The sequence below is a fragment of the Plectropomus leopardus genome, chromosome 16, assembly GCF_008729295.1.
Source record: "Plectropomus leopardus isolate mb chromosome 16, YSFRI_Pleo_2.0, whole genome shotgun sequence".
Lineage (NCBI taxonomy): Eukaryota > Metazoa > Chordata > Actinopteri > Perciformes > Serranidae > Plectropomus > Plectropomus leopardus.
In genome coordinates this window covers 2,188,519-2,332,697 of record NC_056478.1, presented here as the reverse complement: position 1 = coordinate 2,332,697, position 144,179 = coordinate 2,188,519, and the positions used below count along the sequence as shown (strand labels likewise).

Genomic DNA, 144,179 nt, shown 5'->3' with positions numbered 1-144,179 from the left:
TTGTACATTACGACACTTTTGGAATTATTGATCGCACATCGTAAAGAGGGCAAAATTATCATACAAATACGATAATTATCATACATCTGGCAACACTAATGACGGCCGAAATGCCAAACTAAAGGCCTCAGAAAAGCAGTCCACAAACCAATGGGTGATGTCGGGGTAGCTACATCCATTATTTATACAGTCTTTGGATAAAAAAGGTTCCTAACGGATTCTTTAAAGGTTTCTTCAGAAGCAAATGGTTCAGCCATTTAGGAAGAACCATGTTGGAACCGTTATTCTTCAGAGTGTACACGGTACTTTCATTCTTACAACTTAGACGGATGGTTGAAAAACTTCATTATATTGACATTACAAAGACAGTTTGTCCTCTAGCTTTGTTGTAAGCTCTGTGTGTTTTTTTTAAAGATATATATCTGTGGACGTGACGCTGCAGAGGCTGGAGAGGCACTCGTTCCACGGCCTGAGGAAAATCACCCACATGTGAGTAACTAAAGGAAAAATGGCACACTCTTCATCGATCGCGATCGATTAAGCCGTTCCATTTGCTCTCCGGGGAGTGAAATGCTTAATTTTGAACCTCGCCAGCAGCAAATGAAAGCGAGGAAGAAACACATTAGAAGCTTATTTTCTCTCCTGCGCTCCACTTACTGCTCCTCATCTGACACACTCACAACCGTAAGAACAGTTGTAGGAACATGCAAATTAAATGAGAGACGATTCAATTTCACAAAATAACCCTTTATCTGGACCATTACTGTCTGTTATAGGTCTACTGCATCATGGAGCAGTCTCCAGCATAGTACAAGCTCAATCAAAGGAAAAGAAGGTTTTAAAAATACAGTAAGAGCTTATTTAGGCGTACAGGATTTAATAGGAGGTTTTTGTCGTGTTTTTTGGCTCATGATTGCAGGTGTGTGTTGGTTGGTTAATGATATTTGGCTGTTTTATGTTGATTTGAGTAAGAAAATTAAGACTTTTATTGTGTGTTTATTTTTGTTTTGTTTCTTTGAATTTTTTTTTTTGGGTTGATTTTGGTGAATTAATTATGATTTTCTTTTAATTACTATTTTTTAAAATCGTTGTTTCTATTATCATTAATGATATTATTTTTGATTTGTTCACTTTTTTATTGTATTGATTACTTTTATTATCAGCATTACTGTTTGTGTTGTAATGTAACGTTATGTTGTTTTGGACCCGGGGAAGACTAGCTTTCACTTAGGCGTCAGATAATGGCGATCCTTATAATGACCAATAATTATAACTGGCTGAAAAAGACGGTGGGAATAAGCATGTGTGAGCAGAGAGGCCCAGCAGCAGCCAGCATTTGGCTTCTCTCCCCGTCCTCTTCATGCTCCAGCTCTCGTTGAAGCGGCTCAGGGGAAAAAGTCTAGCAAGGTGCACTCTATTCTCAATTATAGGATAGAGATTTATGGCTGAGTCTCCGGGTGGACCACACACTTTCCAGCAGAGCACCTCCTCGCACTTCATATATTACTGCGAGACTTCCTGCCCATGTGAATGATTTGTTCCAACTTACAGCATCTCTGCAACACAGCCATTTTTTTGTGTGTGCTGAATAAAACGTGTGCAGCCGTTTGAGACGGTAACTATGATTAACAGCCGCAGAATTTAATTCGACACGACTCAGTGCGTGTGTGCGTGTCATTTTTATCTTAATTATCCTGCCTTTTAGTCTTTCCTTATTAGCCGCTGAATTCCAGACATCCAAAAGCAGACAGAAACAATAACTCAGACCGCTCGCTGAGGGTTGTATCAGTGTTCTGGGGGTGTGATTTGGATCTCCGGGGCCTATTTGCCACTGATTGGTGCGGTGTGGTGCCATACATCAGATAATGGCATCTCTCTCAGGTTTCCTTCAGGGTCAGACACAAATTAATGCTCTGCTTCCTGTTGGCTGCTGCAGGCCGACAGCAGCTGTGGATCTGAGACTGAAGTCAGAGGAGCGGAGGATTCAGAGGGGGCTGGGCGAAGCTTGTACCACCAGTGTCAAGAATTCTGGGTTTTTTACTGGGAATTTATGTAACAGATAAATCTAAAGTTTCAGTCATCTATTGGCAAATGATACAGTGGATGCACAGTTTACTAACAACAACATTCTCGGCCATTAATAGGGAAAATAAATAAAATAAAAATAAATGAAAAAAAGAGGACGTAACACCAGAAACACACTGGCTGCTAACACAAGGAAAAAGCTACTTTTAATGGGTAATAAACTCAAATGTACGAGTTTTAGTGTGACCTGCAGAGGTGCACAGATGTGAGAGCTCTATAAAAATGTCTCTGCTGGTTTAAAAACAGCTTCAGACAACAGCTACGACTCAAATATTTTCATTCCTAGAACCTTGTGTGGCTGACGACTTAAAATTATTTTATTTTTATTTTTAGGGATGTAACGATTCGCTCAACTCACGATTCAACGATACTGTTATTTTAATACAAAATGAGATTAAAGAAAAATTATTACTGAAAAATATTCTGTTAATTGTTTCAAACAAAAATGATACAAAATACTGCATTTTCTCTCCTTTTCTGTGTCAAATTAAAGAATCCCTTATTATTTCTGAGGTATAAATGCAAAACACAAACTATGCAATGAATGCATTTCTGGACATTTACGATGTCCCCTGCTGTTAAAAACCCCTTTCACTGGGACGGGGTGGTCTCATAAGAACGACCCTAAAATCATATTAGGTTCACTTTTTTCCTGTGTGTTTCGTGACCCGTCCACTACGCCAATATGACTTGTTACACGGATTTACTATTTTACGTAAGCGCATTGCTCACATTATCGCAGCCTTTCAGATTATGCGGGTTATATGAGGATTGCGGCAGAATTATTTTCCGTCGGTATTCGTGCAAACAGTGCATGATGGGAGCAGCCTGTTTTCCTGTGAGATGACGGTACTGTTTGACTTGGCTATCTACATGAACCTGATTCTACGTTTTAGTGAGGCTGGTTTTCAGACTGCTTAGTTAACACGACCAGCCAAAATCACCAATGGAAGAAAAGACCACCCAGCGGCCACAGAAACACAAACTTTATCAACAGAAAATCTAAAGACAAAAAGAGAAACTCTCTCTGTCCCACTAACAGATTCACTGAGTGAAAAAACCTCATCATCCAATCAGAGGACTGCTGAGAACGATGATCTCCTGCAACTGCTTTGTATCATCAGCTGAAAACTACAGTTAAAACATTTTTAAAAACGTTTTCTGTTTTAATTTCTAAAAACGTTCTCTAAAAACTTCTTAAGTTTTTCTTTCTGAAACATTTTTCTAAAAATTTCAACTGCTGTTTAACTAATCTCTTGTACTTGAGTATTTATTTATTTATTATTATTTTGCTCTATTTGTTCAGACGCTTGAAACTTGTGATATTTTGAGATTGTGATCTATGAAAAAAAGGTTTTAACTCTATTTTGCTATTTTTCATTTTTCATGACACAAAGCGGTTGCAGGTGATCATCGTTCTCAGCAGTCCTCTGATTGGATGATAGAAGATTTAAGGCGGTCTCTGTTTGTACATATATATTTATGTAGAAATATTCTGATGCTGCCATTATACCTGATAAAGGTCCAGACCAAAACTTTCTTTCACTCAGTAAATATGTTAGCAGTTTGCGGGACAGCATGCAGGAGTTTCTCTTTGTCTTCAGATTGCTCCTTTCTCCAACACATGTGTCACACATACAGGTGTGCAGAGATTTTCTTCATTCATCAACAGAAAATCCAAATACAAGGAAATTAAATTCAAAAACAGCTCCGTGTAACCGAGTCCAAAGAGTTGTGACAAAGACTCAAACTCTTCACCTCGCCTGTTTGGCTCGATGCTGAGTTTCCCTCCGACCTGACCTCGTCTGTCTGCCGGGCTGCGTGCGGTTTGTCAGGTGTGTGAAGGAGGTCCAGGACGGGGCGGCGCACACACCATCAGACAGCAGAGAGAGGTGTTCTGGGCGGACCGGAGTAAACACACTAATGAAACACTAATTGGACTCAACTTCCGGCGCTGGCTCTCTGCACCGAGTTTCCTCGTCCTGCACGCTGGCATGCGACCTGTTCTGCTCAGTCAGCAGCTTTTGAAGACCACGCAGTGTGTTTCTAAACCGAGCCACGTCACAGCGGCCATCACACACACTTCTGTCTTTTTTTCTTGTCTGTTCTTTCAGAGAAATACGCAACGCAAAAAGTCTGACATATGTCGACCCAGAGGCCTTTAAAAATCTCCCAAACCTCAAATACCTGTGAGTATTTTATTTTTTTAACTCAGACTCTTTTTGTCATTGATTTCCACATATTGATAACATTACAGTGATCCAAAAAGATGAGGGGGTCTTTATTTAAAATGTTTAAGTCTGGTTATAATTCATATGTAGCGATCTATTCATGGCATGCGTGTGTACCAGTTTGGGCAAGAATGAGTCATGCTCCATTTGAATGTAATGATTCAGAAAAGTGGCTGCACACTCGAAAACTTCTCAGAAGAATTCAATGTGTTTGTGATTTCTTTAAAAAACATAAAAATAAGGCTATGAGAAATAATAGAAAAAAATGACCCAAAAATTGGCAAGAAACTAGTAAAAAGTACAATAAAATTTCCTGAATAACAAAGTTTAAAAAAAAGAAGTAAACATGAAGGAAATAAGTGTTTAAAATGTACAATTATTAATTTTATAACATAATTTTAAAAATGTTTTTATGGTTATTTTCCCTAGTTTTTTTCTTTTTTCCCTAAATATTTTTCCCTAGCTCTGGCTGCAAACATAACAAAAAATTTCAATGTATTTTTGATTTCTTTCAAAAACATAAGAGGAAAGCCATGAGCAACGGCAGAAGAAATGACCCAAAAATTAGCAATAAATTAGTAAAAAGCACAAAAAATTACCTGAATAAACAAAGATTAAAAAAAAGATGTACACAAGAAGGGCAAAAGAGTAGTAAAAAGTACGATAAAATTTCCTGAATAGCAAAGTTTACAGGAAGGTGGAAGAAAAAAACAAAAAGAAAATAAGGTAATGACCTGGAAAAAGTGATTGAAAGCAACACAAGAAAAGTTATTTTTGCTCCCTGTTTCAAAGGGTTAAGAATATTTGGCTTGTAACCAGACAATTAATATGCCAGTATATGAAGTTTTAGTTACTGTTTTTGTAATAGCAATGCTCATGATACTTTTGCATTACAATGTGGTCTAATATACTCCCACAGAGGGTTAATAATAATCCCTGATAATTATTATAATAATTATAATAATAATAATTTAAAGCAGCTTGTGTTGTCTCTGTTGAGTCTGCATTAGGTCCTGACTGTTTCTGTGATTTTGTTTTTCAGAGGGATTTTTAATACCGGCCTCTCCTCCTTCCCCGACTTGAACAACATCCACTCTAATGACATGAACTTCATGCTGTAAGTTGCTGTTAATGTTAAATTAAGCACACAGCTCAGAAAATATCGGCATTGTACCTTTCTGCAAATATCTAAAATTTGTTGGTTTCATGCCTTTCTGACGTGATGTAGTATTTGAGCTGACTTTGTCATTGGGAGGTTAAGGGAATTGCTGATGCTGTGACACCAAGCTGCAGACCAGCTGCAAAACACCGATAGCCCAACAAAGAACAAAAGCAGTTCTTTAACGTGTTGTTGCTGTTTCCAGCAACTTTTTTGGCCACCAAATGTGGGTGTTTTTTAGCAATTTATCACTGTTTTTCCACCAAGACGTCACTAGGCAAACATCAGCTGCTTTATTTCTATTGCAACCACCGCACCAGCCGTCACTATGTCCAATCCAAGGCCACGTATAGCCATAGCATCATGTGACCTAGACAAGATGAAAAAACGTTTTCATTGCCGCTTTGCAAAATATGGCTTAATATGGCAAATAGTACAACTAACATGATGCAGCATGTGAGCTGGCATCATGGTGAGGAGCTCCGGTCAGCTCGCCTACACACGTTACTCCTTAATGACGACTACACGGCCAAACTACACTGACAAGCTGCAAAACCGCTCACCCAAACGAGTCTAAGAGCCGAAGAGCCCGACTGATCACCACGAGTGAGAAAAGACCAACTCAGTTCTTCAAACTCTTCCTCTCTGCTTTTCCTCTAAAGCAAACCTTTCCACAGCCGCCTCCTCTGTCCCGGTGAAAGGGCTTTTAACAGCAGGGGACAGTGTGAATGTCCAGAAACGTATTCATTTCATAGTTTGTGTTTTGCATTTATACCTCAGAAATAAAGAGTGATTCTTTAATTTGATACAGAAAAGATTAGAAAATGCAGTATTTTGTATAATTTTGTTTGAAATAATTAATAATTAACATTTTTTGGTCAGAATTTTTTGTTATCTCATTTTGTAATTGAAAAAAATTGTTTGAAAATTGTATCGTGAACCTGGTATGGTGAATCGTATTGAATTGTGAGTTAAATGAATCGTTACATCCCTAGTTATCAGTATACCAAATATTACATGTAAGCAAAGTTTGTACTGTGTTTCAGTCATCTGTCTCTCAGTGTAAAACGTCTGCCTGTCTGCATGAAATAAGCAGCTATTCTCACAACTTCACATCTCTCTGTCATCACCTTCTCAACTCTAATTTAATTTTCCTCCTGAGCCATAACACTCGAGAAAACATTCATCAGCTACGCTCCTCTCTTCCACTTTTCAGTGAAAAGTATTTATTTACGACACCACTTCATTTCCTCTTTTGCAGGGAAATTGTCGATCATCCCTACATCACTGAGATACCGGCCAACTCGCTCCAGGGCATCACCAACAACGTGCTGACAGCGTAAGATATCTGCACGAGCATCAGCATGCACCACACATGCGTGCATGAATCTACAAAAATGCTTAACCCCTTAACAGGCATTGTAACAGCATGCCAGACATTTTTTTTGCACTGTTAAATTGCCTTAATAAAAAGTTGGAAAAACCCAATTTAATTTTTTTATATTAAATTGACTATTTGTTTTTTCCAACCATACATTTTAATCAGATTATGTTACTAAATCCATTATTATTTATTATATTTATTTTAACATTTTTATTTTATTTTTTTGTTTCTTTTATTAATTTAATTTAATTTTCATATTTTTATCACATAACATTGACAACCATAAATTCAACAGTTTTTTTATTAGATTCATTTTTATTTTTTCATGTTTATTTTTATATGTTCATTTTATGACCATAATTTTACTTTTTTAGTTTCCAATTTTATACAATGGATTTTGTAGTTTTTACAATGCCTTATACCAGGAAAAAAAATTTTCTTAATAAATTGATACATATTCTACAGTAATGTTTCTTAGTGTGACTGTTAAAGGGTTAAACCCAATGCAATTACATGTATATTTGTGTTGTACACTTATACACAGAACACATGAGGGAAATATTAACCAGATATAAACTGTAATAAATACACAGTGGGTGTTTTTTTATCCCCAAATCTAATCCAAACCCTAAAATAGCCACTAGAAGACATGCAGATTGGCCAAAGTTACCTCACTATAAAAACATGTATTCGCTCTGAACTCACTCCAATCTCTCAAAGATTGCAAAAACCGAGTCCACAGATGCTCACTTACGACAGGCAATCACATGTGTGCGGTGAGGTCTGAGAGCGAGGGAAGAGGGATTGCAATTTTAATCCACAAAACAGCACGATTCAGAAAAACGTCGGGCGAAAAACCACAAAATTGCAGATGAAACCTCACCGTAGACTGTGAAATAAGTAGGTGCTACTTATCGCTGTCACTGCTGCTCAGAGACGAACTAAACATCGACACATGGAACAGATTTTCATTCAGATTAAACCTAAAGAGGCAAAGTTTTTAATCAGTGCTATTTTGTGGGTGTTGCAGGATGCTGTACGGAAACGGCTTCAGAGAAATCCAACATCACGCCTTCAACGGGACCAAGCTCGATCAAGTGTAGGTATTTTTACACAGCGGCCTCTTTGAAAGGAGCAGCGTGAACAAAACATTCGTATGTGTGTTTTAATCAGTGTATAATCGCCTGAAACTAAAAAATACTATATTTGTTAACTTAACGCTTTGAAACCAGACACCTTTAAAAAGTATTTAAATCTTTGAACCCCAAGCAAATCGCTGCGATTTTATTTTAAAAAACTTGGGGGAAAAGGCAATTAGCAACTTGGGAAGAAATGTTACAAAAAATTGCAAAAAAAAAAAAAAAAGTAAATATAGAATATTAATTTGAAAAAGCCAGGGAAAATGTCTAGGGAATTTTTTTTTTAAAAAAAGAAACAAATTATAACAAATTTTCACAATTACATATTCAAAATTATGTTACAAAATTATTATATTTTAAAAACTTTTTCCAAGTTATTTCCTATTTTACTTTATTTATTTATTTAATTTCTTGTACTTTTTACTAATTTCTAGCAAATTGTTGTGTCATATCTTCTTCTGTTGCTCATTGCCCTAAATTCCTGCTTTTGAAAGAAACTGAGCCAATGTGCTCAGGTTTTAAAGGGTTAATAAACTCATCAGATCTACACAGGGAGCCGGCCCTCCTCACTGAGTCTGCTGTCAGTCAGCACGTTTACATGATGTTCGAAAAAGCCGAATTATAGAGTTTGTCTTTAAACCTTTAAAAACTTGAGCAAATTGATAAGATTTCTTTCAAAAACCTGGGAAAAATGCAACAACAAAATCTGGTAAGAAATTCCACAAACTGCAAGAAATTAGTTAATTTATAAAATGATTTTAAAGACACACAAATGTCTTGGGAATGTAGTAATTGCATATTGAAAATTATGTCACATAACTGTAAATTTTAAGCAACATTGCTTTTTTTTTTTTACTTTGTTTTTCTTTTTTGTTTGTTTTGTTTTTTTACTAATTTTCAGGTAATTTTATTGTTTTTTTTTTAAACTAATTTCTTGATTTTTTTTTGTTGTTGTTAACCGCAAGGCAAAAACAATATACAGTATATAGCAAATTATCATAGTTGAATTCTTAAAATTATGTTACAAAAGTATTATTTTGAGCACTTTTCCGGGTCATTTCCTTTTTTTAATGTTTATTTATTTTTATTTATTTTACTAATTTCTAGGTAATTTTCTTGTACTTTTTACTATAAAAACCGTGCATGTAAACTTACACAGTTAAGACTTTTAGAGATAATGTTTACAAATGGAGAATTCCTGCATAGAAAACCTTTAAAAGTCACATTTTTTTAATCTGATACAAAATCTTTCACTGGGACACCAAAATCAGTCGTTTTAGAGGTTTTACATCTCTCAGTATTTTGCCTGGATTAAACCATTTTCTGACATCTGGCATGCGTATTTCTTTCCCCAAAATTGCACTACAAAAGCAGCTGGGCTCCTCCAGGCCGTCTCATATGTACTGAAAAAGGGCCGGAGCCCAGCGCTTGATTAGTGCGCTGGAGTTCTCATGGGAAAATATGTTTCCAAAAGTGGGTATCAGGAAGTCTGCATTAAGAGCCCCCCCCCCAAACTCTCAGTGAAACTCAACCAGAGAAACCTGTTCATAACTTCAAAATGAACATTCCTCCTGTTTTTTATGAAATCTTAAAGCCTTTCTGTGTGAACAAAATAACAAGTGACAAGTAAATGTGCATTTTGTTTTTTTAGCTTTTCCTGTTATTTTATTCAACTAATTTATTCTCTCTTTATTTGGGACTTTGTGGGAATTTTATTTTTAATTTTGAATATCCTTGTGACTAGGAGTTAAATGGAAATGGACTTGAATCAGGATGTTTTCTCTCCTCTTTTTTTCCCTTTTCTTCTCCTTCGTAATTATTGTTATTTATTATTATTAAGTATTAATAAATTTATTTGTTTATTTTTACTAATATACTTTTTTTTTTAAATCATCTATCATTGTGTGCTGTCACTTGTTTACCTGGTAACTAGTCTTTTGGCCTACACTTTTATTTATTACCTTTACACGTTAAATTGTGTTGTGATTTATTATCGTCAAAACAGGCTTAAAGCAAAACTTTTGCAACTGTCTTTTTTGGTAAATCTTCTGGTTGTCAATGAAAATAAAATTTTAAAAAAATAAAATAAACAAAACAAAACAAAACAAAATAAAACAAAATAAAATAAAATAAAACAAATTAAAATAAAATAAAAACAATCAATGACGCTTGACTCTAGATCTGTTCCCGACTTAAAGAAATAATTTTGCACTATATATTCAATAGCATCAGTTGCAAAAAATGAGTAAGCATCACTTCCTTTTCCTCTTTTGTGGAAACGTGTTTTCTTTTTTCTTGTCGCCCGCTGGTTCAGAGTCCGGCACATTCAGGATATGAGGTATAATGGTATTAATTTAAGGCCCCTCTCGTCTTTTACAACACCTACACACATCCAGGTCCCTCTAAGAGCCTAATTAAGCCGTTGGTCTGTTCCTGGTGAGTCTTTGCACTCTGGTGTTTGTGTTGGCGGCCGATGTGCTCTGAGGGAGAACTGATCCCAGCGCAGCTCGACCAAGACAAACACACCCCTCACAGGTCTATTATCCTTATTAGATTTAAGGGATTCGGGGGAGACGTGTAGTGAGGGTGCAGTGTATTTGAGGCCGTCACATCTTTTACTGTCTAATTTGAATCAACAAAGTGAGCGAGACCTTTTTCCTGTCATGTTTCACCTCCAGAAAGGAGAGAAAATAAACAGAGAAATGTGCGGTGATGAGGCTCGGGGAAATATTACGCCACGCCGCGCCTCTGTCAGTCTGATTGAAACGTGAAGGATAACTTTTGTCCTAATAAACTCAAATTTGTGCTTTCCTGTCCAGAGACCTGCACAGGAATAGATATCTCACCAAGATGGATGAAAGAGCGTTCGCAGGCTCCGTCAGCGGCCCCCAATGCTTCTGTAAGTACATCTTAGCCGCTCTTATCAACTCATCAGTTATTTTAAAGCACCACTCAGACCTAACTGCTCTTTTAAACATTAAATCCTCCTCTCGTCACACACGCTCACAGGAATTTTTATCCCTTCAAACTCCTCAGATCAGCACTGAGCTCGGTAAATTTCAATAAATCAGTAAATAAATATGTGGAACAAGTTACAAGAGGTATTGAGATGAGAAAGGCCCGTGTCTATAGATCTTTTTAAGTGTGTGACAGATAATATGATTACTGTACTGTAGTCCTTATTCAAAGACATAACCTTTATTTATTGTTTTTATTGTCATTATTTTTAATGTTTTTATTCTTTTGTTGTGTCGTTATTCTTATTTTCAGTAGTTGCAGATTTGTGATTTAATTTATATTATTTATTTATTTATTTATTTATCTATTTATTTTATATTATTTTTTATGATTTATTTATATATATTTATATTATTTTTGTTTAGTTTTTTTATTTGTTGCTATCAGATTTTATGTTAGCAAAAAAGGTAAAAAGTACAAGAAAATTATAATAATAATAATGTAAAATCATTTTAAATGAATAGTTATGATAATTATAAATATACACAGACATTTTTCCCTAGCTTAAAAAACAAAAAACTTCTACATTATGTCTTTTGTGTGTGTGTCTCTTGTTATGCAGATGATACCGTCTTCTATGTGTTCATGGTGTCAGTAAAATTAACTGAATGACTGAATTGTATATATAAATATTTGTATGTGGCCTGATCTAAGCTGCAGGTAGCAAACAACCTGATTTTATACGTCTAAAATATTCTATAAAAATGAACGGCATGGTAACCGAGACAGGCCTTTATTTGTCAAAATGTGTCACAACACCTGGCTAGTGTAAGGGAGTGGGCATTTAATTGGGGCTTATATTTGAAGTTTTACGGTAATTTGTTAATAATATATTTAAAATTCATACGCAGCAAAGCCTTCAGAAAGCGTATACGTAAATAAATAATAGGCCTAGTTTGGTAATTTCATTATTCACACCATTTCAAGGTAGATTTTAACAATTTCCTCGTTCATAATGTGCAGACTGGATGAGACGTGTCTGTGAAATGGATAGCGGACCATCAAAGACTGAGACTCATTGCTGCACAGCTGTGAGCGGGAAACCTGAGACACATTGTGTGCGAGCGTGGGAGGAAAAGACTTCCGACGTTTCTCTGATACTGTCGTCGTTTTCGCCGTTCCCTTGATTTTTTTTTAAAGCCAAGTCCCTGTTTTAAAGGTGATCGCCAAAACCTTTTACCACGGCTCTCCGGTTTTGGTTCTGATTCATAGACATTAAGTGTCTGGTTAGGTAAACGGGGTTCGTGCGCAGGTCGTCCTCCTCTGTTCCACTGAGGAACATGTCCTGAGTGAGGTCACCTCCATGAGGTCATGAGCCAAACATCTGGGAAGTCAGACTGACACTCAGAGTCTGTGCAGATTTTTATTTTTTTTGAAGCCTTACACAATGTGTCCCCTGAGAGGAAAAAGAGCAGAGGGCAGAGAAGCGGGGAGAGCAAATGGGACTAAAAAAGAACAACTGAGCTCTGAGCAAATATTATATTAACGGCAAAATGTTTTGGCTTGAGCTTCTCTTTTTTAATCGAATTAATCTGAAGATACAATGACTCTGAGATTTAATGGGTTAGGAAACTAAAGAAAGCAAAAGAGCTCTTGCCCTCCACTTGGCCCCTGTGAGGGGGGCTGCGTCCGGAGGAATGTCCTGACAGCGCGATCACACGGGATGCTGGTGAGAGTGTCGATCCCCTGCACGTCTTTGTCCCGATGAGGTTGAGCTGGCTTTGGCACGACGGCCGAGCGAGAGAAATACCACGTGTAATAGTTTAAAGATGATGAAGGAGAGAGGAGCTCACTGTAGGAAACAGATGGAGGGTGTTGTTTTATCCATCTGTGAGATCTCTGCTCGCATCATGTCTGAGTCCGCTGGAGGTTCGCTGATAGTATGAAGAGTCTTAAAAGGTACTGGGGGGCTCTTTCAGATGGCCAAAAGAAAGTATTTATTCCAGAAAGTGCATTCTTACAGAAAGATGAATATTATCAGGGACGTAGCTTCTTTGCTTTTTAAGTTTTGACAGATCCGGGGAAAACTGCATTGTCCTACTAATACGATGATTTTCTGCGACTCTTATTCAGCACCGAAACACTGGGTGATGCTTCAATCAGGAAACGTTTAGTACGAATACGAGTACAAGTATGAATACAAGTACGAGTACGAGCCCTCAGGTCAGTACAGACAGTGACGAGACACAAAGCAGACAAACTGAAAAAGAAGAAACAGAACTGCAGTGGTGTTTATTAGGGCTGTCAAAGTTAACACATCAACGCAAATCTAATTTTTTGCCGTGCGATTAACACACGCACGTTCTGTAATTATGATCCTCTGAAATCAGGAAACGATACAACACAAAAGGTGTGAACGGCAGCAGAAACAAACCTCTGTGTGCAGAAATGGATAAAGAGCGTGTTCTTTAAATAAGTTCTGCTATAAAGCCTCCAGAAGGTTTTCTCAACAGGACCAGAGTTATTTACATTTACTGTCGATGTGAAGTGAGTTACCATCAGAGTACGTTACTCGAAAATGCCACTTACAGGCCAAACACACAGCTGATGCAGACAGCGGGACACGGAGCATAAAGGCCATGGCGGATAAACACTCAGCAACACGTTTCTGTATGTTATGATCCCTGAAACATACAGGAAACGATTAACAAGCACTAAAGGTGGAGAGAGTGAACGGCCAGCAGAAACGAAACCTCTGTGTGCAGAAAGATAAGAAAATGGATGTAATATTAAAAGAGCGTGGTTCTTGAAATAAGTTATGCTATAAAAGCCACCTGAGGTTTTTTTTTCTCAACCAGGACCTGAGTTTCTTTTTAACTAATTTACTGTGACGATGGCTGGTAAGATGAGTATACCATCCAAGAGCACGTCCAAGTCAGTAAAATTGCCAACTCTAAGCAGGTCCCCAATACCACACAGCTGATGCCGACACACACACACACACACACACACACACACACACACACACACACACACACACACACACACACACCACCAGCCGTCACAGTTTCTCTACAGAAATATGCTCAAGTTTCTCTTTCGGTTTATTTTTTGAGCATGCAGAACCTTTAAGGTTTTTCTGGAGAATATTCTCGAAATTGATTGTTGCAATAATAATAAATGCATAAAGTAAGCATATTTGTCCACTCCCATATTGATGAAGAGTACAAAAACTTGAATAATAATCCTTTAAGTTACTTTTAGAACACATAAAAAAATGTGCGAATTTGCGATTTAATTTGCAATTAATCACAATTAAATACTTTAATCGACTGACAGGCCTGGTATTTATGCATCTCACGGTGACACATTGTTACTATCAGTTACCAACACGTCAACTGTCAGAGTCCTTAGATGGATGTAGAAAGTGTTGTCCACTGTTGAGGCTCAAGTATCCAAAGACATGGTGTCTACGGTCACGACCTGTCCACTACAGCTTGCATAATCAAAGACTTTGCTATAGAAAGGTATGAGCTTACCTGAGGTAGATACAGATGATGCATAATCTTAAGAAATTAATACTAACACCTATTACACCAGCTCATTTTCGCCCTGAAGTCGTCACATGGTGACACTCGGTCAGTGACCGTCAGCGTGTTAGTGTGACGCCAAAAGCCACCTTCTGCATCCACATGCAACACATGCAAATTCAGCGAGGAAGTCACAAGAATTATTGTTCTTGTGCATGTAGGTAACTGTCAGCCCGTACACTTATCACCATTCTATCATCACAGGAGCCAAAAAAACCCTAAAAATCTATCTTAATGCATCGAACATCTTCCTAAATGCTTTTGTTTCCTTTCTGTCTTTAAGAGACGTGTCTGAAACGGGGATCACGTCCCTGCCGACCTCGGGGATGGATTCTCTGCGGGAGCTGAAGGCGCGGGACGCCTGGGCTCTCAAGAAGCTGCCGCCCATCAAAACCTTCAAGCACCTCACCATCGCCAACCTGACCTACCCCAGTCACTGCTGCGGCTTCAAGAACCTCAAGAAGAAACGAGTGTGAGCTGTTTCTCATTCGCCATTTATCAAATGTACTTATAAGAGTCCGAAAAGTTAAGTGGAGAAGTGTGCCTGTAGAGTAGCGTCCAGGTGAATGCTCTCGTGTTTTTCGTGTTTGGACGATCGACCGCAGCGAGCGGGGCAGCTGCACTTGCATGGTGTGGATTTTGGCAAAGATTGAATCAACTCTGTGACGTGTTTACCTATAAGTCCTGAAAGTGCTGCCATAATTAGTGTCACTCATTGCTGTTTTTGTAGGAAGAAGTTTGAGCCAGACTAATAATGACTCTCAAAACAGGAATCACTTTTCTTCAACTGGATGTTTAAATTATTTGATCTGATTTGACACTCGGTGCGTGTGTATTTTTACATTTTTTCCTTTTAGGACTACAGTATTGCAACCTCATTTCCAAAAAAAGCTGCTTAATATGCAAAGACAAACAAAATGCAATAATTTGCAAATCTTTTTTGACCTATTTTGAATTGAATATATCAGAAAGAGTAGATCTTTGATGCTCACAAAACTTCTAAACTCGAACCACGAATGCAGGCAGGTCAGTCTCGTTCCTGCACTCTTTGACTACGAAGCCACACTGTTGGAACGCGTGCACGAACTGTCTCAGTATGCGGTTTCCATGAAACCTGAATTTGTGCAAATTGAAATTAAAAATATAAAATACGCCTAATGGAAACGCATCACTTTTGAAAAAAAATTCCATTTATCGCAAAGAAGTTTTTATGCTTGAATGAGTTTTTTTTTTTCAAGTGATTCAAAAAAAATTTGCAGAACTATAGGCAGTGTAATTTATCGCTTCACTTTGGCCTTTAACTAGCGCCGAACTGCTTTGCATTTTGCTTCGCAGTTACGCACTGCTGCACCGCTTGTTTTATTTTCCTTAATTGTTTGCATTTAATACGCTCCGTTTTTAGCCTTTTTTTAATTAATAACTCAGTGGGTTTTATGTTTTGCATTCTGTGCTTTCTATTTTTATCCTTATTTTTTATCTTACTTTTACGAGTATTATCAAGTGGATTTTATACATGTGAAGACGCATTCTGTATTTTCTTTTGTTTTATTATGTTTTAACATCTTTTGTCTTTCCATAGCATTTGGTGCGTGCCATTTTTTGTTGTAAAGCACATTTTTTGTATGAAAGATGCTATACAAATAAAGTTTACCATTAAAATGGTTTTTTTTTTCAAATAATGATTAATGGGTTAATCAATTGTTAATTTTACCGATAATCGATTAAGGAAATTTGCGACCCTATTTGTCCTGTATTCAATTGAATATAGGTAAAAAAAAAAGATTTGCTAATCATTGCATTTTGTTTGATTAAGTCTCAACGTTTTTGGAATCGAGTTGTACTTTATGGAATCACTCTTAGATTTATTCGTGTGTTTTTCAGTTTTTGGGAGTACATCATCTGTAACCTGACTGCTTTCTACGACCAGCATCACAAGCGCTCCGTGGGGCCCCTCGGCATGCCCTCCCTCCAAGGCGACAGTGTGATGGAAACGGTCCCAGACCAGGAGCCAAACGATGGGAGCCACAGAGAGTCCCGGCAGGACTGGAGGAGAGGCGACTACCACGGCAGCCTCCACTACCACGCCTACTTCGGGGGCCAGCCAGACGAGGATGTGGGTTTTGGCGAGACCCTCAAGAACCCCCAGGAGGACACCAGCCAAGACTTTGAGAGTCGGTACGATTATGTGGTGTGCGAGGAGGGGGAGGAGGTGGCGTGTGCACCAGTGCCCGATGAGTTCAATCCCTGTGAGGACATAATGGGTTTTGGCTTCCTGCGAGTGTCTGTGTGGTTTGTGAGTCTGTTGGCTGTTTTAGGAAACGTGGTGGTGCTCCTGGTGCTGCTCACCAGCCACTACAAGCTGTCCGTCTCCCGCTTCCTCATGTGTCACCTGGCGTTTGCGGACCTGTGCATGGGGATTTACCTGCTGCTCATCGCCTCTGTGGACCTCCACACACGAGCCGAGTACTACAACCACGCCATAGACTGGCAGACGGGCCCCGGCTGTGGGCTCGCAGGGTTTTTTACGGTCTTTGCCAGCGAGCTGTCCGTCTACACTTTGACGGTGATCACTCTGGAGAGGTGGTACGCCATAACTTTTGCGATGCGCCTGGATCGTAAGCTGCGTCTGCACCACGCGGCCGCCGTGATGCTCGGCGGATGGATCTTCTGCCTCCTGCTGGCCCTACTCCCTCTGGTCGGGGTGAGCAGCTACCAGAAGGTCAGCATCTGTCTCCCGATGGACACCCAGTCCACTGTGGCTCAGGTCTACATCTTGTCAGTTCTGGTCCTAAACATCTTGGCGTTTCTTGTTATCTGTGCTTGCTACTTCAAGATCTACTGCGCCGTGCACAACCCTCACTACCGCTCCGGATCCAAGGACACCAACATCGCCAAGCGCATGGCGGTCCTCATCTTTACCGACTTCTTGTGTATGGCGCCGATCTCTTTTTACGCCATGTCAGCCGTGCTGGACCGGCCGCTCATCACCGTCTCAAACTCCAAGATTTTACTGGTGCTCTTCTACCCATTAAACTCCTGCGCCAACCCGTTCCTCTACGCCATCTTCACCAAAGCGTTCAGGGGGGACGTTTTCATCCTCCTCAGTAAGGTGGGCCTTTGTCAGCAGCGAGCACAGCTGTTCAGAGGCCAGACCGTCTCGTCAAAAGGCAGCAGCGGGACGTCTCAGGTCCGCAGGGACAAGGATAAAGTTAGAAAAGGTGGAAGCGGAGGACATGAGGACGTACCCATCCACCTGAAGAAGTGCTCCGGACATACCTACCACCAAGCCGTCTGCCAGCAGACGAGCCCTGAAGAGAGCCAGAGCCTGAACACGTGAGCCAAACGCCAGCTCGAGGTCGTAAAGCTAGAGAGGCTCAGGTGGGAGAGGAGAGGCCTTGAAGTGTTTGTGGACAGATCTGTTTGGATATTTAACAGAAAGCTCCGGTATTCTGTATCTGCTTCAGTTTTCAGGCCAACTTCAGCTGTTTTCACAATTTGGGCTGTGATGATTTTACGGTTCCAGTTGTTGGAGAATATCAAGTGTCACTGAAACATGAGCCCGACTTCATCTCACTTATAGTCCTTTGTATTCAAAGGGACAGGCCAGAAAGGAACGGAGATTATTTGAAGGGAAAAAAAGGCAAAGATACAAACAAAACTATGTAACTATGAATATTAGTTTCCCTCTGTGTCTTTAATTTAGTTTAGAGTTTAACTTCAGATTCTCTATGCACAGTCTGGCATTGATATACAAGTAAATATAACATGTTTTTTTTAATTTTCCTGTGATAAGACGACCTTTCTGAGGCGCTCTGTTCATACGTGGTTATTGTGTTCAAGGACAGCCTGCAGGCTCAGTGCCGTTCACAGTGGAAACTTAGTGAAAATGTAAAAACACTGCATATTTTATTGTTTTATCAATACGTCTGTATATAATGTAAATACTCATTACTGTGTGCTGATTTATTGATGAAAACAGGACGCATTTTTGGTGTTGATTTGTCTGTTATCAGAAAAGTCAATACGAATAGTTATAGTTTTATACTTGACTGGGATGCAGAAAAGTGTTTTTACAGTGCAGGTGGACTCTGATATTGTGCTTTTATGTGACTTATATCTGCACCAAATTGATATATCACTTCATAAAATATTTGAGTTATTGTGTTTTTTAATGTAATCACTTTCGCTTTCTTCACTCTGATCCAGCAAAAACACTCTGCAGAGGTATGTCCTCGTCTCCCGAGAGCATGTGATCCAATTACAAAAGTAAACGCGAGACACATTTTGATTATTAGCAATTTTCTACAAATTACACACAGGTATGATAATCACAAATATATGCCGCTGAAGCCTCGTCTCTCCTCTGGAATGTCATGGTTGTTTTTTTAGCATGATCGTGATATTTTTCCATCCTCTTACGGAAACGAGTGACTTATACAATCAGCAGAGATAGCTTCGCCTTCGCCGTGAGAGCTTAAAGCAAATACAGCTGAGACACGTGCGAGCTGCGCCGCCGTTAACTGCTGCGATATTGAGCCATTATGAGTTAAAGGACACTCTGCCAATGACAGCTTAACATCTGGTTAGCATTTCATCTGCTGGGTGACATTTTTTAAAGGAAATATAAAGATGAACAGGAGGGACTTTTCCAGGAAAAAGGGATTATTTCAGGCCTTTTTTTCATGTTTCTTGCAAATCCAGAGTGCTGGACAGTTTGTTTCACTATGGAAAATATACAGCACAACATGCCCAACTCTATATCACTGGTTTAAAACCGCAAAACTGGAAGGATTTCTGGTTTTTAAAGTTGAAAAAAATTAAGAGTGGCATCTGCTCGCTGCGTTCCAGACTCGACTCACGATGCAAATTCCTCACAGACTAACAGGACATCATTTTCAGCCGAATGTTTTCCACAGCTCCGCGTCCATCTCCTCCAATCACCCATTAACAACAATCCAGCGCGGACCCTTCAAACGCTAAGCACAGGGAGCTGGAGCATGATGTGCCTGGCTGCGTTTGTGAGGGGCCTCCTCCCCTCCACTGCCAGCTAATGTTAGCCCGTACTGTGCGGAGTGTGTGCGCGTCAGGTTTGATCAAAATCAAAATCACCGCACACTGACGTGGGCGAGCGCGAAGAGCCTCGGGGTGGTGACATACCTGCCCTCTAAAACTCCACTTAGAACTCATGAAGTGTTTTCTCAAAGCCGCCATCATACAGAAAATCAGAAAGAAATCAACGAACAGAAAGGGCCGAATGAATTAATCGAAACTTGGACTGGATTTATTTTGACATTCTTCACCTAGCTGGCTCTCAGGCCCGCCTGATCATTCCTCTGCGGGTATTTCAAACAAACCCATCGCCGAGCCGTTCCTCAAATAAGCAGGGACGATGCGCCTCGCTAACACCAGATTATGTTGCTGAACTCAAATACAGTGAGAAAGAGTCCTGAGAAGGACTGAGCAGACACGTTTTCTATCAGGAGCTTTAGAGAAGCCTCGGTCACTCGCAGAAGGTCACGGACTTCAAGCATCCCTCCAGCTCTTGTTCCTGGGAACATAAAATCCCTAAATTTATGACGTCATTCCTAACGTTATTCCACGGGCCAGTAGACGAGCACGGTCCTCTTGAAGAGTCAAGTTTCTCTCTCACACAGACTCTTGAATGACCGCTGGAGTGAACCGCAGAGTGAAAACATTTCTCCCCTCGCTGTTCTGAAAGTGGCTCTAAGCATCGACCAAAAAATGTATAACAAGAGTTTTATAATTTCTGCTTTCACCAAATAATTCATCACATACACGAGAACAATCTACATCCATGACCTGATGCGCCACGTCCTTATTTTTGGGGGGTATTTAATTTGCATTATACATTTATAATTAATTAATTTGCTTTAGAAAATATTTTGGAGATTCATCTGCTGACCACTTGAGGGAGTTCACGTACCACTGCTGGTACACGCACCATAGTTTGGGAACCTTTGTGCAAACATAGAGTTACAGACTCACCTGCTTAAGCGCCTGTCTGATGTCGGACAGGTGTTGCAGGAGGGGGATTCGGACGCTCTTTGAACAAAAAGCTTTTCAGCTGGAATGTAATGAGAACAGAACTTCATTTGGACTTTTTGTGCTTGAAATGAAACGATTTCCGAAGATAAAATTTTACCTTGAGAGATTGCGGGCTGTTGATGTTTCAGGATCTGCAGCCTTTGGGCCTTTTTCCCTCATTTTAACCTGGAGGAAAAAGCACAGGTGTCACTGATAAACACTAACGACGACTCTGTTCTATTTGTGTCCCATTAAGTCAAAACCAGGACTGAAACTGAGGCAGCTACATGGAATTCAACAATGGAGGAAAACCAGAAAAGGAGGAATCTCCATTAGAGACGGATAGAGGCTCTTTGTCTCGACATGCCGCAGCCAACAGGCCTGGATACCACACTCCTCTGAAGCCTACAGACTCTATTTTGCCATGCAGCTGATTGGCAGTCACCGTCAGTTAGCTGGTAAGCAGAGAAAGTTTTAGAGTGGAAGCTCGGCATCTCCAGGGCCTCATTATGAGCCTCGTTCGCCAGCAGCACAGACTCTTTCGTCTGAGTGCCCAGGAGCAGCGAGAGGGCCCACTTCATCAGAAGCAGCCGGGGAAGCGTTCCTCCTCCTCGGGGTCTGCTCAGGACTGAATAAGTCTTTGTGAGGCGTGATATACTGTAGAAGTGACAGCTTGCCTCAAATCCATTTACAATCAAGGGCATAAATCTCCATGTAGTTTCTGATTCAGCCTTAATCCCAGACAGCACCACACCTTTATCTCATAATTACCCACAAGGAAATACACGGGGATTGTATCAGTTTGGTTAGGAATTAGAGGGAAAAACGCGGGGAGAAACGCCCGCGCTCTGCATACCCTGACAGACATCCACACACGGGATTATACTGCCAGAAAAGTGGAATATAAGACACGCTGAGGCAGATTTTGGGACTCACACGTCAGATAAAATAAGTGATTTCTTAACCACGGCTCCCTTGAAACCAGAGGGTACTTCTGCAGTTGCCAGGACATGTTAATAAGTACCTAATTTTAAGATTCAAGAAGGTTTATTGTCATTCCAAGAGGGAGAATAGGCCTGCACACTTACTCATGCCACACAAGTTTACTGAAGACAGCGTTTCGATCCCTCGGGTCAAAAACATGTGACCTGACAGAGTAAGTGTGCAGGCGTTACCTTTTTTCCCCTCATAAAAGCTGTTTTTTGACAGCCCTGCACCTACGTGACATGCGTGTAAATATCCTTTTTTCAACTTATTGTCATTCCAAAAGGTGACGTTCATGAGAGGGAACACAACTAAGAACTAAAGTCTCAATAAAGCAGCAATATAAAGTACACTAGAACCTAAAACTAGCTGAAATTACAGCAAGACTAAAAACAATACAAATTTAACAGTGCACATGGGCATTAAAAATAAATATTCAAGTAAAAAATTGATATTAAAATCATACCCATACTGAGACCTTGTCTTTATATATACAGATGTTTTTGTAAATGCATGTTCTCTCCACACGTAAACAGATGTTAAGGCCTTTTTAATGTAGATTTTGTAAAATACCTTCAAAGGTGCAGATTTTATTAAATCTCTGGTTACTGTTTGTGTGGACGTGTAAAATAAAGCATTCTAGTGTCTATGGGGATACTCTGTAAAACAAATGCTTCTTCTTTTTAATAGAGTGGGAAAATATCGGTTTAAAAAAATCTGTGTAGACAGAGCCTGAATCAGCTTTAATACTTGATTACTATTTGAACAAATAATTAGCAAACAAGCAGAAAAGTTAACAGCTAAGATAATGAATAAATGCTTTAAATAAACTACCACAAGTAATGGACAAAGTGTTAAACAGTTCAAGATGGTTAAAATTGCTAAAATAATGGAAAAATCATTATGATAATTGCTAATTATAATGAGCTTCCTGTTACAATTATAGCTTAACACAATGAACAACTATAACATTAGATAACAAAATATACCAGACAAACTGTTAGCTAAACGTAATGGATAAACTTATATTTAGCCAAATTTAACAAACAAATGGTTACAATAGTTAGACAAATGTAGGCTAATGTAAAAACTGTTAAAATAACGTTAATAAAAAATACTGTCATATTTACCATGTTCATGAAGAGTCCATATGAATGCCCCCTCTCATGGTATTCATGACCTAAATAAATAAAATAAATAAATGAATAATGGATAAAGTCTTGAAATAGTGAGCAAGAGGTTAAAAATGCAAAAGTAATTGATGAACGGTTCAAAGAGCTAACTAATCATAATGGACAAACTGTTAGTTAGCTAAAAGTAATGACAAATGTCACAATAATTAGCAAAATGTAATTGAAAAATTGTAACAATAGTTAGTTAAATGTAATGCGCAAATAGTTACAACAGTTGGTCAAAAGTAACAGACAAACTGTTGCAATATTTAGCTGAAAGTGGCTCCATGGACAAATGCCAACAAAGTTAGCTAAAAATAGCAAATTGTTTCAATTAGCAAAGAGAAATTGACAATAATAGTTAGCTAAATGTATTGAGCAAATCATTATGATAGTTAGCCAAAAGTAACAGACAAACTGTTACAATATTTAACTAAAAGTAACAAATTGTTACAAATAGTTAGCTAAAAAAAATGACAAAATCTGACAACAGAAAGCTAACCGTAATTGAGAAATTGGTACAATGGTTAGCTTAACATAATGAGCATATTGTTTCAACAGTTAGCTAAAAGTTACGGAAAAAAACTGTTAGAACAGTTAGCTACTCGTAATGGACAAATGTCACAATAGTTAGCTAAATTTGACAAGTTATTACAAATAGTTAGCTAAAAGAAACGGACAAAATATAACAATAGTTAGCTAAATGTAATGAGCATACTGTTTCAATAGTTAGCTAAAAGTAACGGAAAAAATGTCAGAACAGTTAGCTACACGTAACGGACAAATGTCACAATAGTTAGCTAAAAGTGACAAATTGTAACAAATAGCTAGCTAAAAGAAACTGACAAAGTATAACAATTACCTAAATTTAACTGACTAATTGTTACAGTAGTTAGCTTAACTTAGGCTAAACAACAAACGTTACAATAGTTAACCGTGTTCAAAAGAAGAGTCCACGTGAAAGCCTCCCTCATGTCGCGTTCACGACCTCGAAAGTGGAAAATATTTTTTGAGACCTCCGACTTGCGATGTGGTAAAGACGAGCTCACCAGGTCCATCTGAACACAACATTAAAACGTACACACTAATTAATTTAGCTAAGGTAATTAATAAATGCTTTTAAATAGTAAAGAGTGGTTCAAATTGCTAAAGTAATGGATACATTTTTACATTTAGCTAAAAGTAACACAAATTACAATAGTAAGCTAAATGCAATAGACAAATTGTTACAATAATAAACAATCATTAATTGCGATCGACTTTCTTTTTCTTACAGTTAGCTTAAGGTAATGAACAATTGTTACAACAGTTGGCTAAACTTAATGGACAAATTAATTTGTTAATTAGGTTTTGTTACCTGTGTAGCTAAATAAACGGACAATTAGTTACAATAGTTCGGTAAAGAAGATATAAAAATAAGAAATATGTGGGTAATGTGACAAAAAAAAGATGGAAACCAGTTTAACATGGGAATACAGCAAGTGCTTAAAATTAAAAGGTTTGACAGCAACAGTTATTCACATATTTAAAGTTCAGGCTAAGATTTTTTTTTAAAAATATTTTCTTTTGACTTTTTGCATTCAAAGTACAACTGTCTGAGTTTTGTTCCACACTTGATTTAATATTTAAAAAAAAATTAAAAGAATAATATTAACAATACATTTCCTTAATCATCTGAACAGCAGTTAGAACAGACACGACAAAACAATCAAAAAGCAGAGAATCAATTTTTAATAGACATCCGTTTCATGAGCTCATCTATCATTTAATATCGGAAAACTAAAAGTTCAAAAGGCACACGCAACATTCAACGACAAGAACACAGAATAAGAATCAGTTATGAGTTTATTTTCTTATTGTGACTAAAACCATGGAGAGCTACTGAAGGCTATTCCAACTGTCCACATTCACTTGATTTTTTCGACTTTAAATCTGTTGGAAACCTCTCTGTTGGCACGTATTTATTATTTGAGGATTGTGATGGACCTGAAAAAAGATTTTGTTTGCTATGCAAATTAATAATAAAGAATGAGGACAACTGCTTTCAGTCCGTGAGAAAAAAAATCACAAATATACAAGAATGAAGTCTTATTTTATAAGATTAAACTCGTAATTTACTGGATTTAAAAAAAATCACAATATTATGAAATTAAACTTTAAAAGTGACAAAGATTGAATACATAACCAGAGATGATTTGAGTTAAATCTCATCATATTATGACTTTTTATCTTGCAAATGTACGATTTTAATCTCTTAACATTAGCCACTTTTTTTTCTCATTTATGATATAAATATTGTAATATTATGACTTCATTGTTGTACTTCTACGTTTTTTTCTCATAAAATTACAACTTTTCTCGAAGTTACGACTTCCTTCTCCTAATATTATGACTTTTTCCCCAAATCTAAGATTTTTTTTTCTTTAACATGGCTCTAATCGTCTGTTGTGTGTATTGAAAAAAATAAAACAATCTTTTAATTTCACTTCTTGGTTAGTCGGTGCTTCCTTGGTATTAATGGTGTTTCTATAAAAATGTACTCTTCAGAGCCAACCATCAACCAAATTGACACAACAGTCAAAAAACACGTACTTTATTTCAAATTGCTGCAACAGGGGCACTAAAAACAAACTGCAGAGAAACACACGGCCCCCCGAGTTAAACTCACTTGGATAGAAAATATTCTCATTTAAAAGTCATGAATAAAATGAAAGCACAGGAGAACAAATGGTGGACGAAATGATTTGGAGAACAGCGTTATGTAGCTTTGTCCAACCAACAAAAAAGAAAAATAAAGGAACACTTATTAGATTATAAGAGCACAGTTTGGTGCGGCTTTCCAACCTTTTTCAAAAAATAGAACATTTCATGAACTTTCAGGAATAAATAAAATGAAAAATAAAAAAGGACACCGCCCTGTCCCCACCAAAAAAAAAAAAAAAAAAAAAATTAAAACTTTTTTTTACTGTTACTGTTTATCTGCGACAGTTTGACATTATGGGGTGTGCAAGAAAAATAAACTAATAAAATTCCAGAGAAAAGCGGTGACAACACACACATCAATCCACACACACACACACACACACACACACACGTCAACACACTCACCACGTGCCAGTCACTGTCTCTCTCTCACACACACACACACACACACACACACACACACACACACACACACACACACACACACACACACACACACACAGAAGAGAGCACGCTGTGGCTATTGATTACCTTGACTGATTTCACGACACATCGATAAACTGACAGTGCAAATCTTCAGACGGCTGCAGGGAACTAAAATAAGAGCAAAGAAGTTACACCAACAGGACAAACTTTCGACATTTTGTACAATTCTTGAATTCAGTGTTGGATCTGTTCTTTTAAGTTTGGTTTTTTTGGATAAACATGGAATGAAGCTCCAGAGAAGCCGATGAAGAAAATAACAGTACTTTTTTTTGGATTGAGCACTCCATAGAAGATTAAAATAATGCCTTTAAACAACGATTAGTCATTTTGGGATTAATGTAATTAGGCCTTCCTCGTCTTAACCCTTCATTAAACACATTTTTTTTAAAAGAAAAAGTTTAAAACAATAACAGGTTGTTAACTACATAAAACACTCTGGAGCACCATTTTCATAAACATGGATGAAGACGATCCAAGAACAAAAAAATTAGGAGCCAAAAGTTGATTCTGGCCGTTCTAAAGGCAGCGATCCTGACTGGTGGCACTAAGTTTGGACTTAAACGCAGACACGAGTCAATCCAGTCAACCGACTACAGTGCATCATGAAGGTGTTTCTCATCTACGGGTTATAATGAGTGACCTCTGACCCCCCCTGAGGCGGGACGGGTCAGGTCACCCTGGTCCACTACACCTGTACGACGTGAAATGCTTACTCTCCGATGTTTGTGAATTCTCTAAGGAAAAAGACGCGGAGAAGCCCGGAAAAAGCAAAAATAGATAAAGAACGCTCTTTTCACAGGCTTCTCTCTTTTCCCCTGTAAGTTTCTCATCCCGCAAGGCTAGTCGGGCGTTTTTGACGACACCCGGGTTTTTACGGTACCTCACAGTCCTTTGGGTTTGTCAGAGTTCTCAAAGACTCAGCACAAGTTTCCTGAAATGAATCCAGTCACAGGATATGGAAGGATACTGACGTGTCTGTTAACTGGATAGAAGGAGTTACAGAGTTCCTGCTCCTGTTGCTTTGTCTGTTTTTTTTTTGTTGTTGTTGTGTTTTTCTACTTCACCATTCGGCATCCCCAATGGCTTTGGAGAAGACATAGTCTCTCCCGTTCAGATTCATGATCCCGTCCTTCAGGTGGAATTTCCATTTGTTCTTACTTCTATGAATCTGGGGAGCGAAGAGAAGGAAATTAATGTAGTGGGCGTCGAGGACAGATGGACAAGTGGACACCGTCTCTAATGTCTTTGGCTATGCATACAAAAGAAACGCCGGTGCACATTAACAAACGTACACTTGCCAACATTTGGATGTCGTCACATCATGATACGAAACAAGTGTCTGATTTTAAAGGCTGCAGTGAAGTGATGTCACTTTCTAAACGTATCAGACTGTTTTACTTGTTCGCGTGTTCGCCCACTTCAGTCATTAAATCCACATTACTGATGTCCAAGTACAAATAGTCATCCCTAAAATATTGTCACAGTATCAATATCTACATATTTCGTCATATTGTGACATTTGATTTTGTTGCCCAGTCCAGCATTCATGAAGCTTTGGAGGAGATTCAAAATATTCTGATAAATACCGTGTACCGTAATATGGCCCAAAAATAATGTGATATTACTTCAAGGCCATACTGCCCAGCCCTGCTTTACAGCATATGACATCCCTGTCCTTAGACCGTCACGGCGACTAAGCATGAACTCCCCCAAAAACCCGTTTAACAGGGGGGAAGAAAAGGTAGAAACCTCAGGAAGAGCAACTGAGGAGGGCGCGTGTACAAAAAAAAAGAGTGCAAATTCAAACCTAAAAACAGAGCAGATCAAACACAGGACGTTCCTCAACCATCAGATGTTAAAATAAAATGTAAGATTTGAACAGAAGCAACAATGACGGCAAATTTAAAACCAAAGAGATGGAAACAGCCTTAAAATAAGACATCTGGCATTATCTGCTTTTACGACAGAACCGTATGATGTTGGAAAACACTTCTGACCCAAGACGAGCTGGGCCCTTCAAAATAAAAGCACCACGTGTTTGTGTAAATTCTACAAACAGTACCTGCGGGTCAATTTTGAGTTTTTTTATGCCATACTCAATCACAAAATCAACCTTTCTTACCTTGTCATACTGGCACACCACTACATTCTCTGTATCAAACAGCTCCTGGTCCTCCTCGTCACTGACGTCATCGCCGCTGTTCAGCGGCTCCTGACGAGGAGACAAAACCAAAGACTTTAAAACAGAATCTGTGGTTTTTACATTAAACACAGTGTGGTTGACTGTGGCGAGCTAAACGTCCCGCTGATTAAGCAAAAACATTATAAAAAAATGAACAACAAAATAACTCTGTTTCCTCCCACCTCCTCAACCTGCCCATCCTCTCCCCCATCTTTGTCCTTCTCCTCCTCATCATCATCGTCATACTCCTCCTCCTCATCCTCGTCCTCCTCTGAGGAGGTGTCTCCGGCGCCGTCCACCTGCAGCATCATGGGAGGCTGCTGTGCCGGGGGCTGCGGCTGAGCCTGGGCCGGCTGCTGGGCCTGAGGTGGGGCCTGTGGCGCAGCTGCACCCTGGGCCTGCTGCACCTGCTGGACCTGAGCTGTTGCAGCCTGACCGGGCTGCTGCGCCATCGCCGCCGCCTGCATCACCTGACAGGAGGAGGGGCCACAGAGGAGAAAACAGCGATTGTGACACTAACTTCAATCAATCAATCAATCAATAATACTATAAAACAAAAGAGGCAGGATGTGCAGTAATAAAAGCAGAACTATGTATTAGAGAAAGGTCCTCAGAGTGCAGCAAACATCCAGAGAAGAGTGATTAAATCTGTAATGACGGAGGAGAAGTGCTGACCTGTGTGTTGCCTTGGACTTTGTTTCCTGAAGCTAAAACAATCTGCTGCGGCTGGATGATGACTCCTGTTTGCTGAGGCAGGCCTCCCTGCAGAGGAGCCAGAACCTGCACACACAGTCCACACCAAGAGCTCACACTTTCTCACACGTTCTCAGAGAAATGTTACAGCACTGTCTTTGTAGGCTTTGAAGGAAATTACATCTTAGACGGACAGTTTACCAGAAATCAAAAATACATATCATTCCTCCGACCTGTTGTTTTATTAATAAGTCGATAGTTGTGTTGTGAGGTGCAGAGTTTTGGAGATATCGGCTGTAGAGATGTCCTTGTGGTGCTCAAAACACCAAAAATACTTTTAAAAACTCAACAGTTATGTCTCTTTCAACTGCTTCAACACCAGGGGACACATCAGGGGGGACACACAGTCACATGGTCAAGATAAAGATAAAGATAAAGATAAAGATACATACAGCCATGATGTGCCTCTGTTCACCAAAATAAGGTGTTACTGCCTGCAGGCGTGTCACACCAGCAGAAATGTATCAGATCGATATCAATGCTGGTGAAACTGCGAGATTCTTATATCTAATTTGATATCACAGTAAAAAAACATAAACAAAATAATATGTATTTATAATATGCATGTACTTAAACATGCACTCATTTATGAAAACATTTAAGACATTTAATTTTAATTTTACTCTAAAACACAAAGTACTCGTCTATGTGAGTTTATGAGACTTTGAGGGCAGAAAACATATTAATATATAATATAATATACAGCCTACCGTTTATTAACATATTTATCCTCCATTGTTCAGCACGTTTATTTAAGATTTGACGGTTGGCCTTTGTGGTCGACCGTCTGTCCCGCCCCTTTACTGTGATTGGAGGGCATTTTTCAGTTCTCTGTGACCCCAAAAAACAACAAATTTGCAGCTCAGCGCAGAATGGACGCTCAGCGCCTCGTCACGCTGCCGGCTTTAGCAGCCGAGTATAAACACGTGTTGCTCCCATTGCAAAGAACCTTTTTTAAAAAAAGCTAACCAAAGGGAAACAATGCTTTCCTCTTTGAAGAGTCGAGGTGGAGCTGATGCTGCAGCTGCACTTGCTGATTTGTTTTTCTGCCGGTTTTCTTCTTATTCCTTTGACATTTAACAGAAAGCTACAACACTAGTGGGCGTATTTGCTGCCCTGCCGGGTCCGAAAGAATTACATCACGGATACCTTCGCTGCTGAAGAAAAAGGTTTCAGAATTTTGGCATTGTTCTCGTGACAGTCCTACCTACCTGTCTGATGGGGCGTACCTGTTGTATAACCGGTGCCTGCACGCCACCTGGCTGCATCTGCTGCTGCAGGAGGATCTGCTGCTGGGGCTGCTGGATGATGTACTGAGCCCCGTTAGGTGCGCGGACCACCTGCAGGATCTGACCTGAGAGACGGCGAAACACAGGAGACATGAGGAGACATGAGCGCCGTGTGAGTGCACACATTCATAAATTATCTTAATTTACCAATTTGAGTATCTATCTTCTTTTTTTTTGAATATTTGCTGTAAAAATAAACTTGTGTGGGTGTTTCACCTTGGCTGGTGATGAGCTGTTGGTACGGGGTGACCCCTGTGGGCAAAGCAAGCGTTGCTGCGGTCGCTGCTGCACTCTAGAGGAGGAAAGGAGAACATACATGAGGAACTGAAACAAGGCAGGCAGGTGTGTGTGTGTATATACACACACACACACACACACACAAACAAGACGTTGCGGTTCAAAAATGTGGAGAAAAAAAAAACATTTAAGAAAGTTTTGAGGTTGCCAAGGTGTAAATGCTCTATGGGGGTTTTAAAACACGTACAAACACTTTCAGTTTAAGTACATTTCTCTAGAGAGATTTGAATATTTATGAAAAACAGCACAGCGTCTTTACAATCAAAGTGCTAATATTCATATTCCCCCGGCTGCCGTGATAAAAAGCAGCCGTTACATATTTGCATTCATTCATTTTACCTTCCAGGTTTGACGGTGAGAGGTTAGAAATTAGCAAGTGAAGCTCAAACAGCGTGTTTGAGGATTAAGACGAAAAACACAGTTTACTAATACAGCACAGATGCGAGCCTCGACACCAACAGATGGCTCGCTGAACACAAGTGTTGTTGAGAGAAGGCAGTACAAAAGGAAGGGAAGTGTTGACACTCGACTGTGCGAAATTAGAACTGATGAAGGAGAAAGTGTGTGTGAGACACAACAGGAGCATGTAAGAGGATGTATTATCCTCGGCTTTATCTCCACTGTAATCCAGACTACCACACAACTCTCTGAAGGTCCCTTCTCTCCTCTACTCTCCTGATTTCCACATCCTTCTGCCCCTCCATCTGTCTGCTACTACAGCCGTCCACCTGCTGTGAGCAAACAGCCTGCAGAGACACATTAACATCCTCTTCTTCTTCTTCTTCTTCTTCTTGGCTGTGAAATGTGTGCATGAAAAAAAGTTCTTTCTCCAAAAAAAAAAATATTACACTAAAAGAGTACTTCAGCAAGTAAGCAAGTCACTGTACATCAGTACACAGTCTGTGCATCAGTACACAGTCTGTGCGTCAGTACACGGTCTGTGCATCATTATAAAGTGGAGATCAGCAGCTGCTGCAATGCACTGGTTTTTCTTATGCGCACGAAACCCAAAACTGCAGTTAAATGTAAATTTTATGTGCACATTATGTACTTACCATCCCTGTTGCACTCATGTGCTGCAGAATCTTTGAATCCTGAACAATGACTTGCTGCTGGGGAGCTGCAGAAGGACACATATTTATATTTTATCAGAACATGCACCATATTAATCAACAATCATGAAAATAAAACGATTACATACAGAAGAGCAGATCCGTGATAACACTGATTTGCTCAAAACATTACAGGGTTGCCACAAATTTTCATTGACAAAACTTAATTTTTGTTCCCATGACTTGTTAAGGACAGTAAGGATAATTACAAAAAGTCTTGTCCCAATTACCTGGCATTTTTTCAAACATATCAGATTCAAACTCTGTTCAGTCAACTGCATACACAAATTAAGAGACAGGATACAGCAGGAAAATATCAAAATGTATATACTTTACTTTGTCTGGTGACATATATGATATGTGATTTTATGCTGTTTTATTGTTGTTGTTTTTTGTAAGGTGACCTTGAATGTCCTGGAAGACGTCCATATATAAAATGTATCATTATTATTATTATTTAAACATACACGATGATTTAAAAAAAAATGTTGCCACACATCGACAGCTTTAGAAAATTAATGTTCTGCTATGCTGCATTACGTTGAAAAATATCCATGAATTATTACTGTAACAATTTCATTGAACACAATAAAATTCCATGACTTATCCAAGGATTTTAAGGATTTGCACTAATTCCATTACTTATCTAGCCCTGGAAAATGTGACTATGAAATTTAATGAGTTATGCAGGTTTTCCATGACTGTACAAACACTGCATTTCATCAGTTTAATCAGCGACTATGGAAACGAATGCAAACGGACAAACTCTTAAACAGAGAATTTGTCTTCAATAACTCTTATTGTCAGCAGGAAGGCTGCACGTGACTTAAATAGTTTGTGTGTTTCAGCTCGTTGTTGTTTACCGCCGTGGCGCTGGCGTACCTTGCTGCTGCTGAGGGGGCAGGATCACCTGCTGCGCCTGCGCTGGCTGAGTCACCTGCTGGACTTGTTGGACCTGCTGGACCTGCTGCTGAACCTGCTGCTGCTGCTGCTGAGCGGCCTGCAGGGCCGCCTGCTCCTCAGTGTGGAAACCCTCCACTGCCTTCGACTGCAGCAGCTTGTTTTCCCACAGCTGGAGGTCAGAGGACAGAGTCGTAGAAAGACGTTGTTTGTCAGGAGGCAGCCTCAGAGTTTTAGGAATATTTCAGTGATGAACCACTTTCATTAATGCCTCCCACACACCAGAAGACTCTTTAAAAACTATTCAAAGTCTTGATTCCCTCTCACTTCTTAAGACAATGTGTTTTTAGTCACACACTAACATTTTGCAAAAATTGAGGGATCTTGCAGCGTCACTATTTGCAAGAATACAACTAGATTCCTTTTAAAGGGTTTCTACAGCTTAAGGCAAGTTATGTTTAAGGCTTTATGACTTTTAATGCCACTCAAAATTAAATTTAAGACCAATTTTACAGTAAACGAAATTGAAGAAAAAACATCTATTAATGATTACGTAACGCTTTGAAACCTGGATCACCATCAATTTCTTGTGTTGCATTCAAACGCCTATTTAATATAATATTTATAATTATTATAAGTTAATATCTGAAATTATTTTACAGAATTATTAGAATTTCTCTTCATTTCCAAATTGCTATTATTTAATGAATTAAATGCCCTTTAAAGCTTTTTTTTATGAGATTATTTCTCATCCTGCTTCCTGGTGGAAAATATCTCACCAAACTCCCTTTAAGAAATATTACATTTTTAAAATTCCTCAAGTATAAGTGAAATCACATAACTCCACAATCCCAGGATTAAAAGCATTATTGCTTTTACTCTGCATCGATAAAAATCCAATTGAAATTTTTTCGCCTCAACACAAAACCAACCTTTGTGTTGCCGTGTGTAACTGATGGATGTTTGTATCTGTTGTATTTTACTGTTTGGATGTATGTACTGTTGCCCTTACCGTTTCTATAGTGCAGAGAATAAAGTCTGTTGTATGCGTTGGTTAACTGCCCTTTTTTAGTGATGAAGAACTGGGTGAATCAGAGGCGAAGCGTTTTAAAAAAGAAGATTTCTCACTAAATTAAGAAGGTTCAGATCACACACACTGAATTAAACACCACAGTCCACATCTCCACCCACACACTCTCAGACATTACGCAGTACTGTTCGGGGGGAAAGCTTCTAAATGAGTAGCTGACATTTTGGAAACCATATTAAAAGGTCGGAATCGGCTAAATCTGGTGGAGGAAGTAGACCTCATTCACGACGCCTCTGCACTGGGGATATTTCCCCTTTAGCAGTCGCACACAGGAACAACGCTGCAGGACAGAGTTACCGTTTTGAGCTCCAGAAGCACTTGCTCATCCACTCCCTCGTCCAGGAACAGCTCTCGCACCTCGTTGATCACATCCTCGATCACAGACTTGTATAGTTTAGGCTGCAAGGAAGCAAGAAAGACATTTCTCATTACTGTGTTTGCTCATGCAGAAAAAAACACACAATAACACTTTAAAAAACAACATATATTATAATAAACGTTTTACATAGAGTAGTGATACTAAACTTATGGTCTGTGGGCAAAAATCTGGCCCCTGATAAGCCAAAAGGTGACCCCCTACCATTTTCTACTTCACAATAAAAATAAAGTGATTCAAACTGGGAACTGTTTTTGTACTTTTAGCATACATTAAGTGCCAAAGTGCATAAAACAGAATCAAAAAAGAGCTTTTTGATCTAAAAAAGTGCCAGTGGAGGATCCCCCACACCCAACTGAAGTCTTAGCTAAGACCCTAATGACTGAAAATCTTAGAAATGCCCTTAATTCCTTGAATTATCTTAAAATCTGAGAAACATCCTAAAATCTAAGAAACGTCCTAAAATTTTAAAAATGACCTAAATTCCTGGAAACATCCTGAAATTCTAGAAATGCTCCAAAATCCTAGAAACACCCTAAAGTCCTTGAAATGTCCTAAAATCCTGGACACGTGTACGGAGCTGCTGTGACTGGCCTCAGGAACATGTTTAACAGAAGGACGTCACAGACAGTGCTTCACAGCTGCCGAGCAGCCTCAGCGTGACGATATACATTATTTACTGCAGAGACAAATAACTTTTGTGGTAATATTTGGTGTTTACAATCAACTCACAGCAGGGCTGTGTCCGTCACCTACAGGACACGGTGACATACGTGACACACACACCACCAAACAAATGCAGTTTTAATGTCTACAAAAGCCGTGTTTCAGCACCAGAAATAACACTAGATATAATAATAATAATAATGACAATAAAGTGAGGGGATTGGTTTTGTACTTTTCGTGTACGTAAGGTATCAGAGAGCATAAGACAGCAGACCCTAATGTCCTGAAATCCTACAAACATGCATAAGTCCTAAGAATGTCCTAAAATCTTAGAAATGTCCAAAATATCCCAGAAACATTGTAACATCCTAGGAATGTCCTAAAAGTCAACAAGCACCCCCTCAAAAAATCCTAAAAGGAAATAGCCTAAAATCACAGAAATGTCCTAAAATCCATGAAACATTATAAAGCCCTTGAAACATCAAAAATCATAGAAATTTGCTAAAATCCCAGAAACATGCTAAAATCTAAGAAAAGTCCTAAAATCCAACAAATTGCCTAAAATCCTAGAAACATCCTAAAATCCTAGACACATGTATAGGTCTACTGTAACTGGCTTCCTGTCATGTCCATATGAAGCAAGTTTATGTCCACATGTCCACATTAAGCAAGTTTTTGTCCATATGTCCATATGGAGCAAGTTTATGTCCATATGAAGCAAATGTATGTCCATATGAAGCAAGTTTGCGTCCATATGTCCATATGGAGCAGGTTTATGTCCATATGTCCACATTAAGCAAGTTTTTGTCCATATGTCCATATGGAGCAGGTTTATGTCCATATGAAGCAAATGTATGTCCATATGAAGCAGCAAGTTTGCGTCCATATGTCCATATGGAGCAGGTTTATGTCCATATGTCCACATTAAGCAAGTTTTTGTCCATATGTCCATATGAAGCAAGTTTATGTCCATATGGAGCAAGTTTATGTCCATATGAAGCAAGTTTGCATCCATATGTCCATATGGAGCAGGTTTATGTCCATATGTCCATATGAAGCAAGTTTTTGTCCATATGTCCATATGAAGCAGGTTTATGTCCATATGTCCATATGACGCGGGACTGTGTCTGTCCCGGTAAACACAGTATGTCCCTCGGGACACGTTGACATACATGACGCACCAACCACCCAAACAAACGCCGTTTTAACGTCTACAACGGCCGCATTCCAGCACCGGAAGACGGCGACACAAAGGGCCACCGCACTGCGCTCCCAGCGCCGCATTGTCCCCCCGGTGTCCGCAGCGCGGACCTCGGTCTCGGCCTCCCTCCCCCTCGGCCTGTCTGCTCCTCCACTATTTAAAGCTCAGTCTGGTGTTTATATGTAGAGCCGGTGACGTAGCGTCGAGTAGCACCTTCCCATCCCGGGCAGTCTATATTAGAGAGCCAATATGGCGGTATAAAACCAGGCGGCAGGAAGGAGGAGGGTCAGAAGCGGAGCGAGGGGAGCCGCGGAAGCCATTTTACGGAGCGGCTAACTGCGCGCTCGACCACCCCGTAACTCCCAGCGTCATGTGGCGGAATGTGGAGGACTATTTTCGGTGTAACGTCTCATGAGTGCTCAGTTTACGGCTCAATAAGTGTGTAGTTGTCGTTTGGGAGCGGGACAGAGTTAATCTGAGATGGGTCAAAGTGGTTTTTGGGGCTAACGGCCGCCTGCTGCTTCGTGGAATGGTGGACAATGATGACTGAGCAACGGCGGACGATTTTCGGCTTTAGTTCGTTTAAAAGTCATAATAATTTAAAGTGGATGGTGGCGAAGTGCTTTGCGAACATCTCTTTCTATCGTATTAAATATTAAAGATTAACATTTATATATTTAAAAATTCCCCTTTTCAAAAACACTCACCGACACAAGCGATCATTTTAACCGTCACTTCACAGCACGAATACCGAAAAATCACCAGCTTAAATATATATTTTTACACATTTTCAAAAGCCTCTAAGACACTTAAAACCAAAATAACGGCCAGCTCATGAGCTCCAAACTGACAAACAACTTAAATATATCCATGTTCGCCATTTTCACCTATTTTCAAATTATGTGCACGAGCCCATCTAACCGTTACTCCTACCAAACGGCTGCAACTGAAAGAACAATCTAGTGTCGAAAACTGGTTAAAATGGCCGATTGACTCGTCTAAAAAATCATTTTATTTGATATCACAGTGTAGTGTTTGTCAAAGCACATTCAGAAAAACAAAAACCTGCCAAAAGCCCCTTTTTTCAGTTATCTTTACCCCATTTTCCCCCGCTGACAATCCTTAGAGATTGATCCTTACCACTGGGTTCGAGTTAGCCGAGCTCGCCATTATACGCGTAGTGTACAAACCACACGGAAATAGGCGAGAGATAGAGCCAAAAATTACGAAAAACGACTTTAAAACAACTGGGAACGGTATTTTAAAACAGCCGGCATTACTTTTGTAAATAAAACACAGTTTCAGCGGTCTTATTTACAATCCCGGGCTGCGAGTCCCCAGCCGTCCTCCGTCCGTCGTTGTCCTGCTTTATATACTGAGCGATGGAGCTGCGAGTGCGCGAGACATAGGGCAGGGTCAAACCGCACATCGCGCGAGATTTCGTGCGAAGGATGATGACTGAGGAATACAACTGCTGCTGGGAAATGTAGTTTGAACGTAGTAAGCGTAGTGTGTGCTCAGATCGCATTAGCTTTATAAACCTTTGTGATCTCGTTTACTGAATTAGGCCAAGTGTAAATAATACGGCCCAGATAACCAATCAATCACAGAGATTCACACAATGATAAATAATATAATTTATAATAAATATATGTTAAATATTATATATAAATATAATATCATATAATAATGATATGGATGAAGAATGCATTTGTATAATATTTGAACAAATAAAGCCCCTAACTGAAAATCAATGTTTCATTTTAAGCTTTATTGTGTGTATTGTGTGATTTTTGATAGAAGTCAAATTGACTGAAAAGTAAATTCCTGCGTAAGAGAGCAGAAGGTGGCGCGTGTTATTCAGGTCTTAAACTGCCCTCTGTGTTTATTTCTTTAGTGGTACATTTGTGAATGATAAAGCCAAATATGATAGATTATCATATATATGTCATTGTTTAATTTTAATATGTTTCAATATAAAGTACAATATACATTTGTACATTTAAAAAATATTATTATTAATATTATTTTGTAATTATTATTATTAGTAGAAGTAGTATTGAATTCACATCAACAGATTTACATTTTTTAAATTATCTTAAAAATAGAGAAAGATTCATAATTTCAAAACAAGCAATAGTAGACATTTAAAAAAGAACAAGGGAGAAAAAAATAGATTAAATTTGACATAATAATAATAATTATAATTCTCATCATTATTATAATTCAATTTATTTATTCATTTAATGTAACAACAATGCCTTTCGTTAATTGTTTATTACTCTTATTTTATTTTTATTTTCATTATTAAAAATATATTATTTACATATTTTAATTTGTAACTTCCTGTCTGCTGCTGATATTTGTTAATATTGAAAAGAGCATGCCAATACAATGCTTTGTTATCTATCTATCTTTGGAAAAAAGATTCTCTGGAATAAATGTATTTGAAACAACAATGTACACACGTGTGTATCCTAAAACTCAAACTCTGTCCCCGTCCATAACCCAAAAAAACCCAACTTCCTGTGGAAACATTTGAGCTACATCTTTAAAGTGTTAAAACTTCTCTGAGATCAAACTTGCAAACTTCTGTAAAAGTATTTAGACTCATACTTCTGCACCACTACACTGAAATATTGTACTTTTCACTTTATTTTATTTATGTGGCAGCTGGAATCACTTAAACTTTTGACACACAAAACACAATTACTTCAGTTTTATAGATTTTTTTAGTTTCTTATTATTGAAACTGAATTTCTGTAATGTAACGTTGCTTTTTGTGGGAATATTTGTGCCTTTGTTTATGCTTTAAGAGCACTTTCCGTGTAGTAACGTGTTGCTGCCACAAGAGTGTGATCGAACCACGCAGCCGAGCTCCAGAAAACAAGCTCTCCTTTCCTGATTCAGTGACACACACACACACACACACACACACACACACCAATCACTGTACAGCATGCAACTATTTTACACATAATTCAATAAAGGGGAGGATGTAAGTGGATTTTTGGATGGAGCAGGTCCATGGGTTGTGTATGTTTAATCACAGATACACCTGTCCTGACCACCAGGGGAAACATTTCCAGAAACAATAAAGCTTTGCAGTAAATGAGATCTGACAACACAACGTTACCTCCACTTCTGTCTCCATGGAAACTTGCCTCGCTGGTCATTCTGTGGATATGGATGATATAGAGCGGGGAACACGCAGCTCTCTGTGCACCAGTCAAACCTCAGCGAGATGTCACAATGACTTCATTAAACGTTTTTCACTGAGGAGAAATTAAAGGGACAGTCTGCCGGTTTTCAACCAGCTCTGTGTCAGAACAGTGTGCAGTATGTGCAGATGGACTGTGCTAAACTTACCTCCAACAAGTCCAGACATCCCTCCTCCTGCTCAACGGCGAAAATCTGCTGGATGACGTGTTTACGTGATTCGCTGGCTCTCCGGCTGTTGTTCGAACCACGTCAAAACTGCAAGGCTGTGCGTCTACATTTTTGTCACAGAAGTTGAAAAGAGAGGTCTCGACGCCAGATTACATCATATCGATGAGATTACAGCAGACACGTTCTCATCTCAAGTCATCACATGTTGCCGCTTTGTGGACTTTCACGTCTACACATCACGCTCTGCGTCAGGATGCCGCTAAAGTGATGTCAACACAAGCACATGGTGGGATTAACGGGCGATCACAGTGAGACGCATCGCACCAGGCGTAACCGCTCCAAAAACGCTTTGGAAGCGCGTCGGGGAAAAAAGCTGGGAGCGCCTGGAGTTGGTCTGAGTGTGAATGACAAAAATTAAAATTGAGGAGCAGTGTGAAACAGAAAAGTTGATATTAGCTATTATATTAACTGATATTTTAACTTTCATGCGTCCCCAAACACCGCCAGAAAAAAACACGTGTCATACAGCATTAAGAGAGGCGTCAAACATTTTTCCAGTGATGCATCTTGATCGGCCCTTTGTGCTGCACATGGTTATGTTTATGCAACAGAAGCACACGGCAACCAATGCTGGCACGTAAACAAATGCACACGCTGGCACGAATGGTTAGGTTTAGGCAAGAGAGGCCCGTGGTGAGGTGTAGAAAAAACCTTCACACTCAGAGGGGAAGCAAACACCGGACTCCCGCATGAAAGTCCAGGTTTGTTGGATCCATCCACTGTTCAGTAACAGGAAGTGAAACTGCTTCCTTCCTGCACAGTGAAAACGGAAGCTGATAAAACTTCGATCAAACAGTAAAACGAAACAGCACTGATCAAATATAAACCAAGATTATGCCAGTAGGTAGCATGTTTAAAAAAACACATATTTTAGCTCACTGTTTAGCTGTAATACAAGATTGTTTGTTACCACTGGTCTTGTGCAGCGCAGTGCATTCTGGGTGTTGTAGGTTTTCTACCTCTTGTCTCAAAGCGGCTCTTTTTCTCAGTTTTCTCAGTTCGTGAAGCACCAATTTCAGAAGTGTTTCTACTGCAGAGACGTCCTAGTTTATGTGAGGACCCTTTTTAAAATATTTCTGATGCTGATGATGCTTGATGATCCACTAATAACCTTTTTCTTTAAAAAGTTGTGAAAAAGAGCCCTCGAGTCTGGTGTGTTTCTCAAACTGTGAGATGTGATCAAACATAAAGCTGCGTTATCGCAGGCACGTCGTCGCTACCTCCGGTCTCCCTCTCGGTAACTGAGTGGTGTGATGCCCTCTAAAGATCTAGACGAATGCACACTTTCTTCCCCCCCTCTTTCTTTGCTGTAGTTGCATAGCAACAGAGGAGCTGCTAGCTCCAGTTGTGTTGGTGGTGGAGCGCGCTGCACACACAGGGAGGCACCGGCTCCAGATTAAGCCTGTCTCGGCTTCAATTATGAATGGGCTTCCACTGCCACACGGCTCCAAAATGGCACCACTCACATTGATAAGGCATTGAGGAACTCTTTGGTACACTTAACTCTTTTACTTCTCTCCCTGAGGGGGGAGCCGAGTTTGACTTTAATCAGAAGTATTGAACTTAAATGATTAGAGGAAGTAAATGAATAATTAACTGGCGGAAGAGGCATGGTTATGATAAGACCCTTGTTGATGGGAATATGTGAGGTTAATGATTGAGGTCAGTCTTGAGAGCAAATTAAAGAGTCTCCAGTCTCACAAAGCTCGCACTCCAGCAGTAAATGGGGGTTAGTGTGTGTTGCATGTTGAAGTGGTGAAAAGGAGGAGGGGGATATGCTTTCTTGTAAGCCTTTGCTATATTTAACTCAGAGTTTTGAGAGGAAAAATGTCTGAATCGCTGCTGCTTCCCCGTCAGCTCGTGTCAGAGAAATGTTTATTGGGTGGCGTTAAGGTGGCACAGAGACTTTAGAGGGCGGCACATGTATATATTTGCAAATTTAATCACATACAGTCATTTATAACAATATTGGCTTGGCCCTGAAATTAATATAGTTTAACTCAAAAACATTATTATGGCATATGAGAAATATAAAAAGGTGGCATAAGAAATCAATTAATTGTTTTATTTCCAAATTCTTAGAAATATTTTCAATGTGAATATAATACCATTACTTAACCTAAAATGTGTGGCCAGATCCTTAATCATTTATGTTAAAAAGATTTTTTTTAATTTTACATTTTATTTTCAAATTCATTTTAACATGTAGTTTTAACATTAATTTTAACAACTTATCTTAAAAATACATTTCAAACATTTTATTTAATTTTTTTTTATCAAGTTATGTTTTAAGATTGATTTTTAACATTTTATTAAAAAAAATAAATTAAATTAAACATACTATTTTGAGAAATAATTTTTTTCAATAATAATAATTTTCAAAAGTAATTTTAGCATCTTACTTTAAAAAGTAAACAATTTTAAGAATTACTTTTAACATTTGTTTTTTTGAAAATTATTATTTTTTCGTTTCAACATTTTATTTTTGATTTTAACATTTTGAGAATTAAATATCACATTATTTAAAAAATAAATAAATTCAGTCAAATTTGACAGTTCAGATAGACAGAACTTTCATAAATGTTGGTACCTGCAGTCAGGAGACAATCGTTAAGTGCAGGTGAATATTCACGTTTAATCAAATTTAATCCGTCTCAAGTTACTATTAACTTTTAAACACGCTTCAAGAATCGCCCCGACAATATTAATCTGCGTCTGTTCTGTGTTTCTGCTCCTGGAAGTCTTCCTGAACGCACATTTAGCAGGAAAACAAGCTACAAGTTGTGTGTAGTGGGACCAGAAGATCGAGGCTAAACGGAGAGCTGCGAACAGCTAGCGACAGCGGGGTTAAATCGGTTCCGTGTACGTTTGTAACTCCGTTATCACTCGCTTGATCCACTCGGACAGCAGATCCGCCCCGGCTCATTTCCGTCAAAAGGAACAGCCAAACGAATCTTCTGCAACTCGTATTTTTTATTATTGCAACCAACTGGAAGACAATACATCACATAAACATCATTGCAGTTTTTCAGAAAATGGAAAACAAAATAAAACAACATTTATATATTTTTTGCCACGGTATTGGACAACGTTGATATTTACATGTAGTGATGAAATAGGTCTTGAAATCATTCTTTGGCAATATGATTGCACAATAAGGAGAGAATTGAACATTTACTGGAAAAAAAAATAAAAAAATAAAAACAACACCCGGGTGCACTCTGCATCACATCTCACAGATCAATAACAGTTTTGCATTTTGACATCTCTAACCTATGGCTTTCCAATATTCAGCTCAGACAGTCACCAAAAAAAATGGCAGTATTGTAGATAATTTTGTCAGAGAGAAAACAGAAAATGAAAATGTGCATAAAAACATCAACAAATAAAAAAAATGGCAACTGTTTTTTTTAAAATGTTTGGCAGGTTTGAAACTAAGACCTGTTTTAGGGGCTTTTCAGGCAGTGAAGAACATCATCCGTGGTCTATTTTATGTGTTGCCGTGTTTTTCCGGGACTCGCAGGTCAGGAGTTCATCCTTCCTGCGTGTCGCTGAGTGAGTCAGAGGGAAAAAGGCGGTTGCTAAAGCAACACGTTCTCCCCTCGACATGCCTCTTGCCAGCTGAACACGTTATTAGTCACCACAACAGTGGATTGTTGCTGCAGATACAGCAGAGTGCTTGACCTGGGCCGCGGGAGCACTCGGACAGATATCAGACGAGAGACGGATGGCACACAACAAGAACACTGACGGTGTCTCCTTTTAGCCTCTTTTTTAGATGTCGGCATGGATACCATACAAAATGCAAAGCCAGTGATGCATGCTACAGGTGGCAGAGGACTGTACCAGTGGATGAGACATGCATTTGACTATCACTCCATTGAGTTTTGACCAAAAAAAACCTCGTCTGACTGCTGCTACAACCGTTTTCTCCTGCAGAGCTGCTTTTTATAACCACTGCATCTCTGCACGTGAGGGGAAATTAATACTTTTATGCATTCCTGTTTCAGCACAAGCATGCCGAACAACGGCAGTGCAGTGTTTTTATCACTTCTGATGCAAAAATGTCTCGTGGATTTCAGTAAAGTCAGTGTTTTCATGACCATTAGTGAGATACACAGAGCGTAGTTGAGTGGCAATATATATTAAAAAAACCCTCTGATCTCTGGATTGGACATTTGACATAAATATATTTGCAAGCTTGACATCGCAACCCGTTCTCATCCAAACTCGCCAAATACCGTTTCGTCAGTGGACCCAATAGTGAAAATATGACGTGCGAGGGGATCCTCCTGCATCAGTTTTGAACGCTCACGGATGGCGTGTAAAGTTACGCTCGTTACATGCACAGAGTATTTCAAAATAAACTTGAAACAAACGTAAAACACTTAATTTTTCGGCTTACATCCATAAATAGGTTTATCACGGTTTGGCTTATAATTATTACGTGTTACTAATGTAATGCCTCGTGACACACGTCATGTCACATATGTCACCTGCGTAGCATGATTCACACAGGAGCTCGCTATGTTGTTATTGATATAATTCCACTGATCTCTCCTTTTCACACAGGAAACAAACCTTTCGGGTGAAAGTCCAGAGTCTGTTTGACCCATGGATGCAGTGTTAGATACAGAATTGGGGAGACGTGGGGAGGTTCAGCACACTTTCACACTTTCCTTTTCTTTTCTTTTCTTTTTGGTGTGTGTCATTTGTATCATCCTCTCTCTGTTTTTCCTCTCTGTTTTTGCGGGTCCGTGAGCGCTGCGCAGGCAGAACTCCTCATGTGATCTTTTTTTCCTCAGCAGCAGTTTGAGCAGTTGTGGGGTGGAGAATCGATCAGTCAATCATAAGTGATCAGATACGATCAGATCAGAGAGATGACTGAGACAAGCAGCTGGTGTAACGTTACAGACCCAACTCAGTCAACTGTTCAGTTTCACTTTCACTGCATTTGATACTTGTCTGCTCCTTCTGTGCCCAGAGTCCGCTCCACCGAGGGCGTGGTGTGATGAATAACCGAGCAATATAACAGCACGCCTGATGAACGGTCCAACTCTAAAATTAAAAAATCTAAATGTTGCAGCACATATTTTAATCGTGACGCGCTTCCACAAATAAATGCATGTGCGTGAAACCCTTTGGTGCCTTTGTGCAACGGCGTCGGACCATGAGATCCGCTGACAAAGTGGTAGTTTTCGGTAAGTTCGGTTGTTGCCCGCGACATCAGAAATAGCTGCCCCCTGAAGTGTATCACACCACCGTGAAGAGTGCCTCTGTGTGTTAGTTTCTGACGCCAACATCACTGAAAAAGCCGTATTTGGGTTTCAGCGTACTGAACCACCGTGAGAGGTGCCTTTGTGCGTCGAGGTCTGATGCTGACATCACTGCCAAAGCGGAGGTATTTGATGAGTTGGGTTGTTGCCCGCTTTGTCCGAAATAGCCTCTGACATAGTGACAAACAGTCCACTGACATACTGACAGTATTTGACGAACAGGGTCGTTCCACGCTGCTTCAGAAAAAGCGCCGCCTGGTGTGAATCATAACACCACAAAAAGGTGCCATTAAGCGCTGGTGTCGGACAGATATCGCTGACTAAGGGTCAGTATTTGACGAGTTGGGTAGTTGCATGCTGCGACAGAAATAGCCACCACCCACTACGCATCACGCTGCAGCGAACGGCGCCTCTGCATCGTTTTCTGATGCTGACATCACTGCCAAAGCGTAAGTATTTGACATGGTGGGATTTTGTCGCCACCTGGTGCAAATCAACACCACATAGGGTGCCTTTGTACGTCGTACTCTGATTTCACTGACAAATTGGCGATATTTGATGAGTCGGTTGTCACCCTCTGCGTCAGAGATAGCAGCCTCTCAGTGTGAATCGTACCGTAGCGAAAGGAGCCTTTGAGCGTCGCTATCTGACTCCAAAGTCCGCTGACAAAGTGTCGGTATTTGACGAGTTGGGTTGTTGCTTTCTGCATCAGAAATAGCCACCGCCGGGTATCGTACCGCTGCAAGAAGCGCCGTTTTGCATCAGTTTTTGACGCTGACATCACTGAAGAAGCGGTGGTATTTGACAAGCTGCGAGTGAGAACAGGCTGGACATCCACATCCTGTAATCAAAGGGTTAACAACACTGTATGTAAACGAAAAAAACAAAAACAAAAAACAATTTCTCACTTTGCCATCTCCAACTTTCCTGTTCATGTCAATCCGACTCCTACGTAGCCTATTTAGAGATATGAGGTTCTTCCAGGACACCTACAAAGTTCGCCCGTCTGATCCAAACATTTACACAGATGGAAAATAAGGACACACGTACATTTACACACAGGCAAGAAAAGAAAGAAAACGAAACAATACTGTCATAAATAAAGACGTTCTGTCCGAACATGTCGGAGACATGACAACGGAGGTACTGAGGGCAGGCAGGCAGGCAGGCACAATGTTAAAGGGTGTGTGTCCCGGGCACACAAACGCACACACTCTACAGACGTGTTCTGAAATAACACCGGGGTTAACACCGAACACCTAAAAACCACTGTACAGGCAGAAGAAGACGGAAGCCCACCCCTAAGAGGTGATTCAGCTGGCCTACGTAAGCCTGAACCCGAAGCCCCGAGGCGGCACCTGCAGGGCCTCCGAAATTGCAGAGTGATCTCCCCACGCTCCTCCCTGAAGACGTGTCTTTGAAAGCCCGCTCAGAAAAACAAAACAAAAAAAAAAACAACAAAAAAAAAAATCAAAGAAACAACAACAACAAAAATCCAATATAATCACGGGTATAAGAATTGGCGGCAAAACTTTTTTTCTTTCCTCTAGGATCAAGGTTTATATGAAAATAAGTCATGCTTCATGCTAAATACATTGTTTATCTTACATGATCTTTGAATAAAAAAGATTTGCTTTTTATCTTATTTACAAGCACCCATGCAATATAACTGAGAAAGTCCTGCAGGTCAAATTGCTTCAATTAAGAAAAGGAAAAAAATAAAATATTTTCTAACCTTTTTACAGAGTTGTCCGCGCCGGACAAATTGCTTATATCTTTATGAGGGTAGAGTGAGGGTAAACAGACACAAACAGAAACCCACAGTTCATGTTTATAGTTCTCTGACACTGTCAAAATGAAGAGGAAGGTGCGGCAGCTGCTGGGAGCCGCCGTTTTCTCTATAACCAGGCGTCTACGTCTATGGACAGGAGTACTGGGAGCTTTTAGGGACGTTTACATTATGCAACAACAACAACAAAATGAAGGAGATATTGCCTCAGACCCGGCACACTATCCACCTCTATGGTGATAAACATGACCTTTTTTTTATTTTAAAATATCTATCTTAAATACTATGAGTGCTCTTGAAATAAACCATGTCTTTACCCATGATGCTTCTATTATAAGTGGTGTTAAATAATCTTAAGTGCATGAATATATATCACATTGGGTTTTACAATTATTTCGACTCCCTCCACTACTATGCCTTCCTTTTTTATTCTTTTTTTTTTGTCAGCTGTCGTATCGGCTACATGAAGCAACCTGGTCGCTTATCTTTGGCACAGTCTCACATTTGTGCTCGTGGATGTCGGAGAGTGACGCCGTCGGCCGCGAGAGCCCCCGAAGTCTTGTCGTCGCTGCCGGCGTCACCGCGAGATTGCTACAGATTCACATAGAAACAAACAGGTAAGACAAAACAGCCATTCTTGTGTGTTTATGTTCTGTAACGCTCCTCAATGTGATTTCCGTTTTGTCGCGTCGTCCAAATTAGTGACAAAACATGCTTTTTTTTTTTTTTTTATGGCTTTCATCCCCTTTTAAACAACAAAAACAACAGAGACACATGAGAAATACCCATCGATGTTAGTGTTGCTGAACATGTAGGAAAACATAGATTTTTGATATTGCCACAAATAAGTAGGATTCACCTAATGCCCTGCAGATAGATAGAGGGAGATGAGAAGTGTCCGTGGAGACTAATGCTGTAGTAACGTTACCTGTTGACCTATTCGTGTGTGTGTGTTTGTGTGTGTGTGTGTGTGTGTGTGTGTGTGTGTGTTTGCATGTTTTCTGTGTGTTAGTTTCTCAGGGCCTCTTTCTGCTCCTTCTGGCCCTTGGCGGTGCGGTTTGTGATGTTGTTGAGGCAAGCTCTGACCCCCGCCAGGTGGAGCAGCGACCCCGCCGCCTCCTTCATCTCCTCGTCGTCGCTCTCCGGCGGCTTCTCCACCGCCGCCGCCGCGCGCCGCTTCTTCAGCGGCAGCGTGTCGCTAATGCCCCTCGCTCGGTTTTTGGTCCAGGGCAAGCTGCTCCCTGCCAGAGTCCCAGCTCCGGGCCCCGAGCTACGTCTCTGTCCGCGCAGGGGCTGCTGGGAAATGTAGGTGGCGGCGGCGGCTGTGGTGATGTGAGAATCCAGCGGGATCTCCCTGGGCTCCGGTTTGACGTCTTCTTGGATCTCCACGGCGATGATGTCGTCGTCGTCCAGCGGGGAGGAGGGGGTGCCGGCCTGGGAGGAGCACAGCCTGCTGGGAGATTTGGCGGTGCTGTAAGTGTGGTCGTCCTGGAGGTCCTCGCTGCAGAGCGGGGGAGAGTAGCGGGAGGGGCTGTCCTGTCCTCGGCTCAGATAATCTCCGAGGGACGATCTGCATGAGGCGAGGACACAGAGAGAATATTGTTAGTGTCACGCTGCCGGCCAGGTGGGCCGCCGCCTCGCTCCGCTGACGCCGCTCCTCCGGTTCGCTCTGCGTTCGGCTGCACGTGACGATCTATCAAATATCCCCCGAGGGCCCGACGTGGATATTTCTGCGGTCAGATTAAAAGCTTGTATCTCCAAAAAAAAAAAAAAAAAGAGTCGGCCTTTCCGTTCGGAAATGAGCAGAGTCATTTTCAGATTGCCACCTTTGCATTTTTCAAATGACACGGAGCGTTTAGAGCAGCGTCTCCCCGAAGACACGAGACTCACTCAGGACACGACGCACCTGAAGCAGAGACGCTGCGCTCAGGGGCCAGGAACATGATACACGTCTCTAGGATTTTAGGACATTTCAAGGATTTAGGACATTTCTCATATTTTAGGACATTTTCAGGACTTTAGGACATTTCGCAGACATTTTTCAGAGTTTAGGAAGTTTCTAGTGTTTAAGGACATTTCATGGATTTCAGAAGATTTCTAAGATTTTAGGATGCTTCTCAGACTTCAGGACATTTCTTAGATTTTGGGATGTTTCTAGAAGTTTACGATGCTTCCAGGATTTTACGATGTTTCTTGGATTTTAGGATGTTTTTTAAGATTTTAAGACATATCTGGAACTTTAGGACATTTCTTGGATTTCAGAGCATTTCTAGTATTTTAGGACTTTTCTTTGATTTCAGGAAATTTCTCAGACTTTAGGACTTTTCTTAGATTTTAGGATGTTTCTTGGATTTTAGCACTTTTCTTTGATTTTAGGATGTTTCTTGGATTTTAGGACTTTTCTTAGATTTCAGGATATTTCTCAGACTTTAGGACTTTTCTTAGATTTTAGGATGTTTCTTGGATTTTGGGATGATTTGAGGACTCAGGGGCTTAGTTAGGCCCTCTGTCGGGGGTGCGGGGGATCCTCCACTGGTACTTTTTTTGATAAACAAGCTCTATTTCGTTGCTGTTTTAGGCACTCTGGCCCCTTATGGAGACTAAAAGTACAAAAACAATTCCCAGTGTGAATCACTTTATTTTTTATTGTGAGTTAGAAAATGTTTGGGGGTTTGGGGGGGGGGGCACTCGGCACCTTATCAGGGGCCAGATTCGTCCCTCAGACTGTAAATTGAGCATCGCTGCTTTAAAGTCAGAGCACCACAGTGAAGCCATTTAACCACTGTCCACTATACATCAGCGCCGACATTATAGTGCGACACATATTTTGCTCTATTAGTCAGAAGACACTTTTCTCTGTAAGGCATTAAAGGACAGCGCTGCGCTCTGACAAGCCATAAATCAAAAGGAGCTTCAGCGGCGTGCCCTGTCCCCCGGACATCTTCTCCCCTCCGAACGAGAGGGTTAGCATATTATTAATATCTTATAAGAAAAACATGCACCCCTTACAGTGATCAAATATTCACTGCATACCTTTAGTGAGACTTTGGAGATGTTTAATTCATTATGCGGTGCGGGCCATCATACTCTTACGCTCCTATGATGGATGTGCATGTCCATGCATGCTCCGAATGTTCTTGAATCACGAGGCCTCTCCCTCTAATAAACCTGTTTGTGTGTGTGTGTGTGTGTCTGTGTGTGTGTGTGTGTGAGACCATTATATAAACACACCTGGATAAAATGTTCTGAGCGGCAGGGAGCGTGTGAATGCCTCTGACTTTTGGACACAATAAAGATGAAATTATGTAAACTATCAGTGGAAAATTTTGGTGTGTGTGTGTGTGTGTGTGTGTGGGTGTGTGGGTGTGGGTGTGTCTTTGTGTCTGTCAAGGAATGTGTTTGGGAAAGCCCTGACATTAATGATATGGTTAAAGGGACTGTTCATCCTAAAATCAAACATATTTTCCGTCTCACCTGTAGTGCTGTTTATCAAAACTGTTGCTCTTAAGTTTTTTTGTTTTTTGGGGGCTTTGAGCAACACAAGCCGAGTGCGATCTAGGTCCATCACATTTGAAAGAAGGCAGACATCTCTACGCAGATATCAACACTCGGCCTCTCACACCAAAACTATCTCGACTGACAAACAGCAGCACAGGGGGGAGGAAAAATATGTGGATTTTAGGGTGAACTGTCCCTTTAAGGTCAACAGGAGCAAAGTTTCTCAGATTTCTTTTCCAATAAAAAAGAAAAAAACATGCATGTCTTTTCAACATGACCCCGTCTAAAATATGTGTGACCAGATCATTAAATCATAGATGTTTATTAGATTTTTTTAACATGTTTTAAAAATAAAAATTGAATTTATCATTTTATCAGGTTATGTTCTAAAATATAATTCAACATTAAAATGTTTTATTTTTTTTTTATTTTTAAAATGTATTTATCATCTTACTTTTTAAAAATTAATTTAGTTTCAAAAATTAATTGTTACATTTTATTTTATTTTTAGCAAATAATTTAATTTATTTAAAATTGAATTAAAATAAATCAAACTTGGCAGCCCTAATAGATTAGATAGACAAATAGACAGATAGATTAGATATATAATTCTAAAAATAATTCTCTAACTCTAAAATTTATTTGATTAAATTTTTGTTTTAAAAACTGAATTTAACATCTTATTAAAAAAAAAATATTTAAAAAATTTATTTTGAAAATTAATTCATTCTTTAAATTAATTTTAACATTTTATTTTTTAGATTTAATATCATGTTATTTTTACAATTAAATGTAATCAAATATATAGATAGACAGATCTCAAAATTGTTAAACTGTAAAACAAACAAATAAACAAACAGAAAAAGATAAACAATAAACAAAATTACAAACACAAAAATGTTTAACTTAAACTCAACGAAAAGATTCAAACAAGCAACAGAAAATGTGCTCGTTCAAAAAGGAGAAGAAGAAAATATAAACGTATGATTTCATAGCGAATCAGTTAATTCGTTTATGAACTTCATTTAACGTATAAACAAACACTTCAATATTTACACGCACACACACACACACACACACACACACACACACACACACACACACACACACACACACACACACACACACACACACACACACACACACACACACACACACACACACACACACACACCCGTGACCTTACTGACCGTATGGCCGAGGTTCTGCTCCCCACGGGGCTGACAGGAAGGGGTCTGATCACCGGGAAGAGCGCCTGGCTCCTGACGCGGGCGCCATTTTGGATCACGCCACGAGGAACTAAAACAAAAAAACAAAAAAGAGAGAAAGCAGACGTTAGAAACAAACACACAGTTTCAGAGCAGGAAGGAAACACTTTCTCCAACGTCTCCGGTCGGACCTGGATCGGACCCCGGAGCAGCTCGATGAGCGTTCACCGACCGTCTGAGGCCAACAGGGCGATATTGATGAGCACGGCGAGGTTAAATGGAGCGGGAAAGCGTCATAAATGAGTTAAGGCCGCTGCGAATCATTCAATTACCAACGACCGCTGAGCTCGACCAAATCCAGCCTGTCTGACGCTGCGGGCTCGACAGCAGGCGGCTCCGAGGGAGAGGGAGGAGCCGCGCGCTCAAAAATGAGCGATGAACAACACATTTCAGTGGTGGACGCCTTCAAACCTGAAATATGCTCGATTTCTTTCAAAAACATGGAAAGCAGGTAAAGAAAAACTTCAAAAAAATGACCAAAAAATGACAAGAAATCAGCAAAAAGTTACAAGAAAATCACCCAAAATTATACAAACAAAATAAAAAGAAAAGAACCGAAACAGGAAGTAACCTGAAAGAGTGCTAAAATAAGATAAAAAATATTTCCTATAAATAACAATTATTTGTGATGGTCATAATAATTATAGATTTTTGGTATTTTTCCTTTGTTATTTGAAAATTTTCAAATTTTACCCTTTGTTTTTTTTTACAATTTGTGAGACTTGTAATTTAACAACAACAAAAAAGATGTAACTTATTATTTAAAGAAAAAAACGTCATAAAATCTTACTTCCCATATCTGAGCATTTTTGAAGAAGAGTTTAAGTCAGTTTAATACCATTAAACGCCTTATTTTTGGATTAATGAATTCAATGCCTTTTCAGACTGTTTAAGGATCTGCAGGAGCCAAATCGTATCAGACAAAATATAAAGTTAAATTCAAACTTGCTCGGAGCGCAGTGGAGTTCATTATTAAGCTGAAGAGGTTTAATTCAAATAATCTACGTAATCGTCCGTGCGGTCATCAGTTACCGGGCGGATTAGGCCTCAGTGAGGGAGGAGACGGCGGTCAAATATCCAAATATCCACATCACCAAACTGTCAAGAAAAGTGGAGAATCTCCCAGAAGGCTCCACAGCTGCATCTGTCTCCGCTGAGCAAACAGACACATGGCGACCCACCTGGACTTCGCCAAACGCAGCGTCCCTCTGCGGCCTAATGAGACAGAAATTGAATTCTTGCTCTGAAACACTTCAAACCGGCAGAAACCAGGCGCCGCTCATCACCCGGACATCACCGGAGTCTCTGCGGCGTCACACAACAGAGGCGGACACAGACGGAGGACGAAAACGACACACCGGCCCCAAGCACACATCCGGGATAATGGGCCGGCTTTGGGACAAATCCCTGGATGTCCCCGAGCGGCCCGGACGAAGCTCGCGCTGAAAGCCATCTGAAAATCTGTGGGGAGCCCTGAAGACCGAGCTTTACCAACACCCCCTGATCCACACCGACGCCCCTGATCCACACCGAGGACCCTGATCCACACCGAGGACCCTGATCCACACCAAGGACCCTGATCCACACTGACGCCCCTGATCCACACTGACAGTGATCCACACCGACGCCCCTGATCCACACTGAGGACCCTGATCCACACCGACGCCCCTGATCCACACCGACGCCCCTGATCCACACTGAGGACCCTGATCCACACTGACGCCCCTGATCCACACTGACAGTGATCCACACCGCAATCCTCCACCAAGTGCTCCACATCAAAAGACACAGCTTATTTTAGCTGGTTTTAGCTGGTCTTTGATAGTCCTGACCCTGACCCATGTTGCTGGTCTTTGATGGTCCTGACCCAGCTCTTGCTGGTCTTTGATGGTCCTGACCCAGCTCTTGCTGGTCTTTGATGGTCCTGACCCAGCTCTTGCTGGTCTTTGATGGTCTGACATGCCGGTGTGACCAGCCTGCACATGTTTATCTTCATGCATAACACATGACAGCAGACTTTACTGATTTATGTCCTTTGCTTTTCATACGTCCCCCTCATGACTCTTTTATGTCTCCAAACTCAGAGACTTTGATTTGGTTTCCGTTTTTACAGAAACTTGAGAGGATAAACCAGCCGGACCGACCATCACAGGCAGGACTGAGCAGCCAAACCATCCAAACTCTGCAAGAAACACCTTAAACTGGTCAAACAAGGTCTGTTTCACTTCACTGTAAAGACACCTAAATACACCTATACGACGATATCTGTGTACTTCACTCAATTAAATTTAAAAAGTATAAAAATATGATGGTAAATAAATAATAAAAAACTAGGGTATGATTATCATTTGTCTTAAATGTTTTTGAATCTTGTTTTTATTTCTCTTTTTTGTCCCTCTGATGCTTTATACCGTTTTAAAAAAAAAATAAAACTTAGTAGTAAATTAGTTAATTATGCAAATATTCGGCAGGTATAACAAGCTTTAGTTTCAACCTAACTTTTCCGGTGAATCCTTGCTGTTTTTACGTACATTCGTCTTAAAATAAACAACCATTACCATATTTAATCTTCTATCATAATATCAATATAATATTTATAATATTATTGCTGATGATTATTTGTCAAAAATCTCTTTGTGTAAATATGTTGTGAAAGTACCGATAAACAACCCTACAACATTGAGGTATTTGGTAATATATTGTGATATTCCTCCGTATCGCACGCTCCTATTCAGAGCAGAAACATTCAGCGGCGTTAAAAAATCGTTTGTCTCTGACGCAGCTTCAGATGTTCAATCAAGGTCAAACTCGTGACTTTGGTTTCCCGTTTTTTCACAAACATTGAACGATCCGTTAAACACCAGAAGAGAGATCACTGTGAGCTCTGTGGCAGCTGTAAATCTATTATCTTTACTGTGTGCTGCAGACGAGCGGAGAGCACAAGACCAGAAGAGTGTGTGTGTGTGTGTGTGTGTGTGTGTGTGTGTGTGTGTGTGTGTGTGTGTGTGTGTGTGTGTGTGTGTGTGTTTCGCATCTGAGCCAGAGGCCTCTCATTACTCAGGGCTGGCTGCTCACCACACACTCCCCCAGTTCACCCAAACAGCTGTCAGCTTCATCTCTGGGGTCAGTTTGCATTTTGCAAATGACGACCTGCTGTTTGCTTTGTCTGCCGCAGACGAATTTGTTGAGGTGCAAATTCGAAAATAGCGTTATTATACAGTAACTTAAAGGAATAGTTTATCTATTTATTTATTTTGAAGTGGAGTTCTTACCCAGCGTCAGTGTGTTCAGTGCAATAGAGTCAGTCGGCACAACCCCAGTTTGGAGAAGCAGACTGGAAGCTGAGCGACGTGCTGCTGAGGTCATTTTGGGACATTTCTAGGATTTTAGAATATTTCTCAGAATTTAGCACATTTTTTGGATTCTACGTTTCTAAAATTGGAGGACATTTCTAGGATTTCGGGGCATTTCTAGGATTTCAGGTGGGCTTCCCCTCCAAAAGTTGGAGATCTAATTAAATGTAATAAAATTAAAAAAAAAAAAATGCATTTGACTCCTGTGTCCTCCCAGCTCTGGACGAGGTCTGCCCACCCAGCACAACAAAAACAAACAAACAAATAAATAAATAAGAAAAATAAAATAGGAACAAAAATTTTAAAATGATAATTGAATAAATACATAAATGAATAAATAAAAAGGTAAAAGGGCATTATCTAAAAATTTGCTGGAGGGGATTATTAGATATGATCATAAAAAAAGGAAAAATGTCCCCAAAATTTTATTTATAATTCTTTTAATTATGTATATAACATGTTAAAAAAGAAGAACTTTCTTTGGGTTATTTTTATTCTTTTTTTTCAGGTAATTTCTTGTAACTTTTTACTAATTTCTAACTAATCTTGGGCCTTTTTAAAAAATAATAAAATAAAACAATCGCTTCTGACCCTCTGCTCATGTTTTTTTTTTTTAAAGAAACTGGGCCACTTTGCTCATGTTTTAAAGGGATACAAAAACCAAACTACCCCTTTAAGCTTAAAAATACTCAGTAAATTTATGATTGATGTTAAGAGGAGAAATATAATCCACCCCAGGAACCACGAGCTCATTAAAACATACACGATCTGACGGCGCGCCCCCCCCTCCAGAAACCATCCCACCACGTATATTTGCTCCATGTAGTATCACACAGATGAATTATGATAGCGGTGTTTGTTGGTGTGTTTCTGCAGCCTTCCCCCGGCCGCCTGTGTCCACAGTAATCTTATTGACTCCAGTTAGTGCGGCTCTGCCCCTGATATCTCCAGCTCTGCTCTCCATAACCTTATAAGTAGGTCCCTGCACAGAGTCTCTTTTGTAATCTTGATCACTGGCTGCATGGCCGTGTGTGTGTGTGTGTGTGTGTGTGTGTGTGTGTGTGTGTGTGTGTGTGTGTGTGTGTGTGTGTGTGTGTGTGTGTGTGTGTGTGTGGGCAGTGCATTAGGTCTCCCCGGGTTGATGTGTGCACCCACCCCTCCCCTCCCCACCTCGCCGCTCTCCAGTCAGGCTTTGGGTTGCCATAGCAACGGCTCCCCTTCCACATGCCACAGAGTGGTAGATCATGCATCAGCAGAGAAAGTGATAGAGAGAGAGAGAGAGAGAAAAGGGGGAAAGGAAATACCAAGCTCTGTTTGACATGGCCTCTCATAGCTCAGCGACACACTCCTGACCACCACTGTTTACCCTCGGCACACACACACACACACACACACACACACACACACACACCTCCGAGCACAGACTCCTCTGATGTGTGCACCTCCGAGCGTCGCTGTTTGTGTTTCTCTGCAAACCTCTTTGTCTTCCTAATTCTGTTGTTGATTTCTTCCCCGCTCTATCGATCTGGCTGTCGTTCTATGTATAGTGGTGACTCATGTCTCCAGCTGAGCGTGCACGCCGTCCCCGCAGATAAAAAGACAGGGACATATACAAGCTATGGCAAGGAGACTCAAGCTGCTTTGCTTGGGGGCCACTCTTGCAAAATGACAGGAGGTCAGGGGCCAATCACAGCAGCCACATACGTGTTTGTATGATTTTAGGACATTTATGGGATTGTAGGACGCTTCATAGATTATAGGACGTTTCTTGGATTCTAGGACATTTCTCGGGTTTTCGGAGGGCTGCCCTGTAAAAGTCAGAGATCTGAATCATCAAAACAAACAAACAAATCTGGCAAATATTCTTATTGAGATTTTTGGACATTCTGAGAATTTTAGGACGTTTCTCGGACTTGAGGACATTTCTAGGATTTTAGGAGTTTTGTAGGATTTTAGTAGGGCTGCCCCCTAAAAGTCACAGATTTAAATTGCTAAATATTTGTATTGAACGGCCAAATCTGATTTGACTGACATAACTGTGAGTCGGGTACAGACCTAGATTTTAGGATGTTTCTCCAGTTTCAGGACATTTCAGGACATTTCTCCTTTGAGACATTTCTAAAAAATTTTTTTATAATTTCTAGTATTTTAGGACATTCGGGTCTTAGGACCTCTAGGCAGCTAACCACTTGACTGATGGGGGGTCGGGCATCCCTCCTTACACTTGGCACAGTTCCACTCTTTAACTGCAACTATATTTATTATGCATTTTATTAGACTTTTATTATGTTTGTTGTTATGCTTTTACTGTGTTTTTATTGTTTGCTTGAATGGAATTTGAGCAGCTGACTGACGGATTAATAAAGTATCTGTCTGTCTGTCTGTCTGTCTATCTGTCTATCTGTCTATCTGTCTGTCTGTCTGTCTGTCTGTCTGTCTGTCTGTCTGTCTATCTGTGGGGGGTGTGGGGGATCCTCCACTGGCACCTTTTTTGATAAATAAACGTTAAATAAATATGTTGATGCTGTTTTTTACACTGACACCTTCTGTAGACTAAAAGTATTTCCAGTGTGAATCACTTTATCTTATTGTGGATTAAAAAGCGGTTCGGGGGCCAGCAGCAGTCTATCGGGGGCCAGAGTTGGCCTGCGAGCTGTAAGCTGAGCATCGCTGTGCTGAGGAGAGGACATGAGGAACTAAGAGCAGCTCCCAAAGCCTCACTTACTGAGATTGAGCAATACATTTTACAAGCTCGAAGCAACGAAGGAAAAAACCCCAAAACACTCGGTTTGGATGCGCAGAGGAAAAACAAAGTAAATACAGAAGAGAAGAGGTGTCTGTCTGCGTCTCTGCCTTTTTCCTGGAGAGAAAATATCCTCTCGTCTGTCTTTTTTCCTGCGTCTGGTCAGCCGCTCTGCCTTTCTGTCTGCTTCCTACGTCTTCGCCCGCCCGCCTGTTTTCCAGGGCGAGCGAGGCCCTCGGCCTCCCTCCCCTCGCCGCCGCGCTCTCATGCGCCGTACACGCACTCCTCTGCTCTCCTGCTAAATGAGTTCCACATGGCCCCGCAGGCTGCAGGCTCCGCGCGGCCCGGCAGAGGAGCGCAGCACCAAATATACTCACCCTGAACTCACACGCGCCCGGCCCAAAGGTTCAAAGGTCACTCCCAGCAGAGCTCCACAGCGGCCGCTCGCTCAGTCAAAACACCCCCCCGCCTGTCGATCTGCCCGCTCGGCTGCTGGAGTTAAACTACAGAGTGTGAGGGCGGGATGCGTACTGACGTTGTGCAGGTGGGCCGGCAGATGAGCTGCATGGCTAACCAACTCGTCAGCTGAGCATCGCACTGGTTCCCTCGTCCAAAACCTTGCGGGATTTTTCATTATCGCCAAAATTAAGCTCTGTAACAAATTTGGAAAGTGCATTCAAACAAGCACAACCGTTTTTCGCTTTTTCTTTTTTTAATTTTGTTCCTTTAATTTCAGAGAACGAACCTGTAAGTCTGAGTTTAGTGTTTCTGGCAGGTTTGACGGGTGATTTGTAAATAGCTGTAATTCAACAGACGTAAACCAAATTTATGGATAAACAAAGTGTTTGTGATGCTGCAATTAAACATTTAACAGCTGGTCATCTTCTCTGTTATCTTGGAAACACCCTCCTCCGCAGCTGACAGCTTTAGAGCAGGTTTTTAAATGAGCGCCACTGAAACTCGGTGACCAAAGTGCCTAAATAAAACAGGGACACTTGGCCCAGCGCGTCTGAGACTCAGAGATCCTGAATGATGAACTTCGGGGTGCTGGGTTGGATTAAGGACGAGGCTGCCGGGCTGCGTCCTCCAGAGCCGCGGGGACAGGCCGAGTCCGGCCCGCCTGGGCTCTGAAAGCTCTGGGAATGGAAGTAATAACGGAGGACACTAACAGCCCCGAACTGTCTCTCCGTGGCAGCCGTCCCCTCCTCCTCTCTTTACTCGCTCTCCTTGTCTTTGCCTCTGGCTGTCTGTCACAACTTCCGAATGTCACGCCCGACCGTTCTGCAGCCTTTCAAAAACACATTTAAAAAGTTTCCTGCTTTCCCCCGAAACACGCATCCTGGCTGTCTCCCTCTCCATCCATCCATCCATCCATCCATCCATCCGTCCGTCCGTCCGTCCGTCCGTCTGTCCATCCATCCATCTCTGTCCAACTGTCTGTCCATCCATCCATCCAACCATCCATCCGATTGTCTGTCCGTCCATCCATCGTCATGTTTCTAGTATTTTAGGACATTTCTTGCATATTAGAACATTTCTAGATTTTAGGATATTTCTCTGATTTTTGGACGTTTCCTCAATTTTCCGACATTTCAAGGATTTTAGGGACATTTCTTTGATTTCTGGACATTTCTTGGATTTTAGGACATTTCCTGGATTTCAAACAATTCTCCCGTTTTAGGATGTTTCTAGTATGTTAGGACATTTCTAGGGTTTAAGGACATTTCTCTTTACATCATTTTTAGGATTTTACAGTGCCCTGTGATTTCAGGGCATTTCACAGATTGTTTTATGCACTCTTATTTATCCTAAAAGTACAAAAACAATTCCCGCTGTCAATCACTTTCTTTCATTGTGAATTAGAAAATGGTTGGGGGGCCACTTGGCACGCAATCTGGGGCCGGATTTGGCCCGCGGGCCATAAGTTGAGTATCACTGGTCTAGAGGGACTCCAGGTTTTCAGACACTCTCTCCAACCTCGGCTCCTTGACCATTACTACTCCATTATCAGCGGCGATGGAGGGCGCGCCGCAGACGCCTAATGTATCCATTTCCCCCTCCATTTAGGACTCGGCAGCCCAGCGAGCTCCCGGAGTGCTCCCTGATTGGGATTGAATGTCCATTTAAACTGCCGTCCAGCCACCGGGGAAGAGGAGGATGAGGAGGAGGAGGAGGAGGAGGGAATAATGGAGGAGTGAAGGAGTAAAAGATGTTGAATGAGGAAAAGGAGGCGAGGAGATTGCTCCCACGTCTCTGATTTGAGATTTTCTCCCCCCTCTCTCTCTCTTTCCCTCACTGTGTCTCCATCACTTCTTTTTTTTTTTAAAACTTTCAAATACGCCTCCGTAGAAAAAGCTCTCCTCCTCTGGCGCCGAGCCAAGTGTCAGAACTCAGCACTCGGTATTCTCAAGGTGCGCTTCTAAAAAGAGGGATTTGGAATTGAGATGATTGGAGTTGGCACATCCGTAGAGGGTGGATGGTGGAGGAGGGGGGAGGAAGAGGGTGAGACAGAGAGAGAAAAGAAGAGAAAGAAAAGAAAGAGATCACACACGTACAGTACAAGACTCGGTGAGACGGTACCTTGTAGGAGAACTCCTCCGTTCTTTCTGAAGAGGGGACTCCCCGACCACAATGGAGGACTAGAGAGGAGGAGAAGGGATGTGGGGAGGGGGAGACAGAGAGAGAAAACTGGTCAACCATTTGATCATGTTGCAGCAGCCAACCAGCCCAGCAGGCTTCATCACGAGGCAGATAGCAAGGCAGGAATTTGAGCCCATAAGCCAGAGCTTCTGATTATAGTGATTAGATTCCCGGGTGTCCCACTGTTGCCATTATTCCCTGTGATTACCTCCGAGAATTACAGCCTCGCCGCTGTAGTCCATGGGGGTAATTTCTCATGACAAACCCCCGCCGCCCGCCACTAGTCCATTCACACACACATTCAAACACCAAAAAAAAAAATCCATCAGCGCACACACATTTTAACACCCGCTCGTGTCACATTAAAACACACCGACGCTGCGGAGACACACACTCGGAGGAACACACACTCGGAGGAACACACACTCGGAGGAACACACACAAAGACTCAGTTTAGGTGATCATTGCACCACTAATTAGGGAGGTAATGACGGCATTTCTCACATAGACGGAGACGTCTTCACTCGCACGTGTGCACACGCAGGAAGACAAAAGAGACGGTTCTGATGGCGGATCCATAATTTTAAAACGGTGCCAACACAAAGATATGGAAGACCCGAAAACTCGAATGAGTCACTCGAATATGGCGAAACAATATGTATCATGATACCTGGGTTACGATTAAGCTTGGGAGGTGTTAGAGTAAAGCTTGATATTGTTTTTTTAGAGCTGATACCGATTATTAGTAGTTTATGAGACGGATAACGGATAACAGGAACCAATATGCACGTACAATAAAAATGCAAATATTTCTGTTAAACAAAACTTTGTTTAAATGCCTTTTACAAATGTTTAAGACCAGAGGGAGATACACAGCTGCAGCGGAGCCAAAGCAGTGCACTTTGTCATTAATTAATTTAATCGGCAATCATTAAAATAAAATGTCAATACAGATTATTGGCAAAATGACAAATATCTATCTGACAAAATCCATCGACCCCTATATTACAGTATACCAGGGTATTTAGAAATCCTGACGTTATGTTTTTCAGTACCGTCATAAATTCAGGCGCTCCTCTGTCTATTAAACTCATTGTATGTAGTGCACAGCATGCACCGCCAGAGCCCAGTGTCCGATCTCTACTGGTGGAACAGGCAGCAGAGCTCAGAGACACAGTGACACCTAGAGGGCTGGCCAAAACACGAAAACACCGAGTCATCGCATGTTACGATCCCGGTACCCTCCAGGATCTGCTGCTGGCGTTCTGGGATGTTGCATCCAACGGCAGGACATCAACAGAAGCACATAGTTACGTTTGGGCAACAAAAGTACACGGTTATGTTCAGGAAAAAAAGTGATTATATTTATGCAACAAATGCATGTGGTTATATTTAGGCAGTAAAAACACATGGCAACCAACACCAGAATGTCAACAAATGCACGTGGTAAAATTCAGACAAAAAACATCACAGTTTGGTTCTACGTTTATACGTGCGGCGAACACCGGGCTTCTGGGTGAGGGTTCAGGGTTTGTTGGACCGATACAACAGCTGTCCTGCCCGCCCTAAAGGGAACTTCCAGCTCGTTATATCACATCGCTACAGACAACGTTTCAACCTGACGCCGTCCGACAGAGTATCATACCGCCACGACAGGTTACAAACTGACGCCACTCGGCGGCGAATCAAACCACAGTAAAAGGTGGATTTTGGCGTTGGTATTTTACGTCGAAGTCACTGACAAAGCGGCGGTACATAACAGCTTTGGATGGAGAACGGGCTGGGCCAATGTAATGACAGATTTTTACTACATGGTCATTGGCCAAAATAGATAACGAAAACAAAATATTATTGTCATTATTATTATTTATTTATTTTTATTATTATTTTAGGATGACATCAGGCAGGGGAGTACCGATGAAAACTAGCTCCCCCGCTGTTTCAACTCACATGATGGGTTTCAGTGAAGTAAAAAAAAAAAAGGGTATTAAATTTAAAAATTCTATTAGTATTTGTATCACTCTAACAGAATTGTAATTTTTTAAATGATTCCCAGTGCTTTTTCTGCAAAGATGTTTTTCTGTTATTCTCTTTTTAATTTTAAATTTTCTAATTAATGAATTTCTTAAAAAAAAAAGAGAAAAAGAAAGGAATAATAATAATTTTTATTGTCATTAATAATAATTATTATGTCAAATGAACCTACAACTTTTTTATTATGTGTTTTATCTCTTTTTTTAGCAAATATATCACACCCAAAATATGAGTGTAGGGAGGGGGAGAGAGAGAGAGTCTAACTCTACAAAGGCGGGAGTTTAGGTGATCATTGCAGCACTAATGAGGGAGGTAATGACGGCATTCCTTACACTGACGGAGACGTCTTCACTCACACGTGTGCACACGCAGCAAGACAAAGGACACAGCTCTGCTGCGGGATCCATAATTTTAAGAGTGGAGGAGAAAAATGGAGGGAGGGAGAGAGAGGGAGGGAGGGAGAGAGAGGGAGGGAGGGAGGGAGAGAGAGAGGGAGAGAGAGGGAGACGGAGGGGAGAGAGGGAGGGAGAGAGAGGGAGGGAGGGAGGGAGAGAGAGGGAGAGAGAGGGAGAGAGAGAGAGAGGAGAGGGAGGGAGAGAGTGAGAGAGGGGGGGAGAGAGAGAGAGAGGGAGGGAGGGAGAGAGAGGAAGACGGAGGGAGAGAGAGTGAGAGAGAGGGGGGAGAGAGAGGGAGAGGGAAAGAGAGGGAGAGGGGGAGAGAGGGGGGGAGAGAGAGAGGGAGAGAGGGAGAGGGAGGGAGGGAGAGAGAGAGGGAGAGAGAGGGAGAGGGAGGGGGGGAGAGGGGGAGGGAGAGAGAGAGAGAGAGGGGGGGGAGAGAGGAGGGAGGGAGAGAGAGAGAGGGGGAGAGAGAGGGAGGGAGAGAGAGAGGGAGGGAGGGAGGGAGAGAGAGAGAGGGAGGGAGAGAGAGAGAGGGAGGGAGGGAGAGCTCTTCCAGGTTGAGTGGTCTTCAGCTCTCTCCATTAGCTCGTCTGACTGCTGCTTTCTCTCTTTCTCTACACAGCTGCCTCCTGCAGCAGCATCCCCTTAAATTTATTTTTCATTTTCTTTAGTTTTTAGAGATAAAACAAGAGAAGTCAACTCCTGACGCACCAAATGTTCTCCACCGTTCAAACGTCACAGGTAACGCCGCCTAAACACCACGTCAGGACAGGTGTGCTGCTGTGTGCAAAGAGTCGGGCACATACAAGATACACACTCAGCACATTACATATAATACTGAATATTAACATACTTTAATATTATTGCTGTGTATCTATTTCATATTTTTACACACTTTGTGCTACTTATTTCTTCTTGCCATAATTCAAATCGTGCACACAACATGAGAGAAAATGTGTGTATTGTTTCTTGCATGAGGCCCGTAGTGTGTCTGCCATCATGCTCATACACACATACTTTTTTTCTGGAACATAATTTTGAATATATATTTCTAATAATCATAAACATAGTTTTCTGAATGTTTTTTTTTCTTTTTTTCAGTTTTCCCCCTTTTTTTTTTTTAGATTTTCAAAAAAAATCAAACCAATTTTCTCATATTTTTTATTGGGTTAAATATAAAGGCATCAGAATGGAGCAAAAAAACTGATGTCAATTCAGAAATGGTTAAATAAAAAGAGTACAACCAGGAAAAGTATTAGTGTTATAGATGCACAATATTCGATTTTTCCAATATTTTCTAACACTTTTTGGCTGATAAAAATATCAAGAAGACAAAGCCAAAAATAACGAAAAATTGGTAATTCTCACAAATTAGTGGGTCGTAATCGTGGATACCAACAAAATGAGAAAAAAACTGTTTGTGTATCGTTTCTTGTATGAGACTCATGGTTTGTCTGACAACATGGTCATATGTACACACACACACACACACACACACACACACACACACACACACACACACACACACACACACACACACACACACACACACAGAGGACAGAAACACCTGGGGACGCTGTGAAAAAAGCAGCCCACTCGTTCTCACTCATCAGGAGAGTTTCCTTTGTAATGTGAGTCCTGTTTTATGTTCGGCTAAGCTGCTGAATGAGAGGATTTGGACGTCTGCACTTGTGATGTGGCTCTCACCTCGCCAGATGCAGCCGAGAGATGGACTCACACATGCGCGGCTGCGCGCACACACTTACTGTACACACACACACACACACACACACACGCACACACACACACACACATACATACACACAAGAAAAAAAAAAAAGCAAAAGCAGCAAACGCAAATTTCAGCCCTGAGCCACCTGCTGTTGCCATGGAGAGTTGCCACATTGCGTTGCCACGGCGATAACATATTTTTCCTGCGCTAACAGCCTGTCTGTTTTCCCTACTCCCCCCCACCACCCTCGCCCATCTCATTCTCCCCCTCTCTCTCCCCATCGCCGTCTCTCTCTCTCTGAACAAATGGCTTCACAGTGCGACATCACCTGCCTTATACTACATGTGTTGCCATGGCGGCGTTCCCGTTACCAAGGCAACCCTGTGCGTTTAATGTAGTGGGCGAGGGGCTAAACTCGTGGCAGACGCTTGTTCTGCAACACCCCCCATCTCCCCACCTCCATCCAATATCTCCTTCCCCTCGTCTTTTTTCCTCCGATGGAGGGGAGAAAAAGACAGAGAGCTCCTCCCCAACCCCCTTGAGACACCCTTTCCTCCTTCCATCCATTCTTTCCTCCTCCTCCTCCTCCTCCTCCCTCCTCCTCCTATCCAGATGCTGATGGGGTGTGAAGGAATGCACCATGGAGCTGACCTCCTACCCAGCATGCTCCCTCTCCCTCTCCCTCTCTCCTCCACACACACACACACTCCTGCATGTCAGACACCCATTTAGAAACGCATGCATAGGATACACCCCCCCCCCTCCCCACACACACACACACACATCTGAACTAACACACACATGCAGATGCAATCACACACGTGGACACACACGCTGAAGCAGGTGGGGGTCGACTCAGAGTGAGTTATTGCCACCAATAAAAAAAAAAAGAAAAGAGGTGTGAGCGACAAAGAGACGAGGACAAAGAAGCATCGCAGCTCTCTTCACTCGCTCCACTTCCTCTCCGCGTCTTCTCGCTTGTCTTTTACTCCCGAGTTGTTTCGAACTGCTTGAGACAGTCCTTGACCTTAACATAATAGACACGCCGTGCAAACCATTCACCGTCATTACACTTCATAACATAATATTCTTGAGAGCGAGTGCTCTTGAGAGAAATATTGTGTCGTATTGATTGGACCGACTGCGATACGGGACACAAGGAGAGGAAACTCTTCTTCTTCTGTGTTCGTACACGGACTGTACGTTTCATTTACAGCTTCTATACGAACTTTATACTTTCTACAAATAATAACCTTTAAGCATTTTGTGTGTTTAAATCTTTAACGGTGTTGTGGTTTACGGAGCATATATGTTAAACATCAGTTTTACAATCAGCAGCAGCTCTGCACCATCAGCAGCAGCTCTGTGATAAGCAGCAGCTCTGTACCATCAGCAGCAGCTCTGTGCAATCAGCAGCAGCTCTGCACCATCAGCAGCAGCTCTGTGATAAGCAGCAGCTGTGTACCATCAGCAGCAGCTCTGTGCAATCAGCAGCAGCTCTGTACCATCAGCAGCTGCTCTGTACCATCAGCAGCAGCTCTGTACCATCAGCAGCAGCTCTATGATCAGCAGAAGCTCTGTACCATCAGCAGCAGCTCTGTGATTAGAAGCAGCTCTGTACCATCAGCAGCAGCTCTATGATCAGCAGCAGCTCTGTACCATCAGCAGCAGCTCTGTGCAATCAGCAGCAGTTCTGTACCATCAGCAGCAGCTCTGTACCATCAGCAGCAGCTCTATGATCAGCAGCAGCTCTGTACCATCAGCAGCAGCTCTGTACCATCAGCAGCAGCTCTGTGATTAGCAGCAGCTCTGTACCATCAGCAGCAGCTCTGTGATCAGCAGCAGCTCTGTACCATCAGCAGCAGCTCTATGATCAGCAGCAGCTCTGTACCATCAGCAGCAGCAGCTCTGTACCATCAGCAGCAGCTCTGTGATTAGCAGCAGCTCTGTACCATCAGCAGCAGCTCTGTGATTAGCAGCAGCTCTGTACCATCAGCAGCAGCTCTGTACCATCAGCAGCAGCTCCGTGTGACTGAGGAGGTTTAAGAACCATACAAGTGGTTTTCATGTTGTAGTCCATTAGCAACCAGTTGTGCGTGCTGTACATGCTGCGTGTGCTTCACGTCGCTGCTGGCCAATTTCTGCAGCACATCATAAATTCTTAAATTGATTTCCATTTGACTTTCCAGGCAGCCGCAGCTTTCCATTCATTTTAGGAGTGATATGTTTTCAGTAAACTGAACATCTGTGTGCCACTTTCTGTCAGAGGAAAAATCTTAAAGGAAAACTTCACTCCCCAAAATGTCTATTTTTATATCAGTTACTCACCCCGTGTTACTTTGAGTTTGCCTTGTTTGTGTCTGCAGTGAACAAACAGTCCAAAAACTGAGAAAAGTCTGATGAATTGAGGTCAAAGGTGAGCATTTTTAACAAAAGCTAAACTACATAAAAACAAACTCTCAACAAAACTCTCAGTAAACCCGTGCAGTTTAATCCAAGTCTCACTCATCAGTCGTGCGCTCAGTGCTTCAGAAACATGCATTTTCAGAAATAACTGAAAGCCAAACTTTACTGACAAAAAACGTTATTTTACGTCACTGAACTCAGGAGCTGCTGGTCTACAGCTGCCTCCGTCTGTGAGTTTGGGCAGTTCACGGACCCTTTTGAAGTCGCTGCATTTATTATTAATTCACAAAAAATACTGCCTTTTTTGAGGGGCTTAAGATGTTCAGAAAGACACAAAACTTTGCACTCCCATCAGAACTGGTGAAAAATTGAATTTTTTTATGGGCTTGGTACTTGGTAGTAAAGAAACAGTTTGGTAGTGCTTCTGTGTGTTTCACCTAGATTTACCAAAACTAGGAGGTTTATCCCAAGTCTTAAAAAAAACAAAATATGTTACAGAAAAAAGACTCTATTTTTAGCATTTATTTAGGGTCATTTTCTTGTTTCTTTTATTCATTTATTTACTTTTTTCCTTTGTGGTTATCTTCAGGTGATTTTAGTGTTTTTGTTTTGTAACTGGACAGCCTGATGTGGAGGATTTATGTCCTTCACCTTAAAATGTTTCATAAAACTTAAAAATGTTTGTCCAGGGAAAAAAAGCATCTCAAAATGTGACCTTGGACTTTGGGAAACTGTGATGTGCATTTTCAGTTTCAACTATGACTTTTTATAAAACAAACAACGAATTAAGAACATAACTGTCAGATGAAGTGCTGACTGAAATAATTGTTGTTAATTGATAGGACAGCACGGGTGTGAAAGGGGGAGAGAGGGGGGATGACATGCAGCAAAGGGCCGAAGCTGGAATCGAACCCGCTGCGGCGAGGACACAGCCTCTAAAGATGGGGCGTCCACTTATCCACTGAGTCACAGGTGCCCCAGGTATTATATTCTTGTTTTTTTTGTTTGTAGTTGGATTTATGTCCTGTACCAGAATTTTTAAAATAAATTTTAATAACTTTAACAATATCTTATGACCTTGGACTCTGAGAAATATTCTATTTTACAAAATTTTATGGACCCAACAATGAATTCAGAACATAACTGTCAGATTAAATGATAATTGTTAGTTGCAGCCCTAAACTGCCAGAAAAGTAAGATCTCTCACACACACACACACACACACACACACACACACACACACACACACACACACACACACACACACACACACACACAGAGCTCTCCAGGAGCTGCATCACGAGAAATGGACTCTCCTCACTTTCTCCCTCGTTTCCTGCTGTGTGTCACAATGCAAATGAACCCCCCCCCCTCCCCTCCTCCTCCTCCTCCTCTCTTCCTCACTTCACCCCGCCTCCCCCCTCCCTCCCTCCCCATGTTCCGAATCCGGCCTCCAATTTGTTCCACTTCCCCATACCTCATTGTTCAAAATGACACTTTTACATTTTATGGTGAACCAATTATTCTGTCTTACACAGTCCGCTGGCTCTGCAAGCCAACCTGCCCGGATCAACTGGGGAGCGCGGTGGTGGTGGTGGTGGTGGTGGTGGTGGTGGTGGTATGCAGAGAGAGAGAGGGAAAGAAAGAAAGAAAGAAAGAAAGAAAAAGAAGAAGGAAGGAAAAACCGACTAATGGTAGCTCTCGCTGACATATCCACAGGGATGGGCAGCGGAGCCGGAAACTGAGAGGTTAGTGGAGGGAGAGGTCAGGAGAGGAGAAACAACACAGGTGTGTGTGTGTGTGTGTGTGTGTATGTGTGAGGGGTCGAGAGAATGAATGAAGTGAATGTAGACAAAAGAGGGTTTAATTGAATGATAAAGTGTCGAAGAGAGAGAGAGAGAGAGTGAAAAGAGCGGAGGGAGAGAAGGAATAAATCACAGCAGGGATAAATAAAGAAAGACGGAGCGCCGGGTGCCCCGCGAGTCGTAATGTACGCCCGAGGACGAGCGGGGAGGGTGCGAGGGACATTAAACCAGGAGACAAGAGAGACGAGAGGAGCGGAACGGAGGAGGCAAAACAGGGGGGTGGACAGGATGTGGTGGGGGGAGAGAAAGAAAGAGAGAGAGAGAGTGTTTTTACCTGCGATGTGCCTGAGGGGGGAGGAGAGAGGAGGAGGGGGGAGGAGAGAGGAGGAGGGATGGAAGTGTTGCTGCATGAAAACAGCGTGCAAAAAGATTTAAGGAGCGGACGGGGCGGGTCAGCTATATAACGCCTGGGGCCAGGTGGGAGGAGAGAGAGCGACAGATGGAAGGAGAGAGAGAGGAGGAGAGGAGGAGAGGAGGAGAGGAGGAGAGGAGGAGAGGAGGAGGAGTACGCTCTGTTTGCCTTAAAGCTGCAACTCCAGATTTTTTTAAATTTATGTTTTGATCATTTATTCTGTGAGGGAAAAATAAATCAGACAGTAGTGGAAAAAAAGCTTGTTTTAATCTCTCAACGCCGGAGTTTTTAGTCCAAAATAATCAGCCTAAAACCCAAAGATGTTTAATCTAGATTGATATATGCGACTGGATTTCTTAATTTGATACAATTCTGATTCAGAAAGTCTCATTTGAAGTGAATTAATTAAATTCTCTTACATCTGAAAAATATCCTGCACCACAAGGCCTGGATTTCCTTTATTTTCTGCTTTTTTGTTCTTCTTTGTTTGTTTTAGAGTTTTACTTTTTTTGTGCTCATTATTTATTCATTTATTTATTTATTTTTGTAGTAATTTTTGCTCATTTTTGGGCCATGTCTTATTAACCTGGTGTTATCTTCTCCCCGTGTTTTTGAAAGAAATTAAACTAAGCTGCTCGGGTTTTAAAGGGTTAAAGCAACGACTGCAAACTATTCTTTGGATTTATGTTTGATAATTTAGTCTGTGAGGGAAATATAAATCAGGCAGAAGTGAAAAAATGCTTGTTGCAATTTCTCTACATCTGAGGTGACGCCTTGGAATTAATTTTTGTGTGAAAAACAGCAGAAACCCGAAGATATTTAACCCTTTAGGGCCCCCTTTAATATTACAAAAATATGATATGATTTTCTACTTTCATTGAGTTTATTTTTAAATCAACATCAGTCTCAAATAATAATTATTGTCATGATGCCAATGTTTTAAGATTAAAAAAAAAAACTAAATCTTGCCAAATTTTGGCAAAATGTAATACATGGGATACATGAAATAACACTATTTTAAGCTCAGAGTGGTTACTTTTCCTGATATGATGATGTGTTCAAAAACTGTCGGAATTATAAAAATTCAATGATAATTTCAATTTTTACAGTTTTGGACTTTGATAAATTGTGTAATTTTGGCTTTTTTTTTTAAGGGAAAAAATTCCAAATCACAACTTGGTTGTGGGGTCTGAAATCAAAGTTTCAGTTAAATCAGGAAAATAATCCAGTCAAAGCTCATGAGGTGACAGATATGTCACTTTTTTAACCCCTAAAACCATAATTTTTAATGTAGACACACAGAAGCAGTGCTCATAAGACACAGCAACACAGTCACAGCACCCGAAACTTTGTCAGGGTGCACAGCACGCCATGTCACAGGGAACCACCAATCACAGCTCGAGTTTCTCACTGAAGTGCAGGACTTCTTAAAACTGATAAAGTGACGGTTATCTCATACTATGAACCCGCAAATTTATTGTTTCGATGAGACCTCAAAAGCGAGAGCGACGTCTTTGCAGAAAGCGAGCGTTCCCGAGCACTTGTTTTGTTTGTTTGCTTGTTTTTAGGTGCGACGGCTTCGCACTGAGATAAACAAACTTCAACTTACGGAGCGCTGCAAGGTCATGTGACAAAAAAACAACCAATCACAGCTGCCAGATATCTCAGAGTTCAGTCTGTGATAAAGATACAGAGGGAGTCGATGATTTCGGTGCCGGGCTGAACAGAGTTTAATATCTGCCCCGCAGGTAATATTTCAGGTCTAAAACACACTTAAAAGTAGAGCTCAACCGATTTTTGAGACCGATACACAGTTTATAGTGGAAAAATAATTACCATTATAGTGAATTTTTGAGCTGTAATGAGAAAAAAGAGAATTTCTATGTGGATTGTGTGCTGATTTTGCACCAATTTAACTATGCAAAAGTACTCAGCTTTCTTAATAATTCAAATAAATACACATCAGTACTGTTTGGTCTTTGCTGGCAATTTAAATACAGAATAAATACAATAAAATAAATAGCTAAATAAACATCAGTACTGTTCAGTATCAGTCTGCTGAACAAGTTTTTTCTGCATTATATGGTCTGTAAAAGAGTAAAAGAAGTTTTCTTATCGGCGCATATCGGAAAAAAACTATATGCCGATGCCGATATGCTACGATATGTCCGTGAAAGGCTGATATCGGACGATAATGTCGGCTGACTGAACAATCAGTTGGGCTCTACTTAATCAGCTCAGAGTAAGTAGCGCTGGTTATGGTCGCTTAGCAACATCACACACAAGCTGCCTCCACGTCCTGAATGGTGGCAGAGCGGACAGCAGCCGGCCTAATGTTTGAGCCCTCGCTCATCAATCGATCGATCAATCACTGCTCGAATGGGTCTTACCTGTGGTGAAATGTCTGAGGCAGGGTGGGAGGAGAGGTGGAGGGCGTGGCCAGGCTGGGCGAGTAGGGATGGTACGGTGTCTTCTTGAGCGCCTGGATCAGGTTGTGCCTGTACTCGGGATCTATGGACCACAGGGAGCCTTTGCCTATGCTCTGAAAGACAGAGGAGAGCGACGTTACCGGGGGAGACGCTCAGAGCGCATCACACACACACACACACACACACACACACACACACACACACACACACACACACACACACACACACACACACACACACACACACACACACACACACACACACACACACACACACACAGACAGGAGCCAAACACACACACACAAGCTCAAAGTCCAGACCGTTATTTACCAAAGCACCTGTACACACAGCCGCCAAACACTCGGAGCAATGAGAATTCATACAGTGTTCCTACAGCTCACAGCCAGCCGACTTAAGACTTTTTCAGACTTTTTTAATGCCACTCAGAATAAAGAGTAAGACTGATTTCACTATAAACTAAACTGGGGAAAAAAAACCTTGACACCAAGGACTTTGGGTTAGGGAGATTTTTTATAACTATAAATATTAAATATTAAAAAAATAATAGAAATCATGACCTTTGGGTGACAGCAATGCATGTGACATTCTGTGAATTTTTCTTTCTTTTTTTTATAAAGTTACCTATTATTTTGAGATTTAACAACGCAATGCAATGCAATAAAGACTTTTTAATGCCAAAGACTGATTTCACTATAACCAGACTGGGGAAGAAAAAAACAAAAAAAACGAAAAACAAAATCCTGACCACAATTAATTATGGTTAGGGAGAATTTTTTCTCTAAATATTTAATATAAAACATGATTTTTGGGTGACAGCAATGCAAGAGGTATTCTGTGAATTTTTTTTCTTTATTTTTAAAAGTTACTTAGATTTAAAAATGCAATGTCAGAAAAAAATCACAAAATCATAGTTTTTTTTAGCACTTTTATGACTTATGAAAAACTAATGTAAGACATTTTCAGACTCATTAAGGCCTTATTTTTGGATTTATTAATTTAGTGCCTTTTAGGACTTTTTTAGGATCCGCGGGGGGCCTGAAACTCATCCTACATCAATATTTCCAAACCTCTGCCTCCGCTCGGAAAGAAATCTGGAGGCTTTTTCTCTGATTAAGACACAGGGAAACTCTTTAACTTTTTCCACTCCAGAGGCGATGATGGTGTGTATTTTTAGATCAAAGCTGCTTCCCTCTCACCTAATGAAGCTGTCGGCTCCCAATCGGAGTGAAGCCAGCCTATAGATTATGGAGGAGAGGAGGGATCTCAGACGGGCCACCGCGAAAAAATACGCTCCTCGTCTCTATCTCGCTCAGCCCCTCTGCACGCTTTCATCTGCCTTGTCATCTGAACGTGGCGAAATCTGGAGTTTGTGTTCGGCAGAGAGCGATAATGGCAGGAGGAGGGGGAGAGAGAGCGGGGTAAATATAAAATTAAAGCCGTCCTGCCTCGTGTTCGGCTCGCTTTGTAGTGCTCTGTGATGTGATGCAGGTACAGGCTGCAGGGAGGGGAGATGTCATGACTGCGGGCTCTGATTTCTGCAAATACTGCGAGGAATCTATTGAGAGGGAAATGTCAGAGACGCCAGAGCCGTGGGCATTAATTGGAGAGAGACTCTAAAACCTGAGGAGCGTTTTGTTAGAAGAAGATGAGAAATAAACTCCTGACTGCTTCTTTACGTCAGTGGATCACTCAGATACTCTTTACTTGTACAAATTTAACTACATTTTTATCTTAATGTGTTTTTTCTATTGTACATACTGCATCTTTATATTGTACTTTAATCAATTTATTATTATTTAATTAATTAATTATCATGTGTTTCAGTTCACATGATAGGTGTCGAATGAAGTAAATAAAAAAGGTATTACATAAAGTACTCTATTAGTATTTGTATCACTTTAGGGGTACTAGTATTGTAATTTTTAAAAAATAATTCCAGGTACTATTTCTGAAAAATTTTTTAGCTGTTTTTCCAGTAAATTATTCAATAATTAATGAGGGAAAAAAAAGCCAAAGTACCTCAATTAAAAAAAACATAAAAATAAAAATAATAATAATTAATTATCATGTGTTTCAGTTTTATTATTATTATATCGAGTTTTGCAGAATTAAGTTTTCGATGCTTGTCATCAGTATCATATTAATCATTCTGTGACCACCATGACTGACTGTGCTGCCTCTGCTTCACTTCTAATAAATATACTGGAAAAAAAGCACAAAGGTGTCATTTTAGGAGTAAAAAAAGGTCAGAAATTCAGAAAGTTCAGAAGTTATTGCTACTTCCAGTTTAGTGTCAGAGCAACATTTAGGAGCAGCTCCTTAGTGATCACGTTATCGATCAGGCGTGTGCTGAGGAGCCGAACCGAGACCACCAAAAGATTTCACCTGAAAAAAACAACCCTGATGTTTTCTCACTTATATCTTATTCTGCAAAAACCTTTCATAGTAATAATTATTCTAATTTTGTGTGAAATCTTTAATATGCCCTGAAGCAAATTATCTTTAATATCTCTGAAATTTAAATAAGGATGAAAAAAAAGGTTTGCACATGTAAGGAATTTAAAAAAAAAGGATTTGAAACATTTTGTCAAAAGTCTCGTTTGTCTCCCGATGTGGACGCCCGGTGAATCGGTGCGAATCGGTGCCAGCGCTCGCGCCGCTCTCTGACCTTGTCACAACGCGAGAAGCTAATAGGATGTGTGTGCACCGTTGATTTGTGTCCCCCCCGTCTGGATCTTTGCATTAGTATGTGAGCCGTGTTGAACGTGCGCCATATGTGCCGTGTTTTGCTGAGTGTGTGTGTGTGTGAACGGGGGTGAGTGTGTGTATGGCAAGTTCCCTAGGGAGTGTGATATTACCCAGCGTGGTGTGCTCCTGGGAGTGCTTCTATTACTGCCAGCAACGCCTCTCCTGGAGAGCATGATATTACACACACATACACTCGCTCCCACAGAGGTGACCCCCACTGGGCCAAATTTCCCCTCGCACCTCCAGCCCGCCAGCCGTTTGTGTGTGTGTATATATCTATATGTGTGTGTGTGTGTGTGTGTGTGGACTGTCTGCTGGCTTGCCAGCCGATTAAATCGATGCTCTCTACAGAATCTCTATCTGCCAGGGCTCCGCTTCTCACAGCCAATCAAAACGCTCAATCTGTAGACCCCCTGGTCAGTAGGCCAATCACAGGGCGCCGCTCAAAGGAAGGGTCTGTCACCTGAGTTATAGCGGTCGCCTTGGCAACAGGCATCATCTGGGCTTGGAAGCGAGAAGAGGTGAAATGGACTTTTTTTTCATTTTCTGACAAATTCACAAAGTTGAAGACAAAAAAAAAATAAAAATCACAAAAACTATCTGAGGTCAGAGATTAGTTTCCAGTTCTCAGCTTCGATACAGTGCGACACAGATTTCAACTAGGTGTCCACAGATTTTCGGCCAATTATCTGTATCTGCATTTTGTTTTAATGATCGGCAATAAAATGAATGAATTAAAAAGTGCAAAGAAAGTGTCAGCATGTGAGTGAAACTCTGTGAAACCACAGGGAGCTTTTTTAACATCAAACATTACTTTATGCTAACATTAACGCAAGAGGCATTTGTTAAATTGTTTTTTTCCTTTTACTTGGTGATCTGGGGATAAAACGGTTAAATAAAAATCCTACTCCCCATGTCATAGGATTTTGGGAGACTTTGAGAGATTGAATTAAGACATATTAACACCAATTTAGGTTTTTAGATTAATAATTTCAATAGTTTTCAGGACGTTTTAAGATTCAGTGACACAGTGACCTTTGACTTTTGACCATTAAAATCTAACCAGCTCATCTTTACACCCAGGTGGATATTTGTGCTAAATTTGAAGAAAGTCCCTCAAGGCGTCCACGAGAACGGGCCAGACAAACGGAGAACCTAAAACCATAAAAATGGGACGCCTCCTGAACCTCGGCGCGCTCTGGACTTTCACCTGAAACCGTGATCTCCGTTTAAACGTTACTCTCTGCCGCCCCTCTGATCCCATCTGCTCCCTCTGCTCTGACTCGAGCGCTGCTCTCTGGATGATGTGTTTATTTGTGTTGCATCTGTGTGCTGGAAAATAGTCACATCATCACTGTAGTGTTTGCAGCTAAAGAGCAGGATTACACAACAAATAATCCAAACCCCGACTCCTGCTTTAAGAAACATCTCATGCAGCATGAAGCCGGCGCTGCGTTAGAGTTTAAACTGCAAGTTTAAGCAATATTACACTTTAAAGAAACTGATTTAATTAGATGTATCTGTGTCACTACAGCAGTTTGTAGTAGTTGTGATTCAGACAGCGGCAGGTTTTATTCGCCTCGCTGTTATAAAACCGCCGTGAGTAATGTACAGATTATTTTCATGATGGAGAAAACATACACACTGTGACTCGTCCCGGACACGTCACGGTGTGAGTGAGAAAGGGGAAGACGGAGGAGACAAAGGCAGAGAGACAGGGAGAGATGATTGTGTGTTGCCAACATCTGTTTCCTGTGTTATATAAGCTGTGGGGGCTGGTCTCTGCTGGAAATGGGAGATATTAAAAAGTCCTGCTGCCGCTGACCCCGCTCGTAACACCACACTACTGCTACCGCATTCCTATCTGCACCATTATCGGCTCACACATACGGTCACATATCACACATGAACTGTGTTATCAAAATACGGCAGGACGGTTCATTAAACGCAGCTGAATGCACAAAAATACAGCAATACAGCAAGAGAACTTTATCATTTAAACTATTCAAACATGTTTATTTCATTAAAAAGAAAACGTACTCATATACTTTAATGGGTTTAAAGGAATAGTTTGACATTTTGGGATTATTCTTCACTTTCTTGCAGAGAGTTAGATGAGAATAGAGACGCTCTCGTGTCTAAATATGAAGCTACAGCCAGTTAGATTAGATTAGTGTGAATATAAAGTTTATTTCTGCCTGTGAGATAAAAAAAAAAAAAAATTGTGATAAGCAACTTGGTGAAAAACTTTCTCAAAATAATGAGGGTTTTTTTTAAAGAAAAAACAAAGAAACTTAATTATCTCAAAATAATAAGAAACTTTATCAAAATAATGGCTTGTATTGAAAGAATGAGTTAATATCTCAAAATAATGACATAATAGCTAAAACAAAAAGTGACTTGCTTATCTCATAATAATGACTTAGGATCTTAAAATAAACTAAAACCTTCTAAAAACACTGACGTAACATCTCAAAATAATGGCGTAGTATCTCAAAAATAACATTTTTTAAAAGTAACTTGTCTCAAATAATGAGAAACTGTCTTAAGATATTGACTTAATAATAATAATAACTTTATTTATATGGCACCTTTAAAAACATCTGTTTACAAAGTGCTTTGACAGACAAAGCAAAAGACTTAACATCTCAACATAATGAGAAACTTTAAAATATTGAATTAATATCTTAAAATAATGACTTAGTTTCTCAAAATCAGAATATTTTCAAAACAACCTACCTTGAAAAAATGATATTTTAGTACCTCAAAATAATGAGAATTTATTTAAAGTAATGACATAATATCTAAAAATATAAAACACTATGCTGACTCAAATTTTTGAGAAAGTTCCACATTATTTTGAGATACTAAGTCACTGTTTTTATTATCACTTATTTTAATCATTTCATTATTGTTTTCATCACACTTCCATACGTGAAGACTGAAACAGGGAAAGTGTTGTGCCCGGCTCTGTTCAAAGGAAACAAAATCTGCCTTCCAGCGTCTCTAAAGCTCACTAATCAACACATTATATTTGTTTGTTTAATGTAAACAAAAACAGCTAAATGTAAAAATGATGGGTTTTGGTTTTATGTGGGTTTACTCCTCTTTTTAAACAAATGTAAGTTGTTGTTTTTACGCTGTATATCGATCAAACAGAGCCTGAAAGGTGCACATCTAATCGATGTCGATGATATTTCAATCTAACTTTCAGCAAAACAGCACATTTCCCAAAATGTCAAACTGTCTCTTTAAGGCTGACAAAATTCTAAATTTTAATAACTGTCAACAAAACTCATAAACAGACCAAAACACTGAATAAATGCCACAGTACTAACAAGTTTGAGAGCCTAAAGCCTGATATATCTTCTGCCTCTGAGCCACAGAGCTCCACTGTCGTCCAAAAACGGTTAAAAACACATCAACGAGACACATACTGACATGCCGCTTTTCAAATCGAGCACAACCACTGTAGTTTATTTTGACTCAGTCACACAAACACCATCCTGCTGCTGTAAATACTCACTGGAGCACCACACGTGTATTCATCCACAGCTGAAAATAGTCCCCAAACAAATTCACACTTTCCTCCCGTCTGAGTGATGTTTACTAAAAACTACACTGCAGCTGTTTCGGTAAATGAAACTTTATATTTATATCCTTATTTTTAAACAGACTCACAACCTCAGCAGGAACCAGTTGACCTGAAGAAATATTTCACTGTTGGAAAGATGATCTTTTAACCAAACTGGGCCGTCTCTGCAGCAGAAAGATGCAAATACTAAAAAAAAAATTGTGCTACACGACCAGAGAAGACTGAGAAGAAGGATGCTTTTGCTGAAGAGGAAAACCTACAACTACCAGAATGCACTGCGCTGCACCTGACCAATAAACGCTGGGTTTCCAGCTTCTTCCCACAGTCCAGAGACATGCGGGTTAACGGGTGACTGGTGTCTGTCGGTGGGAATGAGAGCGTGACAGGTCGTCTGTCTCTATGTGTCAGTCCTGTGACAGTCTGGAGACATGTCCAGGGTCCAGCCCCTCTGCGACCCTTACCGGGACAAACGGTTACAGACGACGAATGAATGAATGAGCTACTGTCAGATCACAGATTTCGATACACTACACTCTAATTACATTTAATAAAACACAATCATAAGGAAGTTAAATAAAGATCTTTTAGAATGAAATTTAGACCACATTTATATGGAAACGATTTCTGGAGAAAACGGCAACCTTTAGCCCGTTTTGGAGGTTCATTTACACGGCACCGGCGTTTTGTGTGCCTGGAAACGGTAAAGATTTCGAAATGGGTTCCTGAGTACAAACTTTTGAGAACGCCACAGTTTTCGTTGTCTTGTAAACTGGCAATACGGAGTTTCCTCTGACAACCGGGACTTTTTGCACATGCGCATTACAGTCTCAGTCGATAGCGCGAGTAGGTGGACAACAACAATGGTGGACTCCCGAACGCTGTTTGCGCCGCTCACCCTCCTTAATTTAACGGCGCTACTGCAGCAAAGTGTAGATTTACCGCACCATCACTTTGATCAGCGGAGACGCATCACTCACATGCACCAACTACTAAGTCCACCTTTATGCCGACGAAAGTACAAATACACACACACAAATGTTCGTGCGTTAGCCTTCTTTGTATGTTTACATCTCACCGCTCTGTAGAAGGAAGTGTGTGTGTGCGCATGTGCGTTCTGTTTCATGCATACTACAGTGTTTTTTGTCGTTTTTGCGGATCTGTGTGCACAGCGTTTGCTTTCAAAATAATATTTTAAGTCACACTGGTGCTCTGAGGTCCCAAAATGTGACTAAATGGTCAGAGTCTGCAGCTCTGCAAAAGCCCTGGTTTTTGTGTGTGTGCGTGAGAGAGCTATATAAAAGAGCGAGAGAACGAGAACGCCAGTGACTTATAAACACAAGATGATAACTTACACTCCTAATTTTGCCTAATTTCATGACTTTTCCAGGTTTCCCATGACCACGGGAACACCGACTGCAGCAAACACCACTCACCACTTTACAGCTTTAATAGTTTCATCATAATCAACAGTGGCATCAGAATACCGTAAAGTCCCGTTTATAAAGTTCATATCGACTTTTACAAGACGAGGAAGTAAATATTGTTTTCAGGGATTAAAAATGACGTATCATGCAGAGAGAGCACAGATCCGCCGCTGTCCGTGCAGAGAAACATGCGTAAGAGGCTTTGTTGTCCTGAGCACTTTCATGTGCAATATGACTTAACCTAAACGACCGATCTGAAGTATTACGGCCGCATATCATTTCATGATGGACATCAGCGTAAAAGCATCAACCCTGGCTGCGTTTAAGCCGTATTAACGCAGTGATACACGGATCCTTTTTACTTACTGTGCAGCTGCAGATAAACAGAGGATTAATGATATAGAAAAATGCAGGAGGAAGTACAGCGCAGACCAGATCCGTGTTTGAACACCAATTAAGATATTCAGTACAGTCGAGCAAAAACAATATGAGGCCTGTTGTTCAGAAATGAAGCTGAAGCGTGACTGTAATACGCACTCAGAGAGAATTACAGCAGAGGATGCAAATGCTCCAACAGCGAGAGGAGCTTTTGAAGAGGAGAGAGGCAGAAAAGAGGGAGAAGACGCAGAAGAAGAAGAGGAGGGGGGTATTTTCTTCTGATCAAGTTGTTTGATACGAGCCATTTCTGTTCTCGCTGAAGGCCGTTTGACAACAAAGTCACGGCGGGACAAAGACGCCCCGTCGGGTGTGAAAGTTACCCGTCCGTTGGACAACAGCATTATTTTGTCTCTATGTAGATAAACGGAGCAGAGTAATCCTCTACAGGTGTCACGAACTGACCTGTTTCCCATGTGGGTCTAAATTAACCCTTTAAAACCTGGGTAAGTTCAGACCCTTTGAAACCAGACCACATTGGTTTGATTTCTTTCTAATACATGGAGAAAAAGGCGATGACCAACTTGGCAAGAAATGTCCAACAAATTGTTTAAAAGCTTTTTTCTTTCTTTTTTGCTCCTTTTGACATAATTTTCGTATTTTAATTTTTTCTTTTGTTAATTTTTGGGCCGTGTGTTGTTAAGTTACTCGCTGCCTTCTCCCCAAGTTTCTGGAAGAAATCCAACCGAATTCCTCAGGTTTCAAAGGGTTAGGTAAAGTTTGTGCCTGTTTGCATTCAGACATTTCAGTCTTTTGTGTTAGATTTACTATCCAATCACGGATATAAAACAGAAGTATTACTACATATACATATAAGTAAGTACTGAATGTCTGTACAATCAGCACAGTTTACAGAGGTTTAATCTGCTTTTACAATAAATGAGACAGATGCAAAGTCACACTGATTTTGGCTTTTGAGCACCAAAATCCTTCCTGAAATTCACTCAAAATTGGAGATATTGCGTTCACGAAAATGAGACGGATGCAAGGTCACACCGACGTATGAAAACCCAAAATCTTATCAGTTCATTGTTGAGTCAAAATGAATGTTCATGCCAAAAAAAAAAAAAAAAAATTCCTCAGGCTGCTTTTGAGATATAGCGTTCACAAAATGAGACATACAAGGTCACAATGACCTTGACCTTTAACCACCAAAATCTAATCAGTTCATAGTTGAGACCAAGTGGATGTTTATGCCAGATTTCAAGAAGTTCTGTTGAAGTTTTACATGAGTTGGTGCTTTAACAGGAAATGACACAGAGGCAATGTCACACTGACCTTGACCTTTGAGCACCAAAATCTAATCAGTTCATCCTTGAGTTTAAGTGGATGTTTGTGCCAAATTTGAAAAAAAATCTTTAAGGTGTTTTTGAGATATTGTGTTCAAAGAATGATACAGACAAAGTCACAGTGACCTTGATCTTTGACCAACAAAATCTAATCAGTTCATCCTTGACTTCAAGTGAACGCTGGTGCCAATTTGTAAAAATTCCCTTGAGGCATTCTTGAGATATTACATTCATGAAAAAGTTTTTTAAAAGTTCACAATGATCTTGACCTTAACCTTTGACCACCAAATCTTACTCAGTTCATTGTGAGGACTAGATGAGGTTTGTGTCAAATTTGAAAAAATCCCCTCTTATCATTCTTGAGATGCTGCATTCACTAGAAAGTGATGGATGCAACTTCATGCTACCCTTGACCTTGGATCACCAAATTCTAATGAATTCATCCTTGAGTCCAAATGGATGTTTGTGCCAAATTTGAGGAAATTCCATCCAGGAGATATCATATTCACGAGAATAGGATGGACAACCCGAAAACATGCTGCATCTGGCTACAGCTATCACCTGTGTGAAGGCATGCAGATAAATTCAGGACAATCAGTGAAAAACTTCAAAGGTCATTTACAAACACCAAAGACATTTCAAGGTTCCCTCAAAGACTCGATCCTGCTGGTATGAAAAATATTCTGTCCACAGTCTTCACAATATGTGTCACTATCTTAAACTAAACTACTATCACTAAACTTAAATCTGCGACTGGAATATAATCCCAAATGCGAAAGTCTCAGAAGTAAAAACACTGATTACACGAGAGCCACAAACTGAGCCGAGTCCGATGTAAGCAGCTCCCACAGCACCTCTCACTTAGCAATTAATTTCAGCGAGGTCCGCTGGGTTTTTGTCCTTCATGAGATTGTTGTGGTGGCATCAATTTTCACGTCCGTGAAAGTTCTCCGCGGACACTGCTGAGTGCCAGCCTTACAGATGTTTAAATTACTTCCCTCAGGCTATACTGAACAAATGGTATGTGACAAGGGGGCTCGTCCTCATACTAATGACTCACAATGACAGACAAACATTACAAAAAAGACGCCGCACATAGTTTCTAATAGCTTGTTAAAGGTCCAGTGTGCAGGATTTAGGGGGATATAATGGCAGAAATGGAATATAATATAATAAGTCGGTTTTATTTAGTGTATAATCACCTAAAAATATGAGTTGTTGTGTCTTTGTTGCCTGAGAACAAGTTTTTTATATCTACAAAGGGAGCACCATGTTTCTCCAGCAGCCTGAAACGTTCAGACCAAACAAAAGCTCGAGATAGGAACATTCATATTTTTGTGTCAGTTACCGTAGTTAGAAGCCTCTCCGTGTTCTGCAGTTTTGGAAAAACACACATTTTTCAGAAAATATAATTGCTTTATTCGGTGTTTTAACTGGTTTTAATTATCTGGTCCATTTGTTTTGAAGAGGAAAAGACCTCTGTGGATAATTCAGCTCCCGGTAAAAACCTCCTGAACACTGAAGGAATTCTAACCAGAGGAAGCTTCAGCTGGTTGCAATCTGCAATCCTCACCACCAGATGCCACTAAATCCTTCACACGGCTCCTTTAACCCTCCTGTTATGTTCATTTGTCATTATAATAACAATATTCCTGACTGACCGGGCTCATGTGTAATCATCCAAAAGTTGTCAGAAATCACAAAATCATCATCAAAAACATAAAATCAAATCATAAAGAAAACAAATAAAAAAATATGACCTAATAAAAATCAAACAAAATCATATAAAAATCATGAAATAAACACTAAAATAATTATCAAACTTCATCGACCGATTCTTGCAGGTCTAATTAATTAATCGATTCATTGTTTGGTCTATAAATTGTCACAAATGTAAGAAAAATGCTCATCACAATCTCCGAGAAGCCAAAGAGACGTCTTCAAATTGCTTAGTTGTTGAACCAACAGACAAAAACCCAAGAAATATCATACATTTGCAACATCATGCATCATTTACTGTCATAAATGACAAAGAAAAGCATCAAACTATCACATTTTTGAAGCCCACAATCAGCAATTATTTGTCTTTTTTGCTAAAAATAAACAAACACTAAAATCATAATCAGATTTTCATGAGTTGCAAATTGATTTTCTGTCCATAAGGGCTGCAACTAACAATTATTTTCACAATTAATCCATTTATCATTCAAATGTCAAAAAATGGAGAAAAATGCTCATCCATTCATCATCCATTTACTACATCATACATCATTTACTGTCATAAATGACAATGAAAAGCAGTAAATTCTCACATTTAAGAATCTTAAAAAATGACACCTGATTATCAGACTCGCTGCACGTGTATTTTCTTTCGATCGATCAATAGTTTCAGCTCTAGTTGAGACTCGCTGAGGGTTTTTGTAAAATAGCATGAAGAGAAAATGTCACCCTCTAGTACAGGCCTACTTTCCCATTCTGAATCCTTATGTCCATTTTTGATCCTAAAGGTTTTCCTTAATGTGTGCAAGTGTTCTTCCACATGCAAACTTTAAATCAGTACAATAAGAAAACTTTAAGACAAATCACTGACGTGTTTGTGGAAGAAAACAGTGAAACTCAATTCATTTTTTGCAGACGCTTCAGATGCAGCGACCTGCTGATAAATGAGTGTAAAAAAAACACCCCAGGCAGACAAATCTCAGCTCGCTCCAGATGCTTCGGCTCACAATGCTGTGAGTTTAAAAAACGTAAAAGAATCAAGGGCGCCTCTCATCTGCACAGGGCAAGGTTAAGTTAGAGGTGACACACTTAAGTGCAACACCGAAAGACTTCACAGCGAGTCTTAGATTACAAAACTGCCTGTTGTCTCTGCTGTGATTTCATAAGAGGCTTTGAGAAACATATCGCTGCATGTTAGTGTGTGTGTGTGTGTGTGTGTGTGTGTGTGTGTGTGTGTTACGACACTGATCTTCTGTGCAGATCCACAAGTCTGAGGGCAACAACACTTGTCATTAAAGGCATGTCATTCAGCGCAGCGAAGAATCCTGTTTGTAAACAAAGCCATGGCAACCGTGGGACGCACACCAGTTCCCCTACACACACACACACACACACACACACACACACACACACACACACACACAAATGCAACAGCGAGCTTATTCTAAACTAGTCCCCATCTTGTCATCTGCCTGGATATGACCCAGAAATACAGTCACTGGAACAAATAGGCCACTGTCATATTAATCTCCACCTCTGTAAATTGATGGAAAGATGATTTGGTGCGTTCACACCGAGTCTTCCTCCATACACCTCCCTCTCTCACCGTGTGTGTGTGTGTGTGTGTGTGTGTGTGTGTATCACTCGCAACGATAACTTGACCTCCCCTTAACCAAAAACCCTCTGCTTTTCTTCTCCTCCGCAGCGAGCAACGAGTAAAAACATAATGCAACATGGAGAGAGAGGAAAAAAAGAAGATCTCAGACCCTGTAATTGCACACTGGATTCAAAAAGACATAAACAGGTAAAGGAAAAAGCAAAGCAGGGAGAAAAAAGCCTTATTCACATGCAGATATTCTCAGTGAAAAGCTTTGAATGGCGGAGTCTGACTGAAAATTACAGAGATTCTGTAATTGCAGCTTCAGATAAAGCGCGGCGCTTGGCAGGTAGAGTAGGAGTCTGCAGAGATGTGCCCTCATTTCTACACCGACACGGCGCTCGCACATGTGTGTGTGTGTGTGTGTGTGTGTGAGAGTCGTTTTAAGCAATTCATGCATGCTCCAGTGTGTGTGTGTGTGTGTGTGTGTGTGTGTGTGTGTGTGTGTGTGTGTACTTGTTTGTTTGTGTGTGAATGTGTGAGAGAGAAAGGGGAATAGGTTTGAAGGGTTAATTAGCGTGCTGTCTTAAACGGTGTGCAGTGACAGGAAGACAAGACAGCCTGTCCTTGCCAAAATCACCTCTACACATGCTGCTCTGCACGCGCGCACGCACACACACACACACACACACACACACACACACACACACACACACAACCATTGAGAATGAGGTTTTCAATTTAGCACAAATTACAGACCAAGCGATACGTTTGGAAAATAAAATATCGTCGTTGTCTGGTGCCAGCCTCTTATCTCCACATTTATTTTTTTTTCCCTTTTTCATTAATTCTCTTGGTCCTCCTCTACGTCTCTCAGTGGGTTTTACCATTTCTCAACCTATGAAATGTCTTTAAAAAAGCTTGTGATTAAACCTCCTTTCTCCACTGGATCCTTTTAAAAAAACACAGCGTTTTTCCTAATAAAATAGCAGTTTTTGAGATGACAGATTAGCGCCCCACGGCAGCAATATATAGTTAAATTGTGTTTAATATGATGTTTTCAGTGCCACAAACATGCAAAAGTAGAAGATCCTCTGATTACCAACAGGTTTGGCATTTGGAGCCACTTTGGTTTGAATTATATCGGCGATAGCGAGACATTGGTGTTAAAAAAACAACAGCAGCAGGTCACATCAGAGGGAACACTTCCAACATGTCACCCAGGGATGTCAACGGTTAACTGTTCATCTGTTAACCACCGTTTTTGACTGGTTACACACGTCAGTCAATTCAAGTCAATCTTATTCATAAAGCCCATTATCACAAACCACAATTTGCCTCAGAGGGTTTTACAGCAAACAGCATCTCTCCGTCCTTTGACCCTCACAGCGCCGGAGGAAAACTTCCAAATAAAACCACGATGACGGAAAAAAAGTCAAATTGTGCTACTCCTCAGATTACTGCGCTGCACATCGCCTGCGTCTTGAGATAGTTGCTCATTCAGCTGTGACCGCTAGTGACGCCGGCCTGACTGAGCAGGTCACCACAGCCGTATACACGATGTTAGAAAAAGTCAAATTACTGTGTTTGTCCGACCAAAACTGAACTTTTAAAATACACGTTAGTCCGACTGAAATCAGACTTAATAAACTAAAAACTAACTTAAACTAACTTAATAAACTAAATTAGCAATTAACAATTAGATATGAAGTTAACATAAATAAAGGTTAATAGTTATATTTACTTACATTTTTTAAGGTAATCAGTTTCCTACATTTTTTTAAGTAAAATCAACTTAAGGCAGAGCGGTAACTGAGGGGTCAGCAGTTCGATCCCCGGCTCCTCCGGACAACATGTCGAAGTATCCTTGGGAAAGATACTAAAGATACTGACACACACATCGGCGTGTGTGTGAACAGTTACTGAGTAGCAGGTGGCACCTTGTACAGTAGCCTTGGCCACCAGTGTGTGAAAGCGCTTTGAGTGGTCAGAGTCTAGAAAAGCGCTAAACAAGTGCAGTCCATTTACCAAATTATGATGTTAGTATTTATACATTTTAAAATTAAAAACATGAAAATCTCTCTGCCGTGTTTGGAACAAAAATGTTTCTTTGGTTTGTATTTGTTTATAACTACAGAACTGCATTTTATATTAGGGAGCTGTTTTTGTTATATGTGCTGCTGAGGACGGGTCAGTCAGGTAAAGCACCATCATTTTTCAAAGTAAAAAAAAAAGTTAGTTAAATGAATTAAAAATGCTAAAAATTAAGAGATTTCTCCCACATTTATACTCTTTTTGCTGCGCTGAAAAACCTACTGAACCATGAATTTTATGAACAGCTACACCCCTCATGCACAAACACATGCACATATGTGCATGTAACATAAAATGAAGACATGCACTCATTCTCCCCCACTCAGCAGCTCTCTCTCTCACACACACACACACACACACACACACAAACACACGCCTCAGTCAGTAAAGCCAAATCAGTTTTCCCGTTGCTACAGCAACAGCATACTTTTATGTCAACTGCAACCCAGTTACTATGGAGATATGTATACAAGAGAAACTCTGCGCCGTTGTAGTCAAGGGCCAGATGACAGCATAGCGTGAGGGCGTGTGCGCGTGCACACCGCACACACACACATGCACACATGAATGCACGCATGCACGCACGTACGCACGCACGCACGCACGCACACACACACACACACACACACACACACACACACACACACACACACACACACACACACACACACACACACCATGTCCTCTTCATCCTTCAACCATTTTGTTCCTTGGCACAAACAATAAAAAGAAGAAGCGTTGAGGTTCACACGCTGGTCAGAAAGCAGCTCCTCCACTATAATCTCAACCAGCTAAACACGCAAAGCCGGCATTGATCCTCGCTGTTTGTCCCCCGCCCCCCCAACACCCTGAGGCACGATGAAATCTAAAGTCTGCTGGCATCTGTGTTATTAAATCCTCCAGTATTAATTTAGCACTAATTGAGTGAGGGATTCATTCCCCGTTTACCCCGAGTGTTTAATGGAGTGAAATCTGGAAAGGAAAGCCGGTATAAAAGACTGTATCAAGACTTAAATCAAAAGCGAAATGCTGCTCCCACCGGGGAAGCGCACAACGTCTGAGTGAAAGAGAACTATGAAAGCAGAGATCATCAACTATTGATAAGGCCGAATCTGGTACAGCTGTAGACAAAATACAGAATATGTTTGACTTCAAGTTGGATATGCCTGCAAACGGCTGATAACTGTCTGCCTGCGAAACAACTCATAACCACACATGATAGAGGAGTAATGGGCTGTATTTACCACCGGGATGGAGTGTTTTTATTCCACCACATACATATTCAGAATATTAGATGAAATTTGGTTAAAAATGATACCCTGCAGTGGTTTGAATTGGGGCATCAGGACAGGGTCAAACTGGCCAATTAGCTCCGCGCACAAAATCAAGCTTAAAAAATGATTATACATTAATAATAATTTCTACTTTCATTGAGTTTATTTTTTTAACCAACATCAGTCCTAATCATAAAAATCAAATATTCATCGATTTTAAGAATTTTAACCCTTTAAATTATCTCAGTCTGGGATATGTCAGTGATCAGCAGCTACATTGACTGTGACAGGTCACCTAGTGGAAACAGCATGTATTTCCTTCATATGCCAAATATGGTCAAAATGACCTCATCAGGTGGAAAATAGTCAAAATGACAAATTCAGAGTCAAAAGCCCAGAATGACACCCAGAAATAATACAAGTCCTGTTTTTCTGCTCTGATGGCTGTGGGATCAAAAATGTCAGTTTGAATGGGTTTCAATGGAGCATTTTTTGACCTGAACAGTCTGAATGTAACTATTTAGTTTCCACAGTGTATTTTAGACTTATTGTAGGAGCTGAGCTGCAAATTCACTGATTATACTCAAATACACAGTCTTACCAAAATGTATGCCATATGCCCAAACACAGCCAAAATGATCAAAACATGAAGAATGAGAAACGTGTAAAATGCACCAAACAGTCCTTCATTAAATCAATGAAGAAACTGATATAAAGGCATATCACATTATTCATAATAATGATTTTGATGACATTAATTATTCAGTGCTTTAAGGAAATGATAGAATCACGAGTGAGTACGTCCTTTGTTTCGCAGTGGCCTAATTGTACCACTGACTAATATCTTATTTCATATTTTACATTAACTTCAAAGAGTTCATGTTTATCTAGAAAACCAGATCAAACAGCTCATATACTGTACGAGATAACAGCTTAATTACTGAGATGATTCAAACTGCTCACTTGTTAAATACTTTTTACATCAAATGTGGCTCTATATGTAGTGAGGACTGATATTCAGTTTTGCTGCCAAGTTAACATTAAAGTATTTCACTGCCGGAGAGGCGGTCTTTCATAAAACTGGGCCGTCTATGTGGTATTGATTTTGAAATTTGTGCTACATGACCAGAGAAGACGGAGAAAAAGGACGCTTTTACTTATGAGATAGAAAACCTACAGAATGCAATGCACCGCACCAGAGCAATAAACACCCGTGCTGGTGGGTGTTTTTCCCCGGAAACAACGTGACAACCAGCTGGAAACAAACAATTTACGGTCTAATCGTTAGCCAAAATACGCTTCTCAGCGGGCAACTCAGTAAAAGAATCTCGGTTCATGTTCAATAAATGTCGACCAACCAATCGAATGGTTTTCGAATAAATAATATATTCATGATTTTTTAAAATCTTTTTTAAATTTCTTTTTAAAAGTGTCTTTGAGTACCCTGGAAAGTGCTGTATAAATAAAAATCATTATTATAAACCCAGGAGGAAGAAAAGGCAATGAAAAACCTGGTAAAAAAATGTTCCACAAATTACAAGAAATTAGATTAAAAAACAAAAAAATTGGGGGTAAATGTCTAGTGAAAAAAAGATTTACAGTTATGTTACAGCATTATTATGCTTTATTATACTCTAACCTAAAATAATGTTTCAAGAAAGAGAGAATCAGGGAATGTCTGAAATTATTCTCTTTCTTTCTTCTTCTCTTTTTTAATTTTCACTAAGTTTCAGGTCATTTCTTGTGCTCTTTACTTGCCTTCTTCCCATGATTTAAAAGAAATCAGCACATTTGCTCATGTTTCTAACACAAACATTTATAAAAGGCTTTTCATTTGCAAATCAGTAATGTTTCCTGATTGTCCGAACAGATCAGGAAACACGGTCACCAAAAACCGATCAGCCCTCAGCGTCAGAGGAACATTTCTCACACAGACAAACGGCGGATGTCCTTACCTGGCTGCGGTCTTTGTCCACCTTCTTGAAGCACTTGTTGAGCGACAGATTGTGGCGCACCGAGTTCTTCCAGCCGGTCGGGGCGCTCGCGAAGTACGGGAAGTGCTCCAGGATCCAGCCGTAGATATCCTTCACCGGCAGCCGCTTGTTGGGCGCGTCCTCGATGGCCATGAAGATCAGGCAGCTGAAGGAGTACGGCGGTTTCCTGTTGGCGCCCGCCGCTAGGTCGTACGCCGAGTGCGCGTCGCCTAGCAGGGGGTCGTCCGGGGATGGAGACGAGGAGGAGGGCGAGCGCGGGTGCTGGCCGTCGGGGTCCTGCAGGGGGGAGACGCTACGCAGCCCCGAGTGGCTGAAGCTGTTGAGGAGGTCGGTGCTCTCGTGGAGCCAGGAGAGGCTGGTGAGCTCCTCGTCCTCGGCCTTGGAGAAGGAGGCGGACAGGGACAGGGAGAGGTCGGCCGCCTCCGCCTCGGATGCTGCCGTGGCGGCGTCCCCCTGCCGATACGGCGGGCTCATACCCTGCGAGGCACTGGCCCCACTGCTGGGGCTCTGGGCCTTCTTACTGGGAGGCATGGTGGGTCCCATCCAGCCCAGGGCTCACTCCTGCGGAGAGGAGGGAGGAAAAGAAAGCAGGTCAGCTGCGGAAATTCACTCGGCTTCTCACACAAAGTTCGTTAAAGGCCAAAGGGCGGATACGCGCAGCAAGACTACGACCACATTTCCAATTAGGCTGCGTGTCGGATCTGAGGGGAAAAGTATACATCATCGTTTTTCTCTGGGGCTTTCTCTCCAGTTCTGACTGGGACGGCAAATTTAGTGCTTCACTGGGTGAGGAAATCTCGCCTTGTACGACTCCCCTCTAATTACCAGCGTACCAGCAAAGTATTGACATTACACGAGGTCTCTGTCATAACATCTGAATACTGTTCGAGGCCGATAGTTGTCGGGTCACAGAGACGAGTCCAGAGCGGCGACGTCTCCGCAGAGAGAGGAAACAGTCGCCGTGGAGGAGCGCCGAGGAAACTTGTTTTCTTATAACCACCGAACATCAGAGCAGAGACACTCAACTGGCTTTGTTTAGGGGCCACTTTTTCAAAGTGACAGGAGGCCAGGGGCCAGTGGCAGCAGCCCCGTACGTGCTTCTAGGACAATTTAAGGATTCAGAACACCTTTAAAACTTTGGGACATTTCTAGGATTTCAGGATGTTTCTGGGGTTTAAGGATGCTTCTATGATTTCAGAACATTTCTAGGATTGTAGGACAATTATAGGATTTCATGACCTTTCTATGACTTCAACATGTTTTCAGGATTTTAAGACATTAGGGGCTTATCTAGGACCTCTGTCAGATGCGGGGATCCCTCACTGGCACTTTTTTTGATAAACAAGCTCTATTTTGATGGTTTTATGCACTCTGACACCTTATGGAGACTAAAAGTACAAAAACAATTTCCAGTGTGAATCACTTTATTTGTATTGTGAATTAGAAAATGGTTGGGGGCCCCTGAGACCCTATCGAGTATCACAGGTCTAGAAGAAAATACTTAAAAAGACTAAACTAAACACCGTTTCACATCTAAAAACACTGCTGCAAGTTTCAGTCACACTAAAAAAAGATCTTTCAGGGTTGCTATTTGCAAGATTGTGCTCCTCGTAGGAAACATTACGCCAAACTTCCCTAAGAAATATGACATTTTAGACAATTCAGGACCACAAGATAAGAAATGTCACATGCTGACGGGATTCTCATCAATTCTGTATCAATAAAGTCCAAAACAATCCACGAAGAGAAACTTTATTTTTGTCATAACTTTAGATTTGGGATCTTTTCTCCTGTTTCTCAGCAGCACTGAGTCAGTGGGAGGAGACTGTGGGAATGAGGTCTCAAATATTAAGATTACTCAGAAATAACTGCTGGTTGGTGGATCAGAGACACGCCGAGATTCTTGTTCACTCTAAAACGTGCACCTCATCAGAGTCCCCTGTGTAAAAATCTCTGTAAGAGGGATCTCACACACACATGCAGAGGCAATAAGATCTCCCAAACTTGGGTTGAGTTCTGATGGTTGTGTGACAAACATGAACATCAGTGATTACTTTTACCCCCCAGTGTCCTGTCACCTTACATCAAAGCTTAAAAGTTTGGCAGGTAATTATCGGCAAGCTTCGAAGCCGCAAAAATGGCATTCGGACTGACTCTAACTCCGATTTTAGGAAATTGTCTGCGACAGTCAAATTACTGGTAAAGTCATTCGGTGAAGCATTAGTGCCGCAGCAGGTTTTCTGCGACCCGAGGTGATCTAATCTGGAGATTTGCCAAAAAAAGAAGGAAACAACTCCAGAGTGTAACTTCTAATTCAGCCCTGCTCTAATCAGACTACAATTCTCCGAACATAAGAGCAATGCTGCGCTCGTTAGACGCAGGCAGAGAGCCGTAATTGAAGGGAGCCGGTGCGAGCATCGCACCACAATCAGACGGCTCAGAACCAGAACTCTGATTGTCCTCCAGCAGACAGCTGCAGGGAGGACCAGGCAGCGGCTGCTACCGCGAAATGTAATCTGCTCCTCTCACTCTGCAAACATGCTTCAGAGTCTGGACACAAACACACACACCCCTCACCGGGATGCACATATGCTCTCTCTCTCTCTCACACACACACACACACACACACACACACACACACACACACACACACACAGAAGCACAGAAACAAACAAACACAAATGCAAAAGAAAACGAGAACCTAAATTTGCATTTACACAAACTCTAGCAAGATGGGCAAAAAAAGTTGAAAATTAAAAACCCACACACACACAAACACATGAAAACACAAAGGCACCAACACACACACAGACACACGCTCACAAACAAACACACACACACACACACGCACTCATGCAAGTGAAAATGAGAACCTAAATTTGCATGCACACAAATTCTGGAAGGTTGGCAAACAGGAAGAAATGTTGCAAAATTAAAAGCATGCAACACACACACACGCACGCGCACGCACGCACGCACGCACACACACACACACACACACACACACACACACACACACACACACACACACACACACACACACACACACACACACACACACACACACACACACACACACACACACACACACACACCGGGGTGCAGCGGTGCCATTAGGACATGGGGATTAAATCCAGATATGTTCTGGCTGGCCCCCGTGTGCTGCGATCGCTCTCTAATCCAAGGTGATCATCGGCCGATCTGTCCCCTCACTCTGTGTGATTGACTGACAGCTGTCACCCATGGCAACACGCTGTGCCGTGACAACTGTCAGCTCGCTACAGCTCCGCTAGCCATGTCACCATGGCAACAGAGCAAAACAACTCCTCTGTTTTTTTCCTCCCTCTCTCTCTGCTCTTTGTTTCTGTCTCTCCTCCACCTGTCCACCGTCTTTTCACTTTCCCATAAGCCCCGGCTGTACTTTATTTACCCTTCCTGAAGGTACAAATATTTTTCCTTGAGCCTCCCTGAGTGACTGGCAGAAAATGCATGACCCTTACACCAACGCATTTTTACACATACCTTTTGATGTCAAAGTATGTTTTCTTAAAAATAAAAAAAAACTACAAAAAAAAACAAATTGCCACACTTTTTTTAAAATTTTAAAGATAGAAAATTTTTTAAAGATTTTTTTTAAAGACAGGAATAAATAATCCAAAAAAATGCAAAACAAATCAGCAACATCAATTTTTTTAAAGGACATAAAAAAGCCAAACATCAGAAAAAAAATTCACTAAAAAAATGGTTAAAGACAAAAAATACAAACCAACATTTTTAAAAGGGAAAAAGCGAAAATCTGCAGTAAAATAAATACAAAATACAACCATTTCAATCTATAAGCCACGAAAGTCCCGCTCTTTGACATGCCTCCCCCTTTTTGCACCGCCCCCTTCCCTCAGAAATAACAGTCCCTATGGTTTGAAGGGCTTGTTGTCTTTAAGAAATAAAAGCTACCATTTCAAGTTGTTTGCCTCTCCCAAAATATAAAACACGAGTCCCTCCCCAGTGCTTAAAAAGATATCTGACATGCCTCCCCCTTCCTCACCACCTCGTCTCCCTCATAAATACCAAACAGTCCCCTTTAACAGTGTTGATAGGCTGTAGTGGAAGGACTGGGCTAAATATAGAAATGTGATGTATAGCTGCTGTTGCTCTGCGTACAGTCGGCCAGCCTATAGTCACCCTGCTGCTCCTTCAGCGGCGCGGGGAGGCGCTGAAGGAGCTGCGTGCCTTTGATCTCCTCCTCTCTCCTCCTTTTTTTTTTCACTTCCTGACAGCACGCGCGCTCATTCAACAAGCTGTACCTGTCTGAGGTACGCCGTCGTTGCACCAATATTGACATTGAGCGTAATGAATTCAAATTGGTGAGCTGAAAATAGTGAGCGCGTAATCAAAGGGATGGGCGAGGTGGAAAGGGTGTTTGACAGGCTTTTCAAGGTGTGTGTCTCTTTGTATGTTTGTTTGACAGGCTCGTCACGGTGTGTGTGTGTGTGTGTGTGTGTGTGAGGAGGTAAGGGCATCATGGTGACATTGTTCCTGGTGGGAGTCCGCTGGAATGCAGAGCTGATGATGCTCGCTCTCTCTCCATCTCCTCTTCCTCCTCCTTGTTATGTTGCCATAGCGGCGAGGGGGCCATGAAACATACGGCTGACAGTAAAGTCATCTCATTTTACTGTTGCTATGACAACAAACTCCTCACTGTTGGTTGGGGCCAGTGCGAGCTGCCGCCCAAGCCTCGTGCCTGAGAGTGTGTTTAAGTGTGTGTGTGTGTGTGTGTTTGTGCCACCACGTCTCCCATGGGCGCTCATAAAGCTTAACACACTTGCTCAGCTCTAAACAAACTTTCATGCAACTTCTGCAGCGGCCCCTCAGGACCCGCTGCTAAAGGACAAAGGCAGATATCGCTCAAGTTCAGACTAAATGATGCCTGCTGCGTGCGTGTGTGTGTGTGTGTGTGTGTGTGTGTGTGTGTGAGAGAGAGTGTGTGTGTGTGTGTGTGTGAGAGTGAGAGAAGCATCCTCACATTTGTTTGACAGATGGGACTGTGCTATTCTCTCTGTCTCCTTCATTCTCTGGATCTCTTTTGTGTTTGCATGCTTTGTTTTGATTTGTGTTCGTCTCTGTTTGGCGTGTTCACATTTGCTTAGCGTGTGCATGTGTTTTTTTGTGTGTGTTTGCATCGGACTGTAAGTAAATTCTACGACTATCTGTATATAAGCACACCCTCCGTTTAAGTGCCCGTGCGCACCAGTGTGATTTAACCACGTGAAAACAACAACCTCCTGCAGGCAGCCTCTTTAAAACCCATCCAAAAATAAGAACATTTGAGAGCTGAAACATTCATTCTTTCTGCAACAGGAAGCTAAGACTCCCATCTTTCCTGCCATCATGTTGTCCACGTGTGATGATGTCATTATGTTATGCTACAAGTATCCAAAAGACGGTGAAAACACGGGGTAACACCACAATGTTGTCCCGTACTGACAACTGAATGCACAGTTTCAAAAATGTTAAAAAATTGTTTATAAAAAATGAAAAAACGTTCCTGTCCATGTGTGATGACATCATTACATTAAACACAAAGCAATTTGCAATATATAAATATAATATATATATATATATATAGTCCTGTCAGGGCTACGGGAGATCACTGTTTACATGATACACACAAAAATCAAAAGACTGCAGGAAGCTAAGACTTGAGTCTTACACGCCGTCACGTCTGCGTTCAATGGCGTCACCACGTGATGCCACAAGCGTCATATTTAGCATCATCCTTAATTTGTGACACAGTTTCAAAACTTTTATCCATTATTGTGGTTTATCGTCTTACATAACCTTTTTAGCCTTTTAGCTAGTGGTGAGAAATATTTTTGATTATGTTTCTACATTTTCAAATTCTTTTTTGATCAATATGTGTTGTTTTTTTTTTAAATTTGATGAAAAAAATTGTTCGTATTCGTGATATATCTTAAATACGTTTTTTATTGTTTATCGGCTGAAATAACCTTTTAGCTTGGCTTGTACAGGTTAAGGGATCTGAAGAAATTGCATCATAATAAGCAAAAATACAAACATATGCACCGAACATTTCTATAGCAGAGCTCGTTAAAGCGGCCGCGGCACCACACTGGCTCTGTTTGCACCTGATAACAGGACTTAAAAAACCACCACTCAATGAGAATAAATGGCTTTCTCCAGCACTTACAGGTTGGTGGTACACTTAAGTCAAATTGTTTCTATTATTATGCCCGCCATGAATATGGGTTTCATAAGACTCTGACAGGTAACAAAGGTTGAAAATTGAACACTCAGACGCCAGAGGTGAAAGAGCCCTGACATTTATATACACGACAGCAGAAAACTATAATTTACGACTTGTTTAAAAAATCTAATTGTTTAAGTGATTTATTGAGCAAAACACTCACACATTTTCTGGTTTTAACATCTCAAATGTGAGTATTTTCTCCTCTTTGTGGTTTTAAATTGTTGTATTGTTTTTTGGATGGACAAATAAATACATCTGAGGGAGTAACTTTGGGCTCTGGGAACTTATAATGGCCTTTCAACTTTTTTTAAAACATTATTTGACTTTTAAAATTACCATCTTCAAGAGCTTTCAACCAAACCTAATGGGCAGAAAATATCTTAAAAATAGATTTATTTAAATAATAATAATAATAATAATAATAAATGCAAATGGGAGGCAGATAACCTAACCCTTTCCCCTTAGACTTCCTGTCAGACCTTTAACACATACTTCAATTAAAAATATGGACTAAAAAGACTGGATAAAGACTATGGATAAAGTTTTAATTATAATAAAGTGTTCAAACTATGCAGTATTGTATACAGATAGTTGGTTACTGTACCACAAAAATAATATATTGTTGCAACCCTATACTGAATGTTCCTGCATACTACTAACACATTCATGTTTAGGCACAAGAAACATTTGTTTGAGCAGGGTTTCCCTCACATTTTATTTATTTATTTTTTGCGGTTGTCACGAAAGATTTTCTATTTCTGCAGCTGAGCCGTTTATAAGGAATGCTGTTGGAATATATATCCAGTTTGGTTATTTATTTATTTACAGTTTGCTGCACTTTGGGCACAGACAGAACAGGTGCAGCGAGAGTTCATCCTGCTGAATCTAAAAGTTTGCATTCACTCCCAAACAGCTGCTCCTCTCATCCATCTGATCTGATTGGCTCTGAACGGATCAACAGATCAATCATCCAGCCCGCGACTCAAACATCACAAACTGCTGCTGAGCAACAAAATTACTCATGAAGAGTTTAGCCCGGGCTACATTCAAGCACCCACAAATACCTCTTTATTAAGAAAAACAGAAAGACATAACCGAACTCACAATAAAAATGAAAATAAAAAAGTTTGCCATCACCCCTACAAATCATACACCTCTGTGGGAAACACTGTTGTGATTATGTTTTGGCTTAAAATACACTATTTGAGGGCCTCTGTACTGACAGAAAAAGCAGCAATGTCTTTGTAAAAACAGAAAACAGCCACTTTTCTTACCTACAAAGCTGCTGGAAAAACAAAAAAACCCTACATTTGCAGCCTAAAAAGCAGCTGTAAAAACTGCGACGACTCGCTAAATCACAACCAGTTTTGTTTGTTGATCTCAAACAGCGGTCTGCGGTTTGGCAACACGTTATTCTCGACCCCCCGATGACAAAGTTGGCTCATATTCATATTTGTGGTTTGCAAAAATAGGCTCCTCAACGCTCTCATATGGTCTTCATCTGCAGATGGAGCTGCACAGTTGTCATGGAGATCTGTTGACATCAGGCTCTTGTGTTTTTGTCCTCATCACAGTGTGCTGGTGTAAAGGTTAAATTTATAATTCAACATGCTATATGTTAACAGGCTTACTAATTGTGCTTTTCTTGCACAGTTAGATGTGAAGAGCGATACCACTCTCCTGTCTGCACTGAATCAAACCAGCAGCCAGTTGGCTGAGCAGAGTCTCCTCCGGTTGCCTGGCAACCGCACAATGAGGACAAGACAGGGAGTGACTGCACCTGCCCGAGAAACAGTCTGCTTCATCACCACCTATACAACCACAACTTTCTCTCACACTTAGGTTTTGCACCGATTAAACAGACGAAATATAATCTGTAAATCTGAGCTGCAGAGGAGCGGGAATATTGTCACGTTTGGATCGAGTCAGTTTGTTTCAAGTCTTTATGCAAAACGAAGCTAATCGTCTCCTGACTTGAGCTCTATTTTTAGAGTGACACGGGAGCTGTATTAATCTATCAGCAACAAAGCAAACAAGTAAGAAAAGTTGTGTTTGTGTCATATGTGTAACTTGACAGTAGGCCGTGCAGTGTTAAGGGATGAAGTTAATGAGAAATTATCAGCTGATACTGACAAAATAAATGCAGACGGTGATTAAAACTCCAGAGCGGAAACCCTGTTTGATACAAAGCAGCGGTTAAATGCTAGAAGTATGGCTTCATTAGAAATACTAAAATTTGTGTTTTTCATTATGTTGGTGTTAAGAAAACTAGCAAATACCTTTCGACTGTCAGTTTGTGACTGCATGTCTAACAAAATACTGATGAAGCTAAAGGTCTTTGTTCTGGCCGTATTAAGCCTCATGTGACAGTGCTGCACCATTGAAAGAAAAACATTTTTAAAATCAATACACTCTGGTGTCGTCTGCATAAAATAATGACGGAGTAAGACACAGATTCAAGAGCTAACCGTGCACCAATCAACAGGATTCAACAGATAACAAGTCATCAAAGATACTTTTTTTGAACAATCAGCCTTTAAATTTTCTAGGTTTTAAAGACGACCAAAATGCAAACTCAGAGCTCCTTTTGCAGAACATTACTGACTTCAAAGTGACCTCGCTGACCTCTGACCTGCTCAAATCTCTCTGAAGCCTTTGTGTCTGAGCGCAGCGTCCACAGTGTTTACACGGCGGGGAGAGGGTTAACCCCTCAGAGAGCAGAGCGGCCGCAGTTTGATTCACGTGCTCTAACTGACGCCGTGATCATCTCTCACTCTGCAGAAACTGAATCAGTGATTCCCAACTGGTACAGCTGCTGAGTCCAGATTTCTCCTTAGTCGTTAGTCAATGTCTGCACGTAAGAGGAAGTACCTTATATTTTATTTTATTTGACAAAATATAATAACATGCGGGCATAAAACACAACAAAATAAAACATATTGTAGTATAAGTAGTTAAAACCAGAAACATGTCTAGGATCTGAGCACTTCGGGGATTTCACCTGGACCATTTTCTTTAAAAACTTTTGGCAATTTTTTTAGACCTTTAAAAATTCTTGGTGATTTTTATTATATTTTTTTTTCTTTATATCTAGTATGTTGGCTGATTTTTTTTTTTTAAAAAGAAGATATGGCGCCAAAAGAAAAATCACCAAAATTACACCATTTATTAGAGTCAGAAACTAAAAAATAAATTATTGTTGGATTTTCAAATTTCTGATGATTTTCGTACACATCACCAATGCTTCATGATTTTTTCTTTTTTGTCTTTTTGTTTTTTCTTTAAAAAGTTTTGCAGAGATTTAAAGAAAACATCGCTTTCATACCTGCCTCAGATTTAGACATTAAAGGGTATGTTTTAAAATTTAACATTTAGTTTATGTCTGAGGGAGGGTCATGAATTTTGTACCAGTCACTCAGGGAGGGTCACTGAAAAATATTTATAGCTTTGGTGAATAAAGAACAGTCATTTAGGCAAATTCTTAGTTTTGAAGAACAAACAAACAAACAAAGCAAAACTCTATATCTGGGGCTATTTCTTAAATATTGGGGGCTAAATCCTCGGACTGTGACCAATGAAGAGCTCGTTATTGCTGGGCGAGAAAATAGTTACTGTTTTTCACAAACTTGATATGGTCACCGGTCACTTGCGGTCCATTCAGAATGGACCTGTGACCCAGTTTTGGACCAGGACCCACCAGTTGGGAACCATGGGTGTAAATCAAATGCCACGTTTCCGTAATTCTCAGCAGATTTCCATCCCCAGTCTGCAGCTTTTTCTGGCTTTTTTTAAAACAGAAGCCAGAAGAAACACTTCAGTAACAACATCCTGTCTCAAACTGCTGCAACATTAGCCAAAGAGAAATCCCCAAGTCATCACGTTACAAAACCCCAAAACCACATCAGTGCAGGAATATTAAAATAAAACCAAGATAGTCTTATGACACGCTGTCAGCGGCGCGTTTACGCTCGGCTCCGCGCCTCGGCGGACTGAAGCGACTATTACAACTTTGTCGGCTTGATCGCGACACGTGTCGCATGTCACATCCTCCTGCTGCTCGCCTTCCTGTCAGTCTTTCTCTGTACAGCCCAATAAAGCCGGTGCCATGAAAATAATCCCAGAATGGAGCAGTAATAGTAGTGTAGGAGATAGCGGCGAAGAATGCAATAGCAGCCGGTAGGAGTTATTACTTTGCAGAGGGGTGAGCTGAACCTTGTGGCTCCTCTGGCCACAGTGATAAAGCAGAGAGTCAGATGCACCGAGGCAAAACTAATCTGGAGTTTTGATGACAAAAGGACGACCTTTATCCCTCCTACACATTCGCTGGATGGATGGAAGGAGAGAGCAGGACCAACAGAGAGAAGGAGAAAATGAGAACTCTCTCAGAGACTGGAAAATAATAACTTCTGCTACATATATGTCAACACCGGTTGGAGGAAGCCTTGTGATGTTCTCCGTTTCTAGCCCATGAAATCAACCCCCCGCCGCCTCCTCGCCGCCTCCCTTCTCCGTCTGTATTTCCTGCTTTTCCCTAACGACAAATGTCAGGATTCCAGAGGGGCTTTAAGGAAGCGGAGCAGCAGCGATCACATCCTATGAGCTCTGACTGTGTCTTCTTTTCATATCATCCACAGCAGCACAGAGTTATGGGATAGAGGTGAGAGGTCAGGGTGTCCCAGAGGAGCGCTCCTGACCCCCCCGGCCCCGGCTGCTGCTCTCGGCTGCCTGGCGACGCGCACATTTTAAAACACGCACACATTCATTCAGCTTGTCTTTGACTTTTCCTCTGAGGACTGATCGAGTCTGTGCAGAGGAGGAAACACAGATACACTTTAGGGCTCTGACGGTATTTGTGTTTCAGGGCCGATGCTGGTGACGATTATTATTCTTTTGAAACAGATTGTAGGATTCTTTTAATTGTTTTTAAAGCTCTTAATGGTTTGGGACCGGCCAGCATTGCAGACTCACTGTCGCTCTACAATCCTTCACGAGCTCAAAGTTCTTACATTTGGACAGCAGAAAATCAGAGCGCGTCTTTGCTGTTATAAAAAAGAAGTTTCATATTCTGATAAATCCATTGATTTATCAGGGAAAAAGTCGACATTAACTGATATAAAATAGTCATTTCTTGCCGCTCTATTTTCATCACAGACTCACTCCATTTAAAAATCAACTTAAAACTCACCTTTCCAAAAAACCTACAATACCTGTCGCCCACTCCTCCCCAATTCTAAACTGTCATTTCTGTTACATTTTGTTTTTGTATTGATTTTTTTGTATTTGTTCTTCTGTTTCATGTATCTGCCAGTATTGTGTTCTTTATTTTGTATTTTGATTTGCTTTCTTCTTGCATTTCATGTAAAGTATTATAAAAGTCCCATCAATTATTATTATTATTATTATTATTATTGTCCAAAGTACAAAGTGGGACATACAAATACTGCATACGGTATAAAAGAGAGAATTATTGTGGCAGATATTAAAACAGATTAAGGCCTTTTGTCTTCGTACCTCAAACATTAAAGGTTTTGCAGAGCCTCTCCTGCTACAGCATTAAACATTACCTCCTCTGTCTATTGGCAAACCAACTAAGCAGATAATAAGCACATAATATACAGTATATTTAGGGGAACGGAGTCCCAGAACTTTCACATTGAAAAATGATCGCACACAACGCATCAATGGGGCCAACTGCTGCTGCTGTAAGAACAGCAGCGCACACAGGAACCAGCCTCAGACAGGACACGTGTAATGTATGGTGCAAGAAAATCAAATACTGCCAGTGAATAATTCAAGACGACGCACGCACACGCGTGCGTGTGCATGCACACACACACACACACACACGCACACACACACACACACACACAGAGCCTCTGTCCTCCAAAGTAGGCTAACCAACAAAGCAAACAGACATTTGCATCAAGCAAACACAGAGTTAAGTTTGGTATGATTCATCAGCAGCCGGCGATCATGAAGTCACGCTCGTCCTCGCTCTCTGAGGATGGCTAACAATCAGACGTACACACACACACAGACTGAGGTTGTGGACGCTTGAAGGTGACTTGTATGTGTGTGCAGCCTGGAGGTCCCTCGGTAGAGCATAGGGACAGTGTGGTGTGTGTGTGTATGTGTGTGTGTGCACGTGTGCACGCGTGCGCGTGTGTGTGTGTGTGTGTGTGTGTGTGTGTGTGTGTGTGTGAGTGGTGGACTGACTGCGACAGTCAGGTCAAGCTTAAAAAAAGCTGAGGCCGAGGGCTCCAGACTTCCACGGTAATGGCCGTGACACACCACATGTAATGGCACGTTGGTGCACGCTCTCTCCGTTGCTCGCTCGCTCGCTCGGTTGCTCATTCGGTCAGTCCTTTATTTCCTCCGTCAGGTCGAGTCAGTGTGCTGTGCCGCTGTGGCATTCAACATGTGTTAAAAAGCATCACCACAGCTTCGAGACCTCAGCAGGGTCAGAGTCTGTTTTGGATTCAAAACTGTTAAAATACTTAGATTTGAGGAAGATAACACAGTGATACTAATGGGGGCCTGACAGGGTTCCTGGTGGCCCCCCAGTGATTCTCTAATAGACAATAAAAATAACGTGATTCACACTGGGAATCTTTGTGGTACTTTAAGTATACATAAGGTGCCAAAGTGCACAAAAAAGCATCAAAATAGAGAATATTTTATCAAAAAAAGTGCCAGTGAAGGATCCCCACACCCCCCGACAGAGGTCCTAGCTAAACCCCCCTAATTTCTACTTTTACTAAAATTCAAGAAACATCCTGAAATCAGACAAATATCCTAAAAATGTCTTAAAACCCTGAAAACATCCAAAAAACTTAACCAATGTCCTAAAATCTTGGAAACATGCAAAAATCCTCGAAATGTTTTAAAATCCTTGACACAGCCTGAAATCCTCGAAAATATCCTAATATCCTAGCAATGTCCTAAAATCCCATTAATGTCCTAAAATCCTAGAAACGTTCATAAATAATACAATTTTTTTATAATCCGAGGAATGTCCTAATATCCGGGAAACAAAAAAAGTCCCCCAGGCAAAGCTCGCTGAGTCTCGCCGCTCTAACGAATCTTTCATTGAATCATCCGTCTCTCCTTCAGCAATTAATGTACAACACATCCAAGTCTCAGGCTGCTCATTTGTACCCGCCGCTGATCACTGCTGTAGCCGGTTAAAATGACAAATGTAGCCAAAAGGCCCAAATGAAACTCTCGGCTGTTGTCTCGTTAATGTGCTCTCGCAGGCCGCGGGGCCAGCTGCGCTAAAGATCATTTGTTAGAGAAACAGAACTCTGTAGAACCACTTTATTATTGTGGACGCTGTGTTTGCACTTCAACGAGGCCGGCAGAGCGCCGAGCGTCCTCTCGTCAAACACTGAGCTGATTGCATCACGTCAGTCATGAATAAGGCCAATATCATGAGGTTTCAAAGGGTTAAAAGGTTAGTTCGGATTCACCTGAGTCACACAACAACACTAAAAACTACGACTGTTATGTCATTTTTTTAACTTTAGTTACTTAGAAATGTTGAAAGCTGAACCTAAAAGAACCGAGACGCCAACAAGAGGAGTGAGAGTGATAAAAAGATAACACTCCTCTCCTGCTGTTACCACCTTCTCCTCCCTCACTCGCTCCCTCTAAGGCCTCCCTGTCTTTTCTCTCTGACAGTGAGCAGGTCCCTGCTGCCGCTCCCTGAAGGGGGGGGGGGGGGGGGAAGAGGGGAGGGGGAGAGAGAGGGGGGAAAGAGAGGGAGAGGGAGGGAGAGAGACCAAGGGAAAGAGGAGGAAAGAGGGTGAGAGAGGGAGAGAGAGAGAGGGAGGGAGAGAGAAAAGGGAGGGTGAGAGAGAGGGAGACCAAGAGAGAGGGAGAGAGAAAAGAGAGGGTGAGAGAGGAGAGAGAGAGAGAGAGAGGGAGGGAGGGAAAGAGAGAGAGAGGGGGAGGGAGGGAGAGAGAGGGAGGAGAGAGGGAGAGAGAGGGAGAGAGAGAGGGAGGGAGGGGAGGGAGAAGGAGAGGGAGGAAAGAGAGAGAGAGAGAGAGAGAGAGGAGGGAGAGAGAGGGAGGGAGAGGGAGGGAGAGAGGGAGGGAGGGAGAGAGGAGGGAGGGAGAGGAGAGAGAGGGGGGGAAAGAGGAGGGAGGGAGGGAAAGAGAGAGAGAGAGAGAGGGAGGAGGGAAAGAGAGGGGGGAGGGAGGGAGGGAGGGAGACTGTCAGAAACACTATACGATATCAAAGCGGCCAGTGCGTAGCCAGCTAAGCTTTGATGGGGGGGTTGCGGGTCAGGAAAACGCGAGGAGGACGGCTCGGTGAACTGTTTTAAAGAGGGGAGCGTGATCTATCGGGATCCCCACATGGAGGGAGAGTGTGGTGGACGAGGCTTTGAGGTGGTGAGTGTTTTTGGGGAAAAGAAAAAGAAGCAGGGCTCCCTCTGTGTGTCCGTCCGTCTCTTCCCCCCTCTGGCTTCTCCACTTATCTGTAACAAACAGCAGCTCGGGCTCTCAGCCACTGGCCCACAGTTTGTCCCGACAACAAAAAACCATGGCAACAACCGCTGGAAGAGCCCGTCGGTTCCAAAGGTCCGCCCTCTCTGGCTTCTGCGGCTCGCTCTGCTTTTTGAGCTTTGTGCAAATTTGGCTGAAAGATTGGAATCAATAAATAAATGAGCTCAAACTTGGTGAGAGAAGTTTGTGAGCGAGGGACTGCACGCTTTGTTGAGTGCAAAAGATTTATTACAGCGAAACTCAACTTACGGCCCGAAGGTGCCGATCATTTTCTAATTCATAAGAGAGTGATTCACACTTTGGTACTTTTAGTAAACAGAAGGTGGCAGAGTGAACAAAGCAGCAACACAGAGCTTATTTATCAAAAAAAGTGCCAGTGGAGGATCCCCTGCACCCCCGACAGAGCACAGCTGAGACCCTGACGTCCCTAAAATCCTAGAAACGTCAAAAATCTGAGAAATGTCCTAAAATCATAGAAAATTGTTAAAATCCTCAAAATGTCCTTAAATCCAAGAAATGTCATAAATCCTAAAAAACATCACACAATCTTAGAAATGTTCTAACATTCGAAAAATGATCCTAAAAAATGTTCAAAAAAATTCTAGAAATGTCTTAAAATCCCACAATTGTCCTAAAATCCCTCAAATGTCCTAACATCTTACAGATGTCCTAAATTCCCAAAATATCAACAACAAAAAAATACTAAAAATGCCCTAAAATCCTATGAATGTTTTTAAATCCCAGAAATGTCCTAAAATCCTAAAACTGTCTTAAAATCCTAGAATTTTCCTAAAATCCTTAAAATACTAGAAACATCTCTAAGGTCCCTAGAAATATCCTGAAATCCTAGAAGTGTTCTAAAATCTGGAAAATGTCTTAAAATCTAGAAACGCCCCAAAGTCCCTCCAATGTCCTAAAATCCTAAAAAATGCCACAAAATCCTGAAATATCTTAAAACATCCTGAAATCTAAGAGACATGTATAGGGCCGCTGTGACGGGCCCCTGGACTCCTGCCACTTTGCAAAAGTGGCCCCCAGCAGAAGCAGGTTAAGTCTCTCTGGTTCATCAGAGACAGAGAGGAGTAAAAGTGTCATGGTTTGAAAGAGGTCTGGGGGTGAGTGAGGAAAGTGGAGTTTGAGGAGGACCCCCCCCCCCCCCCCCCCAGTTTGCTCCTCTCCCCCTCCCCCTCCTCCTCCTCCCGCCCCCCTCCCCTCCTCCCTCCTCTCCTCTCCCCCTCCTCTCCCCCCCTCCTTCCTCCCCCCCTCCCCCCCCCCCCTCCCCCTCCCCTCCCCCCCCCCCTCCCCTCCCCCCCCCTCCTCTCCCCCCCCTTCCCCTCCCCTCCCTCCTCTCCTCTACCCCTCCTCCTCCCCTCCTCCCCCTCCCCCCTCCTCCCCTCCTCTCTCTCCTTCCTCCTCTCCCCCCTCTCCCTCTCCTCTCCCCTCCTCCCCCCTCCTCTCTCCGCTCCCTCTCCTCTTCCTCCTCCTCCCCTCCTCTCCTCTCTCCTCCTCTCCTTCCCTCCTCTCCCCTTCTCCTCCCCTCCCTCTCCTCCTCTCCTCCTCTCTCCCCTCCTCTCCTCTCTCCTCCCCTTCTCTCCTCTCCTGTCTCCCCCCCCTCCTCCCCTCCCCCCTCCTCTCCTCTCCTCCCCTCCTCCCCCTCCCTCCTCTCCTGTCTCCTCCTCCCTCCCCTCCTTCCTCTCCTCCTCCCTCCCCTCCTCCCTCCCCTCCTCCCTCCTCCCCTCCTCTCCTCTCTCCTCTGCTCCTCTCTCTCCCCCTCTCTCTCCTCCTCCTCTTCTCTCCTCTCCTCCCCTCCTCTCCCCTCCTCTCTCTCTCCCCTCCTCTCCTCTCTCCTCCCCTCCTCTCCAGCCTTTGCTGACGACACTCACACAGCTTCTGCTGATGATACAACTCTGCTTACATCCTTCACTCCTCCCTCCCACTCCTACAAGCTGTTTTTAACACTGCTCAAGATACCTTATGTCAACTGAAACGTGTTCTGAATGCTGACAAAACAAAATTCAGACTGTTTACAAACTCACAAACAGGCCAAAAAGAGGATATGAGGAATCACAGCAGTGTGGGGATTTCAGACGCTCGTCTTTTCCCGGGGAGCGTTTGAGCCCCTCGCTGAGAAGTTAATATGCATGTTTTATCTGATTAAATAAAACATTACATGCAGAATCTATTTACTACTGACCGGTTTCAGGATATCGGTCTCTTTATTTTAGTTGTCTGAATATCGGCACAATCCCAGCAGATCAGCTGTGCATCGACTCCACCTGTAAACAAGTTTTCTAATTTAAGTCAGGTAGAACAACTTCTTCATGGAATAAAACGAAGCCAAATCTGATTCATTTCCACAACATCTATGGCTACATTTAGTCTGCAGACTAATCAGATTCCTCAAATCAGATCAGAAAGACGGACCGTCTGCACTGTAATCAGATCAGATTCGTGTGTCCGGATGTCATCGACCTGTCGCTACGTGTTGCTAATGTAGTTAATTTTTTGGCATCAGTAACTACGTAGCTGCACTGGTGACGCGTCTCACCACCATTTAAAATTATTTAACAGAAGAAAGTACAGTTTATCAAATAAATACATTTTTCAGCACTTCTTCTCCGCCATTTTTTTTATTTTGTGGCTTTTTTGCTAATTTTCTGATAATTTTTTTATTTTTATTTTTATTTTTTTTTACTACTTTTCTGATAATTTCTTTGGCCATATCTTGTCACATAGCTTGTTGCTTCCCTGCTGTCTTTTTGAGAGATATCAAAAGAATTAGCTCAGGTTTCAAAGGGTTAAAGATTTAAAAATGACGATAATCATCATATTACATTGGTATAATGCTAAAGTAAACACGGTAAAGCTGTTAAACCTTAATATTGACATTTTTAGCATCGGCTCGATGACATTAGCACTTAACACTCAATGTGCCGACACACAGCTCCACAGAGACACGAGCAGAGCTGGAGATTCTTGTTTGACGTTATTGACATTGACATGTTTGACATTATTGCCGTAAAATGACAGTATGACAGCTGAGAGAGGGGGATGGGCGGAAATGACATGACATGCAAACAAAGGTTACTGGCTGGAGCTGAATCAGACACACTGCAGTTACATGTTTTGCACCAGGATGATTTTGAATTGATTTTCTCGGTTCTTTGAATGTTTCGGAGTCGACGCTTGACTAGAAGACGAGTGCACCCACCGGACTTTAATCCAAAACAAGAAGAGAAGAAGCATATTATCCCGGTTTTAGCTACACTCCACTGGCTCCCAGTATCCGTTACTTGTTTTGAAAGTTCTTAATGGTTTGGGACGGGACTACATTGCAGACACTCTGACGTTCTATAGTTCCTCACGAGCTCTCGGATCTTCTGCTGCTGGGTTTTTAACCCTTTGAAACCTCAGCAAATTGGCTTCATTTCTTTTAAACACATGGGAAGTGGGCAATGAGCAACTACACAAGAAATGGCCCCAAAAATGAGCAAGAAATGTGTAAAAAGTTATAAGAAAATTAAAAAAAAAACAAAAAAAAAAAACAAATTACAACATAATTTTAAATTTATATTAAGAGAAATATAAATAAAGTTTTCTGGACATTTTTCCCTTGTTTTGGTAATATTGATCCTATATTTAGTATTTATAAGACTTCTAACAGATTTATTCTAACACCAGTTAAGGCCTTATTTCTAGATGAATGAATTCAATGCTTTTTAAGACTTTTTAAGGATCTGCGGGAACCCTGAAATATACTCACTGTAAAAAAGTTCTAAAGTTTAAAACCTTTGCAATTTGATTTTGTTGCTGCAAAATCTGAATGGAAGAAAAAAACAGCTGCTTTCAAAGAAAGAAAATTTTGTGTCGAGGAGTAAATGAGCTCAAATGCATTTAAAGTTTGGTCCAAATCGGGTTTTCTTTACACACAACTCATGTTTTCCCTTCTGCTGAGACAGAGCGTTTGCTTCGATTGCCACACCAGCGCTCGATGAAGTTGTTTTATATTCACATGCATCACCTCTTCTCGTCTTAGCGCTGAGCTGCATCAGCGACTGCACCTCTGTCTCTCATCAGCGTCGCCTCCTGAGCTGCAGCTGACAGCCACCCCGTCCACCGCTCCGCTCGCTCCCCGCCTCACTTTCTATATAAGTATAAAGGCCACTCTGGGGCCACTAATTCACCGTCTACTTACATCTCCAGGAAAAAAGTAGTGGGAAAATGACTGTTTGCTGCCCCAGGATTTGTTTTTTGTTATCTGTCCCTGAGGTCAGAGCTGAATTAGGCAAAAGTGGCTTTATGCACTCTGCTCCCTCTTCATGCAATCGGCTGCAAAATTATTTAAAGCTGAAAGCTCTCTGGCTGAGTTTACACGGTTAATGAAGGTTCTTGTGGCGGACTCAATAAGGAGCTGTCTCTGCTTTGTTTAGTCAAGATTTAAATAGGTTTGGCAATGTGCCTGCTGGTTTGACGCTCAAGTGTTGCCTATTGCAGCGCTTATAAAGCAGTCTCTCTCGGCTATGTGCTGCCTTTGATTGTATTCTGCTTTTGTGTGTTTTTTTCTCTCTCAGAGACTTTTATGTTTGTCTGGATGCTGCGTCTTGGCCGGCCTCCCTTGATGGAGGAGATTTTTAATCTGTGGGGCTGCCCAGTTTAAATAAAGGTTAAATAACATTTGGACAGAAGCTCGCGTTCACATTAACCCCTTGTCTCCTGGCCTGTGCACATCCAGATTGACTCATATTACTGAATAAATTTAAACTAGAATTACCGCCTCGTGCCTGTATGCCTCTGCAAACCAGATAATTTACAGTTGGTTTATATGAGAGTAGATGGTGCTTCAAATATGGATGTTGCTCTAAAAGAGCTACAAATTCTTAAACGTGGATGCTTCACACACATCTTTTCCTCCCTTCTACAGCACAAACGGTCTCTACAGTCAGCACAGTTTCAAAGTGTCACCATTTCAGTATCTGACCAAATGCCCTGAGTTATAACATTAAATAATGGCCCAAAAAGTGTATTTTTGCAGAACATGAGTAAGTCACAATGAAGGTGACATTTGACCTTTTGGATACAAAATGTCAGCACTTCATCATTATAATCTACTAGACATTTGTGTGAAACTTTGTCATAATTTGTGCATGAACTCTTGAGTTATAAGGCCAAAAACATGTTTCTTGAGGTCAAGCTGACCTTGTTGAGTCCAAGTGGATGTTTGTTCCGAAAAACTTTCCTTAAGGTGTTTTTGAGATACTGCATTCACAAGAATGAATGACCTTTGACCTACAACCACTATAATCGAATCAGTTCATTGTTGAGCACAAGAGGACGTTTGTGCCAAATTTGAAGATACTCCCTCAGTGCGATCTTGTTGCGTTACCAAGAATGAGACAGACAAGGTCACAGTAACCTTGAACTTGGACCTATGACCACCAAAATCATATCAGGTCATTATTGAGTTGAAGTGGGCGTTAGTGCCAAATTTAAAGAATTCCCCTTAAGGTGTGTTTGAGATATCGCCTTCATGAGAATGAGACAGATCCAAGGTCACAGTGACCTTGACCACTGACTACCAAAATCTAATCAGTTCATCCTTAAGTCCAGCCAGATTTGAAGAATTCCCCTTGAAGTGTTCATGAGATATTGCGCTCACAAGCATGAAAAGGAAGCAAGGTCACAGTGACCTTGACTAATGACCACCAAAATCAGATTTTTTGCACGTCATGCAGCCCCTTTTTTTTTTGAAAATGTGTCCAAAGCATGCAAAAAAAATTTAAGTACAGAAAACTAGCTTCATATAGATTAATAGTCTTATATAAAGTCATTCATTTTTGAGTTTGGCTTTTTCTCCCCCCTAAGATTTCACAAGAATGAGAGAGACACAAGGTCACAGTGACCTTGACCTTTGACCACCAAATTCTAATCAGTTCATCCTTTACTAAAACTTAACGTTTGTAAAATTCCTTTCTTCAGATAAAGCCGGACAGACAACCTGAAAACACGACGCCGCCCTCCACAGCTGTCACCAGTGCAGAGCCATGTAAAAGTCTGCTTTCTCTCACACACCCTCTCCTTTGCATTTTCTGATCAGCAGATCCACAGAGTTGCAGCGAACAAGAAAAGAGGATGACCGCGAGTGCAGACGACAGGAGTGGACAAGAAAGAAAGAGTGAGGGGGAGTAACAGAGAGAGGGTAGTTATATCCTAGGGTCATTAGCAGCATTTCAAAGTCACCCCGTCTTTCAGCGTATGCTGTTTGACAGGCCCTGCCAACAGAATTAGGGATGAGGGATGATGGTGCCGTGATTAGATGTGTAACTCAGGGGGAAGACGGGGGCTGATCTGCCGTTACACCTACATGCAGCAGCAGCAGGAAGAAGAAAAGGGGATAACAGATATGATAACCTCCGTCTTAAGAGGTGGTCGGCTATTGATTAGATAGCCCCGAAACTCTCTGTTTCAATGCTCAGACCTCATGCTATTCTGTCTGATAAACACCACAGGCTCCCCCGGCTCCCCCCATGAGTGAATTGAATTCCCAAATTACCAGGCTTAAGATAACATACCTGGCTAAATTGCCGCTCTTTATAAGTCTCAAATCTCTTTGTAGATATTCATCAAAGGCTGTTTCACTCCTGATGCGGAGAACACAGGAGATGGGAAACAACACACAATGTGGTTCGTATTAAGGCCTCTGATCTTCTATCTCGAGTCCCTCGTTTTCCGCTACATTCCTTTAGCCAGGGGTGATGTGTGGGAGAAGAGGAGGAGGGGAGGGGGTGGCATCCTCTCTGCCAGCGCAAAATATGTGCCGAGGCTTCTTGTTAGCTGTAGGAAAGTGGAGGGCGACTGACGCTTTATCTGCCGCCACTTCTTCAGCCCCTTATTACAGGGCAACATGATCTAGCTTTGCTCAAGCTGCAGCGTAATGATCGTGCAACCTTGTAGCTTTCTCGGCATCACTACATTACATGCTCACGGTTCATCTTACAGCTCTCCCTCCCCGACGCCGACTCTTGAGCAAAGTCTGAAGTTTCCATCTGCCCGCTGCCAAGTGGATGCCAGTGATAGTAAGTGTTTGTTGGATAAACTGAGAAGGGTCCATCTGTTGGCTGCAGACTCAGACACGCCCACTCTAACATTTACACTACACACAACCAACATGCCCACTCTCTCTCTCTCTCTCTCACACACACACACACACACACACACACAGGTACCGCTGAGACGAGGAAACACAAGCCAGAGGAAGGAGATGCATGAATCTGACGGCTCATCAGATGCCAAAAACTCTTGACTTAAAGTCTTCATCACTACAGTCTGTAGGTAAAAAGTCGAGCCAGGCTGCTCACATTGCATTGATTAACCCTTAGGGCCCACTTTAATATCACACACTCGTATTCCTCTGCGCACAACTGTGACAGGCGCCTGATCTCTTTTGACAAGTTGTTACAACAGCAGCGGCTGCGGGTTCGATTCCGGCCTTGGCCCTTTGCTGTCCTAAAGACAAAAGACAAAAAAAATCTTTAAAACAAAGAAAAGTCGTGTCTCAGCAGAGGGCCCATGGTATTAAGAAAAAAGAAAAATATAGTGAAAAAGTAACAAGGATGTGTGGAGCTAACGGCTGCTGCATCTACATGTGCTGCCGTCGCCATCATGACATCATGACGTCCTTTTGAGGGAATTCGACTGAACTGAACGTCCAAATCTAGCAGCTCTTTTTGATAAAAAAAAGCTGATTTTTGCACACAAAAAAGGAGACTAACCACATCATCTGTGATTATGTGTACAGCACAAGAAAAATAATTTAGTGAGCAATTCTTCTTGAAGTGAACACATCAATAACTCTGTAAAGAGGGTGTGTCTCTGAGCAGTCACTCTATTCGCCGGGTCGCTGGCTGACAACATGTAAACGCCTCACTGCACAAGTTTCCTGTTTTAGCCTCATCTTAAACTTCACCTGCTCATTTAACTCACTGTTTTAGATGAAAACATACATCCTTCTATACACAGAGTGGGACTGAAAACAAGTGTGCTAACATATTGCATGAAAACTGTAAATTACTTGTGCACTAGTAGCAGTCAAACTTGCAGTGAGGTTCATTTTTTCAGTTTAAAAGCCCCAGAGCCAAAGTTGATTTCAGTCACAGAGAAAAAAACGAACCGCAGCATTGAGACAAACCATCAACGAGACAGCAGGCAAATAAAAGTTGTCGAGTGTTTCCTCCATAACCGTGTTCTTGTGAGGCTGGAAAAGCCTGTGAAACACAATCAGACACTTCAGCTCTCCAGTGGAGCCCATACTAATGAAATATTTTTAGGTGCGCTGGAAGCCACTCAAATGAAAAATCCACCTTTAAACACATAAACCTGAAGGAAGTCTGGTCCCATTTTGTTGTTTAGTGATGGTTTCTGGGCTCTGCTTTACGAGATCAAATAGCAACGACACGCACTCACACAGGGAGCGATCCATCCAGGAGGAGGAGGCTTACACATTTTCACCTGTGTGAGGATTCATGGTAGACCATAATGCAATGCAACCACAACACTATGTTTACAGGGGGCAAGTAATGCCCAGTATAGACCACTGATACTCAATTTCTGGCCCGCAGCTCAAATCTGCGCCCCCATGCAGTGCCAGGGGGCCCCTAAACATTTTCTAATGCACAATAAAAATAAAGTGATTCACACCGGGAATCGTTTTTGGAGTTTTAGTATCCATAAAGTACCAAAGTTCACCAGACAGCATCAAAACAGAGCTTGGTAATCACAAAAAGTGCCAGACGAGGATCCCCTGCGACTCCTGACAGAGCTCCTAGCTAAGACCCTAATGTCTTAAAATCATAGAAATGTCCTGAAATCCGACAAATGTCCTAAAGTCCTAGAAATGTCTAAAAATCCAAGAAACATCCCTTAAATCCAAGAAACATCCCTTAAATCCAAGAAACATCCTAAAATCAAAGAAAAGTTGTATAATCCTAGAAACATCTCAAAATCCTACAAATTCCCTAAATTCATAAATAAATAAATTAAAACAAAATAAAAACTAAGGAAAATAGTAAAAAAAAAAAAAAATGACCTGTTAAAAAAATTGCATAAAAAATTCACTAATTTTAAAAAAAATATATATAATTAAGATAATACTAACTTCTTTCTATTGTTTCCTAAAAATACTTTTCTAAATCGTCTAACTTCTTGCAGTTTGCAGAAAACTTCTCACCAAGTCCATTGCCATTTTTTCCCCATGTTTTCAAAGGAAAGCAAGCCGTGAAGGCGTCTGAAAGCAGCACAAGTAAAGTGATGTGGTTCCTGGTTTTAAAGGGTTAAGACAGCTCAAACTGAGTTTTATGCACACCTAAACCCCAAATGATTGAGATCAAAGGATCGCGCCACAAATCTAAAATTCTCTCAGGGTTTGATTCTGACACTGGAAATTTGTTGGCAACAGTGAAATTGCTTGAAAATTTGTTTGGTGTGAAGCCAGCGTGACTTTTTTTCTGGAGAGGAAAATAAATCCTGCAACAAGTTAAAGCACATTCTCAGGTGGGGTAATGAGCAAGGTGTCAAGAGGCATTGTGGGAAGTGTAGTAACTGCGGGAAAGTGGATACAACAAACAGCCAAATGACAGCAGCTTATTCACAAAATAACAGAACGTGTTGGACATCCCGGCCTGATGATTTACAACAGCGTAGGAGCAGCTGAGGATGGAATTTTCCTCTGAGGCAGGGCGTTCCACTCTTTCACCAAACGGCGAGGGAAACTCCACTCGCACACAAACACACTCTTGAATTCCTGCACACATAAAAACAGCCCCAAAAACCCACACACATTTGTATGCATTTAACGCATACATGCACTTGTTCTCTCTTTCTCTGCTTTCTTCCCCTTTGGCTCTTTTTTACAGCGGTTTTCCTGCGCACCTCTCATGGTGAATTCAGAGCATGAACACCCGGAGTCAGCAAGTCTGGACACAGCTGCTGAATATTCAGCTCCCTCCTGCTCTGTCCTCTCCGCACCTTAAACTCTCCTCATTCTCCCCTTCTCTCCTGCCTCCCTGTGCCGCTCTCCACAGCTCCGCCGCCTCTGCCTCTCCGCGCTCCACTTTCATTAAGGGGCTCTCCTCTGATAGCCCTTCATATAACACTTAATCATCATAACAATAAGAGCACTCTCTCTCCCCGACGAATCACCTCGAGGGGCCGGTCCTGAAGATCCGCCGCTAACTGATGTCATTAACTGCCAGCGCTGCGGATTGGCTGCAGCGGCACAAGGAGAACCCGCCCCAGGTGTTTGACGGAGGGCTCAGTGGGAGCATGCAGGTCGGACAGGCCAAGGACATTCCTCTTATGGAGAGGAGCGCAGAAAACACACGCGCGCGCACACACACACACACACACACACAGGAGATGGCGTGTATTCGGGCACAAAGGCTCTTGCCGGGAAGCAGAAGACAAGGCGTGTTTGGTTTTGCAGTCAAGAGAGAGATGAATAAGACTATTGAATAAGGGGGAGGGAGGTTTGAATAACAGTATTTTACATGAATGGATCTTCAGGGAAATGACTGCTCCGTCGCTCCCTCTGCTCTCTATTTTCGGATTTGACAACAGGGTTGAGCGTATGTGTGTGTGTGTGTGTGAGTGTGTGTAGGGGGGGTGGTGGTTGCATTTTGGCTGATTGAGTCTATGCCTCTATCACACTGTGGAAGTGACAGTGTGCCATATTATGTTGTTGTGGGTGTGTGCATAGATGAACAGTGACGGCGGCTTAAACACACACTCTTACACACACACACACACACACACACACACACACACACACACACACACACGCACGCTCATCCAAACCACAGTGAAATCACAGCTGTTCTCAGTTGCTATGCGGCAGCCTCACCATCGTCTCAGATAACACACACATACGCACACACGCATACGAGTGCGAGACGGGGACAGTAACACCATACTTGGCAGGGTCGGAAGGTCACAGGGGTATTGTGACAAAGTTGCCTAGCAACAAACACACCGTGAATATAATTTCCAGTTTGGTCTCCTTCGGCCTGATCTGACTGTAGTGATAAAAACGGTGGCGGTCAGTTTGTTTTTGCAGTTTGTGCAGGAAACGTGTTGAATGCTTCGTTACAGATCACGATAACTCTTGAGCTTCTGTTGGCGCTCCAAATTAAACCAAAGGGAACAGTTAGCAGCAGAATAGTGGGAACATTTGCAGCTTCGGGGGCTTTTGGGTGTAAAACAGATAATTAAGGAGGAGACATACAGAGCCGCTTTATACATGGCATTAAAATGCATTTTGGGTCTTCTGATTAGAAGCACAAAACACAAGTGTAAACGACCATCAAGATGCATTGTGATCCGATAACTCAAACCAGCAGCCAAAGAGGTCTAGCACTACATATCTTTTACAGTGTAAACACTAATGCGTTCTCGATAACAAGCATAAAGACGGTTTCCCTTTTCAGATTAATTACAGACGACGGCTACGTGCTGGATGGATGCATTAGGAAAGTCTGGATACAGCCATGGAGGCTGAGCCCTGTTCATTCCTATGAGAGCTGCTCACTGGCACACAAAGCAAAAAAAGCTCTTTTACTGTCTTCTACTGTCCCATGAGACATGTGCACTACAGACTTACAGCAGCTAAGTGTGCCCGAGCAGGTAACTTCCACCAGCGGGGCAACTGACTTGCGGTTTAGTGCTTCGCTAGCTTAAATAATGGTCTAAAAAAAAAAAATAATAATTATTTACTGATTTACAGCAGTCTCTTTCCTGACGTCAGTCAATGGGAAAAAGTTTTTGAGCATTATGTGACCGACCCAGACGGTGTAATTCCACTTTTCTGCTGGTTGCAGACTTTGTGGTGAGTTCACCTGCAACTTTCTGGCTGCGACACAGACGACATGAGGTGACGCAACAGTCGGCTTCGTTGCAGACCATTTGTTCTGGGATAACAGAAATGCATGTGGTTCTTCATATGCACGTAAATATTGGGACTGGACCCAAATATTCATGTCTTCATGTCTAAACCTGAGTCCAAAAGAGCAGTAACTGAGTCCAACCCGAACCCGACGGGGATTCGGTTTTTTTACGTGCAAACCCAACAGAGCCTGACGCAGTTCATTTAAGCTAAATTCATGCATTGTCACATAAATAAAGAAGTATCCTAACTTAGACAGTCAGTCCAAAATTTTATATTTTTATACTATATTTTGACTAAAAAGAACTTGAAGCATCACCTGTAGTCGACAGAAAACGACCCAAAGCCGCTGCACATTATAAATATTTGTCCAAATTTGGCCAGTTGGGTATTCACACTCCACTGTTTTCCTGTAACCTGTACAGCAAACCTCTGCGGACAACATTAACCAAACCCAGAACACAGTAACAGTAAACTGGGACTAAAAACACACCAGGATAAAAAGTGTTTCATCAGGACTGCAGGTAGCTCAGCCCATCTGTGTGCTGAATTCTTTATAGGTTATCACAGGAACAAGACTCCTGTCCTCTCTGCCTCGCTCTCTTTGTGCACAGCGGAGATTCAAAACATAAACAGCGGGCTGAGAAGGAGGGTCTGCGTTCTGTGGACGATGAATAAAGCACTGTCTTTTGGTAAAAATGCACCTGTCCTACTGGACCGAGGACATGTTGACATGGACTTGAACCTTGTGTGAAAAAAACTCTCATTTAATTGGATGGAGTCAGTTTTGTGTTAAATGTTTTTCGCACTGAATGTTGTGGAACTATAATTCTGGCAGTTTTCCAAATTGATACAGTAAAAAGGCTTGATTTTGAGTGTGTCTGAAGTCAGAGGTTTTCTTAATTGAAATTTAATCATCGTCAAGATGTTTTTCCAGCAACCCAAAATCAAAGATTAAAGTAATTTTCCTCACAATTTACTGGGGTTTCTTAATTTATACAGAATAGATGTGACATGTTTTATATCTGCTCTGAAAATATTAAATTAATCTTATTTCCAAAAATGTATTTTGTATGTACTCTGTGTTGATACCTTATTTTAAAGAACAAACGCAATCACATTTCAGTGCATTTACCATGAAGGTTAGAATACGGGGGCACTCTAAAATTTAAGAAACAGGCTGGTTTGACCATGGAGATGCAACTGACATCTGGCTTAACGCAAAAAATCAGAATGCCACTTTCACACTGAACCTCGTTTAAACTTTAAACCTCGCAATGGAAAAAAAAGGAACAAATAGTCCAATATTTGCATCGAGCAGCAAATCTGATGCTACTGAGTTGGTCACATTCATGCTTATTGTTTTCCTGTTCTTTCGGTTAAAATACTCTTTGCCTTATCTGCCACAATATAAGTACAGTCAGACTGACATGTTATCATATGTGCACTCACACAATCACACATTTAATATCTGATTTATGTATGAAAACAAAGACTGAGGGGCCTCCTGAAGACTCAATAATCACATCTTCTTCAAAACAGTAAGAAATAATAAAGTTCACCGGCTTGAATTTACTCTAAAGAAAGTGCTGCATGCTCTAAAACCATCACAAAATCAATAAAGGCATTTTTAAAAATTGAGTTAAAAGCAGCGGCCTCTGCTTTTACCTTACTCCTTCGTTTAGTTTGGTGATGTCACATGTCAGCCCCTCTTTCTCCGCCGTCTCTTTCCACTGTGTGCAGTGGAACAAAGCAGAGATGGCAGAGAAACTTATCTTTAAAAAGAAACTGCACAGTGTTGTGGAATAATTTGGTAAACTGTCACAGAGAGCGAATCCTATCTCGGAGAATGCCAGTCACACACACACACACACACACACACACACACACACACACACACACACACACACACGGAGGGACTTTGGTGTTTACATCATATGGGAAGGTATTTTTTCCCCTCACACTGCCAGGGAACAGGCCCACGCATGGACACACAGACGCTGACTAAGGCCCTAAGACTGCTGGGGGGTGGGGGGGTGAGCCTGTGTGTGTGTGTGTGTGTGTGTGTGTGTGTGTGTGTGTGTGTGTGTGTGTGTGTGTGTGCGGTGATGTATATAATTACGGTAGTTGTGTATCTTTGTCCAACTGTAACTTGTTGAAGGGAAGTTCAGGCATCATTTGGAGGGCATCTACGATTTGTTTGTGATGTTACGGTCTAACAACCCGAAGGCCAGAAAAAAGGCTGTCAGTTTAAGTTTCTGCAAACCACGAATATGTTTAATCTTTAAGTTTCCGTTTCTGTGGTTAACATGTGGTTAGATTTAGGCACAAAAAATAAATAAATACATTTTATGGTTTGAAAAAAGTTGTGTTTTGATTTCACACCTGGTTTAGAGAGCAAAACCCAGACAGGAAACAGCAATATCTTGGTTAAAAAAAACAACAACAATATCTCTACTGGAAAAACACCACTGGGTCGCTACAAAACAACCATGTTTGGAGCCTAAAAAGCCCCTGAAATAACACCAACAGGTGGCTACAAAACAATGACATTTGAAGCCCACTGGAACAAAACTGATGGGTTGCTACAAAACACAGAAATTGCTGAGAAAATGGGGGCAGCCTAAAAGGCCACTGGAAAAACACAATTGGTTTGCTACAAACACCCACATTTGAAGCCTACAATGCTGCTGCACAAACACTGACAGGTCGATACAAAACACCTGTGTTTGGAGCCTAAATGGCTACAGGAGGAACACTGATGAGTTGCTACAAAACATCCATGTTCGGTTGCTAAAAAACTGCTTGAAAAACCAACAGGTCGCTACAAAACACTCACATTTGGAGCCTAAAAGGCCAGTGGAAAATCACAGACAGAATGCTACAAAACACCCGCCTTTGGACTCTAAAAAGCCACTGGGAAAACACCAATGGGTTGCTACAAAACGATGTTTGGTGCCTGTAAAGCTGCTAGAAACACACAGATGGGTCACTACAAAACACCTGCATTTGGAGCCTGAAAAGCCGCTGATAGGCTGCTACAAAAACACCCACATTTAATGACTAAAGAGCATCACTGGAAAAGCATGAATGGGTTGCAACAAAATCCATACTTCGTGCCTTAAAAGCAGCCGGAAACACAAACTTGCTAAAAAACAGCGTTGTTGTCTGCATCTTGGCAGGCGTCACACCATCCCCTCCACCTCCCAGTGACAAAATCAGCTCATAGGAACGCTAACATGAAATGTTCAGAAGTACCGTATTTTTGTTTTGTAGAAACGCACAATGCCAACATTTTCTTCTGGCGACTGGGCTGGGTCTAAAATATATATGTGGGTTTTTGTTTTTGTGTTTGCTTATGCGTGTGTGCGTATGTTTGTACAAATGATCCTGTGCAGTGGTGAGCTGTTGTGTGTGCGGTTAGTGGAATGTACATTGGACTGTTTGTGGTTTGGTCTTAGTGAGGTTGAAGTAATACTAATCAGTTTATTAGGAAACTCTGCATATTTTGAGTTTATGCGTGTGTATTTATATCATTTGTGTATTTGTGTGTGTGTGTGTGTGTGTGTGAGCGCGCGCGCGCGCGTGTGTGTGTGTTGCTGCTCAGCTCGTAAGCTGTTAAGTCACTGTGTGGTGTGATTTCCCTTTGGTTTGGGGTTTGAGGTTAGAGAGAGAGAAAGTGGGAGAAGACGGCGGAAAGACAAAGTGTGTCTGTGCGTCTTTTTGTGTGTGTGTGTGCTCAGGTCTGTTAAAAGCTCCCAGTTCTCCCATCCAAACGTTCGATGGCTGATGTTCAGAGCCGCGACCGCAATGCATGGAGAACACAACAGGCGGCCTATTCAACTCAAGACACAAATAGAGCACTCTTCCTCTGTGCTTAAAACCCCGTAGCTCAAACGGCGAGCTAAAAACAGATATTTTTGTCGAGAGCTGGAGAAGGCCAACCACCAAATCGCTCCTCTTTCTCCATGACGCTGTGTTTTCTCTTGCTAAAATAAGAACTGGCACGTACAGTATCTGCGGAGACGACCCAGCAGCATCTCCTTTCATTCGCTGCCTGCCTGTGATTGTTGGCGAGTCTTGGGATGAGAATCAACAAAGGTCAGACAGTCGCAGACGGAGGGCAACAAGGCGATGGAGTTACCAGTTGCGAGACACTGGGATATTCATTTCAAATAGGAGCCGCTCTCAGTGGGCTGCTACAGAGTGTGTGTGTGTGTGTGTGTGTGTGTGCGCGTGCGGTGAAGGAGCGTCCTTTAACGTTCCTTAAAACAATAAAGTATCTTTTAGCTGTGAAGTCTTTCCACTTTAAGGGGAAGGAAGAGGGGGAAAGAGGAGGAGGAGTAAACACATTATATAAATCAGATGGCTCCTGAGGTCATTTTTGTCTCCACACATGCATGCCAACACACACACACACACACACACACACACACACACACAGACACACACACACACACACACACACACACACACACACACACACACACACACACACACAGACACACACACAGTGTATGGCTGCCTCCACTTATGACATCACTGTAGCTAGCCAGAAAGACAGGACAGTCAGAGAGAGCCAAGCTGACGTCACCCCATTCAGTCAGCGTCCATTACGTAATCACAGGGGTCCAACGCCTGCAGGACAGGCATGCTGTGTGTGTTTTTTGTGTGATTACATGCAGGGCAAGAACACATAATTGCAATCTCATGTGTGAGAGGAGACATAAAATGAGGCATGCTGATGACATCATTAGCGGGAGGCGGCCTGGCGTGAGCGCGGCGGCTGTGACATGAGTGTTTGGGTAGAAGAGGAGGAGACAGAGCGCTGCAAACACAGTTATGCAACGCAAATCCAACTCAACAGACTAGAAAGGGCCTTTTTTTCCTTTTTCTCTGTGTGCAAAGAGTATACACAGAGTGCTGTGTGTGTGTCTTAAGTGACTTTTCTCTCGCACTTTTACTTGAGGCGCAGAGTGCATTAAAAGCACACAAGCACTCAAGCATACTGTTGAAATACACACTGAAATCTACACACACACACACACACACACACACACACACACACACACACACACACATATACATACACACTCCCCCCCCCCACTTATAAACAAAGCTTCCTAAGGACAGGAAATCCTTCCACCCACGTTCCTGTGTTGCCTGGCAACCGGAGCAGCGTCACTGTGTGCATGCCTCCGCCGCTGAAAACAACACACACACATACACACACGAAGACGGAGACACACACAGACTGCAACTACTTGAACTAGCTCCTTTAAAAGCACCAAAAAGAAAAAAGAAAAAAGAGCGCCAGTTAGCCGAGCCAAAGCTAAACAGGCTGATACTCGCCACAGCTGCCCTCCGATTCGTCAGCGATGGATCTCAACCAAACATGACATCACCGCTTGTAAACATAAAACACTTTTTCCCCCCATTTATAAAATCTATTTTTACACCCGCTGACGTCTTTCCGTGCGTGATGGTGCGCGTGCTCGCTCCTCTGTGTGTCGGCTGTGTGTGAGGACGCGACCCGCAAAAGCTCAGCACGCCTAAGTGGAGGGAGGCTAATTGAGCTGAGGTGCCCATCACTGTGGACAATGAGTCCATTTCAAATCAGCAGGAGGCCTATTGAAGACAATAATAACCTGGGGGATACAGACGAGCGTTGTTCTTCTGAGCCTCTTTGGCCACTTTAGCCGGCTGTGTTTCTACTGCAATTTAAAACTGTGATTTAACTCTCGGGCTTTTTTAACACATGAATCAGTGCATGAAAGGCAAAGGTCACCTATCAAAATTTACAAGAAATTAACTGACAGCAAATCGGTCGTTTGCTAATCATTCCCGTATCTAAAGTTCCTCCTGTGCAGCATAATTCAACATCTGTAATGTGGATCCAAATGTCTTACACCTCTCTGTCAGACTATTAAAGGCTACGACCCAGAAAGTGAGGGTCACATGAGGTAGCCACGCTACTACTACTACTAACAGACAATAAAACAATTAAATAAAATAATGCACATGGCCACTGTGACATCACCTATGTGGCCCAGAAGCTGGATTTGTTGTGCCAGAAGTGAGCATATTTGCATTAATTTAAACAGGTGCATATAGTAGTTGCAGTGGCCATCTATCATGACCTGAACATTTAATAATGGTTTCAAGTTTCAATTAATATAAAGCATTTGCTGCACCAAAATAAAACCCCTGCTGTTTTATTCCTTTAAGGTTCATTGTATATGATAATAATAATAATAATTGTGAAATACGTACACCTAAAAAATGTGATATTTTCCAAGACAGTTATCGTACTGTGAAAATATAGTACCAATGCAACCCTAATGGGTAAGTTATGTAAATTCATTGCTCTTGGAGTCAGCCTCTAGTGGCCATTAGAAGAACTGCACTCCACTTGGTACTACAGCTAAGACGCAAATGTGTCTGCATGTTGAATGACCAATATTCGTGGCCTGGTTCCTGTCCTCTGAATCTCTGAATCTCCGAATCAAATGTCTATTTTGTTCAGTAATTCAAAAAGGTCTGTTGTTGTGCAGTCAAACAATCAGAGCGTTGTCAGCAGAATTAAGAAAGTAGATATCAGCTGTGTTCGGAAGCACAGAGTAACATAATGCTATGGTTGGACAAATTAAACAAAAATAAGTTGGCTATCGGCGATTGGCTGAGTGCATTACTAGTTGGTATAATTTGGGTATTTTTGGGGCAATTTCTCATTTTGTTTTATTAATTTAAAGGTCTGCCTCTAAAAAGCATGAACACGTCACGTCTTACTCTGTATGAATTAAGAGTTTATTTCGATTGAATCAGATTAGTGATTATTGGAAAAATGTTAAGACTAACTTTGAATTTGTAAAGTTTTACTTGTTGCTGCCAGTGTGTTTCACTTCGAGTTAAAAGAGTATTAAGCTCATCTAAGTTTAGTTAAAAACAGAAACTTGAACTCAGGAGGAGTATGGCTGTATTTTTCTAATTCTGCCTGTTTTCTTGATAATTTGTTTATCATGTTTATTTCTTAGACAAATTGACATGTCAGCAGGTTCAAAATTTTCACTGTTGCACAGTCTGAAGAGATGAAATGCACTGTGGGACGGATGAGAGCGTCCCTTTAGCTCAAGTCATATCTGAGCTTTTTCGGGTACACCAAATCCCCATACTATGCGATTGTAATGCACTGCATACTCAATTTGACGTCATACCTAACGTGAACGGTACATTCGTTTGTGATTTCAAACACAGCCCTGCGATTACATGGCTAGCAGGCTAAGTTGCATTAAAACTGGAGGGTGGACGTTGTGCTTCCACGTTGAGCCGTTCTGTCACCGTGGATCAGACGGCGTTATCTGTGGTAACTGCCATGAGTGCAGGACATAGCAACGTCAACTGGCTAGCCAGTATGTGGGTTTCATTACAGATTTCCACAGAACTTCAGCAATATTTTCGAAATGCCGATAACACAGAATTGCGAGGTGACTGTGTTTCCACTGAGTGATAACATCACTGTTACCATGGCGATGGATGTTCAGAACATCAGCAGCTTTATTTCTATTGCAGCCAACGCACTAGCCGTCATTATTTCCAGTCCAAGGCTACGTAGGCGTGTTATGGAGCCATGATGGAAAGGCGAGCCCCTTATACGCGGGAGCGTCCATGTATGAGGGATTTCTGGGAGCTGACAGTCCACGATTTCACAGAGGAATTGTGGATTCAAAACTTGATCTGCTCACCTTTCTCAGAGTTATGTGATGCAATAACAGCTCTTGTAGCTCCTGCTGCATCATGAGGGAGCCAGTTCCTACTGACAAGCTCATAGACACAGCATCACGTGACCTAGAAAAGACTAAAAAGTGTTTCCATTGCAGTTTTCAGAGATATGACTTTTTATAATCACCTGAAATACTGCCTCATGCGAGTGTAAACATTTTTTTGCAATATGTGGGAGTTTTTTTTCTAAATTGTTGTTTCTATTAGGCGTATTTTATATTCACAATTCAAATTTGCGCTATTTGAGGATTAATGGACATCCGCTCAGTGAGATGCACACACACAGGAACTCACTTGCATTAACAGGCGAGCGCAGACGGACTGTCAACCGCAACAAAGGACAGAGGAACTCAATATAACACACAGAGGGAGCATGACTTCATTCTCTGCTCAGGACGCCAATACTCCGCTGTATCCTAACATAGCTAATAGCTGTTAGCTGCTATATTAATGCTCTGACTGTCAGATTCAGCTCCTTTAATGACTGATGTGGCTATAATAATTTTTTTCATTTGGGGGGGTGGAGAGGTGGACGCTGCCTTTAATTAGTTTAACTATATTTAGTGCGGTTAAATCCAGTGGGAATCAAACCCTGGACAACGGCAGTGCGGCTCCGTCATGTACTGAGACAGAAGTAACTCTTAGTGGCCGAATCTTTACAGCAGCTTTAGGAAACAAAACTTATTCTACTACTAAGACCAAAAAAACAGAAGTGGAGCAAGTACTCAGATCCCTTACTTGAGTAAAAGTACCAATACTGCACTGTAAAAATGTAATGTTACAAGTAAAAGTCCTGCATTCATATCCTAACCTACACACAAGTATGCAAGATCAGCAAAATGTACGTTTTATGTAAAAAAAATTAACAAGGCGGGGACAAAATCAGGTATTTTTGACGAGATGCCGGGACATTCAACAGCCATGTTTCAGGGGTCACTCGAAAGTAAAGCTGTCAAATAAATGGAGTGGACGGCAGCAAAACAAAGTGTTTTTAACAAGACATTTCTGATGAGAAAACCGCATATTTTTAACAAAACGTGGGGACATTTATCAACCACTTTCTGCCAACAAAACCAGTTCTTGTTAACGCGATGTCGGCACATTTAGCAGCTGTGTTTCTCACCACAAAACCAGGAGTCTGAACCCAAAATAGACAAAAACATTCATCTGAAAAGTCACGTGTAATTGAGGCTGTCAAATACATGTAGTGGACGGCAACAAAACCAAGTATTCTTAACAAGACATTGGCACCTTTAACAGCCGTGTATCTCACAACAAAACTGAGTATCTGAACCCAAAACAAACAAAACAAATGTCTTATTTTGAAAAGTAACTACTAACTAAAGCTGTCAAATACACGTAATGGAGTAAAAAGTACAGTATTTCCCTCTGAGATGTAGTGATTTTAAGCAGAAAGTGGGATAAAATAAAAATAGTACACAACAAGAATCTCACCTTTGTACTCAAGTACAGTACTTGAATAAATGTACTTCATTAAATTCCCCTGCACAAGACAAAGGTGAACCTTTACAACTGAAATGCATAAATTCAGTGTCAACACTGACTCTTCTGTGTGCTCTTTTCACTGAGTTATCACATCTACGTAAGAGAAGTCAGGATATTATCACTTTTGCTGATTTCGTGTTTACCTTTAAGAACTAAATGCACTTCTGCAGCACAGTTTTTTTAATTTTCTGACTGTGCATTTCAGACGCTCTGCCATATGGCTGATGGGCCACAGCTGACCAGAGCACAGCGGTGGGTTACAGTGCAGCTCCAGGCACGGCCAATACAATCAGAAATATTAAAGCAGCCACTTTTGAGTATTTACGCTGAATAAATCATGCGCCGGCGTCTGTGCTTTTATTCAAAACACAGACTGTTGAATTCATTCACACATGAATTATAGATCCATTATGGACTGTTTTAGCTGCGTTGAGGGAATCAGACCAACAACAGTTGTTCTGAGAGCACTAACCCACTGAGCCATCCATACCAATTATCTGTGTCTGGGGTGGAGTCTGAATTCAATATTCAATTTACACAATTCAATCTCACATCAAGAGCCCACGAGTGAAAAAGAGCTGTAACGGACCAAAAAAAAAGTCTCTAAAGTGGAAAAGAAGCGGGCCAACTGAACGTCACGCCACAGGGGTGTCCATTGAGAGACAGGCAGAGGTGGAGGGGCGAGAACTCCATTGAGCGCAGCCATGGGGGGTCAATATGTGAATGAACGTTTGGCATGGAGGTGAATTATGAATGAGCAGCACTCCGAGCACTCCTGGAGAGAGCATGTCAGCCCCCGTCTCCTCCGCTCCGTCTCCTCCATCATCCCTCGCTTCCTCTCCCGTCTCATCCCTCGGATTAATCTCCTCATCTGCCTTATTCTCGGTCATCTGATTCCACCACCCACCCCCCCTTAACCCTCCTCCACCTCCTGTCTCCAGACACATACACACACACACACACACACACATGCGGCGTCTGTCTTTCACACACATATTTACAGTGCTCAGTAGCAAAAGATAATATAAAAGCAAACAGTTCTGCACGTGCAGCGGCGTGCATTAACTGCTCTCAGGCTCTCTCTGACACACACACACACACTCACACACACATTTCTCCCAGCTGTTCTGCTGGCCACTGAGCTTGTGTGTGTATGTGTGTGTGTGTGTGTGTGTGTGTGTGTGTGTGTGTGTGTGTGTAGTCGTCTGTGTGTAATCCAATGTGCTGCTGCTCAGCCTGTGCCACGCTCTCTCCTCTGTTGCTGTGCGTCTGATCAGATCTGCCTCCCCTCAACCTGTTTGCCGTATATGGCACACACACACACACACATACACGTACGCACACACACGAGAAGAAGCTGCTACTATCAAGTGAGAAAATGCATTATGTGATTTTGCAGCCCAAGAGTGTGTGTGCACTGGAAACTCTGCACACACACACACACACACACACACACACACACACAATGCATGAGAAGGAGGGTGAAAATGGACCTCTTTTTTTCTGTAGCTCAACTTCAAGTACCTGAGAAGTGTGTGTGCATGTGTGTGTGTGTGTGTGTGTTGGAATGGGTTCACGCCGTTACCCTAAAAAAAAAGTATCCACTCCTTTTGATCCCTTCACTCCAGTTTGCAGCGGTCAGCTCAGCTCGCTTTACACACTTTGGCCTCTTTTTAGCTCGTGGAAAAACAACCCTAAACACACACACACACGCTCGCACACACACACACACAGATGTATATATAGGCACACACTCAGAGCCACGCAGCACATGTCAACACCCCGCACACACACACAGATCCGCGTGAAAGCCCCCCTAAAGTCACCTTAGGATCCTGGTGTGCTCCAGACGTCTTCGCAGTCCTCTGTCACACTTCTCCCCTCCTTCCTCCCTTCCTTCCTTCCTGCCTTCCTTCCTTCCTTCCTTCCGTGGCTGTCCGTCCGTCCTCCCTCTCTCTCTCTTCGTCTCGGTGCTCGGTCAGTTCCCACCGTTTTTCCCCTGCTCCTCCATATCCGCCCCGCCAGTCGTTTCTGCCGCCGAGCAGCGAGCGTACCTTCACACACACACCACGCGCGCACACACACACACGAGCCGCCGCGTTCCTATAGTCTCGCTCGCTCTCTGTTTATCCCTCTCTGCGCTCGCGCTCTCTCTCCTCTGTCGGAGAAGAGCTCGCGGAGTGTGTGGAAGTGTGTGTTTGTGTATGTGTGTGTATACGTGTGTGTGTGTGTGTAAGTGTGTGCAGCCTGTGTGTGTGTTTGTGTGCCTTGTTGCCCCGCCAGCAGCAGAGGACTTCCCCCGGAGCCCGCCCCCGGTCCTAGCGCCGGTCAGCTTCACTGAAAGAATGCTATTGTGTACGGAAGGTACAATCAAAGATCGTCTATGGTCTGGACAGGACCATTCACACGCATTTTTGGCCTATATTGCATCTTTGATTTTGTTTTCTTAAAGCCTAAAAAGCCTACATTCTAGGCACAATTATTTTAAAAACAAGAAAAGCAAAAATGTATGCTGTTTATTTAAGAAAGACAATAAAGAAGAATCCTCCACCTAAGAAAAGAAAAAAAAAACTATATGGAAGCTGAATGCCTTCAATAATAAAACAGTCTCTGTTTTCCAAACTTTATCAAGAATTCTAGGACAGTTTTCATTTTAAAAGATCTTTTTTTTCTGATAAACAAGATCATAATCTCAGAATTTGTGAAAGGTTTAAAAACAATCTGTTTTTGTTTTTCTGAATTAACGAGATAATGTTGTTGATTGAGAATTGATGGAATTCTCCTCTCCTTAATTCAGAAAAACAAGCGCATGTTTTTTCTATAAAAACTACCTCCAAATTCTGATAATAAATAAAATACAGGAGATTAATAATAAGCTGATTTTTCTCAGAATAGCAAGATAATTATCTCATAAATTCAGAAAAGCTAGCACAAAGACAGATTTTTTTTCTATGAAAACTTCTCTTATGAGATAATAATCTCATGTGATCCTCTTAGATCTCATAAAATCAGAGAAACAGAGTATTTTTTTCATGAAAACTTCTCATAATAAATCTCATTAAATTAGACAAACATGGCATAACTTTACATAACAATTCTGAGATAATCAGAAAAAGAGGGCAAATATTTTTTCCTCAAGTGAATGCATTACACTGCCATAACTTGTCTGTCAGCAAATTCTATTTTGAATTGCACACACTCCTACCACCACAATAAGGAGAAAAATCTCACACAAAATTATCAAACCTTATATGTAACCATTGTGTTTTCATTGCAGGAAAACTGCACATTGGAAGCTCATCACTGTCAAGATGCCACAAACATAATCTCATCACAGCACAAACTTGCAGAGCGTGCAAACCTCTGCTACAGACAACACTGTCTTTAACTAAGAAGAAAAACGTGCAGACGGCTGCCGTTCCATCCGTCTGTGGCTCATTTAGAGCAGTTAACATCCAAAAGGTAAAATGCAGGGTTTTTTTAGTCAGTAAGTTGTTTTGAGTCTGTACTGGAGTGGTCGCTATGGCAACAGCAGGGCAGGAGCAGAGAGCCATGCAAGGGTGTCGGAGCTGTTATAGACGCAGGATGGAGGGGGACGTGTCCTCTGCACATGATCACATGTCTGAGCTCTGTCTCACCTGTTTGTTCTCATAATAAATTATTATTTTAATGTTGTCAGCGTCAAGTTCAGCTGCCTTTAAGAGCACTTCCTTTATAGTGTATGTGTGTGAAAATCATCCAAGCTTATTCACACACACAGAAAACACACACACACTCACACTCACACTCACACTCATCCATTGTCAAAATAGTTTCTAAACTTCCTTTCGGTGTGAAGCACAAATGAGGACTGTAACTATGACAAACACTCTTCTCCTTTTTTTTTTTGTATTTCGAACCGAGTGAGTCATCCTCTCAAACTTACCGAATCTTCGGTGCAGCTACCTTCTTCCTCATCTCCCTGCACCTCCCTCCCTTTTCTCCCTCCCGTCCTTCCACAGAGCGTCATCAGGTTGCCATAGCAACGGCCCGCCTATGGGAGACAGAGATCAGATCATTATGGACCATGGGATCCAGAAACTGAAGGACATGATTTTTTTTTTTTGTGCGAACACAGGAAGTGGGAACCCTTAACAGGAAAGCTTGAACTGGTTTTTGGTTAAACACTCGAAGAAGCTGCGTGTCTCAGCAGAGGGAAGTTTTGCTGCTGTTGTCGATCCGTTTAGACCCTTCAAAAAACATAACTTATGCATGTCTGCCATCCCAGCATGTGGCTAAAAATACATTTGATTAGATATGCAAATGGAGTGTTTTGAGGTATAAACAGTTGGCCCCAAGAAACGGTTAAAGCAGAACTTGCTCGCACACTTGTGAATTAATGGATCTGACAGACGTGGCAGCGATCGGCCCACTGAAAGCCCACAGTCAGGAAATCCAAATGTGCTCTCATTTTATTTATGGGTGGGGAAATCGAAGTGGGAAAAGTGCACTGCAGCATGTTCAAGTCGAGAGATGGAAGCACAAAATACACCGAGGAAACTGTTTTGTTTGATAAAGATCAAAGAGAATTGTTGGGAGAGAAAGAAGTGTGTTTACGAGTCCTCGGATCCAGGCTGCCTCTCCCTGCCCCTGTTATTAGTGGGAGGCCGAGTGTGTGTGTTTGTACTGAGAGCCCACAGGGCTGCATTAAACTGAAGTGACAGTGGGGATCTTTAAGATGTCTCCCAAAGTTTGCCATTGAGGGAGATCTTATCTCTGAGAGGAGAGGAGAGGAGAGGAGAGGAGAGGAGAGGAGAGACTAAAGACAATGGAGATGGAGGGACAGAGTACGGCAGGGTTCAGGTAGCAACATTTTTTTCTACCTAAGGTGATACATGACCCGCCCTGCTCTGCCTTTGGTTGGCTAACTTTGATACAACAGCCCACTCTCTCTACGAACTCCACCTTTCACGTCCACCCAGAACACGGCTGGATGGTGTCAGACGAGAATGTGCTCAGACTGAACCTGTGGCACTCTTATCGTAATTTACTTTTTTTTTATTGCTTTTCAACAAATATTGTCACAAACAAAAACAATAACAGTACCACAAAAAGAGGTAAAAGATAAAAAATACACCCCCCATGAAATAAAAAACGCAAACAAAACAAAACAAACAAAGAAACCATGTACACGGGTGAGCAATATTTTCAACAAACACTATGGCCGTGGCATTCTTATTATTTACCGTGTCCACATGCCAGGTACAAGGGTGGCGTCATTTGAGAATGCCGCCAGACGGACGGTCATGTGCATGAAACGCTGAAGGGCAGTGTCAGGTAATAACGCAGCCGGTCAGGTAATATAGGTAGTGTGAGTGTGCGGGGTGGGTGGATGGGTTCCAAAAACAACTGACTTTTGTGCAGGAGTGCAGAGTTCCTGTGTGGATGTGAGGGTTTTTTTTCTACACCTTACCATGAGCCTTTTACCATCACAATGGTCCGTGTCGGTTGGCGTGTGCTGTTGCGTTAACATAAGAATGCTGCTACACGCACCATGTGCATTTGTTGACATCACGGTAACGGTATCCCGAAATGTAAACAGCAGATGCATGAAGGATACCTTCATGCAGAAGGTCACTGACAAAGTGGCAACATGTGACGAGTCGGGATGAGAACGTGTTGTAGACATCGACACCAAAAGCTGCCTTTCATGGTGGTATGATATGATAGAGAAAGGTGTCAGTTTACGGGCAGGCGGCACCTCTCACGGCAGTATGATACTCCAGCACATTCTCATCCTAAGCTGTCACATGTTGCCTCTTCGTAGTGCGCTCCTGCGTCTACATATTACGTTTTAGGTATCTTTCTACACCTGCTGTTTATGTTCCAGGATGCCACTACTGTGATGTCAATAAATGCACAATGTGGCTGCATGTGGTTATGTTTAGGCAACAAATGCACATGACAACCAACCTCGAGACATCAACAAACGCACATACTGGCACTGATGGTAAAAATTAGGGGATAAACGGTGTAGAAAAAAAACATCACATTCAGACATGGAGCAAACACCATTTTACAACCGTGTAAAACCAAGTGAACTTTGAGTTATTTTAAGGTACGTTGTAACTATGTTTCTTTCTATAAACCAAACCAACGTAACTTGACGTGTGATGCATGACATCATTTGTGGAGCTCTTATTTGTTAGCTTCCGTATGAGCTGTCTGAGGATAATTTGATTTATCTGCAGAAAATCATGTCAAAACTTTCTTTGTATGAAGCGCCTTGGTAGGTTGATGGTTATAGTGCATGTCGTGTTACTGAAATAAGCAGGAGTCCCACAGTTCCCTCCCTGTTTCCAGTCTTATTTGTCATCTGTCAGACAAAGGTGAAAATACCAAATAATCTTAAAAAAAGTTTTCTGTGTATTTGCTGTTTGTGTAAATGGTTCTGACACTCTGCAGAATGATTAACGGTTACCATAGTTTACTGCAGTAAAGATATTAATGATCCCCTTCGTCATAGATGTTTCCCCTATTGATCACAGAGATTCTTGAATTTGATTGTAGCGAGTAACCCTGGCAACCATCGGAGTCGGGCTGATTGCGGCTGTGTTCCTCTGCCAGACGACCGAATGTGAGTTGGTTTGAGCCCAAGTTTGGCTGCAGATGCTGCAGATCTGGCTCGATGTCCGGGGTGCAGAGTCGGGTCAGTTTGAGCTGGGAATCAGATCCAGAACTTAGTCAAGCTGAAAGACTGATGTCCCATTTACACCTGACACAAACCTGTGATCTGTACCTGGATAGGTTACCCGAATAATGACATCTGGTCATGGGCCTCTGCATTTACACCTGGTATAACTAAGTAACATATATGTACTTAGTGGGAGATTTTGACCTGAAAGAGAAAAAAAAAAGCCCTCGACGAGATGTAGTTCTCAGGGGAGCTCTCCAGAACTGTTGGTTCTGAAAACGCCTAATGTCCTTAAAAATAAAATACTTCTTGATTAAAATAACAAAAGTTTTGTGTTCCAGTACGTCACCAGAATGCAGCTGGAGGTTACACGCTGAAGGAAATAAAGTGCAGGTCATTCTCGAAGGATTAAGAATCACAGATTAAAGGGGCCGTTCACACGGCAACGGTTCTTGCATGTGTTGTGCGTGTTTTTGGGGGCTTGAAAAGGCAAACTTTTGAAACCTGGTTCAACAGTGTAATTTTTTTAAAACTCCATCCCTTCTGTGACTACTGACAAAGTGCGGATCCTGTAAGAACGGTAGTCACAGCCGCACTTCACACATGTGCATTACATTTCAGACTGACAGCCATGTGCAAGTTGGACAACAATGAAGGTGTGGCGAAGGGATGACGTGTTTTTGTAGGCCAATCAGGAAGTTAGCATCGCACTGGTTCCCTCGTCAAAAAGCTTATGGGATTTTCAATTATCGCCAAAAATAAGCTCTCAAGTTTATGAGACTTACACGTTTTGTTCAGCATGATAATCTTCACAGATAAACACCATTTATGTGTGTTTTGAAACGTAAATGAAATTGCCAGAAGCAAAAAGCTATTGTTAGGCTACACACGAACTACATCGTGTTCGCACGACTTAAACGTCACCACTACAAACACTGTAAAAACACGTTAAATCACAATCGAAAATTATTACAAACAGATAAATCTACAAGTCTGAGCGCAACTCTGTAGAGATGTAAAGGTGGCGAGTGGGTTTAATTATTTGCTGTGTCGCTGTGATGACGTCTAACGTCCCCGACTAACACTGCAGTCACTTTGAGACACTTGTTAGCAACCGCCTTTTTTAAGACGAGTAAAACCTTAAAAGTTCAGAAATTGGGTTTAACAACAAAACATCTAAATATCTTTACCATGCGTTAACCACAGACCTTATTTAAAGCATTTCACCAAATACAGATTCAAAAAACCCAGAGACTTTGAGACAGGGGAACCGGACGTGCAAAAATGCTGACGGACTCCGCTTTTTTGTAGGGCCACTCTCATCTTAATGTGACCTAATGCTAATGGTAACAAGGTGAAATTTGGTAAAATGCTGACACACAAACACACACGCACACACACAGTATGGACGTACTGTAAATATGAACGCATGCGTACAGCCCTGAGACAGTGAGCGGCCTGGGGGGCGTCCATCCATTCATGATCCTTCATTCTTTAAATGGGGCTGCCATCTTGGCCTGTCTACCCACAGGCCTCGGCAGGGCGGAGGGGAGGGTCAGCAATCATGTGTGTGACAGGAAACAGGCAGGCGTATTGGCTGTCAATCAAACCGCCTCTTTATTTCCTCCGTCTCTCCGTGTGTATTTCTCCGCTTTTCACTGTCTCTCTTCTCTCCCTCAAGTCTGACAAGCAAAAGATTTCCACTTACTTCAGAGAGGGAAAATCACTGAGAGTCTTCTTTTACCATTCCCTCTCTTCCTCGCACGCACACACCAAGACACACACTCTTTGTCTCATATGTCTGAAAGACAGCGAGCAGTGGTTTGTCATTGTAACACTTTAGTGGACTGTGTTTCCAAATCATCTCTTAGACTTTTTCTGCAGACAGGCAGACACCAAACATTCCTCAGAAGATGGAGAAGAGAGGGAGAGAGAGGCAGGAAGTTATGTACTCTCTCTCTCTCTCTTTCCAAATGCAGCTGAGCGCTCCACACGGATCGATAGTAATCCTCGGTGGGAGCCGTTTATTTGGGAATGTGTGTGAGGCCCGGTGGGTGACAGAATCCACATTCACACTCACACATGCGTGCGACATTATAAATCTCGCCGCAGCTGGAGTCGCACACGTAAACGGTGCAGACAAACTGAAACTTGCACACGCCGACATGCACACACACACTCGGCGCGCTCAGGGCCTGACTACGCAGCCTCCTGTTGGGCCAGGCTCTCCTCTCTCCTCCACTGAGCAGGACTCACAGGGCTCCAGGCTGGAGGAGGGGACCCAGTGTGTCTCTACACTGTCCCCTGCCAAGGTCTCTGTTTCTGGGGATGGCAGCTCTCAGCAGCTGGCTGCGCCGGAGCTCTCTGTGTGCTGACTCCAAGCCGCTGGCTGTCGAGTCCTGCCAGGAATTTATAATTCTACAATCACAGAGGAACTTTTTTTTTTTTCCCCTGACCAATATAAGACGGGATTCAATTTTTCAGACACCAAAACTATGGAAGCGCGATACATTCACTTGAGAAAAAAAACAAGTTGTTTTTCTGAAGTAACAAGATTATCATCTCACAAAACAATCATGGAATTCCTGGAAAAACAATTCTGCTCTTTATGAGATTATTATATCATGAATTTAGAGAGAAAAACAAGAACAGAACTTTTTTTTCTCCATAAAAACTTTTCTCACAATTCTGAGATAACAATGTTTATTAAAAAAAACAGGGCAAACGTTTTTTTTCCCCTAAAAACCAGTTCAAACAGCTGCTGCCATCTTGCACTGGTGATGTCATTTGGAGATGGCAATCTGTGCGGTGGCGATATCCGCAGTGGGCAAGTTCACGCCAAAACACTCAAGCGACCAATCGCAAACAGCCCCACTGAATGCGAGCGAATCACTCGCTGTTCTCTATGTCGTGTTTTTTAAACAGTGAACTATAAAGGGAATAACTGAATGAGATTTCGGACACTATGCTGAAATCTTCTTCCTCCAGAAATTCACGAATGAATTGCATTGTGGTATTCGGGAGTAAAATGTAGGGTGCATCATTTGTGCACTCAAATTTGCTGTGCATTGTGGGTATTTTATAGTGAACTATATAGTGGATGAAATGATATGCTGAGAATTCAAACACTACAAAATGGTGAACACAATATATAGTGCACTATTTCCATGACGGTACGGTTTCAAACACAGTTTTTACAGTCATCATCGTCATTTATCAACGTCCTGCCCCATGACACTTCGTCCTATTTCAAAATAAAGTTACAGCATAGGTAAAACACTTTGTTTTAGATCTATTTCCTGAAGGTTTAGGCAGCTGCTGCTGGCATTAAAACTGTCACTGTCCTGTGCGTGTCATAACACCACGAAAGGTGCTTCTTTGCTTCTGATGCCAACAGCTCAACAGACATGTAGAAAACTAGCTGGTTCGGAGAGTTTTTGTCGCCTCTCTTCAAAAACACTTAAATTATGTCGAATTCAAGGAATGAAATACTAAAGGAGAGTAAACGGCATGTAAGAACACACAAAAAGGTCATCAACTAGTCCGAAGTCAGAAAGCTTTTAGCATATCTCTGAACATTTTAGTGCCTCTTTCTGGTGAGTGAGCAGTGCCAAGCTATTAAGAACACCATAACTTTGTTTTTTTGACCGTGTTGCTCCGTTGGCACTTTTACTAATTAACACCATCTCCTGCACATATTATTAGAAATCACTGCAAATGGGATTTTAAATTTTCAGAGAGGACGCTGTGGAGGATTTGTATTGGGGTCCAACAATCACACCTAAACCTCTGGAGGGTTTGTTTGGCAGCATGCTGTGAGGGCTTGTCTGGGCTTGCTGTTGGACTTTTTTGGGGATCAGTTTGGATCTCTGGGCCGAAACGTTCCCCCCCGGGGCAGCCAGGGCAGGTCCAAACACACACACACACACACACACACACACACACACACACACACACACACACACACACACACACACACACACACACACACACACACACACCTGTGCTCCGCCTGAGAGCATTGCATTATCTGAGGCAATCTAGCAGCACCTCGAATCCCGCTGCCATTTCTGCAGGGCAAAGTGAGAGCAGTAAAAATGACCAAAAGCAGGGAAACGAGCATAAAGTTGAAAAACGGTCATTTTCAACATTAGATTGCACGGTGTGGAACGAGACGCTGCAGTAAACACTGATGAGGAAATTGATCTTTGCTAACATGAGTCCATTTAGTTAATGCTTTTACGGTGAATGGTTCAGGGTTTGTACTGAAATCCATTTGAGATATTATTTCAGGCTAATTTTACACCACACTGATATAAAATATCACTGTGTCATTACATGAGTGATGCAACACTGTTCAGCTGGTGTCCAAATTTTAAACACAAGGTCAAATTTAAGGCATTTTAATAACCCCTTTTCACCCAAATTTAGGGCATATATGCAGATTTCTTAATCTGTTTTTTTTTCCGGTATTTCATATTCAATGTCACAAATGTGCTGATAAACAGGATTGGTTAACAGTAGAAAGCAGCATGGAGGTCAGGAAAAAAGATTGTTACTTCCTTTTTTATATCTGTTGCTTATTCGGTCTCTATTTCAAACTTGGTGCAGACTAACAATGCAAAACGTGACGCACGACGACACTTACTGACAAAGAGGAGACTCAAAATAACCACAAGGAGTTACAAAGGATTGGAAAGAGACACAAAACAACTACAAAAACAGGTCACAACACAGCAGAGAGATGCAAATTAACTATAAAAACAGGAAAAATGTCTGCAAAGAGACAGAGATACAATAACCTGAAAGAGACACAATATAACCACAAAGAGATGCAAAGGACAATGGATGCTTCACACACATCTGCCCCTAGAAGATCTGTACAATCAGCAAATCACTGAGTCCAACTGTATGTTTGTGCCAAAATTGAAGAAATCCCCTCAAGGTGTTCTTGAGATATTGCGTTTGAATGAGACGGATGCAAGGTCACAGTGACCTTGACCTTTGACCACCAAATTCTAACCAGTTCATTGTTGAATCCAAGTGGATGTTTGGGGCAGAATGAGACAGATGAGGTCACAGAAACGGTCTGACCCACAACCAGGCTTTTTCAAATCGTGAAATTCCACCTCATGCAAGCATAAAAACTTTCTTGTGATAAATTGGGGTTGTTGTTTTTTTTTATGTGTTTCCATTAGGCGTATTTTATATTTGCAATTTCAATTTGTGCAATTTGAGGGTTTATGGAAACCTGTCTTTTGCCAATCCTAGCTGGAGCTGATATTGCATGTAACATAACATGCCTGCAAAAATTACATTTATTACTTTTATGTCTATTATGATCGTTATATGTTGTGTTATTGTTGCCATTATTGTTGCTGTGCACCCCCCCCCCCTCTCTTTCTCCCCCCTCTCTTTCTTTCCTTTATGTCATTTTGTCATCTACTGTAATTTAATTTTTTACGACATCTATTGCACATCTGTCCGTCCTGTAAGAGGGTTCCCTCTTCAGTCGCTCTGAGGTTTTTTTTGGAGTTTTTCCTTAGTCGATGTGGGGGTCTAAGAACACAGGGATGCCATATGCTTTAAAGCCCTGTGAGGCAAACTGTGATTTGTAATAATGGTCTTTATAAATAAAATTGACATGACTTGATAAAATACCTGTTAACTACTGCAGACTCCTTTGTCTGGGAATGAATAACCTTTCACACTAAAGACAAAAGCCAGATGTTAGCTCTTTTTTTATCCAATGGGGAAGCAGCTTTCCTTACAGTCAGACCCAGGACCTTTATTTCTATTATCAGATGATATATGTAACCACTGAGCAACCCTAGTGCCCTTAAAAAGTTCAGTCAGGATAGAATAATGGTGCAGTAGGGGCATATGCTGTATGTTGCTCTACAGGCACATGGGACCTGACCACTCAACTATCTCCGGGCTTTGCAGCAGTCAGCAAAACAGACGTATCCTCAGCAATACGCCCTCATCCTCGCTCACTACAGCCAGCTCAGTAGTGCACCTCCTTCAGTGCAGCATAATCACCTCTTGTGACAACATCCCTGGCTCCTCAGGAGTCGATCTACCTCCTCAAATACCCTCACACCATAAGATAAAGACATTAGAGACTATGGGATTTGAGGAGAGTTAAGAATTGGGTCTACAGTGTGTGATGCACAGCGATACAGACCGTGGCAGTTTGGGATCTCTCTAACAGATACCATCAAATGAGCAGAGCAGAGCGGCGGGGCGGACTGGAGCAAAGCTCAGCGTGTTGCTGAGCTGGTTAGGAGGGGCTCTGTTGTTTGTAGCCAAGCCGAAAAAAAAAAGAAAAAAAATGCTTTAAAACAAAAAGAAAGCAGCGAGAGAATCATCTGCGAGACTCCACGTGGGACTCATAGTGCATGTTTGCAGAGCTGTGAGTAACTTTTACACCCAATCGGATTAGCATAGCATTGAAATAAAAGGTCAATAAGGAAGTGCTTTATGCCTTATGTCTCCTCTGTGAATCTATAAACGAGCTTTTTCCCCTCCACTGTTTCTGTCGTCCCTCACACTCTCCCCGTCTGTCTCCTCTCTGTCTTTCTCCTCCCTCACTCGCCGTCCCTGGGTGGGATGAGTCATCGAAGGGAGAGGAGAAAAGAAAGGAGAGGAGGTGTATCTGTGTGTACTGTATATGTGTGTGTGTGTGTGTGTGTGTGTGTGTGTGTGTGTGCGTGTGTGTGTATGTTGTGTCATTCCTCCTGAGGTGCTGTGCCCTTCACACTCTTTCTCGGCTTCATGTCAACCTTGCTGTTGGAGTGCAGACATACGCAGCAAAGGTATGCACGTACGCACACACACACACACACACACACACACACACACACACACACACACACACACACTGACTTCGCTCGTACATCTCTATATGCCGTGATGTACCTTTAAGTCTCATCCTTCAAACATGTTTTGGAGTAAAAACTTCATAAGAACACTGAGTTAAACCTTCCTATTGTGTAAATATTTCTCCTATGATGGGATGAAACCACCTACATTGTGACCACCTACATTTTGTTCCTTGTACACAATGAAGTCACCCACCAGGGTTTCACAGACTATCCTCAACAAACAGACTCAGTACAGCAAAAATACACAACTTTCTTCCTTCATTTTCACCTTTAAAATGCTTAACTTTAGGGAACACATTTCTTATCTTCTCTTTTATTTGAAGGTGACCTAAAGCTGCAGTAGGTAACTCGTAAAAGGATAACTTTCTGTCATATTTGCTGAAACTGTCACTATATCCTGACAGTAGTATGAGACAGATAATCTGTGTGGGGAAAAAATGATGTTCCTCTGAAGCATGCTGTAATGTTTTAGGCCTTTTTTTTTAAAAATAAAATTATGGATGCAAGTAAAAAATTGCAAAAATAAAGATGCTGTTTCAGAATTGTAGCCTATTATTAACATGAGAATTCAGCGCTTCCCACAAAATTAGAACGCATTTGTGGTTTGATGGGGCAGCAACAGTTGATTACCGACGTTGCTTCCTTTAAACGCGGAAGGACCGTCGATTTTCTCCTGCTCTCTCTGCCTGGTGAGCACACCCGGCCATTACAGCAGCGTTAATATATACGACAACACGTCATCAGGAGCAGTTGAGGGATGCAGAGGAACCAGAGTTTATCTGTGTTCTTCTGTCACAATAAAGTGACAGTTGAAGTAAATATGATAAAACATTGCGGTTTTAACAGAGTTAACCGCTGTTGCCTTAACATTTTTTTTCAAAGCTGCAATACTGTTTGTAGAAATTTACCACTTTTAGTGGCCAAAAACTCTACAACACACTAAAATTCTACATTAAACACAAAAACAAAAATAGAAATAATCTTTTCAATTATTCTTTTTGAATGATGAATACAGACGCATGCTGTCTGCTGGTATGAAGAGTTATTTTCTCTCAGGCAGGCGCAGAATGTCCATCCTTGTTTGTGTGCACATGTGCAAATTTTTGGCCGAGACATGGCATCGTAAGGCGACGCAGCGGGGTACTTTCCTTGTAGCTAGTTCTCTGATGACAGTTGGGTGTGTCTGGGTCTTAACACGGCAACAACAAGTAAACAGAGGAAAACAGACGGGGCAAGTAAGCTAAAAAGAAAGAATTATACTGAGTCAAAGATAAAACAAGAGGGAAGATCTGAGCAGCTTTTACGAGACGGAGAGAGCTACGAGAAAAAAGAGAACTCCAAACCAAAACTGAAGCCACGTGCTGAAGAACCTGGTGATACAATATGAATCGCCTATAGCGCAGACAAGGGCATAAACAGCTAAAATATGCATCAGTCTTCTCAGGCGGGCCAATATGTCTTTGTCACTTCACCACCTGTATTGTTGTCCACTTTTGACAAACTGGCTGAGGTGGAATTTATCTGTGCTGTCAGCGTGGCAGGTGATGGATTAGCAGAGATATTTCCAAAATGACTCAGGTGCATGAAACAGTGATGATATAACTACGATAACGTTTCCTGGGAACCATGTTTGGGCAAGTTGTAAGCAAGTGTGTGAGTACGTGATTCCTTCAAAGAAGAAAAATGACCAAATAAGGTGCACTTACAACTGCGAGTGAGCCACGTACAACGACCTGATGAGAGACACTGTTGCTTCACACCTCAATGAGACGGCTTCTCCAGCCACCTGGAAAACAGGAAAAAACATGGATGAGTGTCAGTGTTTTCCACGAGTGTATACAGGGTCCAGCGTGGGTTAAATAGTAGTATTTTGTTGTAGTATTTTAGAGACTCTGATACACAATATGTACTTTTCTGTCATCAAGTCTCTCAATGAAAACAATAACCACCAAGACTGAGGTTTCCAAGCTGCCAACATAAACTCATCTATGGTCTCTGACAATTAAGATCCAGACGTCTGCTGACAAAAGCTTTCATGCAGTTAAAAGATACAGTCAAAATGATTAATATTGAAAAAGGGACAGAAGGCAGTTTTCCATTGCAGATTTGCACAAAACTTAAGTAATATTTTTGAAATGTCGATAAAACAAAATTGCGAGATGACTGTGTTTCCACTGGATCATGTTATGTGACTTCTCCTCTGGTGATAACATCCCAGTAACCATGGCGATGGATGTTCAAAACATTAGCAGCTTTATTTCTATCACAGCCACCACACTAGCCGTCATTATTTCCAATCCAAGGCCACATAGGCGTGTTATCCAATGGGAAAGCAGCTTCCCTTATAGTCAGACCCAGGACCTTTATGTGGAGCCATGATGGAAAGGCGAGCCCCTTATACGTGGGAGCGGCCACGTATGAGGGATTTCTGGGAGATGATAGTCCACGATTTCACAAAGGAATTGTGAATCACAACTTGCAGATGATCTGCTCAACTTTCTCAGAGTTATGTGATGCAATAACAGCTCTTGTAGCTCCTGCTGCATCATGAGGGAGCCAGTTCCTACTGACAAGCTCATAGTCATAGCATCGTGTGACCTTGAAAAGACTAAAAAGGGTTTCCATTGCAATTTTGCAAAATATGGCTTTTTCCAATCACCTGAAATACTGCTTCATGCGAGCGTTTTTTTTTATTTTTTCTATTAGATGTTTCTATTAGATGTATTTCAATTTGAGCGATTTGAAGGTTAATGGAAACCCGCCTAATGACTTAACTTCAAACAAGAAGTACGTCAGATGCCATATGGAAAACTCTGGAGAGTGTAACAGCTTGGCACAAAAACTCACAAGAGAAAAAATGAAGTTTTTGCAATAACTGCAATATTGCAATATCACGCTTTTGATAAACCAACCGCTGGTGATGGCAGGCAACCGCTACAACTGCTCGCTGCTAATTTTTGTCTGTCTTTTTTATTAATGGGGTGCTGCATATTTACACTACAAAAGCCAGCAGCATGACGAGATGTGGAGTGCTGCCACTTTACGTTTTTTTTGCTGGTTAGCGAAGAGTTGAAAAATAATCAATTTTGGTAAAAACCATTAAGTATAAAGAGAACCAGATACAGTGTTAAAGGCCAGCCTTGGTTCATTTCTATTAAAGCTTTAAGTGCTTTGTTCACGCTCATGCAAAAAGGCTTTTTTTCAGAGGCTGCTATGTGCATTTATTTCTTCAGATGAAACCTACATACAACCGTGCTTTCTGGTCTCAGGTGACCAAACAAGTAAATATAACATTTCTTTCAAAAACATGGGTAAAAAGGCTATGCCTAACTTGGCCTACCGTCCACCAAATTAAAAAAAAAAAAAAGTAAAAGGTGACAAGAAAACCTAAAATTAGTTTTACAAAAGAGAAGAGGATTATTTGAAAACTATCCAAAAAATAGCAAAACTTTCCAGAAAAATACATTGACAACTATATTAATTTATCTTTAAAATCATGTGACAAAAAAATAAATATATATATATATAATCGTGTATAATAAATGTTCTTTGCATTTTTATAAATATTATTTACCCTTTTTACATGATTTTCTTGTAACTTTTTTTTGCTAATTTTTGGGCCATGTGCCTTTTTTTGCTTGTTGCCTTCACCTCATGTTTATGAAGAAAATGTAACCATTTTCGTAGGTTTCAAAGGGTTAATTTGAAGCCTGTTTATTGCACAGCATTAATGTTTCCTGTGCAGCTGTAGCTGTTGGAGGCGAATCACTCCAAGCACTCAATGATGGGGAGTCTGATCTGACTGGACCGCCGCAGAGCTGTCCAAAGAGACAGACGGACAGACGGACGGATAGAAAGTGATGGACAGTCCAGCTCTCTCTCTCCTCCTTCTCCTCTCAGTGTCTCTCTCTCAGACAGCCAAAGTGGATCGGCTCAAAGATATTTGGCTCTCATTCGCAGTGACAGGTCGGCCCGTGCTGCGGCGGCGTCTCAGTCAGATACAGAGCCGGCTCATCACCCAAAAGATAAATAAAATAAATAACCACAGGCCGAACACTTGGACGTCATTAGTCGTGCGCGGCGGCAGACACCGGCTGATATCTGCACAGTTTAAATCCTCCCTGTGCACATACACACATGCAACGCACACACACAAACACACATTAGCGAGCAGTGTGCAGCCCTCCAGAGTGCTGTACTGTCATTTCCATAAATACTCTTAAAAGGTGCAGCCAAAACCATGGAAGGGTGCGATTGCCTCTCGGCTAGAAACGCACAAAAAAGCTCTTTTCTCTTTCAAGAGACTGTAGGAGAGGATGACCCACTTAATCGAACAATTTGGAGCGCCTGTGAATGTGTGTGTGTGTGTGTGTGTGTGTGTGTGTGTGTATAGAGGCCTCCCAGTGCCGCAAGACAAACAATAAACAAAACCAACGAGCTTATGGTGTTGCAGAGACATGGCGTGATGGCTGTCTTGCAAGAGTTACTTGTGTGTGTGTGTGTGTGTAAGAAATTGCGTCTGTGCTCTACAATCATGAGTCACAGCTTTTATATCACCATCTACTGTACAGGTATGTTTAATGGTGGGAACACTTTGCAGGGCACAGCCACACGTTTATTTATTTATTTATTTTAGTAGCATCTCATGTGTGTTTGTGTGTATCTGTGAGTGAGTGTGTGTGTGTGTGTGTGTGTGTGTGTGTGTGTGTGTGTGTCATTCCCAGAGCTGCAGCAGTAATGAAGCCTTCCATCTGCCATTCAGAGCTGGGTAAAGTGTCCATTAAAACAACCGCTTTTGGTGGCGCTAACTCTATCAAATGAAAGCAAAATAACAAAAATAAAATAAAATAAAATCTTAAAGAAAACAACAACAACAAACAAACATCAAACAAAAAAATGCTTTCAGTGACAATGCAAGAAAATGCAAGAGTTTGGTTAAAAAAAAAAAAACATTTGCTTTTAATGACACTATCCCTGCTGGAAATGCCCCCATGTCTTAGTAAAAAACAATCACTTTTGGGGCGCGTGCTCTACCCACTGAGCTACTGGGCGCCCTGAAAAGCGGTTGTTTTATTACAGAAACATCACTGCGTTTCGGGCGGGATAGTGCCACCAACGCGGCCGTGTAAAAAGCTTATATTCTTTGCCGCGGTGATCAAGCCTGACTCATGGCCTTTTGCTGCATTTTATCTGATATTTCTCCCACTTCTGTGCTTACACTGTCCTTCTGCCCTGTCAAATAAAGGCAAAAGGAAAAAAAAAAAGGAAAAACAAAAATTTTTTTTGGTTGCACTGTTCCCAATAAAAATGCAACAATGTCTCCATAAAAAACAAATGCTTACACTACCTCAGATGAAAACACAAGAAAATGTAACATTTTGGTAAAAAAACACATTTGCTT

The 144,179-nt window shown here is 41.6% G+C and overlaps 3 protein-coding genes across 4 annotated transcripts in view; 1 reads left to right on the top strand and 2 right to left on the bottom strand.

Annotated features, from left to right (window-relative positions):
- The window catches only part of tshr (thyroid stimulating hormone receptor), a 31,349-nt gene extending 13,466 nt beyond the window's left edge, over nt 1-17,883 (top strand). Inside the window, exons 3-10 of the mRNA XM_042503238.1 lie at nt 415-489; nt 4,200-4,274; nt 5,359-5,433; nt 6,737-6,814; nt 7,890-7,958; nt 10,818-10,897; nt 14,832-15,018; nt 16,428-17,883. Coding sequence (XP_042359172.1) covers nt 415-489; nt 4,200-4,274; nt 5,359-5,433; nt 6,737-6,814; nt 7,890-7,958; nt 10,818-10,897; nt 14,832-15,018; nt 16,428-17,883 — 2,095 coding nt within the window. The remainder of the gene's footprint in view (nt 1-414; nt 490-4,199; nt 4,275-5,358; nt 5,434-6,736; nt 6,815-7,889; nt 7,959-10,817; nt 10,898-14,831; nt 15,019-16,427) is intronic.
- Nucleotides 17,884-26,955: 9,072 nt separating this feature from the next.
- Nucleotides 26,956-37,157, bottom strand: gtf2a1 (general transcription factor IIA, 1). Of its 2 annotated transcripts, none has more exons than XM_042504027.1 (10): nt 36,943-37,157; nt 33,857-33,958; nt 32,452-32,641; nt 31,513-31,577; nt 30,377-30,452; nt 30,083-30,225; nt 28,794-28,898; nt 28,301-28,588; nt 28,059-28,148; nt 26,956-27,104 (listed from the first exon to the last, which is right to left on the bottom strand). In XM_042504027.1, the coding sequence occupies exons 1-10, from the start codon at nt 36,970-36,972 to the stop codon at nt 26,997-26,999; spliced, it is 1,197 nt and encodes a 398-aa protein (XP_042359961.1). In that variant the 5' UTR covers nt 36,973-37,157; the 3' UTR covers nt 26,956-26,996. The 2 variants fall into 2 exon arrangements, with proteins under 2 accessions (XP_042359961.1, XP_042359962.1); XM_042504028.1 differs by having other exon boundaries at nt 30,101-30,225.
- Nucleotides 37,158-42,205: 5,048 nt separating this feature from the next.
- ches1 (checkpoint suppressor 1) lies at nt 42,206-127,422 on the bottom strand. The gene is made up of 6 exons (XM_042503177.1): nt 127,045-127,422; nt 89,187-89,786; nt 70,997-71,148; nt 59,760-59,818; nt 51,006-51,114; nt 42,206-47,887 (listed from the first exon to the last, which is right to left on the bottom strand). The coding sequence occupies exons 2-6, from the start codon at nt 89,766-89,768 to the stop codon at nt 47,326-47,328; spliced, it is 1,464 nt and encodes a 487-aa protein (XP_042359111.1). The 5' UTR covers nt 89,769-89,786; nt 127,045-127,422; the 3' UTR covers nt 42,206-47,325.
- Nucleotides 127,423-144,179: the final 16,757 nt, after the last annotated feature.

Coding starts and splice junctions, on each gene's coding strand:
- gtf2a1 (XM_042504027.1), bottom strand. CDS start 36,972: ATGGCGAGCTCGGCTAACTCGAACCCAGTG. Junction 33,959..36,942: donor CGGCTAACTCGAACCCAGTG/GTAAGGATCAAT, acceptor GCTTCCTTGCAG/CCTAAACTATACAAGTCTGT. Junction 28,589..28,793: donor AAGTCCAAGGCAACACACAG/GTCAGCACTTCT, acceptor TCCTCCTGTCAG/GTGATGCAGGCGGCGGCGAT.
- ches1 (XM_042503177.1), bottom strand. CDS start 89,768: ATGGGACCCACCATGCCTCCCAGTAAGAAGGCCCAGAGCCCCAGCAGT. Junction 59,819..70,996: donor CCTCAGACATTTCACCACAG/GTAAGACCCATT, acceptor CCTCCTCTCTAG/TCCTCCATTGTGGTCGGGGA. Junction 51,115..59,759: donor CGGAGGAGTTCTCCTACAAG/GTACCGTCTCAC, acceptor TTTTTGTTTTAG/TTCCTCGTGGCGTGATCCAA.